The sequence below is a fragment of the Panicum virgatum genome, chromosome 3N, assembly GCF_016808335.1.
Source record: "Panicum virgatum strain AP13 chromosome 3N, P.virgatum_v5, whole genome shotgun sequence".
Classification (NCBI taxonomy): domain Eukaryota; kingdom Viridiplantae; phylum Streptophyta; class Magnoliopsida; order Poales; family Poaceae; genus Panicum; species Panicum virgatum.
Window position 1 is genome coordinate 33,543,750 of NC_053147.1, and position 141,677 is coordinate 33,685,426.

The 141,677-nt window shown below is 47.2% G+C and overlaps 8 protein-coding genes and 1 non-coding gene across 14 annotated transcripts; 4 read left to right on the forward strand and 5 right to left on the reverse strand.

Moving 5' to 3' along the window:
• Nucleotides 1-2,426: 2,426 nt before the first annotated feature.
• LOC120665770 (protein trichome birefringence-like 33) lies at nt 2,427-4,351 on the forward strand. The gene is made up of 4 exons (XM_039945442.1): nt 2,427-2,726; nt 2,818-3,457; nt 3,535-3,699; nt 3,781-4,351. Exons 1-4 carry the CDS (start codon nt 2,486-2,488, stop codon nt 4,124-4,126), a joined length of 1,392 nt encoding a protein of 463 aa, XP_039801376.1. The 5' UTR covers nt 2,427-2,485; the 3' UTR covers nt 4,127-4,351.
• Nucleotides 4,352-7,560: 3,209 nt separating this feature from the next.
• Nucleotides 7,561-8,779, reverse strand: LOC120668120. Its single transcript, XM_039948051.1, has 4 exons — nt 8,640-8,779; nt 8,431-8,486; nt 8,116-8,344; nt 7,561-8,022 (listed from the first exon to the last, which is right to left on the reverse strand). Exons 1-4 carry the CDS (start codon nt 8,719-8,721, stop codon nt 7,736-7,738), a joined length of 654 nt encoding a protein of 217 aa, XP_039803985.1. The 5' UTR covers nt 8,722-8,779; the 3' UTR covers nt 7,561-7,735.
• A 2,127-nt stretch (nt 8,780-10,906) lies between these two features.
• On the reverse strand, nt 10,907-13,846 carry LOC120665771 (glycine-rich cell wall structural protein 1.0-like). Its single transcript, XM_039945443.1, has 4 exons — nt 13,518-13,846; nt 12,835-12,950; nt 11,750-12,296; nt 10,907-11,225 (listed from the first exon to the last, which is right to left on the reverse strand). Exons 1-4 carry the CDS (start codon nt 13,594-13,596, stop codon nt 11,095-11,097), a joined length of 873 nt encoding a protein of 290 aa, XP_039801377.1. The 5' UTR covers nt 13,597-13,846; the 3' UTR covers nt 10,907-11,094.
• A 10,497-nt stretch (nt 13,847-24,343) lies between these two features.
• Nucleotides 24,344-25,813, reverse strand: LOC120665772. Of its 2 annotated transcripts, none has more exons than XR_005671326.1 (3): nt 25,570-25,810; nt 25,339-25,491; nt 24,344-24,538 (listed from the first exon to the last, which is right to left on the reverse strand). XR_005671326.1 is itself a non-coding variant. In XM_039945444.1 (3 exons), exons 1-3 carry the CDS (start codon nt 25,708-25,710, stop codon nt 24,442-24,444), a joined length of 363 nt encoding a protein of 120 aa, XP_039801378.1. In that variant the 5' UTR covers nt 25,711-25,813; the 3' UTR covers nt 24,344-24,441. The 2 variants fall into 2 exon arrangements, 1 of the variants encoding a protein (XP_039801378.1); XM_039945444.1 differs by having other exon boundaries at nt 25,339-25,463; nt 25,570-25,813.
• A 2,105-nt stretch (nt 25,814-27,918) lies between these two features.
• LOC120665773 (cation-chloride cotransporter 1) lies at nt 27,919-47,696 on the forward strand. 2 transcript variants are annotated; one of them, XM_039945446.1, is made up of 14 exons: nt 27,919-28,062; nt 28,237-28,427; nt 29,469-29,618; nt 29,800-29,878; nt 30,258-30,349; nt 30,654-30,768; nt 31,028-31,128; nt 32,056-32,117; nt 32,868-33,116; nt 33,195-33,309; nt 43,317-43,511; nt 45,239-45,639; nt 45,900-46,061; nt 46,134-47,696. In XM_039945446.1, exons 2-14 carry the CDS (start codon nt 28,249-28,251, stop codon nt 47,231-47,233), a joined length of 3,000 nt encoding a protein of 999 aa, XP_039801380.1. In that variant the 5' UTR covers nt 27,919-28,062; nt 28,237-28,248; the 3' UTR covers nt 47,234-47,696. The 2 variants fall into 2 exon arrangements, with proteins under 2 accessions (XP_039801380.1, XP_039801381.1); XM_039945447.1 differs by lacking the exon at nt 27,919-28,062 and having other exon boundaries at nt 29,808-29,878.
• A 16,732-nt stretch (nt 47,697-64,428) lies between these two features.
• On the forward strand, nt 64,429-74,226 carry LOC120665775 (FHA domain-containing protein DDL-like). 3 transcript variants are annotated; one of them, XM_039945449.1, is made up of 11 exons: nt 64,430-64,583; nt 64,693-65,728; nt 66,018-66,049; nt 66,568-66,634; nt 66,807-66,864; nt 67,024-67,116; nt 72,377-72,491; nt 72,607-72,654; nt 72,805-72,850; nt 72,955-73,025; nt 73,903-74,226. In XM_039945449.1, exons 2-11 carry the CDS (start codon nt 64,700-64,702, stop codon nt 73,976-73,978), a joined length of 1,635 nt encoding a protein of 544 aa, XP_039801383.1. In that variant the 5' UTR covers nt 64,430-64,583; nt 64,693-64,699; the 3' UTR covers nt 73,979-74,226. The 3 variants fall into 3 exon arrangements, with proteins under 3 accessions (XP_039801385.1, XP_039801383.1, XP_039801384.1); XM_039945450.1 differs by having other exon boundaries at nt 64,460-64,583; nt 73,777-74,226; XM_039945451.1 differs by lacking the exons at nt 72,377-72,491; nt 72,607-72,654; nt 72,805-72,850; nt 72,955-73,025; nt 73,903-74,226 and adding an exon at nt 67,288-69,660 and having other exon boundaries at nt 64,429-64,583.
• Nucleotides 74,227-74,407: 181 nt separating this feature from the next.
• Nucleotides 74,408-76,018, forward strand: LOC120665776 (60S ribosomal protein L29-2-like). Of its 2 annotated transcripts, none has more exons than XM_039945452.1 (3): nt 74,408-74,554; nt 74,691-74,827; nt 75,699-76,018. In XM_039945452.1, exons 2-3 carry the CDS (start codon nt 74,726-74,728, stop codon nt 75,774-75,776), a joined length of 180 nt encoding a protein of 59 aa, XP_039801386.1. In that variant the 5' UTR covers nt 74,408-74,554; nt 74,691-74,725; the 3' UTR covers nt 75,777-76,018. The 2 variants fall into 2 exon arrangements, with proteins under 2 accessions (XP_039801386.1, XP_039801387.1); XM_039945453.1 differs by having other exon boundaries at nt 74,481-74,592.
• A 354-nt stretch (nt 76,019-76,372) lies between these two features.
• Nucleotides 76,373-79,145, reverse strand: LOC120665774 (putative receptor protein kinase ZmPK1). The gene has a single exon (XM_039945448.1). The coding sequence runs from the start codon at nt 79,103-79,105 to the stop codon at nt 76,595-76,597; it is 2,511 nt and encodes an 836-aa protein (XP_039801382.1). The 5' UTR covers nt 79,106-79,145; the 3' UTR covers nt 76,373-76,594.
• Nucleotides 79,146-129,885: 50,740 nt separating this feature from the next.
• On the reverse strand, nt 129,886-129,958 carry TRNAK-CUU. The gene has a single exon. It is a non-coding gene; the product is annotated as a tRNA-Lys (tRNA).
• Between the last annotated feature and the right edge of the window lie 11,719 nt (nt 129,959-141,677).

The following is a 141,677-nucleotide window of genomic DNA, read 5'->3' on the forward strand; positions in this document are numbered from 1 at the left end:
GGAAGGGGGCGGCCGGGCGCGGTAGGAGGAGGCAGTGGAAGCGGCAGAAGGGGAGGACCGGAGGAGGGAGAGCCGGAGAGGAAGGGGGCGGTCGGGCGCGGTAGGAGGACTGGAGGAGGCGGTGGAGGCGAGGCGAGGTGGTGGGCTGGGCCGGCGGGGGAAGGGGAGAGCCACTGGATCGGGCCGTGCTCGTGCCGGCCCACGTGCTTAGGGTGTGGCCCAGGCACAGCCTGCTTCCCCGGGCCGTGCCAGCCCGTGCCCGTAGGTCACAGGGCCGAGCCGTGCTTGGGCCGGGCAAAAAAAACGGGCCTCGGGCCGGGCTAACGGGCTCGGGCTGCATGGCCATATATAACCACGGCGAGCTGGTGGATTCTCCACTGCTGAATGCCTGAACCCTCCATTCCTTTGGGTTGGTGCCTTACGGCAACGGAGACCTTTGCCAATCTGCCGACGGGCGACGTCTCCCAGGCAACTAGGGGAACCAACAAGCTCATACGGAGGCCAGGGCAGAAAAGTAACCCCAGAGCCAACAGCAAGCCACCACCACACCTCTCTTCTAACATTTATTTTTTGTACTAAATACTCTGAAAGGGAATATCGCTAGTGTCTTATATATATGAACCACACAAACATGTTTTTGCAGGGATTTTGTAAGAAATTATAGCGAGGATGTCTGCTAGGATGCATCAATCCACCACACATTTTCAGGGCAAAGTCGTCTCTGGTGGTTGAGACCAAGCTGCTATCCGCGGTGGATAAAGCTGAAGATACTCACATGAATATTGTGGAAAGCAACCCAACGCCCGGTTTCCCATCTACCGAAGGTGTATTGTGGAGTGCTGATTGAGACCATGTCTTCCAGACTTGGCGTATCTCATATACTCCTAGGTTTCCTCCTCTGAAAGAGATAGTTGCTTTCGTCTCCTCCAGCTCTGAAGTCTGAAGGCGTATCAGTCACCTAATCCAACGCCTGTCACAAATAAAATTGTTGATGTTCTTGTACTGATCATACTTTAATAACGACATCGATGATACCGAGTTGAATGAAATCAAGGAGTTCATTTACTGACAAAAAAGTGACAAGATTTAGTGACAAAAATCACAGGGAGCTACTACATATTTAAGTATAACCAAGTGACAAAAATATGAAGCGACAACAACTTCACTCATAGCTCATCAGTCCATTATACTGACAGAAAGAATGGACATGATAAAGTTATCTGATCATTCTGACTTTTCACATTATTGGAATTGCTGAATAATCAAGTCGATCTTGATGGATAATTAGTCGACATTTTGCTGTCTAGATCCCAGAAACTGGCATTAATTACATAATCCCCAGCTGTGATCATATTAATCGTTCCATTATATGATGCGGTTAGGTGCACTCTCTGTTCCTTGAAGAACAATATAATGCAACAAAAGTTTCACATCAGTGGACAATCAGTCACTCAATCCCTCTAATCCCCTCCTAACTAACTTGAGTATTATTCAAGTGTCACTAGACGAAAAGAATCTTCAGAAAAAATTATCAGAAAATTATAGAGTAGCAATTTTTTTTTGAAAGAAGTAGACTAGCAATTACCACGATGCTTTTGCTTCAACCAAACACGCATAACAATCATATTCTGTCTGACATGGCCTACAAGTCCATCTGATGGCCATTTATAACGTCCCTGTGGAACGGAATTATGCGATGGTTGCAGCTGTTTCCAGTTCCTTGGCTTGGAATCCAAGAAAAACAATGTTTATTAGTGTTACCATCTTGTTAATCACCAACTACACTCAACAAGCATTTTGGTGTGATCTACTGGAAATGTATAATGGACTTTTAGATTCTTGATTTTTTTTTTAATGCGATGAATCCTTTGCATTTGCATTTGGATGGATGCGATGAATCCACTACTTCTCTTATACATGAAGGTAAAAAAAATGTCTGAAGATTACTTCATTCCGTTTTCCGCAGAATAACTAAACTGATGAAAAATAAATTGTCCTGAGAAGTCCTGCGTTGGTTGTTCAGATTTGATTTAACTACTACATCACGCAGACATGCATGCAAGCTAGTAGCCTATTAGTACATAGGTAAAGATGCAGAAGGATTACTGATAAAACAGGCCAACATATTCGATTTGTTGCCAACATGTTCGATTTGATAAAACAGGCCAAAATATTTTCCTTTAAAACTGTGCTCAAATGTTCCTAAGCTGCCAATGGTCAGGATCTGACACTTCCGGACACTGATCACAATCCAACTCACATACCTCCAGGGCAAGCCGTCCTGCACGAACCGTTTGTTTGTTTGTTTGTTTTCGGGCCATTCTAAATTTCATATCACTCTCTTCAGACAGCGACAGCAGAACGTGTTAAGATTTAAGAACACCATGCTGGCAACTAATCCAGCCCTCTATATTGCCCAACCAGAATCTCTGCCACAAACACCACGCTCAAGTTTGAAAGCAAAGAGATCACCGATCGATCAGCGATGAAGGCGCCACTGAGCTCCTCGTCCTCCACCTCCTCGTTCTGCTCATCGATCGCAAAGAAGGCGCGCTTTTCGCCGCTGCTACTCGCATTGGCACTCTTCCTACTTTGCTTCTCCTTCCTCTACGGCGAGGACCTCAAGGAGCTCCTCGGCCGGCAAGCGCAAGTAGCATCACAGCTCGTCGTCAACAGCAGCAGCAGGAACAATGGTGGCGATGAGCATCCGGCAGCGCCACCACCCGGTAAGCATCAAAACTTCCAGAACAGCTCCCAATCGGCAATCGCCGGCCAAGAGTTAGTGCTAACAGAGCTGGCGTGACGTCACATGATCAGAGGCGGCCGAGGGGAAGACGAAGACGAAGAGGAAGTGGCAGGGGCGTCTGGCGTTCGCGCTGAACGACGACGACGAGGACGAGGAGTGCGACGTGTTCTCCGGGCGCTGGGTGCGCGACGACGCGTCGCGCTACCCGCTGTACCGGGAGGAGGACTGCCCCTACATCCACCCGCAGCTGACCTGCCAGGCGCACGGGCGGCCGGACGCCGCGTACCAGCGGTGGCGCTGGCAGCCGCACGGCTGCGCGCTGCCGGCGTTCGACGCCGCCCGGGTGCTGGAGGCGCTGCGCGGCAAGCGGATGCTGTTCGTGGGCGACTCCCTGGGCCGCGGGCAGTTCGCGTCCATGGTGTGCCTGCTCCACTCCGCCATCCCGGGCGGCGGCGGCTCGTCGCTCCGGATGTCGCCGGACCAGCAGCACACGGTGTTCGCCGCCGGCGGGGGCTACAACGCGACGGTGGAGTTCTACTGGGCGCCGTTCCTGCTCGAGTCCAACTCGGACGACGCCGCCGCGCACCGGATCTCCGAGCGCATGGTGCGGCGCGGCTCCATCGACTACCACGGCCGCCACTGGAGGGGCGCCGACGTCGTCGTCTTCAACACCTACCTCTGGTGGTGCACCGGCCTGCGCTTCAGGATCTTGTACGCGCTTGCTTTGCTTCCATTGAATTGCTCAGCGTACACGTATGCAATGCTTCCATTGATGAATTCCATTGAAGGAACGGGCCGTGGGAGAGCGCCGGGACGGAGGGGGCGGTGAGCTGGGTGTCGACGGAGGAGGCGTACGGGATGGCGTTCCGGGACATGCTGCAGTGGGTCAGGGACAACATGGACCTGAACACCACCAGGGTCTTCTTCACCAGCATGTCGCCCACGCACCAGAAGTAAGAACCGATCGATCGATGAACAGAACACACATGCACGGCTGATGCTCACACAGGTAGAACGAACGAACGAACGTGCAGGAGCCAGGACTGGGGCGACGCGGCGGGAGGCAACTGCTACAACGAGACGGCGATGATCTCGGAGGCCGGGTACTGGGGCTCGGACGGGCGGCGGAGCGTGATGCGGGTGATCCGGGAGATCCTGGACGGCGACGGCGCCGACGTGCCGCTGACCTTCCTCAACGTGACGCAGCTGTCCATGTACCGCAAGGACGCGCACACCTCCATCTACAAGCGGCAGTGGAGCCAGCCCACGGCGGAGCAGCTGGCGGACCCCAAGACGTACGCCGACTGCGTCCACTGGTGCCTCCCGGGCCTCCAGGATACGTGGAACGAGCTCCTCTACTCCAAGCTCTTCTACCCTTGATCGCCGTCATGAAGTTACTATTGTCGTGTCAGCCTGTTGTAATTGAGTAAATGGCCCACCATTACAGCTCGATCAGCATAAGAAGAAGGGAGGAGCAGCACCAAGAGATAATAGCTAGGTTAGCTTTAGGAACCGTTTATTTTGCAAAAAAGTTTACACAGTACTCGTCACATCGAATTTTCGGACATATACATGAAGTATTAAATGCAATAGTAAAATAACTAATTGGACACTATTTGTCAAGTAACAACGAAATATGCTACGGTGCCAAAACCCAAATTTTTTCACCAACTAAACACACCCTTAATTTGGTGGTAAACACTGACTGTCGTTTTTGTCTATATATGATACGGGTACTGAGATGTTACAACAAAGAAGCTAGCTGGAGACCGGTGTCATTTTGCCAATCGCCCGGATATGTACAATAGTTAGACAACAGCCGTGTCGCCCCGCGTCAGTTAGACAACAGTTTAGGAGGCCAGTTGCCCCCCCCCCACCACCCCTCCCCCCGCGTCGGCACCGCCGCCGCCACCACAGTCCCTTCCTCCCTACCCCCACCGCCGAAGCTGGTCGCCGGAAGCACGCGTGGCTCGCGAGGACGGCAGCGGGGGCGTGGTCGCTCCGGGAGACAAAGGGGGCCGCATTGGGCGGGCGGCGACGGCACCGGCGAGGCCAGATCCTGGCCTTCCGCGGTCGGATCCGGTGGCCCTCGTGGTGGATCTGCGCCGGAATGCAGCATTAGTGCGTGTGCGGGCGGGCGCTCGATTGGCGGGCGGCACCTTAGCCCGCGGAGGAGTTGACGGGTGCGTGTGGGCGGCGGGAGGTGAGCTCGCGGTGGTGCCGACGTGCACACGCGCGCAAGGGGGCATAGGCACGCGCAGGCCGTGTCGCCAGTGCGTTCAGGCGTGCATGCGGGAGGCAGTCGTGCACGGGAGGCGCATGGGGCAGCGTCAGGGGGGGTCATGGGCTACTCGTCCGGTGGGATGGCAGTCGACACAATTGGGTGGTTGCCATGTGCAGCTGGCGCGTCGATGCCTTTTCGGAGGCGCAGGGCGCGACTTTTGACGACTGTCTGGCTGGCGAGTGGGTCTTCGGGGCCTGGCGTTTGTGCGAAAGGGGAAGGGGAGGTATCTTTGGGCGAAAGCCTTGATGACGGCGACGCCCGCCGATTCCCCGTTAGGGGCGTCATGCTTCCTCCCATCTCCTGTCTTCCTTTAGGGGTGAAAACTCTGTCCTTTCTTGGACGTGCGATGGCAGCGTTTTCAGCGTCGTACTCTTCCTGAAGGCGTCGCACCTGGATGTCGTCATGGCCCCGATGATTGTTGTCTTCGGTGTTCGCCCTTCATCTTTTGGCGGCCCCTGGCGTGCAGGGACTCATCCTGAAATGTGAAGTTGGAGCTGTTGATGTTAAATAATAGAGTTTGTTGTTATCTACTATCTCAGTCTACTGCTCACGTGCTCCCATACAAAATAATATCAATTAGAGTACGTATTAAATATCATATAGATAGCTAAACAGACAACAGTTGCCTAAACTATTGTAAAACTATCCGTGTATGTTAAATAATAGACAACAACTACCTAAACTATTACTCCCTCTATTCACTTTTGATAGCTATATTTCACTTTGACACAATGACCAAGAAAAATAACCTTACTTATCATATAATAAATGCAACACGGACTTTTTTGTTGGTCCTCCAATGCTTTTAACTGGAAACTCCTCGTTATTAGTGCTATTTATTGCCACATCCCATGCCAATAGCAAATATAACTATCATTTATGAACATTTGAGTTTTTGAAATATATCTATCAAAAGTGAATGGGGGGAGTACTATTGTGCATGCCCTAACTTCACCTGGCCACACTTGTCCCTCGGTCAAGTCTCAACTCGTCTTTCACCACCATTTGGATCATCGGTCCAAGCATATAGTGTGCAAAACATTGCACATGCATAAATATATTGTCAATGCAATGAATTGACAAACCACTACCGGACTGGCGCACTTTTGCCGAGTGCGGCAAACCGGACACGGCAAAAAAAATATAACGGCGAAGCCATCTTTGCCGAGCCTTTGCCGTGAGACGAAAGGCACTCGGCGAAATTTTTGGATCGGACCAGAAAAACGGCGTTTAAAATAGAAAAAATATTTTATCCCGGGAACCACACCAAGTCCCGGTATTATTTCGCGCCGCTACGCGGTTGCCGTGATTCGAACTCGTGATCTCTTGCTTCGCGCGTAGCATCCTCTACCACTCCACCCCTCCATAGTGATTCGAACCCGTGACCTCTTGCTTCGCGCGTAGCATCCTCTACCACTCCACCCCTCCATGAGCTGTGTGATTCTGTTTTGATTCTCTACATATTTCGCACCGCTACGCAGTTGCCGTGATTCGAACTCGTTACCTCTTGCTTCGTACGTAGCCTCCTCTATCACTCCACCCCTCCATCACCTGCGTCTAGATTCCGTTTTGATTCTCTACATATTATACTAACTCGAGATTACATTGTTTGTTTGAGGCCCTAACAAATTCAAATAAAAAAATTGAACTACAAATTTTTATAACTTTTCGAGATCTACAACTTTTATGTTGTAAATTTTTTGATCCGAGGTTGTTTGCAAAATTTGAATTTCAAATTTGAGAAATTCAAACACATATTCAAAATCCTAAATGAATTCAAATAAAAAAGTTGTGAACTACAAAATTTCTTAACTTTCTGAGATCTACAACTTTGATGTTGTGAGTTTCTTCATCCGATGTCATTTGAAACACTCCAAAACTTCAATTCAAAATTTATCCGAGAGGCTTTGCCGAGTGTATCATTACGGCACTCGGCAAAGAGAGACTTCACTAGTGCCAAATAAAATACACTCGGCAAAGAAATTAAGTAAAAAAAATAAAAATACCAAATTGACCAAAAAATTACCAAAATTTCACATTAAGCAATTTATGTTGTCAATTGCCTATACAAAAAATTTTGAACTCAAACAACAATTTGACTTCAAATTTTATCGGATCCTTCTCAACTCTATGATTTTTTTCGGAGATGTTTCGGTTTGTAAGCAACGTATGTGACAAAGTGTGTGAAACCTCCTCAATTTTTTCCCACAACCTATACATATGATATTATAACATCCTGCCAAATATCATAATTTTAGATTTTATTTGCTATTTTTAAAATTTTTAAAAAATTCAAGAATGAGTTGTTTGCCGAGTGCCCACCCCTTGGCACTCGGCAAACACCTCTTTTTCGAGTGCCATCCTCTAGGCACTCGGCAAGCAACTTTATTTGCCGAGTGTTTTTTTCTTAATACTTGACAAATAGATTGTTTGCAGAGTGCCTCAAGGATAGCACTCGGCTTGGCACTCGGCAAACTACAGTTTTCCCACAGTGAACGTAGTGAAACGAGCGGAGTATAGTAGTATAATATTAGATCGAAAACCTGTAAATAAAAAAATATTAAAAGATGTGTGCTACAGATCGGATTATATTGGTGTGCAAAAAGACGAGCAAATAAAAAAACGAACAAGAAAGAAGGTCAAAGCATCATACAAACAAACACGATCTAACTCCCTGGCAGGTGTGGCAGTAGTACAAACTGAAACTAGAGTTTGAGGAGCAGCGCCGCAGAGGCGACGAGCACCGGCACCGTCGTCGGCAGGAGCCCGCGGTGCTCTGCCAGCCTGCCGGCGCCCCCGTACCCGTAGCAGTGCTCCTCGCCCTCGCCCTTGCCGTACCCGGCGCCCTGCTCGTACGGCTGCTGGCCCTCCTCCTCGCCGTAGAACCTGCCGCCGGCGGCCGGCTTCTGCTGCGCGTGGTCGCGGGGCTTGTGGTAGTAGTACTCGTCGGCGCCGCCGACGCAGTCCTTGCGCTCGCGGATCTCAAAGGTTCCTGCGCTCGACGGAATAATGGAGATTGGAGAGAGCGTGGTCAGCAGCCGGCCGGGTGTGCGGGAGCAGGAGCGACAGCGACGAGCGTGCCCACCTCTGTCGGGGCCGTAGCCGCAGCCGGTGCCCAGCGCCTGCCTCACCGCCAGCACCGACGCGCCGTTGGAGAACCGGAAGCTCTCGGCGGCCACCTCCTCCACGCACTGCAGCGCCAGCTTCGTCTCCTCCAGGCAGGGCCCGCCGCAGTACTCGTCGACCTCGTCCCTCTGCACGTGGAACGCGCCCTCCGCGTTCAGCCTCAGCTCCGCCGCGCACTGCCCGTAGATCTGCCAACGCATCGCCGTGCAAGAAAATTCATTTCTCTGTCGCTGTTTAGCGTCGAGCTCAGCTCAGGCGCTGATGCATGTCTTACATTGGGGTCGTCGAAGCAGTGGCACGCTCTCTCGAACAATTCCATGGCCTCTTTGCCTGCAAAGATAGATGGAGAGAAGAGGTTTCATCAGACCTTCTTCAGATTTCCAGGGGTGTGGTGTGTTTCAGACTTTTACATCAGTATCCAGGAAAATTTTCAGACAATGAAATGTATAACTGAAACAGAAAACTACGATTAGATCTACTCACTGGAGGAGCAGCAGGGCATCAACATGCAAATGGCAAAGGCTAGTGAGGCTAATAGCAGGCTAGCTCTTCTTTGAGAGGCCATTGCTCTGACAGGAGGCTGATGATGAGCTGATGAGGAGAGCTAATAATTTGTTAGGCTTGCTAATGCCTCTGAATTAGCCTGTGTTGATCGATTATATATGGCCATTTGAGCATGCATGCGTGTTGATCTTGCGAATAGAAAGATTTTTACCGACCTAGTCCTACTCATACTCCAAAGGACGAAGCTCAATTGTACACTCTTTGCTAAACTTTTCTGGAAGAATTTCCTATATCCTCTAACTTGGAGGCTTGGAGCAATATAATTTGCTCAAAAGAAAACTTTGAGCACTGTTGCACATGTTGTTAACTTGTGCAAAACTCTACTTTAAGGAAGGAATATTTTGTTGCAAAATTATGCAACATCTGAATGGACAGACAGGATTGGCGCAAACAAATGGTTTAGTCGTGGTGAGATATTATCCTGGAAGCCCTGAATTAGCTCCTTGATTCGAACGCCCAAAGAAAATTTTAGGAAAGGCAAATTCGTATTAAATGCTCACTTTATTTTATTTGAAATTTCAAATTTTGGCTTTGTCCCGTTAATGGATCTCAACAAATCGAAGCTTTGTCCAAGATTTTGATGCACCGGAGGGAAAGGAAAAGTGTAGCCCAAAAGGAAGAGTAGTATTGCCTTCCACTCTTGCATTGCCAAGTCAAAACTGACATCTTCTTGGTTGCTAGGACTAGCTGAAATTTTTCGTACCGGCATCTTTGTCAGGTGTAACGGGCTTGGCATCTTAGTCAGGTGTAACGGGCTATACCAATCTGATCATCAAGTGCCCAGCTATAAGCTTGCTTGCACGAAACATTTCTTGGACAACCACTGCCAATAATCAGGATTCAGGGGTATTGGGTACTGTTGATATTGGAAAATTATGTCCTTCTTCGTATGTGTAGGAAAGGTAACTGGAATACTTGTCAATATTGTGTCTTATTTAAATGCAATATATCTTCTCTCATAAATCTTAAAGAATGATTGATCTAAAAACTCTAGTATTGCTTATTATCTTAGTGGAGGCAATTCAGGGAGGCTAGCTAGGAGGCACGACTTAAAGCTATGGGTCAAGACATCAAAATAAAATATTTTTAATTAGAGTAAATGTACCGGCGGTCTTTAAACTTGTATATGTGTCCAACTCATAAAATGAACATGTTGACCCAAGTATATCATTTGAGGTCCAAATCACCTTGATCACCAAGTAATTACATACGTGACACTCTAGCGTGCAGCTTGAGAAGTACCTGTGATCAACTGCGTTTTAAGTTTGTTGCTGATATCAAGTACGGTCACTGGCGGAGCCAAGTGTCGGCGAACCTGGGCAGTGGCCCCCCCTTGCTCTGCGCCGATTTCTGAGGATCCAGTACCATTCAAAGTTGTTCAGCAGTGAGCACTGCAGCAAATAGTAGTCCAAAGTAGAGAGCCAGTTAGACTGCATGCCCTACAGACACACAACACTCAGGAAAACAGTCGGTAGCAGACTAAAACTCTTATTAAAGCTCTAGCTCTTAGGCTACGAAAGCACAGTCGGGGCAAGCAGCATGTCAGCAATTGACAATTTGATCCTTGGCGTTTACGTAGAAGGTTATCTATGTTCGTCCGGCCCCCCCTTGGTAGGATCATGGCTCCGCCACTGAGTACGGTACATGTTATTTTTGCTTTGTGCTAATTCGGGTGACTTGAACCTTAAGTGGCACACACCTAACAAGTTAATTTCCATATCCAATTCCACATGTATATTGTAAGAGTGTAGGGGGGCAAATAACATAACAAAAAAATTCAACGCCACTAGTGTATTTTAGTCTTTCAGTTTTTTTTTGGCATTATTCACGTATTGTGCAGATCTCTGGAGCCTCGGCGAATCTAGGCGTGGGCCAGGGCCTATTTTAAGATTCAGCCCAACAATCTTTATATCTTGATTTTCCTGGTGTTGACATTACCTTTAAGCTTGCTTCTACTAATTATTTTTCTTGTGTACAACAATTGATACAAGATGAAAAATAAGAATTATAATTTTATAAGATTATATTAACTTACTCAAAAAATATCTTTAAAAAATGATTTATTGGACAATGCTAATTTGAAGTCCTAGATTCACCACTGTCTCGGAGTGCCCCTTTCGCTACCTATGTGCCGAGCCAAAAGTTACCTCCGTTATCTAAAAAGAGCCTTTTCATGTGTTTGAAAGTTGAACAAACCACTGCAGAATTCCTTGATTATATATTCAAATGGAGAAGTCACATGCTGGCTTTACATAAAATCCTCGCAGAAGGTAAAATTGAAATTACTTACTACTGTGCTACCTAGAAAAGTACAGAAACGAAACACAGTTTCTTGCAACGTTCTCATCATCACTAATCAATCATTTCATCGAAGCTAGAACAGCCGCAGTAGCCATATACACGTCCACGTCACTAGCACCGAGGGAAACCCGCTGGTGAGACTGGCCGTGGGCCCGCCCGCTCCGCTGGTTGGCTCACCTAGATTGCTTACCGCCACTTGTGAGCCTGCAGGAGCACACATTAATGCTAATGTCAAATATGACTTTATAGTTTCGAAAAAGATATGACTTCAATGTGCACAGTGCACACGTGGACACATTGTAGCAAATTATATATAACCTCAATTTATAATAAGCAAAATTAGAACAAGCAAAACTTGTTCGTCCCATTTCAATCCGCTGCATTCACTGGCGGAGGATAAGGGCCAACGGGGGCCATGCCCCCCTGGATTCCTAATTTTTTCTTATGACCATCTAATTTTACCAGCTAATCTAATCCATCAGTCCAATACTGGCCCCCCGAGCACCGATTCCCCCCCCCCCCCCCCCGAGATTTTGCTCAAACTCCGCCACTGGCTGCATTATGTATCTGACACGTTTTTTTGCCTTGATTCATTCAGAAAATAAATGTTTTTTTATGTGAAATTACTACGAAGTTTACTTGTGTTGTACACAGTCTGCCTATTCAGCATGTATATACAGTCTATAAACAAGAAGGAATTTACAGAGAGAGAAAAATGACATTCTTACCTCCATTTGGAGTCGTAGTGCCACCAGTAGTAACATCATTGCTGGCCGTACTGCCGCCACCCCCGGCAACACCTCCAGCACCAGTGGCACCTCCGCCACCAGCGGTACCACCACCGACGACACCGGCTCCACCAGTACCGCTGGCACCTCCGACACCAGCTCCAGCGGCACCTCCACCACCAGCCCCACCGCCACCCTGCTGGCCGTTGCCGACATTGCCGCAGGACATCTGGAAGACGGCTTGGACGCCCTGCATGAGTCCGGGGCTGTAGCCCTGGATGTTGCCCAGGATGCCATTCACGCAGTTCATCATCAGCATCATCTGCCCGAAGCACGGCCCTTGGCACATGCTTGCCGTTGACCCGCCATTGCCGTTGCTATTGCCATTGCCGCTACCACCGTTGCCAGTGCCACTGCCACCGTTGTTGTTGCCATTGCCGCTACCACCGTTGCCAGTGCCACTGCCATTGGCGTTGCTGTTTCCGCCGCCGCCGTTGCTGTTGCCATTGACGTTGATGCCCATTGCTTGGAGACACCCGTTCATCACCTATCAGGCAACACTTTTCTTTCTTCAACAGAGTGTCCAATTGCATTTTTTTTCTTTTGTAGTTGCCTATTTATTAGAAGTATAGAGACAAATACAAGCAGAAAAGGAAAAAAAAAAGGAAAGAAAGGCTATTTGGAACGCGTGAAAGTATGTATTTTTATGCATTCTAGAATCTTGTAGAAGTTAAATTATCATTAATATGTTTCTTAAAAAAAAAGGGGAGACATTGACATTGAAGAACTTTGGATATAGATATTATAAAAGCGGATTAAGAGACATCGCCTAAGCTGGGAGATTAGCTTTCTGAAGATATTACCCGCAAAAAAAAAGCTTTCTGAACTCTGAAGATATGTTGGGGTTTTTTCTTTTTTGGGAACAAGATATGTTGGGGTTAGGCCCGTAAGATTGATGCTGATGTGTAGTCACTGGGATGTTTTAGTCAGCAAGAACCTTGTTTATGTGTACCCTCATAGTCATAGAGAGCAGTTGGTGTGATGAATTTAGCTTAGAGTGCAGGTGAGACTGGGAGAATCATTACCTGTCTATTGTCAAAGCAGAGAGCAGCCTGTGCCACAATCTGTATGGCATCCTGTGTTCCGGGCACCACCGCACCACCTGCTGCGCCCCCTGCACCACCTGCTGCTCCCCCTTGCCCTGCATTGTTCAGAGAAACAACCAAAGTGTTCAACAAGTTGTGCTTGTCAAGTGTGAGCACCAGGCAAATAGATAGCCTATTTCGGACAGCCTGGACATCTCTGAAATGCCTCACAATCTGGCTCTGTTTGTGTGTGCGTGTGTTGTGGGGGTGGGGGGTGTACTTAAGCCCCCCCCCCCCCCCCGGAGCTTAAGCATCCTATGGTTAAGCTTTAAATTGAAAGTTAAATCTTAATCCAGGCAAACAAAGTCATCATAAATAATTGGAGAGATTTTAACCCAGGCAAACGAAGTCAAAGTAATTAACTGGGAGATACAGCACGAAGTGCTGAACAAAGCTATGCACCAGGGGCGAAGCTACGTTATGCACCCCCTGAAAAATGGAAAAACAGTGATCATGCTCAAATTTTCACCATATTTGCACCCCGCATGCGGCATGACTCAACCTTATGCATCCACGAGGCAAGCGCATCCCCCTCCAATTTTCTCTAGCTTCGCCACTGCTATGCACGCTTCATGCCAGCAACAGGAACAAAAAATGTACTGAATTGAAGCTAGCTACCTTACCTCTGCAACAAGAGATGGCAATGGATGAAAGCGCAACTGCGAAACAGAAATGTCTCAGCCTCAGCTTGAATGCAACCATGGCAGCTAGCTGTGAGTGTATATGAACCTCACACCTTTATGCTCACACTACTACCAAGATGCATGTGCAATCCCTATAAATGCACAGGTCTTGCTAGTGCAACCTGGCTGATGTATATAAGCTTGAGATGTGTGAAGGCTGGTTTAAGCAACCATGACATTGGAAATGGCTTGCTCCTTGAGAAACATGGGGTGGATACTATTTATGTTCTGGAATGCGATTGCAGGAACCAATAGGATCGGAAGGAGTTCAGGACCTGAAACTGGAGAAAACGAGCGGTAGCTTGGGCTGCTATTAAACTGATGGTGTGTGACGGTTTGTCCTGTTGTGCCAGTGTTCGGTACACAAGAACCAACTACCTTTCACTTGTTCATTAGACTTGTTTCCTGGGAGGCGTGCAGAAATCTTACCTAAACAGGCATAGGTTCGAGTTCCTGCCTAGTTTTCTTGACCAGTGTTCAAAATTTCGAGGCGTGCAGAAATCTTACCTAAACAGGCATAGGTTCGAGTTCCTGCCTAGTTTTCTTGACCAGTGTTCAAAATTTTGGCGAAATTTCGCGAAATTCGGTGATTTCGCCCCCCTCCGAAATTTGAAAATTTTGGAAATAATAATTTAAATATATTTAAAAGTATTTTTAAAAATAGTCTAAAAATGAATTTCGGCCGAAATTTCGCGAAATTCGGTGATTTTGGCCATGTCCGAAATTTTTTGACAAACGAAATTCAAAACCCTGCTCTTGACTACGTTGGACGCCGTACAGTATTCTGATGTTGAAGGGTTTATTCGTCAGGGGGGGTTCAATGAACATGCTCTGTGCTTATTTTCTACCACGACAAGATTGATAGGTTACTAGGTTGTCCAAATTCTGTATGCAATGTAGCTTGTGCCGGTATGTACTGTGGCACACGGTATGATGCAAGTACTACGGTTGTTGAACCACTATAATCAGCAGTGTGGTGATTTTTATACGATAGAAAATTATGCTGCAACGAGGTAGGAGTAGGTTACTGGTGAAACATGTTGAAGTCTAGAAAGTTAATTAAAATTTGTCAGGTTAAGCGTTTGCTTATGTACTGTGTTTCAAATAAATTATACATGTGTAATCATATGCCTATCACCAGCAAGATCTAGGGTGTTTCAGTCCTGGTTGAATGGAGAAGTTTTGTGAAGAAAAGGGAACACATCGAAGAGGGGAGAATAGAGGGAAGTGCTCAACAGTGGCAGTACGTGCGAGGCCTATCAGTGGCACTCGAAGCCCGCACGCACGGCTGGCATCGCCAACGCCATGGCGTTGGGCGCAACTCCTGCTGGAATATATGGGTTTGATCAGCGGCGGATCCAAGAATTTTACTTTAGGTGATTTTATTTCTCATCTTCTTTCTCCTTCCTCCTCCTTGCACCCAAGGCTAAAAAATGTAGGGGTTTTGAGGGGCTCCACGAAATGCATACGGCGGGGGCTCCAGCCCCCACTGCCCCAATACTAGATCCACCTCTGGCTGATCCAAATATTCCATAATTCAAGGAAAACAAATGCTAGGAGTTAATAGTGGTTAATATCACATCCATAATTCGCATCTTCATCGCTAGTGCTGCATGCACAGCCTTGGCAAGAGTATGTCTCCGAAACACTGCATGTTGAAGGTACTGCATGGAATAGTGAGCAATCAGATTTTTTAGGAGCATCTTTACGTGACTTCTTGCTTGCTCCCTCGACAACTACGCTATCTACATCACGGTGCCCCAAATGACTACTTCATCCTCAAACCGCACAACTACTTCCATATGGATGTATCTGTATTCCCCAAGTGAACATCAAGGTCACCCCGACTACTTTTCGACAGCCATCTATTCTACATCAACCTAGTTCGGCTAACCGTCCAAACCGACATAATATCTAATCCCTCAGAATGGCGCCCAATCACTTGTCCCACCTCGAGGTACCCCTAAACTTTCTATGGTTTATTTTTTATTCATGTTAATTAGGGGAATTAACACGAATACAAGCACCTGCTTCATTGTTACAAGATCGCTAATTTAAATCATCAAGTTGTTAATAATATTAATATTAGGAATTAAAAAAGATAATGACCAATTACAGCCGACCATGCATTTGCGCTATTGCACGACAGTCTAAATTTACCCTCTACCTCAGCATGCAGTGGCACATGCAAACAATTTCAAAACTTAAAAGTCGTTATTCTTAAATTATTCATCAAATTTAGATTTTGATTGTACAATTGTCACTTTTGACGAGACCTTCAAAACAAGATCCTACTTGTGTATGTCTCAATAATATTTATCAAAAACGCATAAATTGCTTTATGTATAATGGAAAGTATCAAAACAAATTACTTAAAAATACTCCGATGTACTAAAGTTGCATATTATTGATCATACAATAAACATTTCACCTACCTAAAAAATTTGTTTACCCTTGTCCACTAATGACACCAAACAATCTATCTTCACAACATGAACACCAAATATCTACTTAACTGTACTCAGGCAGCACAGTAGTGCGAAGCAACATTCTATAAACTCATATCAATTTTTTTCAAACATCATAAGCAAATTACAATACACTAAAAACTATTTCTCAAATAAAATATATCATTAAGACATAGTGGTATGAGATCTTGTTTTGAAGTTTTTATCGAAACAACACAACTGTATACTAGGATTTTGATTTCGATTCTCAATTTTAAAAATAAAATTTCTTTTTCTAAATTATGTACATGCATCACGCATTCGGCTTACATCGTCATCTTTTTTTAGGATTTTTTCCCTCTCTCCTTGCCCCTCACATACATGCACACGCTCACCCCTCACAACATGCACACGCTCACCGTCTCACATGCATGCCCATATCCACTGTTTTCACAAAACGGGGCAGACGATCTAGGCCTTGTTTACATCCCAAAATTTTACACCAAAAAACATTACATCGAATGTTTGGATGCATGCATAGAGTATTAAATAAAATCTATTTGTAAAATTTTTTGCACGGATGGGCTGTGAATCGCGAGACGAATCTAATGAGTTACTTAATCCATAATTTGCAATGATGATGCTACAGTAACTATCCGCTAATTACGGATTAATTAGGCTTATTAGATTCGTCTCGCGATTTACAATCCATCCATGCAAAAAGTTTTGTAAATAAACTTTATTTAGTACTCTAAAATAGTAAAATTCCGTGTCTAAAAAATTTGGCCAAAAGAACTAAACAAAGCCCTAATTGTAAATTAGCTGTGTCCATTAAAAAATGCCGAATTTTCTCTAAATACTCCCTCCATCCAATTTTGATAGATATATTTGCATATGACACAATGACTAAGGACAACAAATGTGTTTATCAATCTAATAAATGAAACACAGATTTTTTTGTTAGTCCTCCAATGTTTTAACTGAGAACTCCTCGTTGCTAGTGCTATTTATTGCCACAATCCATACCAATAGTAAATGTAGTTATCATTTTTAGATATTTAAATTTTTAAAATATATCTATTAAAATTGGATGAGGGAGTACATAGTAATTCCATGTCCCCCGGATCCGGAGTGTTCGCCGAGCGTCGTCACTCCCGGCCTCCCGGCCTCCTTGCGCTTCTCGCTGGATCGGGCGCGGAAGCGGCCGGACGGAACGACCACGGGGGCGTTGAGCCCACCCTTGACCTCGCGGCCCGGCGGCGCGCGCACGGGCCGCGAGGCAACAGGCAACCACCCGAGACCTTGGAATCGATTTCCACGCGCACACGGCACACGCATGCTCCCCAGGCTAGCTAGCTGCTGGCTGCCTCCTCTCCGTGGCCGCGGCCGCGGCCGCGGCCGCGCCACCTGCACCCGTACGGCACCTACGACGCGTGAGTGCGTTTCCCACCCCGGCTATCTACCAACCAAGATCCCACCTACACCCACGACCAGGTGCGTGCTAGTACTCTAGAACAACCTCATTTTTCGCCCCTGCACGCATCATCAAGTGGTAATTAATTGTTCGGAGCACCGGGTTGGGACGACGGCGTTGCTGATTTTTCTTCGGCTCCAGTTTTTTCTCATCCTCCGATCCCCCTACCCCGAGAACGCGCGCGATGGCTTCGAGAAACTCGGCAATCTTGAGGCGACGCAAGAAGCGCGACACGGGCCTGCCTGCTGGGAATTCGGAGACCGAGGCCGGCCCAACTGGGTCTGGAGCGTACTCCGTGGCTACGCGGCCGCCCCGTTCCCCCCAGCTCGAGACTCGGGACCGAGGCGGCAAAAGTGTGCGCGCGAGCGAGCCCGGACGACCGGCGGAGAAAGGGAGGGACCGTTCGTTGGCCTGGCCGCGCGCGCGGGCGTCAGCGTCTCCACCGAGTCCCCGGCAGTGCAGGTTCAGGTTCGCTTCATCGGCCTCCGCACAGCGGGATGCGGGAGTGCAGGTTCGCTTCATCGCCCCCTGTCGTCCGCGGCCACGGCCAAACGGGATGCACGCTCACTTTCGTGGAGTGGACGTCCGCCTTGCAGCTCCTGATGATTTTGCTTCAGGAAACAAAGGTTGATCGAATTCACCCGTATGTCCTCCGCAAATCCTTTCCCCCTTTTTGTAGCTTTTTGCAAGTGCCACTATATATGTGCGAGTGCGAGTGCGAGTTCGAATACTTCGTTCTTTTCATTTTCCCTGCTCTTTACACGCGCAAGCAAGCTGTACTTTTGAGTGCAACATTACCTTTGCTCATAAAGCGCCCCCACTAAGTAATTCATATGCATATCTTCCGCAACCACGTACGCTCACCTCTACTTGCAGTGGCGGATCCAAAGAGTAGTCCAGATAGGTCCAAGGACTATCCTAAATTTTAGGGCGTATTTTCTTTACTAGTCAGCAAACTTCGGCCTATATAACGAAAGGTCCAATAATCAGTCTTCAAGGGAGCTGCCGAACTGCTGTATGTGCACCTGATTCGTCACGCACAGGCTCCCGCGCTGCTACAGAGGCCCCCCGTGTCCAGGCTTGGTGCCACTCCGTAGGTGCCTAACCTGTCCCAGTTCCTCGTCTGTTACTTTTTCTTTTTGCTTTGAATATAGTCTGCAAAAGCCCAAGGGTGAACTATTGATTTTGGATGTTTTGAGCACATATGTTTCCTTGCTCCATATCTGCATTTGCTCTGCTCCGTTCGGCTTGTTTGATTAAGACTTTTGCAATTTCACAACAATTTTTGGCCTGAACTACCATTTGCTTTGTTATGTCTTTCTACCCTAAATTTCTATAGTTGTTTTTTAAGGTGTGATCAATTTTAGCTTAAACGTTAAACGGTGAATGGTTGGTCACTCATCTTTTAGCAAAAAGTCAGTATACATGGCCGGCCATTTAAACAGCTGAAATGATCTTGCATGGTTTTACATGGCCAATCGGCCTGCATGCTGAGTAAACGGCCGTGTAGGCGAATAGTGGGTGTGATGATGCCAAGCCACGAAAATTTCAATTTTGAGCATTTGTCAGGCACTACGTATGTCGATGGAACCAACAAATTATATTTGCTATTGTTCGTCACATAGCATTTAGACTTCAGGAAGAGGTTAATAAGTTGGTTCTACAAAAATGTTGTTGGTAATTGCATTTTCACTATCATATTACAATTAATTTATATAAGTTTTCTACTATTACAATATTGCATTCAAGATAGTATGTGACCTCTCAAATATACATAAATGACTAAATTGCATCCCAGGTCCCCAAATTTGTAGCTACATTCCGCTTAGATCCCCAAACTCTCAAATCGTCTAATTGGATCCCTAAAGTCCTTTATGTGGTTCATCCCAGGTCCCAAACGCGCCATGTGTGTATTCGAAACCGACGTGGCATGCCACGTGGCTCTAGGGTGGCGAACATTAACAAAAAAAACCCCTTACATAGTCTTATCTTCTTCATTTTGCTCCGTTCTCTCTCTCTCCCTCACCAATCTCTCTCTCACTCTCCCTTTGGAATGGCGACCCTGGGCCATGGAGGCTGCTCAACAGGGCCGGTGGCGGGCTTGCCGATGGTGCAGCTAATGCGGGGAGCTTTACCGCAGCTCTGTGCTCCTCATGTGTGCGCAGGCGCGGGCGGAACGAGAGGATGGTGACGCGGCGGCGCGGGCGCGGCGCTGCGCCGGCGTTCTCGGCGACGACCGCGCAACGACGAAGCAAGCATGAGCACCGGCAGGACCTGGAGACTCCGTTTACACAGTCAAAAGGGCAGAGGAAGGAGCCGAGAGGGGTTCTCACCGTGAGCCATGGCGGTCGGCGGTGCCCGGCGGAGCTAGGTCATCGGTGGCGGCCTTCTACGGCGGTTGGCGGGCCGGGAAGATGGGCGGGGAAGGCCGGCGGTGTAGTAGAGAAGTTCCACACATGAGCAATCGATGCGGGATAGTGGGAACCCGGCGAATTTTTGGCCGGCAGCATGATAGCCCAAAAACAGGGGCGACACAGAGTTCCTCTGCTCTGCGAACGGCGACGGCGGCTTGCTGGCACGGAACCGCTATGACAGCGGTATGGCACACATGCGGGCAGTGAGGCGAGCGTGGTGTAGGCATTGGGAACGTGCGGCCGCAGTGCATGGCAAGCACGTCCATCACCTTGCCCACCTGGCCGGCTGCGACAGGGAGGGGGAGCACGCCCGGCCGCACGAGTCTCATGGGCGGCCGCGGCGGGGACAGTGCTTGTAGGCCTGCGCACGTGCACACGCGAGCCTCGCCGCGCCGCCCTGCACGCCCGCGCGCCGCTGCCGCACCCTGCGCCAGGCCGTGCCATGCAGGCCACCGCGCCCAGGGATGGGGAGGAGCGCCTCCTCGCCCGCTGGTGTGGGGAGGGGAAGGAACGGGCGGCGCATGGGGGAAAGAGAGCGGCGCGGCGGCGGGCACCTCTGGCGGGTGAGCTACGCGCGGCTCGCGGTTGCCGGTCAGGAGTGGTGGTGCCGGTGTAGAGGAGGGCGGAGAGGAACTCATTAGCTGCCGGTGTGGGGAGGGGCTGGGACGGGCGGCATGGCGGCGGCAAGCTCCGGCGGATGAGCTGGTGAGGGGAAGAGAGGGAGAGAGGAGTAAATGTGAGAAGATAAAAAAATTAGGGGGTATTTTGTAAATGTTCGCCACCGTGGCACCACGTGGCATGCGACGTCGGCTTCGGATGCACGCGTGGCGCGTTTGGGATATGGGATGAACCACTTAAAGGACTTTAGGGACCCAGTTAGACGATTTGAGAGTTTGGGGACCTAAGCGGAATGTCGCTATAAGTTCGGAGACCTAGGGTGCAATTTACTCTACATAAATTATTCTTTTGATTCTTTTCTATTTATGTACCATTGCCATATTAACTAGGACTACCCAAGATTAAAATCCTGAGTCCGCCACTGTCTACTTGCTTTTCCTTTTTTCAAATGCAACATTAATGAGACACCAGTATGCGTGCACGCTCAAAACTTATCCTTGTAAACACGTACAAGCAACAAGTTGTCGGTAGATCTTGAGATCAATTGTTATTAGTGCACTATTAGAAAACTGCACATTCATCCGTGGCAGTTAGTACCAGTCACGGTTTCGGCCGGTACTAATGTGCAAATTTAGTACCGGGCCAAAGAAACAATGCCCATGCGAGCCTATTAGTACCGGCTGGTGGCACCAGCCGGCACTAAAGTGTGCCACTGACAGCGACCTCCAACGGCTAGAGACCATTTAGTACCGGCTGGAACCTCCAACGGCTAGAGACCATTTAGTACCGGCTGGAGCCACCAGCCGGTAATAAATGGCCGCCAGGAAACTTTGTACCGGCTGGTGGTTCTAGCCGGTACTAAATGTGGCGCTTTAGTACCGGCTCAAGCCACCAGCCGGTACTAATGCGCCCACTATAAATTGGCGCCTTCTTCCTTTCCGAGCCCGAGCCAGCTCCATTTCACCAGAGCAGCTCGAGCTCGGGTTCTTCTTCCCCTTAGAGAGGTGCCGCCATTTTTTCAGTTTTAGTGAGGGTTCTACTCATCCAAGTCGCCAAAGATTTGCAACTTTATTCTCTCTTTATTGATTGTCTTCATGCTTCATTTTATGCTCCATAGTTAGAGGAATTTGTGATTTTAAAAATAGTGAGAATGAACATGATTTCTTTGATTTATTCATTAATTTGAGGTATATAGAACCCATGACTTCAATTTGAGCGAAGCTTTTATGGCTAGGCTAAATGTGGATAATTTATAGAGATATTTTTCAATCATTTTCTATATATTAGAAATGACCGTAGTATATTTTTTATTTTTCGAATGAGATGAGTATATGTGGACAGTGGATATTTTTAGAATGAGTTTAGAGAGTTCATATGATTTACTTGTATATATGATCATAAATGGAAAGTAAATTTTTATAATGAATTATTGAAAGAAGTATAATAGAAATTTTTGTATTATGAATGGATTATTTTGACACTCTAGTGATGTATTTATTCAGGCTCAGATTGAAACCATCTAAAAGCTTAAAAAATCTTTACTCCGAAACAAGTATACGTCGTTAATCTCTATCCAACGGTGATGGCACTACATTTTGGGGATACACGATGCGCTATAAAGACGTCGCCAATGGGCTGGTTACAACACCAGCACTTCCGTTTGATACGCACGCAACATTTGGCGCAGTCAACGTGACCGTTATTGCACTGAGAGCATATCAACGAGCATGTTGTCTGTGCCAAGTGTTGCGTTCCTATTAACCATAAAATATTGGTGTTGCAACTGGCCTATTGGTGACGCCCTTGTACCGCACCGTGTCCCCCCGAAAGGCAGTGTCATCACCGCAGGGTCGAGGTTACCGACATATACATTTTTCGAAATAAAGTTTTTTTTCTTCTAGATGGTTTCTGGATATTGAAAAGAGTGTTCGCCTGAAACTGAAGGGTGTCAAAATAATTAGGAGTTATAGAGATTTATTTCAATTAATTAGAGATTTATTTCAATTAATTTATTTAGATTTTTTTGATTAAGAATTAATGTGCATGACGATTTAGTGTATGTAATTATAATAAATGTATTCTCTTGTATGCTAGATACGAATATGTAGATGTATAAGAATACGAATACATAGACGTACACGAATACGAATACACAAATGTATATGAATACGAATTAGTTGAAACCCAAAAAATGAAAAAATAGAAAAGAAAAAAAAGACATTTAGTTACCGACCGGTACTAAATAGCTCCACCTGCCGTGCCTGCGTGGCATGCACGTGCACTTTTAGTACCGAGCGGCCTGACCGGTACTAAGTGACGATGCACTTAGTACCGGCCACACGGTACCGGGTGGGCGATCGGTACAAACTGAGGGTTTCCGCCCGATACATATGAGGGATTTTCTAGCAGTGCTGGACATATAGCTGAAAGAGGCTCTTTGAGATCACATGTGCTTAGTAAGAAAAGGAAAAAAAACATAATCAACGCTCATATTCTCATCGGTACTTTTGCTTGCATGTGTAAAAACAATTAATTTTAATTAAGGGAAGATAATTATTTGCGCCTTTGCTTGCCATACTTGGAGGCTAGTTGAACACAATGTCACATGCTCAAACTGATTTGTGATTTGATCGAGTTTTGAACAAACAATGAAACACAACTACAGACATTCGTTTCTGGTTTTCTCGATCACACTATAGATTGATACTAGCCTTCTCTTGTGAGGACTCTTTGACGCATTGGCTAGTTGTCTAGTACCATACGGTTAGCTTCCACTATCTTTTGACCATGTACTTAATCATCCTGCTGTCGCACCAATCAGCAAAAGCACAATTGATTATTACACTAATTAAATTAAATATAATGACCATAAGGAGATCTCAGATCTGAAGGTAGCACATGGAAATACTTCTTTATTAATTTCAAAAGTACATAACACATAATTGAAAATTTAAATTTTTTATAGGAAGAAACGTCTCAAAATTTGATTTTTTTTGGGGGGGGGGGAGATTTTTAGGTAACTGATTTTTATATTTAATATAGCGCAGAAACACAATTTCGAGAAAAGTTACAAAAAAGCATATACTCCCTCCGTATTGGTAAAGGAAATCGTTTTGGACAAGGTTTGGGTCAAACATTGGGAATATAAATCATCAATAACTTTTAAATTGTTGAGTTTACAAATATAAAAATTACATGAATAGATTTTACTTGAAAAACACTTTCATAAAAGTTTATGTATATCACTTTTCTATAAATATATTTTTTTAAAATAAAAGGTCAAAATTGTCACTACAAGAGATTTGACTTTAGGCGACGTTCCATTTATATCACAGAAATGGTTATTTTCGTTACGTTTTGCATTTTGTGACGCTCAGGTGACGAAAATACATTCGTCGCGCTAATGTGGGTCATAAAATGTATACTGTGACGAAAACATATTTTTTTGTCCACAAATTTTGTGACCATCCTTGCGGTGTCACTAATTTGTGACACTTGATTTTCGTCACTACCGAGCCCAAAAAACGTCACAAAATCAATGCCATGGCTGACTAAGCGAATTCCACGCAGGACAGAAAACATCACAAAATTCTATCCACACATGACGTGGCGATAATTAGGATATGACGTGGCAGACCAATTGTGACAATTTGATTTGTCACAAAACTATGAATAGCCCAACAAAGCCCATGTAGTAAGCCCAACAAAACCCAATGAGATCTAGGTTTTTTTTTATTTTTGGCCTAATTGTTATTTGCGAATTTACAATTGATCTTTATATGGGCCAAGCCCATTAAATGCATTGCATCCCAGTTTAATAGAAATAGAGAAATAGATTAATAATAATAGCAGTACACAGTACACAATAGCTTACATGTACACAACATTTATACATAACAAAAAGGCTACAATCAGCATTTATACATAACAAAAAGGCTACAATCAGCTAAACGCCATAAGTACATGATGTGATATATTTGCATCGCATTAGTCCCTTGTCCTTCCAGCCTGCAGGTAAACAAGACAATGATGAGCAGTAACTAGGATTCAACATGGTCCAATCAGAAGATGACAAGAACCATTGCTACTGGCCTACAACACACTGAAGGCTTCCATGTCTGAAACTAATGTGTTTGGTTACATACCTACATGTTATTCTTACAGCCATGTAAATCATCTAGAAGTTGTTTCTGAGATAACAACTATGTATTGGCCAATCAGTTTAGACATAAATGAGCTAGAAGTTTATTTCTAAGAGAACAGAGCTAATAACAATCAATGCAGCAAGCAAATAGTTTGGCCATCACTCCTGGTGGAACTAATAAGCAGCAAGCATAGATGTACCTCTTAGCATACTGACGTCAAAACCGTAATGAAGACAGAGTTCTACTCTAGAAGTACAAGCGTGCAAAAATTTAAGAGCAAAAGTCTTTACTGGCAAGAGATTACATACATACTGATTTGCAAGTGAGATTATACAAATGCCAAGTGTTACTTTAGTTAGCAACAACAAAACTGAATGAGCCTACCTCCTCACGAAAAAACAATCTGATTGAGGGACACGTATAGCCATTCGATATAAACAACTTACTGTCTCCAGAAACTAAGTATTGTGACAGCATCAAATAATTCAAATCTAATGAAGAATGTAACTCAGACTAGCAAGCTCTTGGAAAATTAAATTTGGCACAATAGCAGCGACCAGCAAGTTTAGATACAAATACGAGGCGGGAAGAGATCTAATAGGAGAAAATTAGCCCATTAACTGGATACGGGGGGGGGGGGGGGGGGGGGGGGGGGGGGAGAACCCGAGGAGAATATCATGAACGGTGGTGGCAGAGTTGTACGCATCAGAGGCAGATCTTGGAGGCAAGCATGTTGACACGCTGCTGCTGAGGTCGAGATTGCCCTCGTCGGCCGTCGCCGCCTCGATCTGGTCGAAATGGAATCGACAAATCCAGCTGGGGCCATGCGAGACGGTACAAGAATTGCAGTGCGCACATGAAGAATCGAAGAATCAAAGAAGGAAGAAGGCATACCAGAAGTGCGCACATGAACCTTGGCGCGTTTTCCCCCTGCGTTCCCCCTTCTCCCTTCTCTGTTGGGCGGCGGAGGAGGAATCCGGCGGCCACGGTGTGGGGGGAACTCGCCGCGGCGGCCGCGCGGGCGACGCTTTGCATGGGGCTATGCGGCGGTCGAGCAAGGAGGCAGCGGCCGAGGGCAAGGCAGGCGGCGGCTCCGCTGCGTGCAGGCTCGGAGGGCGACACGAGGGACTTATGTAGATCACATGAAATAGATATATGTAATTCCATTTTGAACATTACGCTTGCAGACATTTTGAACATTATAGTCTGTTATGAACATTATAGCCTATTATGAATATTGTTCAAGGCCCGCAAAACAATCGCCAAATATTCAAATTAGGTGTTTCTTCACATGTTTTCTTTCGCTCTCCACAATAAGAACCGAAAATGGTGTTAAGCTATAGAAATTGAGACATATTCGCCAATTCTATAGAAAACTAAGTGTGCAAAAATTTTGTAGTATTTTCACTGGAGATTTCTCCAACATTTAAATTAGTTAAATTTAGTACTTCCTCTGTTTCAAATTATAAGTCGTTTGACTTTTTTGACATCAAGTTTGACCACTCGTCTTATTCAAAAAATTGGGAAAATTGGACGTGTACCATTGAAAGATCCGAAGTTTAGAAAAATACCATCTAAAGATTGAGTTGCAGATTTTTACCATCAAAAGATTGCTCCGTTGTTTCTCCATACCATCGACGTTAACTGGCGTTAAGAAAAAACAAAAACTCACGCCCTGTCGCCTTGACCCAGCCTAAACTCACGCATCACGCATATTGCACCCAAGGCCAGGAGCCGAGACGTAGGTGTATCTGTAACTCAAGCTCTCCTCTGCGCCCGTGGATGCGGGGCGTTCAAGGTGCAAGCGAAGCCGAAGCTGCGCCACCCTTGGACGTAAGGATGACAACGGGTCGGGTTCGGGTAGGGTGGAGTGTCTGGGCACCCAAACCCGAAATCCGAATTTAAAATCCGAACCCGCCCCGAACACCGATTCGGGTGAAAATCCATCCCCAAAACCGAAATCCGCGGATACCCGAAACCCAACAGATTATCCAAAACCCGAAAAAAAGTTCACAAACCATGCGTTACTGCTTCACCGTGTGCGGTTGTGCGCTAACGGGCTGCGTGGTGAACCCCTGCTGGGCGCGCTGCTTGCTCTGTAGCTGCTGGACGCGACCCCGTGCAGGCTGCCTGCTTGCTTTGGGCCACGGGCCAGCTTCTGGCCTGTCCACTCCCGTGGGAGCTACCCTGGTCTGGCTGCCTTGGACTGGTCAGCTGCCTTGTTTGGCAGCTCGTGTTGCTTTCCGGAGCCCCGCGGTGGCCGTGGGTAAAGATAAGATCCGCCCCAACCCGAGATTTCGGGTTCTTTTTCTATCGGTATAGTTAACGCTCAGTTAACGTGAATGCTAAAAGGAAAAACGGAGCAATCTTTTGATGGTAAAAATCTGTAACTCAATCTTTGAATGATATTTTTCTAAACTTTGGATTTTTTAATGGTATACATCCAATTTTCTCCAAAAAATTTGTGCAAACATAATCAAATTTAAGTTATTTTTGAAATACTTATATTGATAAAGCAAGCCACAACAAAAAAAAGTGATATTTTACACAAATTTTTGAATAAAACGAGTGGTCAAATTTGAGGTTGAAAAAAGTCAAACGACATATAATTTAGAACGGAGGGAGTATTTTTTATTTTAGTGCTGTAGTAGTCTGCCACATTTAGCCGCAACATTTCTAGATGGTCAAAGCACTCAAACCTCGAGCAGAAGCAAACGGTTAGGCTAAAACTGGCAATTCTGCATTCGCAAAGGGACCAGGGCGCAAAAAGCAGAGAACGAAGTAAACCCAGTTTCATACCTTTACACTTTACTCCCTCTGACCGTTGCCCCCCTTGTCTCCGTTTCCTCATCGCCGCCGTCGCAACAGCCGCCCGCCGGCGACTATTCCTCCACCACCACCACCACCGATCCACCTCCCACCTCCTCCTCCGTAGCAAGCATCCGAAGACCTTGGATCTCACCGTGATCAGTTTCCGTTTTGCAAACATCAATGTTAGAACTTATAGAGCAAGCCCCACAAAAAAGGATATTTCACAATAAAACGAGTGGTCAAATTTGAGGTTGAAAAAGTCAAACGACATTAATTTAACGAGAGTATTTTTATTTTAGTGCTGTAGTAGTCTGCCACTTTAGCCGCAACATTTCTAGATGGTCAAGCACTCAAACCTCGAGCAGAAGCAAACGGTTAGGCTAAAACTGGCAATTCTGCATTCGCAAAGGGACCAGGGCGCAAAAAAGAGAACGAAGTAAACCCAGTTTCATACCTTTACTCCCTGACCGTTGCCCCCTTGTCTCCGTTTCCTCATCGCCGCCGTCGCACAGCCGCCCGCCGGCGACTATTTCCACCACCACCACCACCGAGTCACCTCCCACCTCCTCCTCCCAGGTAAGCAAAGCATCCGAAGACCTCGCCTCGCTCCCCCCGCCCGCTCCCTCCTCGCTCCTCCGGCTAGCACGTGCCGCCTCGGATCTGGATCCGACGTCGGCCGTGAGGGTTGGTCGGCGTGCGTGGTCGTGAAACCTTGGATCTCACCGTGATCAGTTTCCGTGTATTCCGCAGCGTCCCGGAGGGATGGAGAACGGTGGGATCGAGGAGGCGGACGACGCGCTGCCGGTGCCCACGCCGCTGAACGGGCGGCGATACCGGCCTGTCGGGTCGAGCGACCGCGCCGTCATCCAGATGACCTCCATGGAGCCGGGGTCATCCTCCGCCGCCTCCATCGAGGCCGTCGTGACGCCCCAGCCTCCGAGGTGATGCATACATTTGTGTGTTGCGCGAGCATTTGGTTGTGTCATGCGCTAGCGGATCGAACATGGATTGTACTGAGTAGAGAGCGTATTTCTGCGTGGAGCACTAGCATAGTTTCGGCAAATTAGTGCGTGCATTGTCTTGGACATGCGTTGTTTAGCAAAATGCGGTGTTTAAACTAGCAATCGCAGAGTATCAGTGAACTGTGGAGCGTACTCAATGGAGTGGGAGTATCGGAAGTTAAGATTTATGGGCTGCTCTGGGGTGTTAAGGAACACTGAAACTACTATTTTGGGCTTTGGGTTGCTCTTGGCTTTCTATTTTGAGCTGTGGGCACTACGAGCGAGGCTGTGAGATCCATGCCTGTCCTATCTGTTTTGGGGGCATCTGCAACTGCAATGCTACCATTATTGAAATCTGTAGTGTTTGACTGTTGCTGAAATTATTGTTTAGGTTCAAAATTGGGACCATTACTGGTTGCTGTTAAACATAGTGAGGTATTGTCATAATGCTGGCTTCTATTGGTACAATGCTTAGGTCGTTAGTGGTAGTTAATTCTAGCCATTTCTTTGTCCTATTATATTTTTGAAGTTTTAGTCATAGATCATGCCTTTATGTCAAGCCACGGTAAGCTTGTTGCTGTATATTTGAGTTTTGGGGTAGAGTGTTGGATGCCAGCTCTTAAGACTTGAAAAATAATACTGTGTTTTTCCTTCTGTCGATTTCAGCTTTTGTTGGTAGCCGCTTGGCATATACCCTCAACCTTGCATGCTCTGAATAATTCTGAAGAAATGGTTATCAGTTATCACTAGACATGTTCTTTTCGTTTTCTTATTTTCTTTTATATCTGTACATGCAGGCATTAAACCTGCTGGTGTCCCTCTTTTGCTGTTTGGATGTCCCACGGCACATAATCTAGATATAGTTTCAACAAAAAATGACATTTAAATGTGTCTTGTGAGAATAATAAATACAAGAGAATTTTGTAGAATGCAAGTTGTCCAGGTGCTATGTGTATGAACACACTCTTTTATGCGTGACAGGAACCTTAAACCTGATGCTAATCTAACTATCGATCCAAGCATGCGAGAAGGTTCTCCTGATGATCATGCTACATCCGGTGGATCTCAAGGGGATTCAAAGCTAGAGCTATTTGGTTTTGATTCTCTTGTAAATATATTGGGCCTCAAGAGGTACGATCAATCATTCTTTAGTCTTTAATGATTTTCGCTTAAACTAAATCTTGATGCATGTTTCTTTTATTACAAGCTGAAAGTTTTGATTAGTGTTTAACATCTGCACCCTGAAGATTGTTTGAACTGTTGATTCTATTTCATGATTTCATGGTATCAGCATCTGATTGAATCTGAACAGCATGACAGGAGAACAGATTCAGGCCCCTTCAAGTCCTAGGGATGGTGAGGATGTAGCAATTACCATTGGACGCCCCAAGGTTATATTACATTCGAACATTTTTCTGCCATCTGTTTGAAAGGTCATTGCTCTTATTTTGGACAATGATGAAAATTAGCAATTAGCAACACTAGTAATCATAGGGCATGTGTGATGTATACTTCGACATCTAATGTGAAGTTCAGGATGAGAAATTGTTTGCCTCATGTGATTATTCAATGTATTCAAGCACAAAGAGCTGGTTGATTGAAACATTTGAGTTTGTTTGGAATATCAGTTGGTTCATGCATGTCTGATCTTCAATGTTGTTGCCAATTGTTGCTTTATTTGTTATGTGTGTCTATTTATTTGTTTATTTGGACATATTGTACAAGTGACAACCTATATCACTGAACAGATTGCTCTTTTTGTTTGAACAGGAAACTGGACCTAAGTTCGGCACCATGATGGGTGTCTTTGTTCCATGCTTGCAGAATATCTTGGGAATCATTTATTATATCCGTTTTACCTGGTAAGGTATCATGCCAACTTACTTTTGTTGTTGCTGATCAATACATTGTTTCTGCAAAAAGTTAGTTTGCTCTGCTGGTCATACCCCTCAGTAGAACCAAATCAAAATAATATTGTAGAAAACTGTATATAAGTACCAGTACTTGCTTTGACTTATCAGAGTATTAATCCCTTTTTTTATCCTCTCCAACAATTCAGATAAGGTATAAGTGGTGTTTCATTGCGATGCTTGCCTCATACACTACTAAAAAACAAACCGATACTTCTCAGATAAACTTGACCAACTCTTCCCCTCCTTTTTGTAGGATTGTAGGTATGGCAGGTGTATGGCAATCGCTTGTTTTAGTTTCATTTTGTGGCGCTTGCACATTTTTAACTGGAATATCATTAAGTGCCATTGCAACTAATGGAGCAATGAAGGTATGTTGAGTATTCGCACTATCTGCCAATTCTTAAAATTGTGTTGTTCTGCCTTTTTTACTGTCTTCTTTGCTTCTCATACCATTTGTGGGATGTGGAGAAAATTCTCTTGTGTGTGTGTGTTTGGGGGGGGGGGGGGGCAACTTCAATCGTGATTCAGTGATGGGACAAAATACTTTGAGATCTCATTCAGATGCTTTAAGGTGCAACCAAAATAAACTAGCACTGAAAACTGTTTTGCATTTTGAATGATCCGTAGGGTGGTGGGCCATATTATCTTATAGGCCGTGCACTTGGTCCTGAAGTTGGAGTTAGTATTGGGCTATGCTTCTTCCTTGGGAATGCAGTTGCTGGATCCATGTAAGTATACACCATTACCGCCATTAATTGAGGTTGTTTTCACTTTTCTTCATGTTTCTGCTACTCCCTCCGTACTCTTTTATTTGACGTTGCTTAGCTCGAATTTGAGCTAACCAGCATCATATAAAACAGAACAGAGGGAGTATTAATGATGTTTGTGCATCCTTTCTGCACCTGCTGTATAGGAGGTATCATATGCCTCTTCTAGATGGCATGCAGTAGATATAATGTATTATTATAGTAAAAGAATAGTGAACTCTTGTTACGCCTCATATTGTTTCAAGTTTCAACATAGACGGAACCCAGCCTATGTTGTTATGACACATTGTAATGGAGGGTTTCAATTAGATGGTGAACCAATGTAAAAAAAAACACTCTTATGTAGATGAAACCCACCTGACATGGGAGATGGCAGTAATTAGACTTAAAGATTGGAATACACCCAAAGAACCATCTTTGGATAAGAGTGTAGGAATCAGCAATCCACATCTGTGAACCACCTAGGCTATCAGTTCCGTAATACTACTATGATAGCTACTACTACATCTTATACATTTTATTCTCCCTTTTGGCTTTTGTTGGGTTTCATCTCTAGCCTATCCAACTTGCTTAGGACTAACAGGCTATGTTGCTGTACCTTCTACTGGTCAACAATTGGATCAGCTCAACTGTCTGATAGATCCACACAAGTCTGCAGTCAGAGTAGTATGTCCAGTTGCAAGTGTCTGGATGGGAGATAGATGGGGAAACAATGCGAGTACAATTGTTATATTTTCTAATGCTCAATGGAACTTCAAATAATATAGATTTTTTGAATAATTTGCTACTTTTTTTGGGGTGCATTCATACATGAGTATCGCTCACCTCTGCATTGGAAACTTTTTTTTGAACCATCTCTGCATTGGAAACTTATTTGGTCTTTTTCAGGTATGTGCTTGGGGCTGTAGAAACTTTTCTCGATGCTGTTCCTTCTGCTGGACTTTTCCAAAGTAAGTTACAATTGATTTGAATCAGTATGCTTAGTTTGTGAATAGAATTGGTGATCTTACCTTTTTATATTTTCGAGTGTGGCTCATGTGCTTTAGGCCTTAGTTGCGAGTTGCGACAAAAATAGCATCTGTGTCAGCATGTTTGCAGTTTATGATGTGGTAGTCATGTAAACATTAGCACATTCTCCCTTGTGAAATATAAGGCAAGCATGTAATTTCAATGATCCTTTCTCTTGTTTAGCTTTTTTTGCATTTTCTCGCTTCAACATTTTTTAGTTAAATATCCATACATACCACTCTCTTCTTTCTAAGACATTAGCACATGTATGTTAATTTCCTGGTGTGCTGTACTCTTGATGTTATAAGCTCCTTAGTTGCTGTGTGTAGACAAGATGCGAATGCCTTGTTATGTACGTGCCATGTTTTACTACGTCTCAGACACTTGTCTTGTAACTAAGATGAACACATACAGGAATTAGCTCACCATTTTTCTCTGTTGATTGCATGCATGCAAGCAAATATGTTAATTGTTGGCATGTCTGTCATGGCAGTCGCAAAAGAGCCTATCTTGCAATCATGATCATGCCCTTCGTCATTGATCACTTATGACATGCAACAATATAAACAATGTTAGCTAATTAGTTTGATGGTGAGAAATAGGAGAGATGAAAGATATACTACTAATTAATTTACTTTAACTTTCTGCTTCTGATTTTTGTTGAACTAACTTGTACCTGTTTCAAAATGCAGAAAGTGTGACAGTTGTTAACAATACACTAGTAAATGGTACAGAAACTGCTGGTACATCTACTATTTCAACACCCAGCTTACACGATCTTCAAGTGTATGGTGTGATTGTAACCATACTGCTATGCTTTATTGTCTTTGGTGGTGTCAAAATCATCAACAAGGTTGCACCTGCTTTTTTAATACCAGTTCTATTTTCGCTACTGTGCATCTATCTTGGTGTCTTCATTGCACCAAGGCATAATGCTCCAAGTAAGTACCCTAGTTCTTGCCATTATGCTATGTTTTCATCACTGGGTGCTGAATTTTACTGTTGACTTCGTCATGTAGAGGGAATCACTGGGTTGAGTATAACCACATTTAAAGATAATTGGGGCTCAGATTATCAACGTACAAACAATGCTGGTGTTCCTGATCCAAGTGGATCAATATATTGGGATTTCAAGTAAGTTTTTACTGTCTCAAAATTGAACAGACTTCTTTTTCCATAGGGAAATTACAAGTAATTTCAGCATGCTCCCCTAGAGTTTGTATAACTTCACTAAACCCTATGAACTTTCAGTAATCTTGGCACTTGACCCTTGGCTTCAATGTTGCTGTTGATTTGTATTGTGGTAATCATTTGGAACCAATGTGTCATTGAAATTCCTCTAAAGCTGGACCAAGTATCCCCCAATTGCTTGCCTCACTGCCTATATGAGCCAGATGAGAAAGCCGCTGGGCTTGGATGCATTAAATGCTGGGGTCGGCCACATGGATGAACAGTGCTAAACAGTGATTTCCATTGATTTTGGCGAATTTCATCGGGGTCTGGCGACCCCGGTGGCTGCATGCAGCTCCGTCCCTGACTATTCATCATCCTATGCATCTCTCTACCTTTGCACCATTGCCCGCTGCATGGCCGCCTCATGTTATGATTGTGTGAGAGCTCAGCTCAGGCCTTAATGTGCGTTCTAAAAACTCGACCATGGGGGCAGACTCCCCCAGGGCTTTGTTCTAAGAAGGTGCCACACTTCGAACCCTAGTCGGAACGACCATTGCCCGCTGCATGGCCGCCTCAGGTTATGATTGTGAGAGAGCTCAGGTCTTAATGTGCATTCTAAAAACTCGACCATGGGGGAAGACTCCCCTAGGGCTTTGTTCTAAGAAGGTTCCATGCTTTGAACCTGTCGTGGTGTGCAAACCCACAGCCGGGTGGCAGAATGCACCCGCCTAAGCCCTGAGGGAGAATGAACTCGGGGGATAGCTAGGATTAGTCCAATCTAGATGCAAGAACACGATGAACACAGCAGGTTTAGAGTGGTTCGGGCCGCCGGAGCGTAATACCCTACGTCCACTGTGTGTTATATTGCTTGTGCTCTCAAGAGGTTGAGAACGGGATTGTTCGGAGTGAATCCGAGCTTGTGTTGTGTCTGCCTTCCCTTGGCCTGGCCTGGTTTCACGTACTCCTCCCTTTTATACCTCAAGGGAGGAGTGTATATAGCCGTTGGGTCCCCGACAGATGGGCCCAGCGATGTAGTATAAAATAACATATTGTACAGACATTATAGCGTTGCAGGCGACGGAGATCTCATTCCTGGATTTCCTTACTTTGGCCGTGGGAATCTTCCTGTCTTGTCGAAACGGCGCCAGGACGTAGCTTGCCGTAGCCTGCCGCGTAGCTAAACGGGCCGTGTAGCTTGCGGCGTAGGCGGTATGATGAAAGGGTGCCGTGTCGTCGTATCCATTTAATGCGGCAGACGGGCTCTGCGCGGATGCGGCTGCACTGTGTACCTCGGTAATATGCGGTCTACAGTGAGGCCTAACAAAAGCTGCCCCGCGTGCTGCGGCGGCAGAGCACGCCTCAACCACCCGCATTGAATGCGGTGGGTGGGCGAGTCTTCCAGCGGAAGACTCGCGCCAGCGCCTGCGCCTGCGGGACACGTGGCGCCCTCGGACGCCGCCCCGGCGGTATATTGGTTCTACGTGTGTGGGAGGTCCGGACGGACGTGGGGAGGTCCCGGACCCATATGGGGGGTCCGAGCCCTCGGCTGTTGGCGCGGAGCTTCCCTTCCTCAGGGACACGTGGCGTCACCGGACCCGTTCCCAGAGCGGGGAACGGGTCCGGGGCCGTTGGCCCGGTGAGGTAAGAGCCGGACCCCTGGGGCCCGGCTGCTCCGCCCCTTAGGGCGTAGTTATGGATGACTACGCGAGTCCTGCCTTGCTGCAGTAGGAGTGGGTATCCCTGCTACAGGGTACCGATAGTGGCCCCCGGGCCCACCTCGGGAAAGGCTACGAACCCGCAGGTGGGGCCACTACTGTGATCTAGCTCTGCATAATTTGAAGCCTCCAGCGTTAGACTGTGCGCGCTGCAGGTGTTTTGTCCGGCTTTGTCCATCCACTGGGTTCCCTACTGGCCCATCACGTCGCAACGGCTCACTAACTCAAGGCCCCCACGCACAGTGGTGCGCCTAGTCACGCGTACGCCGCTCGGTACTACTGCCGTCGGGGTAAAAGGAATTCTTTTCCGCCAGCGCGGTTCCCGAAAGGACTGACCCTGTCAGCGCTCGTACAGGCGCGTCGGTTCGGCTTCTGCCTCGCTCCGCGCGCGCGCGACGGTTCGAATCCCGCCATTTCACACCTTCGTTTGTTACCCACCTCTCCTGACAGGCAGGCCTGGCCCCCTTGTCATGGACTGGGCGGCTAACACCAGGCGTGAGCGTCGCTTGGCTTCCAGCGACGGTTCCGGGACGCACCGAATGGATCAGGCTTCATAAGAGGCTGAACCGCATGCCGCGGTTACTTTTCCGCATTCGCCTTCTTCCTTCCAATCTTTGCGCCCTTTTACCTTCGAGCCTGCTCGCCCCTTGCTCTTCTGCGCAGATTGTTCCTCGCCTCCACAGCAAGATGGCGTCTCTCGTTCGTCCCCGTCGTTTCCAAACCGAGGCGGAACTGAACATGGTGCGCCGCCTGCTTGGGTGGAGTCCACAGGAGACCGCTTGGGGAATTCGAGCAGGCTCGGTTCCTCTCGGCGATCTGCGTGCCGGGGAATTTGTGCTGTTTATTTCGCACATTTCCACCGGCGTGAGGCTGTCGATTTCTTCGTTTTTCCTGCTGCTGCTGGAGGATTTCGGCCTCCAGCTCCAGCATCTCACGCCCCACTCCATCCTACTGACGTCGATCTTCGTCCACCTATGCGAGATGTTCGTGGGGGTGCGGCCCTGCGTCATTCTCTTCCGCCACTTCTTCGTCCTGGTGAAGTCCGGGAAGAGCAAGGATAAAGTGGGGCCGTACTACTTCCAGACAAAGAGCGATCTGCAGACGCCCTACATCCCCGGGCTTACTGGCGGAAAGTGGGAGGATTGGCGCAAGGAATGGGTGATCGCCACCACCGAAGCCAATGAGCGCCTCGCCATGCCGATCGAGGGACCCGCCTCCGACCGCCAGTCCTGGAGCGCCAAGCCGTCCCTGCCGCCGGCGTTTGGCTCACCTCGCTGGCGGAGGGCGGCCTCACCTCGCTGCATGTGCTCGGGGACTACCTGAAGCGCCGGATCGCCCCTCTGAATCGGCGGCCGCGTCTTGCCTGGAGCTTCACCGGGCCCCAAGACTACAGCAGGACCCACCGCGGGGAGGACAGCGATCTGACCCAGGAAGGCCTGGAGGTCGTGGTGCGGGCGGTGACGGGGGAGATCTTCGTCCCGGAGCACCTGATCATTCCTCAGGGTGTCGTTCCTCTCTGCGAGGACTCAAGCCTGAGGATTGCGGTGCTGGCCATTCTGCCGCGCCAAACTGGGGGCAACCCGGACCGTGGGATCCGGATCCCCGGTGTGTCCGAGGAACAGGCCGTGTCGAGCGCCGCGGGGTCTGGCCCTTCTGCCAAGGGCAAGCAGGCCGTGGCTGGTAGCTCCGCCGCGAGCGGTCCCAGCCAGGCCCGAAGCAGCTCCGGCGCATCGCCAGAGGAGGTGAGCCGGCGCAGGTTGCACCGTAGCGACAGGGCCGCTGAGGAGCCCGCCGCAAAGCGTCAGAGGGCCGCTGAGGATGCGGGCCAGGGTAGCTCCCGGGCCCCCGGCTCACGCGGAACCCCTGGAGTAGCTGCGCCGCCACCACCGCCGACGGATCGTGCCTCTCCTCGGCGGCAGCAGTAGCAGGAGCAACAACAGCAACAACCTCCACCACCACCGCCACCACCAGGGCAGCAGCGGTCGCCCAGCCTCCGTGGACGCTGGAAGCCTGGCGGTTCGGGGTAAGTGTTCTTCCGTTCACTCCCTTTATTCCCGGTGCTTCGCTTTTTGCTGAAGAGCTTCTCTTCGTTCGCCAGGGTCTTTCGCCCAAGCAGCTCTTCCGCCGCCGCTGGCTCGTCAACGGGGGTCCAGGCGACCGGTGCCTCGGCGGCAACGGCGGAAGCGACGACGGATGTAGGAACCTCGGGTGCGGCGACCTCCGCTAACCCGATGGCGCCCAACGCGGCGGCGGCGGATGCGCTAGTGCCAGGCGCAGCAACGAACGACGCGGTGGTCCCCGAGGCCCCGGCTACGGCGGCAGACGCGCCGACACCGGGCTTGGCGACGGCAAGCACAGCGGCAGCGGACGCAGCAACGACGAGCACCTCGGTACCCGAGGGCCCAACGTCTGTGCCAGATGTCCCCACCCCCAGCTCCCAACCTGCAGCAGAGGAAGAGCTAGAGGTGGTCTCTGGTAGGCGGCTTTTGCAGGGTCTCCCAGAGGAGGATGTGTATCCCCTCCCCCGGGTGCTGGTCCGGGTCCGGCGGACGATAGAAGAGGCGACTTCTACCGCCGAGGCAGCATTCCGGCGGGAGTGGGCAGCTCTAGAGAGCGAGCGTCAGCGTCTCGGCGACTGGCACATCCGCCTGGAGGAGCACACGAAGGCCGAAGCCTCCTGTGCTGCCACCGCCCGGTCCGAGCTTGAGGCCGACCTTGAGTCCTACAGGAAAGGGTTCCGGAAGGTGTTCGACTGGGAGCTCGCGGCGGCGTGACGGGAGAAAGCCCTGGAGCTGCGGGAGGAGGCTATTGCCAAGGAGGAGGCCAGCCTTGCGGCCCAGCGATCCGAGCTCGAGTCTCGCAGCCAGGGACTCGAGGTCCGCAAGTAGGAGCTCGACAAACTCTCTGAGTCCCTGCATCGATGGCGCCAGGAGCTGCAGGAGACCGCCAGCCAGCAGGCTGTTGCCGAGATGGACCTCGAGGAGGAGAGGAAGTCCCTTGCACGGCGGGAATCCCTCACCACCAGCATGGAGCAGGCCCTTGCGCGCCAGTGCGGGTCTCTTAAGACCCTGAAGGAGTCAGCGGCGCGGAAGGAGGCCTCGCTCCAGGAGAAGACCCGCCAGCTGGAGGCGGCTCAGGCGGCACTGGATGCCCAGGTGCAGGAGGCGGTCCAGGAGGCAGCCCGGAAGCTGCAGGAGGACCAGCGCATGGGGGCTCAGCGAATCATAGATTGGGCGGGCGAAGCAAGCTCAGATCTGGTGCCACTTGAAATGAGTCCAATCTAAGTGGCGGAGCCGCCAGCTTCAATTGTTGACGCCTTCCCGGTGCTGGACTCTGCTTCAGAGAGACTCCGGCGCCTGGAGCAGGTCCTCGTTGGCCACCTTGAAGCCGAAGGCCGTGAGCTGTGCCGGATGGTGGCGGAGTACATTTTGACTTGCCTCCGGAGCCACGATCCTGCCATCTCGCTAGCCCCCGTCGTCGATGGTCCAGTGGCGGAGACGGAAGCCTCGGCTCGGGAAAGCGTGCGGGAGGTCGTCGACTTTGTAGCTGTTTATTTCAAGCGGGAGCCTGCAGATTCCTGAGCTGGACCATCACCTTAGTAGAACTTTTGTTTTTTTGTGTTATGCAAAAACATTGTACTTGTTGAAATTTTAATAGAAGAAATTTCAACTTAGCTGTTTGTCAGTTGCTCTGCTTTGCGGTATGCAGCACCCCGGCACCCTGGCCCCCTGTTAGATTGGTTCAGTTGTTAAAACCTATCTGACATCCGAGCCGAGAAGACGCTCCGGACCCCCCTATGAGGTTGAACAAGTGTTCTTGGGCATAGGTGTAGCACAGATTGCAAGTCAAACGAGCGACTTATTCCCTGAATAGTAGAAAAAAAACTACAGAGTGGAAAATCAAACTCGCTGGGATGGTAGTAATGATACTGCAACTTAGCTGTTTGACGCATGCAGAATCGATCCTTGGTATCTGGGCTCAAAGCGAACGCTCCGGGCCCCCTGGGAGACAGGCTCAGTTGTTTGAGTCTGTCTACCACCGAGACTGGACCTCGATCTGCATGAAGGCTTAAAGTGGATGCCAGGGCCCCCTGGTAGATAGGCTCAATGGTTTGAGGCTAGCTACCACCAGTCAAGGCTTAACCTACATATCTCTCAAAGTCAAAGCTTAGTAGCAGGCCCGCGGGACCTATTCTGGACCGGCCCCCAAGCTAGTATGAGGTCTGGAGCTCCGGATACGCAGGTCCAGGCAGCACGATGCTTGTTACAGAGTGGTAGAGTGTGTAGGCTTAGGGTACGGAACCAGGCTAAGCCGCTACACAAGGCTCCGGACCACTCTAGGAAACAAGTGGTGTAGGACTTAGGAAGCCAACCCTTGAGCTATAACGAGGTCCGAGCCCCTAATTACCCAGCTCCGGGTACTAGAGCACTCGTTACAGGGTGGTGGAGCGTGTAGGTTTTGGGCACGGAACCGGCTAAGCGGCTACACAGGACTCTGGACCACCTCAGGAAACAAGCACCCCCTCTCCAGAGCAGGTCCCTAGGGGTCCAAACCCCTTTCCCAGCAGCAAGGGGGTTCGGACCTGTACGGCAGTCCGGCAAACAGATCTTAGCTGTAGCGACAAGAGTGGAAGTCCGCGCTGGGGTTAGAAAGGGAATAGCTCGAGAATCGAAATGCGAAATAAAATTTTGACACAGACAGAACTGGGAGCAAATCTTTCCTTTGCAACTTGATATACATGGCTTGCGCGATGGATGCCAGAGGCCGAGTTTATGAGGGCGGACCTCTACCGCTCTGGGCCGCGCGTTAATGGTAGCCGATGGTGCGATGGATGCCAGAGGCCGGGTTTACGAGGACGGACCCCCACCGCTCTGGACTGCACGCTGATCCTATCTTATTACAATGGAAAAATTCATTTCCTGCTCTGTCTAAGCGTAAAACTTACGCAGATGCTCTATGTTTCATGGGTTGGGTAGCGGCACCCCTTCTTCTGTGGCAAGGCGAACGCATCCGTGCCGGCATATTTCTATAACCTTGAAGGGACCCTCCCAGCTGGGGGGAGTTTGTGGAGCCCTGCTCGGTTCAGGATCTGCCTTAGGACGAGGTCCCCTGCCCGGAGCTCCCTACTGTGCACGAACCGTTGATGATAACACCTGAGCGCCTGGTTGTAGCGTGCATTTCGGATTGCTGCTCGCCACCTTCGTTCGTCAACGAAGTCCACATTGTCACGCCGCAGTTGTTCCTGCATGGATTCGTCAAAAGTCTGGACCCGTGGTGAGCCCAGGTGAATTTCCGGGGAAAGGCATGCTTCAGCCCCGTAGACCAGGAAGAGTGGGGTCTTCCCGGTGGCTCGGCTGGGTGTGGTCTGGTTGCCTTATAGCACGCACGGAAGCTCATCAACCCATTTTGCACTATGTTTCTTCAAGCAGTTATAGGTGCGGGTCTTGAGTCCCCTAAGGACCTCTGCATTCGCTCTCTCGACCTGTCCATTGCTGCGGGGATGTGCCACGGACGCAAAGCATAGCTGGATGCCGATGTCCTCGCTGTACTCTTGGAAGAGTCTGCTTTTGAATTGGGTCCCGTTGTCCGCGATGATGCGGCTTGGGACGCCAAATCTGCACACAATGGACTTGAGGAATACGACTGCTGATTTTTTTGGTAATGTTCACCACAGGGGTAACCTCCGGCCATTTTGTGAATTTGTCAATGGCGACGTAGAGCAACCGGTACCCGCCGACGGCTCGGGGGAACGGCCCCAGGATATCCACGCCCCATACGGCAAATGACCATGAGGGCGGGATCATTTGAAGAGTTTGAGCCGGTGTGTGTATTTGCTTTGCAGAGAACTGGCATGCTTTGCAGGACCTTACCAGCTCAGCTGCATCTTGAAGTACTGTCGGCCAGTAGAAGCCATACCGAAAGGCCTTACCAACAAGCGTGCGAGATGAGGAATGACTTCTACACTCGCATCAATGGATCTCCGCGAGCAACTCGCGGCCCTCTTCCTGGGAAATGCTGCACCGCATGAGGATACCATTGGCGCCACGGCGGTAGAGATCCCCTTCTACCACCGCGTAGCGTTTAGCCAATCGTAATATGCGCTCAGCAGACACATCGTCATCAGGAAGTATATTGTCTTTTAGGTAGTCCCGGATCTCGGAGATCCATGCATCGGGACCTCCCTGAGTAGGTGGGAGTGGCTCAATGAGGTCTCCAGGGTCCTCAACAGCGCACACAACCCTGGCCGGGCACAACGGATGGAATGCCGCCGGAACCGCTAGCTTCGAGGTGCTAGCTTGATCCCCTTCACCCAGTTCGGCAGGCTGGGCGGTAGGTCTCAGCAACCGTCTTTCGAAGACGCCCTCGGGCACGGGTGCCCATGTAGATGCTTTCACGGAGAGATCATCTGCTGCTGAGTTGAATTCGCGGGGAACATGTTGCACTTCCAAGGCGTCGAAGTCCTTCTCGAGCTTCCTCACGTGAATGAGGTATACCGCGAGCTGGGGATTGTTGCAGCTGCAATTCCCCTAGACCTGCTTGATGATCAGCTGAGAATCTCCCTTCACCAGGAGCTGCCGGACCCCCAGAGATACGGCTTCTGTCAGGCTAAAGATCAAAGCTTCGTCCTCTGCCATGTTGTTGGTGGCCTTGAACTCAAGGTGCACCATGTAATTAAGCTGATCTCCGTTTGGGTCGATGAGGACCACACCAGCTCCAGCCCACCGCTTGCGGATGGATCCGTCGAAGAAGAGTGTCCAGTGGGGCTCGGTGAAGACTGGTGTCCTGACTTCTAGCTCCGGGGGTCCGGCGTTGAGGTCCGGACCCCCAGAATTGCTTGAGGAAGGGGTCCATTCTGCTATGAAATCAGCCAGGATTTGGCGTTTGACTGCATGGTGGGGCTGGAAGTTCAGCTGGAACTCAGCCAACTCTGCTGCCCACTTGGCGATGTTGCCCGTGGCGTTTGAGTTGTGCAGGATCGCTCTCAGCGGATAAGAGGTCACTACGACAACTCTGTGTGCCTGAAAATAGTGGCGCAGTTTTCTGGACGCAATAAGTATGTCATAGATAAGTTTATGCGTCTCAAGATACCTGGCATTTGCCTCGTGGAGGATTTCGCTGACATAGTAGACTGGCTTCTGGATGGTCCGGACCCTGGCCACCGGGTCTGGCTCGCCTTTGTCCACCACGTAAGGTCTTTGGGTCCCCAGCAGTTCTGGGTTCCCACTGGGTCGAGGCTCCTCCGGACCCCCTTGTCCGGGGTTCGGACCTTCAGACAGAGGAGTAGCTGCCGGACCCCCATGTCCGTGGTCCGGCTCACCATCCTTGGCCGGGGGGACCCTGGTGTCCCCCTGGCGAGCTTGCTCCGTCCTCTCGGCCACTAGCACCATGCTGACCGCCTCTGCAGACGCAGCAAGATACAAAAACAGCGTCTCACCTGGCTCTAGAGCCACCAATACTGGCAGTGAGGTGAGGTGCTGCTTCAGTTCCTGGAAGGCTTGAGCACACTGTTACCACCATAGTGCTGAGTGTCAATGTGGGCTGAGTTGGAGCAGATATTCTGTTCTTTACTGTTAATAAGGAAAATACTCGACTCGATCTTAGGTGATTTTCTGCAAGACGTATAAAATAATTGGGTCATGTGTTTCTTCTCACAATTTTTTTTATGTTCTTCTGTTGCAATGTGGGTCTGTAGATTTGTTAGAGTTTCCAAAGCACATGATGTTTAGAATTATCTGAGTAATTGTAATCTATCCAACAAAAATAGGTTGAACTGATGGGATCATTTGGCATGGACATTGAATTCCTTAAAAGGGACCACATGATAAATACATGCTAACATGGTTTGTCCTGTTCCTGATGGCACATTTGTAGGAAACATAACTCGTCAAAGTGATACTAGTTGGTAATAACTCCAAATTCTAATAGGTTAAGCAGGACTTCAGGATTGCTTGTTATCAGAAAGAAGCTCACCACGGTTCATGTCCCCTTATTTAATAATTCCATCTGCCCTATATTCACAACTAGATGACAACTGTGACAAGGTTTGCCTAAGTGAACCTTTGGTGCATTTTGACTGTGTTTTACATATTTCCTTGTGTATGTGAAAATTCATTTGTAACGGGTCTGACAAACTAAAACTGCTAGTGCAGATGTAAACCAATCTCTGTTGTTCATCTTCATGCAGTGACACAGTTCTCCTACGTGTTTGAGTTTTTTTTAATCATCTTGGTAACCTTTTATTTTGTGTTTCAGTGCTTTGGTGGGTCTCTTTTTCCCAGCAGTCACTGGAATTATGGCTGGCTCAAACCGATCTGCCTCACTGAAAGATACACAACGTTCAATACCAATCGGCACATTATCTGCAACTCTTACAACAACTGCTATGTACCTGTTTTCTGTGCTTCTATTTGGAGCCTTGGCCACAAGGGAGGAGCTTCTAACTGATAGGTATCTGCTTTTTAGTACTACATACTAGTTCTTCTCCAGTTGCTGATAATGTGTTTTTTTAAGGGGTTTGATAAATTTGGCCCTGTAGTTCATGATGCTATCAGAGCATAAATATATTTCTTAGTTATTTCATCAAGTTCAAGTCAATGGGAATTTGTGGCCAAAAAGGATAATTATGGTCATGTTGCGTAATTCTTGTGACAATATAGAAAAAGGACATAAGGGCTTACTTGCAGCCATCACTTGTGTCGGGTATCAATATTAGGGATACCCGGAGAGTGGGATTAGCGAATAAGCGGCTTGTCTCGTAAAGGTGCTTTGGTCCTGACCAAGGCACTTTACTCCCTTGGAAGGAATCCGTCTCACCCGACTAAAGGTAGGGGCTCCGCCTCGCCCGACCAGAGGAGGAGGCTTCGCCTCGCCCGACCAGTCCCCTGCTGAAGGGAGCGCGCCCGACCGAGAGACGGGCCCACCACGACTCGCATCGCATGGAGGCTGACAAGCGGCGTGGGTTGACAGACGACGAGACGTGCCCTGACGCAGCGAATAGTGGCGCGCGCCCCCATCATAGCCTACGACGTAGTAGGCGCAGAGTAGGGGCGTGCCGCCGTGCAACAAGGACGACTCCACGTCCACCGCCTCGCGAACCGCGCGACGGGACGAGTCCGCCCGTGGATGAGGAGGACGGCGACAATGGGCCCACAGGGGGCCACGGCGGGATTGACTCTCTCTCTCTCTCTCTCTCTACTGTACGCCGTGCCCTCCCTTGACGTATAAAAGGGAGGAGACGCCCCCGCCGGGGGAGCTCTCTCTAAGATTTTTCTCCACACATGCACAAGAACACACCTCACTGGCCTGGACATCGTGACCCAACCAGAGCTCCTGCGCTGTCCCGACCAGATGCTAGATCAACACAATAACTCCCACACTAGAGACTTGGGACGCCGGTCCCTCTCTCGCCCGTTTGTATCCCCATACTGCAAGCTAATGCATGATACACGGGCTGCGGTGAACTGGAAATAGGGTATTACGCTTTCGAGCGGCCCGAACCAGTATAATCCTTGTGTCTTCGTGCATACCATCCGTCCCTAAACGCGCAATCCACGAGAATCACTAGCCGGTGGTTAAAAACACCGACAACTTGCTTTTGGCTGTATGTGTTTTGTACAGAAGTGTTTTTAGTTAGTGAATTGTTCAAGTATGGTTACTGTTACATAAACCTGTTTAGGGTGCTTTACATCAGAATGCTTTACAAGTACCATTGTTTGTCTAGAACTAAGGCAGCGTTTAGTTCTCAATTTTGTTTGCACATTAGCTGTCAAATCAAGCTTTCAAACACATGCATGGAGCATTAAATGTAGTTGGAAAAAATAACTAATTACACAGTTTAACTGATTCATACGAGATGAATCTAATGATGTTAATTAATCCATGATTGGACATTAATTGTCAAGTAACAACGAAATGTGCTACAGTACCCAAACCCAAACTTTTTCACCAACTAAACACCCCCTAATATAAACAAATGCCAGCAAATGCTATTGGCTTCTATACCTTTTATGATCAACTATCTTGTTCTGTAAGTCTTGAATATTTTTTTTCCTTATTAACTATTGTCTTGGATCTACATTCTAGCAGCATCGCTGTAGTACTGTAAGGCACTCCAGCTGTTACACAGTTTCTTGTTGCTTGCACAATCAGCTCATAAATACCCTTAACACTTGCAGGCTTCTTACTGCTACAGTGGCTTGGCCTGCTCCTGCAGTGATTTACATTGGTATTATTCTGTCCACTTTAGGTGCAGCTCTTCAGAGTCTGACAGGGGCTCCAAGGTTACTTGCAGCAATAGCGAACGATGATATTCTTCCAGTTCTTAATTACTTCAAAGTTTCTGAGGGATCTGAACCCCATGCAGCCACTTTATTCACAGCATTCATCTGTGTTTGCTGTGTGGTTATTGGAAACTTGGATCTAATTACACCCACTATCACAATGTTTTTTCTTCTGTGCTATGCTGGTGTGAACCTGTCATGTTTTTTGCTTGACCTCCTTGATGCTCCTAGTTGGCGCCCTCGATGGAAATTTCACCATTGGAGCCTTTCACTTGTTGGTGCATTGCTTTGTGTTGGTATGGCTCATAATTCTTTTATCATTTATTTTGTTTTATGATGATTCAGCACAAACTGTTGTAATACTCGAGTTATAGCATTAGTTTGATTCAAGACTTCATTCACTTTTATTGTTTTGAATCCAACCTTCTCTTCACCGGTACATGAGTATCGCTTATTGTGTTTTACACTAGCGCACATCTAACTAAAACACGCCGATAACTGTATTATAAAAATTATAATTATGATTGCTTACATGGATCTTTCTCTCAATTTTCAGTGATCATGTTTCTGATCTCATGGTCTTTCACTGTTGTCTCCCTTGCCCTTGCAAGCCTCATCTATTACTATGTGAGCATAAAAGGGAAGGCTGGAGACTGGGGGGATGGGTTCAAGAGTGCATACTTTCAGTTGGCGCTCCGAAGTCTCAGGTCACTTGGAGGTATGCTTGATTACAGCTTTGCCAATACATAATCATACTTTGCATTTTTGTAACTTTTGGTCCTTTCCGCAGCAAACCAAGTCCATCCTAAGAATTGGTACCCCATTCCTTTGATATTCTGCCGTCCATGGGGTAAACTTCCGGAAAATGTTCCTTGTCATCCGAAACTTGCAGATTTTGCTAATTGTATGAAGAAGAAGGGCCGTGGTATGTCAATTTTTGTCTCAATAATGGATGGTGATTATCATGAACTGGCAGAGGATGCCAAGACTGCATGCCGTCAACTGGATGCTTACATTGACTACAAACGCTGTGAGGGTGTTGCGGAGATCATTGTGGCTCCCACTATGTCTGATGGTTTCCGTAGCATTGTGCAGACCATGGGCCTAGGAAACTTGAAGCCAAACATTGTTGTGATGCGGTACCCTGAGATCTGGCGACGTGAGAATTTGACACAGATACCGTCAACCTTTGTCAGCATAATAAATGATTGCATTATTGCTAACAAGGCAGTAGTCATTGTGAAGGGGCTCGATGAGTGGCCTAATGAGTACCAGCGACAGTACGGGACTATTGACCTTTACTGGATTGTAAGAGATGGAGGATTGATGCTTCTTCTGTCACAGCTCCTGCTCACAAAGGAGAGCTTTGAGAGCTGTAAGATCCAAGTCTTCTGCATATCCGAAGAGGACACTGATGCAGAGGAGCTGAAGGCGGATGTCAAAAAGTTCTTGTATGATCTTAGGATGCAAGCTGAGGTCATCGTTGTGACTATGAAATCATGGGAATCACACATGGAGAGCAGCAGCACTGGCGCTCAGCAGGATGACTCCCATGAGGCTTACACAAGCGCACAGCAAAGGATCAGGACGTACCTTGATGAGATGAAGGAAACTGCACAAAGAGAAAGGCAGCCGCTAATGGAGAATGGGAGGCAAGTCGTTGTGAATGAGCAGAAGGTTGACAAGTTCCTGTACACAATGTTGAAGTTGAACTCCACGATACTCAGGTACTCCAGAATGGCAGCCGTGGTGCTTGTGAGCTTGCCCCCACCACCACTAAATCATCCTTCGTATTTCTACATGGAGTACATGGATTTACTTGTAGAGAATGTCCCACGCATGTTAATAGTTAGGGGATACACAAGAGATGTTGTCACATTTTTCACATAATTAGATATACACTTGGAGATTCTAGTACCATTTGGTGGTTGTGCTGTTGTAGCAGACTGGATACACAAGATTCAAGTGCAGATTCTACTACTGAAATCACAAGCCCTCACCTTGAGGGCTACCATCAGATGAGATGTTAGCTGTTCAGAGCTGTTGTTCGCTTACTGGGTTTGTGAACTACTGAACTCCAGTGTCTTCATTCTTTTCTGGACTCGAAAGATCCACATAGCGAGCTTTGATTCTTACAAATTTTGTAGCTATATTCATACAAACACTCTCCATCTAGTAACATACTACTTACATGTTGGCTAGACGATAGAAATGCAAACCCTTCTCACTGAAACATTTGTGTTGGGTATTTTCTTTGCATCATTTGTATACTTCTGTGAGACTGATGTACCAGTTGTTGAAATGGGCAAACCTGCGATAGAAATTCGCAAATGAATTTTGCACGTGTTGTCTCGACTGTTTAGTGTTTATGATACTAAATTCATGCCTAAGCATTGCTCAATGAGCTGTATTACTTATTTTATCGGTTCAATTTTTTATATATTGAACCATCTTTCTCCCTACTATTTTTTACTGGGGTAATTTCCAATATATTGGAACTATTTTTCTTTCTAATAAGTTTTGTTGAATCTGATGGTGTGCTTGTAATTATCAGGCAATGAAATTAGTTATCATGATTACCATATACTTTTAGGGGTGGTAAAGAATCTTAGAATTTGGTCTGGAGAATTTAAGGGTTGGGTCTTAAAAGGGCCGGATTCTAATCGTATATAATTTTGAGCTAAAACTTTTACAGCTGATTTGCTAGGTTTACTGATGGGGAACATATTTGGTGGAAAACACAACCTTCGTGAAAACCCGTGCCAACCACGACAAAAAAGTCATAAATTCACAAAAAAATAACACATGTAGATAATATGATGATACATAATTATGTAAAATATCTTGTCCAAACTTGACTTTGTTTGTGAGATGCGAGTTTGGACAGAATATTTTACAATGTTGTGTATCATTATATCATCTACATGTGTTATTTTTTTGGTGAATTTAGACGATTTTTTTGCCGTGGTTTGCACGGGGTTTCACGAAGATCGTGATTTATACCAGATATGTTCCCTTGCTGATTAACTAGCCGTAAAAAATATCTCTTTGCCTAGAAACACCCTTCAATCAGTGTAATTTGCCCCAAGGCACTAAAGCCTATTATTTATTGAAAAAAGTGTATTTTTATCCATGAAGTATTACAAAAGTGTAACAATCATCCCTTATATTTTATTTTGTGCAAATCAACTCCTTAACTAACTAATTAAACTGGTGCATTTATCATCTCACCTTAGTTTAACAATAGTTTAACAATAGCTTAGTGCAATCTAATAATGGTTTATACCACGCAATCATTTGACTAATCTCAGCTTAGCAATATAATATGCTGAGTTGAAGATATAATATCTAAAAATCAGTAAATCCTCTAAATTAGGTACCCATAAAAATTTTATTCGAAAAATTAACTTACCAGATTCACATCGAATTATTATAGTGATTGGCTTAACATTAGTGGCTAGGACACGATTAGTAAGATAATTACAAGCCTATAAACCAATCCACGAAAAAAATAGCGCGCGCTATAGCGCGCCAAAGCAAACGCCGCGACGCAATTTCACTTTTTTGCGCTATTGCGCGCTATAGCGCCGCTAAACGCATTTAGTGCCATAGCGCGCTATCCATACGCTATTGGCAAAATTGTCGATTTGATCATTTCTTATGATAATTTGCGTTTTTTATGATAATTTGCCGATTAGCTCATTTCTTATGATAATTTGCAGACCACTTAACAAATAGCGCGCTATAGCGCGGCCATAGCGCCGCTATCGCGCGCTATTTGGAACACAGCAAGCTAACGCTACTGCGTGTAGCTGCCGCTATAGCGCGGCCATAGCGCCGCTATAGCGGCAATAGCGTCCAGAATATGGAAACACTAAATTCGATAGCTCGCTATTTAAATCATGGAAACCAATATTATATGACACTAAACTATTGTTAAATTAAGGTGGGATGATAAATGCACCATTTTAGTTAGTTAAAGAGTTGATTTGCACCAAAACAAAATATGAGGGATGAATGTCATACTTTTGCAATATTTAAGGGATGAAAATACACTTTTTCTTTATTGATTCAGATTAATTGTAAAGGAACGTGAAATGACCAAAATTGTCTCCCGCTGACTACGCAGTACACACCCACCCCCACCGAATTCATCCGCTCCACCCCTCCAGTTAGGGGTGGGCGTTCGGGTTACCCGAAATATTCGGGTCGGATTTTTCGGGTTTTCAAAAATTCGGGTTTTGAAAATTGAAACCCGAAAATTACTTGGAAAAAAGAAAACCCGACAATTCGGGTACCCGTAATTTCGGGTTCGGGTTCGGGTAACCCCGAATTACCCGAAATTAACGAGCCGGCGAGCTGCTTGCCGTGATGTCACTGGCGTCCTGGTTCTAGAATGAGGTTTCAGAGGAAAAAAATAACCAAATACAATGAAAAGGAATCCAAAATCAATCACCGAGACACCATGCTGTTCCTTCCGTCTAGCCACACAAAGATCCAATCATATAAAAATATCCAAAATCAATCACCGTTGCCGTGTGGTAATCGGATTAGCAAAGGCAAAAGAGGCTGATGCATGTCATGAATTCACGAGGTGCAAGGCTGCAAGCTGCAGCGCAAGAAGCCGGCAAGCCGCATGCCTATCTGGAGCTGCTAAAATCCGCTGCTATCCAGAGGAGCCCTTTGCCCCCTGCACGCTCGCACCTGATTGCAGCGCCGCCGGGCTCCGGATGCTGATGGCGACGGGGAAGAGGCCTCGCTGCTGCAGCTCGCTGAGATGGGTGGAGGCGAGGACAGCGACGCCGCCGGTCGGTGGGTGCAGGTTTTGGCGTCGCTCCTAGATCCGCCGTCATAGGGGCGATGGGCGCTGGTGGGCGACTCGCGACTGGTGCTCGGGGTAGTGGCGGCGTGACTGCGTGGTTGGGGACTGGGGGTGCCGGGGTGGGGCGTAGGTTAGGGTTAAGAGGATTCATGGGCTGGGCTGGGCTGATTTCATATAATGAATAAACACATCTATGAGCTGGGCTGATTTCGGGTAGTTCGGGTAATTCGGGTACCGTAGCCCAATACCCGAACTACCCGTAATAATTTCGGGTACCGTGGGTTAGAACCCGAATTGGGGTTCGGGTTTTTCGGGTTCGGATTTTCCGGGTTCGGGCTCGAATTTTTCGGGTTCGGGCTTCGGGTTTCGGGTATTTTGCCCAGCCATAACTCCAGTCTCCACAACTGCTCGCGTTCTACTAGCGGCGGCAGTCCTGCCGGTGGATGTGCTTCGGCGCGCAGGCCCTCCTGCCGGCCCGGCCGTCCGCTCGCTGGTCCGGCGCGCCGGGTCTGCTAGCGCCGGATGAAAGTAGGAACAGAAAGATTCTGTACCAATACTATATTTACAATAAAATACGAAAACAAGAAAAATTCGAGAAACCGTATACCATATTTACCGACTGAATACCATATTTACAGGAAATTACGAAAACAAGAGAAAATTCGAGAAAACAAAACAGTTACGGGATCGGAATCGGGTGGGAAGATTTCCCGGGTACTCGTATTTTACCGGGAAGAATCCCGTCGGTATTCCCGTATTAGGATCTCCCAAGTCTATATCAGATATACAGCCCAACAGTCCATTCGGCCGCAGTGGAGGCCCACGGACGTGTTCTGGTCATGCTCCCTCTCTACTTATAGGCTACCAGTACAACGGTGTCATGTTAGAAAAAATCGAGGTGGGACAAAATGCCTCGCTGCAGACCTGCAGTGGCCTTGTTTGGATCTAGCTAGTCACTAGCACGCACGTTCCTCGAAAAAAAAATCTCGTATGTATGAAGTACTGAATAAATTCTATTTGCAAATTTTTTTCAGAAATGAGTATAATTTTTCGCGACGAATCTAATGACGGCAATTAGTCTATGATTGGCTACAGTTATGCTACAGTAACAATCATCTAATTATCGATTAATTATCGGTATTAGATTCGTTGCGAAAAGTTACACTTGTTGGGGATCATCACCTTATAAACCGGAGGTTGCCCAAGATCGCAGGACGGGAGCCGAAGGTACTGGCGGACGCCGGTACCCGGAGATTGACCTACCGACCGAAGGTCAAGTAATGCGGCTGAAGGTCTTCGGATGAAGCCGAACGTACCGGCAGTCGCCGGTGCCCGGAGGTTGACCCACCGACCAAAGGTCAAATAATGCGGCCGAAGGTCTTCGGATGAAGCTGAAGGATAGCGAAGCCCGAAGTCACCCCGAAGGTTCGGAGATTCTCAAAGAATCAAGAGGGCACGCGAAGGTTCGGCGCAGACCCAAAGGTTGCAGAGGACCTTCGGGATAGCGTCCCGAGCACGAATCGAATAGAGTAGACAATTTGTACATTCCAACCTGTAAAATGACCTATGGCCCAGAATAGTCGCAGAATATTCTGGGTAGGTAGGGGCATTAAGGTCATAGTGTAAGAAAGGTTGGGGGTATAAATACATGAGGGCGAAACTCTGCTGTTTTGCTCAGTGCCACCTTCGTGTATGCATTTTTCTTGGGTTGTAAAAAAGCGAAGAACCCAACAGTGGCGCCCACCGTGTTCCCAGCTCGTAAACCAATCCTCGTTGGCACAAACAAAGAGGAAACCTACCGAACCCCCCATGGATGACACCCAAAATGGTTCCCCAACCATCTAAGAAAACCCTTCCACACAACCTTCACCGAATAACGACCAACCACCCAACGGAATTCCCGAAGGCACAGATCCTTCGGGGTCCAACCAAGATGAGTTCACCACCCTGAGCCTCCAGCTCCAAGCCTTGCAAAAGCAGAAGGAAACCCTTGCCAAGCAGCTGGCCATCCAGCAGAACGCGCTAAACCAAGCAAACCAATTGGCCGAGGCTAAGCGCAAAGTAGCAGTTATGCAAGCAGAGATTAACAGAATGGAGAGAGAATGCGCGAACACTCAGACCAATCATGAGCAGCAACCTTCGCTGGGAGCCTCTCATCAGAATGAGATCCACAACATCCAAACCGATCATACCCGCCAAGGCCACTACGTCCCACCTTCGGCTGGCACATTTGACCCCAACTCACCACTCTCTGCAGCCTTGCAGCACACACCATGGTCGTTGGGCTACAAGCCAACTCAGCTCCCCAAATACAACAGATCGGAAGACCCAACCCAATTCATCATGGCCTATGAAGCTACTATAGCTTCGGCTGGCGACGATGGCCCTATCATGGCAAAATCCTTTATCATGGCTTGCGAAGGTCCACTAGCCAACTGGTGCTCCCACCAACCATCGGGCTCCATCACAAGCTGGCCTCAGCTAAAAGCGAAGCTCAGGCAAGACTTCCAAGACTTCGGTCGACTCGACTCGAACACCATAGAAAACTTCCAGTGTCTCCAAGGAGACAGAGAACCCCTCTATGACTACTTCCGGAGGTTCGTGTAACACCCCAGGTGTTTAATTAGTTAAACCAGGGTCATTAGCATCAAATCCTGCACCCTTAATCAAGAAACGTCGAAATAAATGCATGTGTATGTATGCGTGTGTTTGTGTATTTGTGCATAGTTTGGAAACCTTAAATAATTTTTAATCCAATGCTAGTATGCATATGAATTTGAGTTGGCATGTCTTTAACATCACGATAAATCAAAGTCTAGTTGAAGTCAAAGTGAGAAAGTGAAGTTTCGCACATGAAATGACGAATCATTTGAATCAAGATTTTAAAGATTTAAATTGTATTCTTTTCAAGTTTTAAACAAATATTCTTAGAGAATAATTTCAAAAACATAGTTCAAACAAAATTTTGCCCAAAACCAAAGTTGTAGCATTGTTGATGTGAAACAACTTTCAAGTGCAAATATTTTCGAGTTTCGATACAAAAGTCAAAGAAAATTTGAATTTAAATCGAATCGGGTTTTAACGTACATTCGTCGGGTTTTCAAATTAACTTTTGATTTGAGTCTCAAACGATTTGGTGCCTGAAACAAAAAGTGTAGCATTTGAAATTCTTTACAACTTTCATATTCAAAGTTTTTCATGTTTCAACAGAAATTTGTGAGAAAATTTTGAATTTTTGAATCAATTTAATCTCTCTTTCTCTCTCTCTTCTCTCCCTTCCCTCCCCTGTTCCTGCCCGCCGACCAGAGGTCGCCGGCCGCGCGCCGCCCGCCCGGCCAGGCCGCCTCCCCACCCCAGGTTCACCCAAACCGACCCCGGTTCCGCTCCGAAGCTGCTCGGCCTCACCACGCGTCGCAATCCACGGCGCGCTCGCCGAGGATGGCCGTCGACGCACCACGGCGACGCCGTGACGACTCGGCCGACCGCCCCTCGCCTCGTCTCGCGCCCTTGACCGCCCAGACCCTTCTCGCGAGCCCTGAGGCGTCCTCATCCTTCCTCCCTCCACTCTGAGCCGAGAGCCGAGCCCCGTGCGCCCCTTTTCGCCTAGACTGACGGCCGCCGTCCACCATGACCGCCGCCGCCCCCTAGCTCGCCGCCGAGCCCCCTCCTCCGCCCTTCCTCGTGCCCAACAACCCCCGCAGCCACCTTCCTCGCCCTCCACTGGTACTCCCCGACCTGCTCGACGCCGCCCCGGGCCACCGGACCGCCGCCGCCGCCGCCAACCACCGCCGCCGCCGCCCCTGTTCCGCGGAGGAGCCTCCTCAGGCCGCCCCGCGCCCAACCAAGGCCACCAATAGGTTCCTCTCGCCGCCCTTTTGCTTTTCCCCATGTTCCCCCTCGCCGCCGGCCGCCCCAGGCGCCGAAATCCGGCCGCCCGCCGCTCCCCTGCTTCAACTCCGGCCAGGGGTGTTTCTGCGAGAAGAAAACTTCTTCCAGGGGCCTTTGTGCAAAAAGAAATCCTTTTTCCTTTTTGTTTTCTAAACCAGCCAACTTTGAAAATTCCTAGAAATTCGTAGAAAAATCGGAAAAATGCAAGTCCAATTGTTTTAGAATCCTTGCAACAAGATCTACAACTTTCTTTACATACACATGTTTATTTTATGTCTGTATTTTAATCTAGGAAAAAGATTAGATTTCATAGACTATAATTGTTCTAGGAGTTCTACTTAGAATCTATAGGTGATTTTTGGCTGGTAGGTAATACATGCCATGCTTAGTGTTGTGTAAAAATTTGAGCACCAGTTTACCTTTGTAACTAGATGAAACCCTAGTCTTGGCTAGATCTAGTAAAATATTTTGCTTTTTATTTCTGGATGTTCTAACTTAGATATATGTATGAAACATTTTCTGTGTACTTACAATACTAGATGAACACTACTGTACAAATTTCATTAATTATAGATTTGTGTAGCTATTTCTTTGTTTTAATGCTTGTTTAGTAGACATTAATTATGATAAATAGTTTATGTTGATAATAAATCATGAAAATATTTTTGAGTGTGCTTTTTGAATAGTTTAGCTTGTCCGTGGAGTTTGAGCCCCAGTTCATGATTAGAACAGGATCTAAAAATTAATCTTGTTAAGCTGATGTATGTTTTGTTTTTTTTCTCTGATTTTTATTTCTGTGCATAATAAATCCTGAAAAATTCACAGTAGCTAATTAATCCATTTTTAGACCTACTGTTAAAGTTTGAGATTGTTTTATACTCTGGTCTAATATGTATAATTCAATCTTGTTCTAGGAGTTGTCTGATTACATGGTTTGTTCTGGTTATTTGACTACAGGTTTTGGGATGAATTTTGCAGGATAGCTAATTCTGTTTACCTTATGTTTGATGTAATTTTTGTTGAATTTACTACTGAATGTGTGCTGAGTTGTTGTTTTATTAATCAACCATGGTTTAATTGCTATAGGAAACTACTCCCACTAGTTTAGGAGATTAGTATAGCTTTCTTGTGCTGTTGATCATGATGTCTTGTGTAGTTAGATATGTTGAGTTGCTACTCTATAAACGATTGCCCAGTAAAATATGAATGAAAGTGTTTCACTCTTTAACTTCGGGCTTTGTTTGCATTACACCGTTATTGTGAAATCATTCATAAATTCTTACCATCACAAAGACTTACCCATGTACATTGCATCTCATATAGATACTACTACTCTCGCTGACGGAACATACGAGCTGGTGCCCGAGTCCGAGAGTGAGCAGCGCGAAGCTCAAGTTAATCTAACTGAAGCAGCGCAAGACCCGAACCCGAGTTCGGAAGAGCCCAGATCCAGCTACGCCCAGGAAGGCAAGCCCCGGAGCATGTCCTACTATTTTAAATTTATGCAACTTATTGTTGTTCCTATCTATTTGTGCATTTAAGTTTACAGGAGTTGACTGGAACCTTAGTTGCATAATCCTAGGTACCGATGTTTGAACACTAGTATGTGTAGGTCGCTAGTGGGCTATGCTAATGTTCGGTAGAAGTCGAGTGATTTCCTGTCACTCGCGAGAATTATAGGAGTTGGATGTTTACTACCTGTTGTAACCATAAGGCCTACGGGCGGGACCGTGGTACTTGGGGTGCCCCGTCTGTTTAGTGAAATTTGATAAGGCCGCAGTGTGTGGTAGTGGTAGTTAAGCGTTTGAACGTACTAAACACATGCCGAGAATATGGTAATCGGTAAGCTTAAGTACCTGATTGGCCCGGCGAGTGGACTTTTCCCTCACCTTCTTTGAACGTCGTTTCTCATGCGCGCACATGCGGGTGCAGAGTCGTCATACTCTGTAGTCGAGGACGGTGACCCTGATCCACAACCCGGAAAGAAAGGGGAAATGTTGCACGTGTGACTCTGGGAGTAACCACATGACGTGTGTTTAGGTCCGCCTTGCAAGGTTAACAAATTCGATTCGAATCGTCCGCCTCTCACGGATAATGGGACTGCTTAACTCTTTTGCCACATAGAGTAAGAAGTGAAAGATGAGTATGATGAACATGGTTGATTAGATAATAAAAGATAATTGTTTTCACCATGCATGCCTTTGGATAGATGCTCACCTAGACTGGTTAATTGAACTAGAACCTGAAAACTATAACCTGCCTTAAGGATCTACTCTTTACTGCTTTTCGGCAAAACAACCCCTCAAGCCAAAAGCCTTGCATGTCTAGATAAAGGGCTAAGTATACCCTCAGTCGGGTAAGCCTTGCTGAGTATTAGAATACTCAGTCTTGCTTGTGGCTATATTTTATTTCAGGTGAAACCTTTGAGGATATGATTGCCAGTTTGACCTGGCCTTGCACTCTTCCGCCTGGTTGGTCCGTGGAGTGGGATGCGTCCCCGGCCAATGATGACAAGAACGAGTGATGTCTTGTATCGGGCTTTCTTGAGACATCCATATCGTCGTTAGTTCTCGTGTTTACTTTCCGCTAAAATAAAGGACTCTGGTGAACTTCTGTTATGTTGGTTTGAAAATTACTTTGTTAAATTTGGAACTTGGTTTGTAAATCTGTTTTATGTTAAACTCTGTGGTGTATTATTGTGAGGTGTTGTAATCTCTGGACTCGCCTTCGTGTGAGTTATGCTGCTTTGTTCGATCCAGGTTCAGGTGGTTTTATCGGGATTTTACCCGACAGCACTGCCGGATTGCTCCGTTTTAAGTGCATGTTAACCCTGATTGTCGTTTGATGATGGTTAGCGCACTTAAGCCAGTTTATGTCGGGCGGGGCTGCCTGTGGAACCCACAGTTCGTGCTCCCTGTGGAACCTTCGCAGGAAACCAGTCCTGATCAGGAAAGGACTCATTCATGACCCCCCCCCCCAAACAAGTCTCCTGAAGGTCAGCACAACAACCAGGGACATAACCATTCAGGGTATAAGGGCCGAGGCCGCGGTTGTGGTCGCGGAAAAGGCCGTGGACCTTCGAATGGACCCAAAAAGTTTTTCTGCCACTTTCACGGTAGCGATTCGGACCATACAACCAACTTCTGTCCAGAAAAAAAAGAACACTCGAACGAATGGAAGAAGAGAAAAAAGCCAAACTGGTCAGTCACACTGCATGGTCAGGACCTTCGGCACCGCCGTTCCCACCTACACCCAATCTATACAATCCAACCTACCAACCCACACCAGCTTTTACCTACAACCCATACCCAAACAACTGACCTCCTCAGCCACAAGATTATCCCAAACCGCTATCCCTACCTCCACCTCCGAGCCTGCAGCAGGCTCAGGAAGAGCTACCTCCGCCTCCTCCAGACCCACCCCCAAAGCAAGAGCCACAAGGCTCCCAAGCTTCGCTGACATCCGCGCTGCCATCCTTCGGCATGATCATGCCCATATCCGGAGGCTCCACCCTGGAGTTCCAAAACAAGAGGCAGCGCAGGGACTACTTCAGACAAGTCCACAGCATTCTGGTCGATAGCCCGGCAAAAAAGACACAATGGTCTCACATGCCGATAACCTTCTCAGAGGAAGACATGAGCCTTAACAGCTACCCGCACACTGACGCAATGGTCATCGAAGCAAACATTCAAGGTTGGACCATCGGGAAAATACTAGTCGACACTGGCAGCTCCGCAGATATCATCTTCTCAAGCACCTTTGACAGAATGAATATAGACAGAAACCTCCTCCAACCAGCCGAAATCCCCTTAATTGGATTCGGAGGGAAAAGGGTCGAGGCCCTCGGATAAGTTTCACTCCCTATATCCTTCGGCGACACTTTCAACCCAAGAAATGTTCGTCAAAATATTCCCAAGAACAGCAAACTCTTGGAGCATCCAATCCAGCAAACAGAAACCCCCAGACCTTCGGACCTCGCCAAAGGCTCAGGCTCAGATCCGAAGGCCGCAAGAGCGTCCTTATAAGCTTCGTAGATGGCGTCACTTTTCTCATTAATCTCATCAGTAGCATCGGTCAACAGCTGCATATTCTCTTGGGCCTCCTCTTGTAGCTTCACAATCATCTTTTCCTTCTTCGAACAATCAGCCGAAAGTTGCACAGCAAGGCCTTCAGCCTTCTTCAAGTTGTCAACTCCCTTAACAATTTCTTGACGCAGACCTTCGATGGTCCTCTCCCTCGAGTCCAATTCTTTTTGCGCCTCAGCAATGGCAATATCCTGGCGACAAACCTTTTCCTCCAACTCCTCGTTCTACTTCTTCCGTAGGTCTTCAAGATTCTGAAGTGTGGCAATCTCCTTCTTTAATCGCTCGTTTTCATCCACCAGCTTCATCCTCTTAGCGGAACCTTCGAGCATCTTATCAGACTCGGCTTTCGCTCTCCGGAGCAAAACCTTGCCGGCTACAAGAGCCTTCGCGTTCATCGCCGCAACCACCCGACCAAGATCACCAGTACCATAAGCTTCTAGTTCCTTCTAAAAAACTACAAAAGCACGAACGTTAAACAATCTACTGCGCACATGTCTTCAACACAAAAGAGTTACCTTCAACCTCGAACACCTCCTTCTCCAGCTGTCGCCCCTCCTCGCCCGAGGTGGTCTGAGAAGGCAGAGTTACCTCCGCAGACCCAAACTCGATCTCGTGGTTTAACGTCGCCATCATGGTGGAAGCATCTACTTCACGAACCCAAGGAAGATAGGGGACAATATCAGGCCCTTGAAAATTAACAAGGCGGGGCAGTAAAATCCCACCTAGATCATTGAAGCAAAATTGTCCTTCTTCACGCGAGTCGTCTTCCATCAGCGCCGCCGCCGCCCTTGCAGAACCTTCATGGGTTTCGGCAGCAGCGGCAGCGGCAGCAGCATTAGCAGCAGCATTAGTCTTCTCGCCAGAATTGCCCGACGCCTCCAAAGCCTGCGTGCCGGAAGTTGCAGCCGGCGTAGCAGCAACCTTCGTAGGCACATGGGCTGGCCCAGTACCAGCTGCACCAACAGGCACAATAGGGTCTATGGTAGCACCCTCGTAATCAAAGTCTAGCAAGCTAACACTTCTCAGGCTTATGCCGCTCGACGGATTAAGCTTCACCACCACGTCACCAACACTGTCAGGGCCCGAAAAAAGTGACCCAAACTGGTCAAGATAAAGCTCCATAGATTCACCTCGAAGGGGAGAAAGGCTAACAGTCTCCTCTAGCTCCCGTAAAAAAGACTCACTACACATCTCGATACTAGAAACCCCTCGAAGGTACCGGGTGAAGCGGTTTCCTTTCTTCGATGTAACTTTCGGAGGAGGGCGAGATGGTTTAGTCGCCAAAACCTTCGGGGCAGCCTTCGATGAGCCAGCTTTCGCAGTAGAAATCTTTCTCTTCTTGGCGACGGGCTCCTTACTCGAAGCTCCTTTGCCCCTCCTTTCTGGTTTCTTGGGCTCCTCTCGATCTATATACTTCACGCCCATCACAACTAAAGACCGGTTCACCCGGCAATTCCCCAAAATGCAAGCAACAAGGGAGTCGTACTCCTTCGATAGATACAACCCAGCTAACTCCTCCGCTCTGCGCTCAACCTCCACCACAATAGCCTCGTCAGTTAGACCAGGCGGCTTGATCAGTTCCAACTTCGAGAACGGAAGCGCTTCCTTTGATGCACGGACCTTAACTCTCACAAAAGAGCTAGGATCCCATCCAGCGGACAAAAGCCAAACCTTCGCGCAGATAAACTCCTCAATCAAGTCTCTCCCCCTATCAACGAAGCAACTATCGAAAACGTGTCAAGACAATCTTTGTATCCATCGGCAGACCTCCGAAACTCGGCCTGACTAATGTGCCCAAGCAATTCTACCTTCGAGGCCAGAGGATAAGAAACATCAGCTGGATCCTCAGAACCAGGAAAGGCCACCTTGGCATAAAACCAAAACTGCGCCCAATCATCATCCCATTGATTCTTCTGGCAATAGGAAAGCTCCATCGGTGTCCTAATCTGGCGGTCCGGACCCAACCAGTGATGATGCTGCGTGTTCCTCGTCCCAAATGTTGATGCAAGAGGCAACACAGTAACGCACGGGTTTATCCTGGTTCCGGCCGTGGGCCCGTACATCCAGCAAAGGGGTGTGCGAGAGCACTGTACTGTTTTGCACCGAGGGTGCCTGTATTAGGGGGTACAAGCGAGGCGGGAGAGGTAGGGAAGATACCAAGTCTATGCTAAAGGGGGAGTTGATTGAGGCGAGTGCCAATATCGGGGCTCAGAAGAGCGTATATGCTCTGTGAGTAGTGCTAAGCGTTGTGTTCTACCGAATGGGCCGACCCCCCTAAGAGAAAGCCCGCCTCCTCCTTTTATAGACACAAGGAGGGACGGTGTACATGCACATGAGATTGTGGAAGTCATCATCTTCTCCTCGAATCGAGGGGGTGCAGTGGTCGAGCACTGTGGGAAGTACACTGTGGGTATGGCGCCGGCGTGGCAGTCGTCCTGGGCATCGTCCTTGGTCTTGCGGAGATCGCGCCGGCGTCCTGGTGGCTCCAGCGGGCAGCGTGGTCGTTGCTGTGGGGGGGTACCGTCCTCCACGCGTGGCGTGGCAGCGTTCCAAGGGTTCTACAGGCCATGGTCTTGTCCTGGTCAAGGCCGGAGCAGCTTTTGAGGGTCGTGCCCATGCCATTCGAGGGCTTCGCGGAAGGGAAAGTACGAAGGAGGTATGGGGAGTTGGCAGTATAGTAGCTGGAGCAGTGCCGAGCACATCTTGCACTGCGTCGCAGGTTCCCACAGTGTCGTCACAGCGTCCGGAGTGGCGGAGCAGTGACCGGAGTTGGCGGACGAGATTCCGGTCATAGCCACTGTGGGGAATGGCGTCCTGACGCCGTCTGACCCGGGCGCTGTGGAGGAGTGGTTGGCATTAATGCCTCCGTACGGCGGGCGGGCGAGCGGAAGGGCCGTTTGTCCTTTCTGTCGAGGTGTGGCCTCGAGAGAGGCGGAGATGATTCGCCCCTCTGAGGGTAGGCTCGCTACCCTCGAGCGAGGCAGAGGCACGGGGCGAGGTCGAGGGCTTCGGTGAGGAGCCCTCGAGCGAGGCGGAGATCACCCCGCGGGTCCGAGGGGGGGTGCGGATGGGCTGCACTGCGTACGTGGGCCACGTGTTGGGCTTCTTTGAGTCTTTTCCTTTCTTCCAGATTGGAAGGAGCCTGTAGGCCTTTGTGGGCCCGGTTGCCCAGCATGTGTTTGCGTTTTTAGGGCGATTTTAGTCCCCTGATTAGGATGCCCCTAATCATGGTACCCGACAGCTCCAAACGCTCAATCTTCTGAGATCTGTTCAACCTTCGAGGCACGAACGTGCAGCAACCACTCTGAGCTCTGAAAGCATCATCTTCATCCTCGAATCTAACCTTCCGTCCCTGAGGGTGGAGCTCATACAGACAAGAGGAAGTGTTGACCGAAACAGGCCCCCTGAAAGACTTCACGACCCAGAAGAATTTTGAAAGCATCACGAACGCATTTGGAGTCAGCTAATGAATCGTCACCTTAAATCGGGCAAGAATATCTGGGACCTTCGGGTCAAGAGGAAAACGAAGCCCAGCGACAAAGAAGTCGCGAAACACCACACACTCCCCATCTCGAGGGTCCGGCGTCTCCTCGCCTTGGGGCGGACGACAAACCCCCGCAGGAAAGTACCCTCGCTCAACATACGACTCAATCAGAGCCGCGGACATGAGCGAAGGTCCGAACCTGAGGGTCGGGGCGGGCTTGTCCTTCTTCATCAGTTCTGAAGGATCTGCGTCCACGTTAGATAGATCCTCTTCGTCCCCCGAAAAGTGATCCTTCTCCTCGGGCGAGCTAGCACCTTCGGAGATTTCTTTTGCTGTGATCTTCACACGAGCCATCCCTGTGAGAACACATAACAACTTTGAGAAGTAAAAAAAAAACTCTTACAAATTGTGAAGACGATGCAAAGATCTCCCAGTTCGCAAAGCACAAAGCCAAGTTGCAGAAGCAAAAAGCTCGAAGCTCCTGACGAATCACAACACTCCACGTGGCAAGCTCCACGAACCGGTAGAGCTTCGCTACAAACAGGAGGCGTGAGAGCGACGCCTCACCCCCCACCTTATATAGGGGGGTGAAAGTGAACAGTAACGGTAATGGTAAAATCGAGGAGGATACCAAACGTCAACCAACTAAAAATCGACACGTATACAAAAGTTACCTTCGGCTCGTCCCAACCTCCGACGGAGGGAGACGTTTTTTGGTTGCAGGTGATAGATGATTCGAGGGTTCGGCCCGTCGGAGTCGGCCCTCGCCCGTGAGGGGCTACTGTTGGGGATCATCACCTCATAAACCTGAGGTTGCCCAAGATCGCAGGATAGGAGCCGAAGGTACTGGCGGACGCCAGTACCCGGAGATTGACCTACTGACCGAAGGTCAAGTAATGCGGCCGAAGGTCTTCGGATGAGGGCGAAACTCTGCTGTTTTGCTCAGTGCCACCTTCGTGTATGCATTTTGCTTGGGTTGTAAAAAAGCGAAGAACCCAACAACACTCATCCCTAAAGAAGTTTTGCAAATAAACTTCATTTAGTCCTTCATGCAAAAGAGATTCTCTCCTATAAGGCTATCTCCAACAACGAAGACCCAAACACGAGATCCATTCCATGTTTTGGGTCATGCACAGTAAATGGATTGCGCCCCAAAATCTCGGCATCTCCAACAGCGAACGCAAAATCCTCTCCAACAGCGGGCGGGCACGGGCCTGCCCGGCGCGGTAGCGCCGGCGGACAAGGGCGCTGCCCGGCGCAGGAGCTGCCCAGCGTGGTGGCCCCCCTCTCCCGCCTCGCGTTTGGCGGCAGCGACGGCCATGGCGAGCTCGTCTCCGGCGGCCATGGGGGAGCTCGACCCCGGCGCGGCCACAGGGGAGCTCGGCCCGGCCATGGGGGAGCTCGGCCCCGGCGGCCTGGGGGAGCTCGACTCCAGCCGCCATGGGGGAGCTCGACCCCAACGCGGCCACGGGGGAGCTCGGCCCGGCCATGGCGAGCTCGACCCCGGCCGGCAGCAGCTCCCCGCCTCGCGGTTGGCGGCGGCGACGGCCATGGCGAGCTCGGCCCCGGCGGCCTGGGCGAGCTCGACCTTGGCACGGACATGGGGGAGCTCGACCCCCGCGCCATGGGAGAGCTCAACCCCGGCGGCCATGGACGAGGCGGTGGGTGACGCAGGGCCGCGGGGGCCGGCCCTGGCGCAGGCGGTGGCGCCGGCGTAGTCGGCGGCGCGCGCCCCCTGCAGTGCTACGCGCTCGAGCTCTGCTTCTCGTTGGCGCTCGACAGGCTGCTGGCCGCGGCGGCGCAGGGGGCGGGGCTGCTTCCAAGGGAGCTCGCGCCGGAGGAGGGCCGTCGCTGGTGGAGAGCTTGGGCCGCCGGCTTGCCCAGCTCGCACAGGGAAGAGCTTGCCGGTGGGAGAGCTCGGGCAGAAAAATGCATCGGGTGGAGAGAGGTCACGCATTTTTGCGTCGCGGTTCGCGGCGGACGCAAAATGTGTGCTCTGTTTGCGTCTTCCGTTGGAGGGTGATTTTGGTATGCAAAACACTGTGCACGACCTATTTTTAGGTTTGGGTTGCCTTGTTGGAGATAGCCTAATAACCTAGAATAGGCAAACCAAACAAGACTAAGACTAGTATAGCGCTGGCGTGCGGCGAAGTGCATGCTGCCGTCGTCAGAAAGGAAGAGAGAGCGGCAAAGGCTGGCTTGACTTTTTTTTTTCTTTTGTATCTATTTTCCTTCGTAGAGCTCTATTTTTTTTCTAAGTACTGTGTGACAAAATAAAAATTGATATGTGACACTACTTGCTATGTATTATGTATAGTTGAAATTATTGCGTTGAGTTGAACGCATGAAATGGTTACGTACGTTGGTCTTCCCGATTTGAAGTATCAATTCCTGACCGTTATCGACATATTTCCGACCGAAATATTTCCTTTCCGACTTCCCGCATTTCCGATTTTGATTTCCGGACCGCTTTTTTCATTTCCGATCTCGTTTTTGAATAAAATATATAAAAACGAAAATGGTTAGAGAGTTATTCCGACCGTTACCAACTTTCGTCTTGGCGTCGCACGTGGCCAGCGCGGGCGCGTCGCGGGCGCCAGCTCGGGGCATCGCGGCGTGTGGGGGCCCTTGCGGTGCGCGGGCCTGGGCGCGTGGAGGCCCCTCGCGGCTCGCGTGAGCCACCATCTGGCGCCCGTGTTCGGCATCGCCCGCATCAATCTGATTTGGCATGCCATCTGATTTCAGCGGCAATTAAGAGATGGGCCTTGAAGTTGGCCCAAACGAAGCCCATCATCTATCGGATTGTACAGGCTTTCAGGTTGTCTTCCCCATCCAACATCTCGAGTCCATTCTCGATCGAAGCAGAGAAAAATCGGTAGGGGTCGGGACAGCAGCAGTAGCGCTGCCGCCGCCGCCGCGGGGGAGGTAGCATCTAGCCCCACTCCGCCGCCGCTGTCTCCGGTAAGTACCCCCTCCTCGTTTTCGCACGAATGCCGGGCCAAACCCTCGCTCGATTCCTCGGTGCTTGTCTCGCGTCCTGAATCGATGGGGTGAAAATGTGCTGCTCCAGGTCTGGAATGGCTTCGGCGGTGGAGAGGCGGAGGGAGGAGCACTCCCGAAGATCGCGCTCCCCGGCCAGGGAGAGGGAGCGGAGGGGCACGCCCCCACGCAGGCGGAGCCCCCATGAGCGGAGGAAGAGTTCGCCTGTTAGGGCACGGTCCCCACCTGCTAAGCCCAGCGCGTCGCACAGGGACAGGGAGAGGTCGCCTCCGAGGGAGAAGGCGAAGGAGCGTGCCAGGTCGCCGCGGTCTCCTGCTAAGGCCAGCCTGTCACAGAGGGAGAGGTCGCCTCCGAGGGAGAAGGCGAAGGACCAGCGTGTCAGGTCACCGAAACACGCGAGAGAGCAGTCACGATCACCGTCGCCTGCCAGGAGGCGCGGTTCTAGGTCGCCATCACCGCGCACGAAGAGGCTGAGGAGAGCCCATGGCGAGCGGGAGGCTGAGCAGGTGACTGACAGGGATCGCCGCAAGTCCAGCCACAGGGAGGAGCGGGACACCGGGAGGCACAGGGAACTTGATGAAGGGAGGGATGCTTTGAGGGACAGGAAGGTGGAGCAGGTAACCAATGGTGACCGCAGGAAGTCCTCTCACAGGGAAGACAGGGACTCAGGAGGCAAGCACCGTGAGCATGATGAAGGGAGGGATGCATCTAGAGATAGAAAAGCAGAGCGGGAGGATGCCAGAGATAAGAAATCTGATCGAGATGATGGAAAGGATCATTCAAGGGATAGAAGGCCTGGAAGGGATGATAGGTCTGGTGCTTCAAAGGAGACATTGTGGAGCCGGGATGATGATAGGCATGATTCAAGAGGTGGAAGGCCTGATCGTGATGACTGGAAAGCTGCTGCTTCAAAGGAGCAAAGGGTGGACCGTACTGAGAAAAGGGATTCATCAAGGGAGAAACTGATGGATCGGGAGGAGAGCAATGGCGGATCAGGAAGGTCATCTAGACATGGTCGATCAGTGTCTCCAGATGAGCACAGGCATCGGGGCAGGCATGAGTCCCATTCATCACCGAGGGTCTCCAGAAGTGCAGCACCTACTGAGGTCTCTGGTGATATCCGGCCCTTCACTTCATATCTCTCCATTTCTCCATATGTATTTGGCTTGGTGTCCTTTTGTTGCATGACTGTTTTCTGTTAGTACTGGCAAATTTATAGTCTCCCAAATAAGTACAAAGTCTGAAAATTATTTCCAATGCCATCAACTTTGGACTATTAATTGTAGATTGTGAAATTAGTATTCACACTCACTGCTAATGCAGTATGTTAGTTATATTAACCATACTGAGGCTGGTAAATTACTATCTGACTGTCATTATGTTTTATTATTTCAGGATATGAACTTTAGAGGAGGTGAAGCGTCCAGGTCAGTGCTCAATAGTCAACAGTAACCTCTGTCATGTTCCCTTAGCACCATAACTCTATAACATTTTAATCCTTAATAGTTAATACTTAATAGAAGCATCGTTTGCAGCAGATTTTAGTTTTAGTTTGTAAATGAACAAATGTTTATTTAAAATAGCTATGGATCTGCAATTTTCAATGCTCAACATCAAGTAGCCAATTTGTTTTTCTCTAGTCAGTTATCTTTCCATTCTACAGAAAACAGGTAACGCCAAACACAATCATAATGAAGGAAACACTTCACTGTTTCTATCTCTTTGTTTAGCATTGCCAGATTGTTGTCTTTTTTTCCTCTCATTACTAAAGTGGGATTGATGAATTTAGCCCTTTTTTTTTGTTATCCTGCTATTAGATAATTTTGTACTGTCGCCTTTCAATCCTTCTGTTGATAGCATGTTGTTACTAATACTATAAGAAAGGTTCTCACTTTTATATATGCTTCACCATTTGGTAACGGTGAACTCTTCCTGTTTTGGTCAGGAGCGGAGATCCTGATGCTTTGGCAAGAATGAACACTGCCACAGAAGCTCTTGAAGCAAAAGAAAAGGTGTCGCATGATCCATGAAAATATTGTAGATGATGATGAAAGCAATTTATCTATCTGAAGAATATTGCAACATTTCCATTTATGCGATGTTTGCTGCTTTTTTGAATATTAAATAATTGCCATTTTCTGCGTACTGTGATTTGAAATCTTTCCCACCCCCCTTGTTTTGCAGCAAAAGCCATCCTTTGAGTTGTCTGGAAAGCTTGCTGAGGAGACCAACAGAGTTGCAGGTGCTTAGCTCTTGTATCTTATGGTAATTTATGTATGTTAGCCTAGGTGTGCAATTGTTGTAATGGTGAAACCATTAATTGGATGCAGCAAATTGTGTGCCTGTAGTGCTGTGAGCATACTGCATTGTCCTTGGTGATGACACTTTGTTCCTACTTCAGGTGTAAATCTATTATATTCAGAACCCCCAGAGGCTCGCAAGTCAGAGATTAGATGGAGGCTGTATGTATTTAAGGGTGGAGAACCGCTGAATGGTAGTTGTTCTCTCAACTTGTTTACTCCATGTATGAATACCATTTTTGCTTCATGTCATGGTTTCTATTAGTTAAATAGTTTTTTCTAAAATAGGTAGAAGGACCATACTCACATTTAGGCATTTAATATCATATGGTGTCATATTTATTTTCCTCTGATGAATCTAGCAGCTGCTCTGTCACGACCCAATCTCCTTAGGGAGTAGCCGTGGTGGACTGGTGGCCGGGGCGATGGATCCCGGCGGCGGCGAGAGTTGGACGCCGTCCTGACGGCCGGCGTCGAGCGGGAGAGCAAGCGTGCAAGGACAGAGGCGAGCAAGACGCCCGAAGATCTAATTGATCTTCAGCGTAACCTCCATTAGATGTTCAGTACACGATATAAAAGTCACACATTACAACTGACAGCAATTACAAATTCAAACACACGCATGCGACACAACTGACAGAACGTGGACGCTCCTCTCCTTCAGCCACGACTCCTACGCTCGTACGCTCTTTTGACCATAACATCTCTCCCTCCCTTGGGAAGCAGCTCGTCCTCGAGCTGGAAGTCGGGAAACACCACGCGAGAGTTTGTCACGGGCTCCCACGTTGCGTCCGCATCAGCGAGTCCAATCCATTTGACGAGGATGTGCCATACACCAGGGCGGAGCTGGGAACGCAGCACACATTCTGGCGCTTGGGGGAGACGGCCGTGCTGTAGTGGAAGCAGGGATGGTGTAGTCGTCGGGAGCGTGCCATCAGGTAGTTGTAGTCGATAAGCGATGTCACCAACTCGTTGAAGTACTTGGAAGGGACCAGCATAGCTTGGGCTGAGTTTTCCGTGTGTTCCTGGCAGGAGTGACTGCATTGGGTGATGAAGGGTCCGCAGCCAAACCCAGTCACCAACAGCGAAGTTCAGGGGGCGTTGTTTGGCATCGTAACGCTTCTTTGCATACTCTTGTTGGAGCATCAGTTCATCCTTTTGAAGTTGAGGATACCTGGATGGCCGAACTGCTGATGGTGCTGGTCTGTTATCCTTGCTTAAGGCATGTAATGTACTAGTGGATGGAATGTCCCACCTTGTTGACCCAATACCTTTCCAAAGAACACGCTTGCCCGAATGCCAAAAATCCATGCACAAATCATCAAAGTCCCAGAGGATTGGCCCTAAAGTGCGAAGGAAATTTACCCCCAGCACCATGTCATAGCATTCCAAGGGAATGGTGTAGCAGTCAATCGTGAAGAATTCTTCGCCAATGCGTATAGCAACATCCTCAGCTAGGCCACGAGATGAAACTCGATCGCCATTGGCTACTATGACATTGACACCATGGCTGTTGATGAAGTTAAGACCAATATGCTGAGCTGCGGGACCGCTGATGAAGTTATGGGTGGATCCTGAATCGAGCAGTGCAGTAATTTGATGATTTCCCATGCGCACTTTAACTTGCATAGTGTCTGCTGTCCGAATGCCCGTGATAGCATGAAGAGAAATTAGTGGTGGCATGTCCGCTGCAGGTTGATCATCTTGACTGGTCTGGTCTTGTGCATCAAAATCAGACACTTCTAGGTAAAACAAACGTTGACATTTGTGACCATGAACATAAGGCTCATCACAGTTATAGCAAAGTCCTTGGCGACGGCGTTCTGCCATTTCTTGTGGCGACAGACGGCGGAATGGTCGTGATGGAGCTGACTGAGCTGCAGTGATCGCCAACGGAGTTGCGGTGGACACTGGCTGCTGTGGCTGAGACATATTTGGTGTTTGTTGTGGTGGCCGTGGAGGTTTGGACGAGGTGAACTCTAGCGAAGAGGCACGTCGTTCATATGCACGAGCAAGAGACATGGCGCGTTGTAGATCGGCTGGTGCTTGAAGTTCCACATCTGTCCGTAACGGATCAGGGAGGGCCACCGGTGAACAGCTGGACCTGTTGAGCGGGCGAAAGGTAGTCTGCATGCGCCATCCGAGCCTGGAACATCTCTTGGTACTCTGCCACGGAGCCACGGAAAGGTAGGCGAGCCAGATCGGCAAGGTGGTTAGCGCTCAATGGTGGTCCGAAGCACTGTTGGCAGAGGGAGCGGAACAAGGGCCACGAGATGGCATTGATGTCGCCGGCGGCGCGCTCGAGCATGTAAAACCAATGCTGGGCAGCGCCGGTCATGTGAAAGGAGGCGAGGCCAACCTTGTGGCCCATGTTTTCAAATCGTCTAGTCGAACCTAGTCGCCATGGGACCGATCAGACGACTAGTCGCGATTAGTCGTCGATCAGGCCGATTAGTCGAGCTTAGTCGGTCCTAGTCGTCTGCCTAGTCGTCCTATGTGTCCCAGGACCGATATGATATATGTACTACATATTACTTAATAAAAAGCAAGTATGAAGACAACAATAATGGTCAATTTTTCACTTATTTGTGAGAGATGATTTGTGAACTGTCCAGAACTCTGTATTCCTGTCCCATAGTCCATATTCCTGTCTCTCAGCCTCTATATACCAAAAACTTAATGGGCCACCTTGCCAGCCCATCGCCGGCCGAGGCCCACAACTCAAACAGCCCACAAAACAATCTCAAGTCTGATCGTTTTCTAACCTGATCGTGCGACTAATCGCGACTAGTCGACGACTAGTCGGACGACTAGAAAACTAGTCGCCCAGACCTACTCGGTGTCCCTTATCGGGGTCACCGGACCAATAAGCCCGACTAATCGCGATTAGTCGGACGACTAGATAACATGGCTTGTGGCGCTCATGAGTGTTCTGAGCTCTGAAAAAATGGTCGCATCGGTTGAGCCAGCCCAAAGGATCTTCCTTGCCATCATAGGTGGGGAAGGTGAGCTTGTAGTATCGTGGAACACCAAGGCTATCCTCAGCATCATCAGTTGGGGGATGGATTGGCGAGTGGTGAGGATGTACTGGTGGAATTGGGGAGGGCGAATGCGGAAAGGGAGTCTGTGTGATTGGAACAGAGTGGGATGGTGTTCTGGTGGATGTAGTAGCCGGCGCAACAAATTGGCCATACAGGTCATGGAAATTGGGCATCCCCATGGGTGGTGCTGGCGGAGGAGGAAAGGAAGATCCAATGGGGATGAGGGTGGAGGACGGCGGTGCCCCCTGGAGGAGCGAAAGGGGCAGGACAACGAGCCCCAGGGTGGGGTACAACGCGGCGGCAGGTGCTCCGGCGGCGGTCCCCAGGGTGGGGTACGGCGCGGCTGCAGGTGCTCCGGCAGCAGTGACAACTACAGATGGCGTCGGCGGCGCCGGAGGTATGCCACCAAAGCCCGGCAGCCCATATGGAAAGGCCTGCTGTTGTGGTGACGATGGTCTAGCGTGACCTGGCCAGGGGGTGATGTCGTGGGTGCGGCGCCGATGGCCAGAGAGGGAAGCGACGAGGAAATAGCGCCGCCCGTGGAGGGGGCCGCGCGAGCTTCGACGTCGGCGAGCCGCGAGAACTGGGCCATCTGGCGCTGTAGTCCATAGATCGCGGTGGTGAGAGTATCCAAGGCGGCGACGGAAGAGGAGGGATGGGTGGGCGGTGGAAGCGTAGGCGCAGGAGAAGGAAGCGGTGGAGCGGTGCTGACGGTTGGAGCGGCGGCGGCAGTGGTGGTGGCGTTGGTCCCAAACATCGGTGATGTACCTGATACCAGATTGTCACGGCCCAATCTCCTCAGGGAGTAGCTGTGGTGGACTGGTGGCCGGGGCGATGGATCCCGGCGGTGGCGAGAGTTGGACGCCGTCCTGACGGTCGGCGTCGAGCGGGAGAGCAAGCGTGCAAGGACAGAGGCGAGCAAGACGCCCGAAGATCTAATTGATCTTTAGCGTAACCTCCATTAGATGTTCAGTACACGATATAAAAGTCACACATTACAACTGACATCAATTACAAATTCAAACACATGCACGCGACACAACTGACAGAACGTGGACGCTCCTCTCCTTCAGCCACGACTCCTACGCTCGTACGCTCTTTTGACCATAACATGCTCTAGCAAAAATTATCTCTTTTGTTTCAATCATTTACCATGGGTGCATTCATTCTCATTAAATCCAAGGACCACATTCACCTACATCTCATTTCCACTGTATCACTTAAGCATGGCAATTATCCACTTGGGGACCTTTATACTAATTATAATTTCTTTCCCAAATTTAAGCAAAGGAAAAGTTGGTTTGGATTGCAATTGGAATGACCATGGCAAAAGAAAGGTGTAAACGTAACCGAGAACAAACTTTTGTGTTTGTGTTCCATCAATCAGGGACCGGGGGAGTGGTGGTGCTGGTGTTTGGTGGGTGTGTGTGTGTGTGTGGGGGGGGGGGGGGGGTTAAACCCACCAAAACCTAACCACCTCTATCTTTAAGAAATTCGACCATTAGGGGAGAAGAACCCCCCCCCCCCCCCCCCCCCCCCCCCCGCGTTTTGTTGTAAGAAGGTCCCATGCTTCGAACGGTCAGAACGTTAGTTTCAACAACTCCCTGAGCTCAACGCTCTAGCTGGTCCACAGCGAGAAGCTGGTACCTGATCATTCAAACATTTTGTGGGCAGTGCGTCTTTTCACATGTTTATAGAGAGAGAAAGCGCGGGAAGAAGTTTGCCCTTAGGGAAAGTGGCATTTTCAAGGGTCATTTTTGAAAAACATAAAACCAGACACCACTACCTACCATCACATATTATTAGCAATTTTAGAAAGTTCTTGACACTTGTCAGTCCATTTAGGGCACACGCAAACCTGTGGACTTTTGGAGTAATGACATTATAACAACATAAGGTTAAACTAATACAGTTATGTTTCTCTTCCCGAGAATTGGAACTTGGAAGAACTCTTTGAAGTACCGTGTGCTGTATCTATGAAATTTAAAGATTTGCGGTATAGGCTGAGCATCATTGCTAATGTAGTAGAAATGGGTCAAATGATCAACATACCTAAAGGTTGTCAGCAAAGTGGATTTGAGCTCCAGTATGTACTCAACCAGTAGTCTGAAGGCACATTGGTATCTGACCTCTTTTATTCAGTTTCCTGCATGACTTGGGGCCATTTTTGTCCCCATTTTTGTGTTGTAGGGTTCTAGGGTTCTTTACTTAAAGCTTCAAATCATGTAAATACAAAACCATATGCAATCAGTTGGCTTTTCCCAATTTTGTGGAACCGAGCAAAATCATACTTATTGGAACTTACGATTCATGTGTGGAATGTTGAAGAAGTGACATGCTCCTCTCTGTGATCCTATGTTTCTATTTCGCACTTTCTGCACTTGAATGTTTCTTATGGTTTTGGATTTAACAGAACCACTGTATGTTCATCGGATGACCTGCTACCTTTTTGGAAGAGAAAGGAAAGTTGCAGACATCCCCACAGATCATCCCTCCTGCAGCAAGCAGCATGCAGTTCTTCAATATAGGTATGCTTACACTCTTTTACATTTCTTGAACGACCTAGGATAGCAGTGTATCATTTCATTGACAAGAAGACCTCTATTGAAAACTCTTAGGAAAAGTTCATCGTTTTCTTTTCAGACTTGTAGAGAAGGAGCAACCAGATGGCATGATGGCAAAGAAAGTGAGGTAATTGCCTGTGCTCATTAGTTTTTCTGCGTGGTTATCCTATTTTTTTCATAATGTTTTTATTACTCGACCTCTGCTCTTAAATATCTATAATGCCTTCTTTGGTTGCAATGTATTAGCAATGCTTTATCATACTGCCTTGTTTGGCAGGCCTTATCTGATGGATCTTGATAGTACAAATGGGACTTTCATTAATGTAAGTGTTCTAGTAATGTGTGTCAATCTAGCGAGATTGTGTTCATGTTCTGACAATTCTGTTATGTTAATTTCATTGTTTCTGAACATGCTTTATTTATGCAGCAAAATCGCATTGAACCTCGTCGCTATTATGAACTATTTGAAAAAGATACGATCAAGTTTGGCAATAGTAGGTATGATCATAATCACTGAAGAAGCACGATATTCGTTTTCTGGTTAATATGTGCATAGATGTCTTTGCTCTTTTCATTTGTCCTCGTTGCATCAATTTGAAAGTGGCATATATCTAGATTCTTGAGTATCATGTGTAGTATCTTGGTTTCCTATGTGAATTGCTTAGTTTAAACCTTTTCAAATTTAGGTGTGAAATATATTCATTCTTCTTTCGGCAGCTTTTCTTTGTTGCCACCTATATTGTATATTTTTAATTTTTACATTTCTCAGGAAAGTACTTTTTTGATTTAAATGTAATTTGTTTCAACTTTTGGTTCACAAATTAAGTAGTATGAGAAAATGACCATGACCCCTTCATTTGCCCCATATTTAAGTTTTTTCGCTCTTTAAGAAAGAAATGTGGAGGCTCATTTGTTTTTGAGAACTGCATCAATATAGTTAGGGCACAATATGAAGTTGGGGCGTCAATATATGTTGTTGGAGTATATACAATGCAAGAACTTTTCTGCAGCATGATGCGCTCTATAGATCGGCTTCAGTTTTGCAAATTGAGCTTTACAAGTAGTTCTAAGGAACATAAGTTATACTTTGAGAAAACATTTTTTATTGGTCTGTGCGCACAAGTTTGACATTTTAACATATTCCGAAAAAAGTTACTACTTATTGTTATTGCTGCCTGATATTTTATCCATACCAGCTTCCAGAATCATCATGTTAAAATAACCAGTTGGTCTCTTTTTTTCGCTGCAGCCGGGAGTATGTTTTACTCCATGAAAATTCAACAGGATGAGGATCAAAATGTCCGAATACATTTATTGTAGGAGAAAATTCAGCAGAAGCATGCGCTGATACTTGTTTTTTTGTTTTTTTTTAAAGATGGACCGGGGGCAGGTCAGCTGGTATTGCTTTTGGCCTGTGCTTTCTTCACAGGTGCGTAGGGCTATCATCATGAAGAGAGCAACCCGTAGCAGATAGCCTTGATCTTGTATTCAAGCATGTTTTGTACTGCTGGCATTCATATCACTTGGCATCGGAGGCAGCTGTTTATGGATCTGTACTATAGTTATGTAGATCATGGATTCAGTATTTTAATTGCGCGTCTCAGATCTGGCATTCATATCCGGCGTGCTGCTGGTTCTGTATGTGCCCGTTGCTCGAAAATTAACAGTTTGCTTCGGGTCCTTGGTAAATGGTGGTAAATTCTATTTGTATCGTTTAGAAGCAATTCCCTCTAGAGCCCCTATGTTATATACAATCCGTGATCCGTCCTATTTCCTTTGTCATCGTCTTGGATCGCTCTGCTCGTTTGGTTAGGGGGGGGAAAAATAAAGGGTATCCAAGACGTCACAGGGTGGGGTCGCCACCGGGCCAGGAGACTGCCACTTTGGTGGGCTACTAATGGGCTGAATTCCGGCCCATGTCTGAAAATGGGCGTTCGAAAATGCCCCCTCCCTCCTTTATATAAACCGAGCCCTCCAAGCATCGTCACTCCCGAAACCCTAGCATTCCTCACGCTGCGCCGCCGACGGTAAGACCCAAGAGAACCCTTCGTCGTCTTCCTCCTGCGTGCGCTCCCAATCATCTTGCTTCGCTCCCTTCCTCTGTTTCATTTCCCTTTATCCTGATGCGATTGTTCGTATTTGGATTTCCCGGCGGAACCGCAGGTGATTAGGAGCAGGAGCCAGAAGAGGGATCTGCGATGGCCAAGTCAAAGAACCACACGGCGCACAACCAGTCGTACAAGGCGCACAAGAACGGCATCAAGAAGCCCAAGCGCCACCGTCAGACCTCCACTAACGGGGTACGTGCTTCGCTTTCCAGGCTTGTATCTGCATCATGCTAGATCTGGATTCTTACGAAAGCGTGCTCTGTGAATCTTGCACTTTTTACAGCCTTTCGCTACAACATGATGTTATTCATTATTGTGGCCTTGTGGTCTATTCAAACGTAACAGGTTCATTATCATGGTTTGATGCTAGAAATACCAGATGCTGCCAACTTACTGTAGTTTTCTACCAGTCCGAAATCATCTTGCGTATTGCACATTTGTGAAAGCCATTGTAGTGTCATTGTTTTAAAATTTCACTATTATGCTGTTTAAGTATTTATTGTGCATCATTAGAAGTTATGAGTTGTATTACACTAAACTTGGTATGCTGTCTAAGTGTCTATTTCTGTTTTGTTGGTGGTTCACTGCTGGCTCTAGGATTAGGTGTGCTTGTTGTGTGGTTCTCCCATTTTAGACCTGTTTGATTACATTGGTACCACTGTGGGTTTCCCTTGTAACTTTGTAGCTACATTTCCTGGTGTTTTACGGAGTTTGTTGCTGCCTCAGTGTCTTTGATTTGTGTTTTGTACATTAAATCACTTGTTATGTTGACGTTTTTGAGGTGATGAGACTTGTCACCAATGAGCTAAGGTATATCTTGTCCCGTGTGGTGACATATGTCTTGATGGCATGGGTTATGTACTGCAATGGTGGCTTGATCCAAAAAGATGTTTGTGGTAGTGCTAGTTAGTATGATGTACAGATTGTTTCTTGTTGAATATTCTGATGTCTATAGTATGCTCATTATTTTTTTTTGTAAAACCTTGTGCATATTTGTTTTAGTATGCTCTTCTTATTTCATTCCGTGTTTGTCTGTTAACTGTCTCATTTTGTGTGCTTTTAGATGGACCCAAAGTTCCTGAGGAACCTGAGGTACTCGAGGAAGAACAACAAGAAGAGTGGTGAGGCTGAGGCTGAGTAAACTGGTGGAATTTCAGATGATGAATTCCTGTCTTGTATCGCTAGGATCTTGAACTTAATGCTCTGTTCTGTATGACCAAAGGAGATTCCTCAGTTGGTACCATTTTTTTTTTGTCTTGCTGTCTGGCTGGATTTGAATTAAAACCGTCATTTGCAGCCTTATGAGAATTGGGAACCCGAGTATGTCGTTCTAGTTTCTGTGGTGTCTATTATCACCAGTTTTACCTGCTGTAACTGACGTGACGTCTTATGTGGTGGTTTGCTCAGACATTCTGTCTATCAAGCATTTGGGCACATCGCCTGCCTTGCCACCGAAAAGAAAACTGCTTGCGTTGAGCTGCGTTGCGGAGTTTGTATCCCTGCAAGCAGAACAGAACTGTCTTGTGCAGCAGGAGAAGCGCAAGGTGCGAGAGACATTTGTGGACTAGTTTTGCACATGTATCCAGTGCTGCTGATGCAGGTTCTTGTCATTCAGACTTATGGTTAAGCACCTGCTGCTGTTCCAGTGTTTTAGAGTTTTACTTGGATTATCCAAAATATAGAGAGCATCCTGAATGTGCTTTTCTATTATTGTCGGTTTCTAAAGCATTCTTAATACACACAAAAAGGCCCTAGAAATACATTACCACTGTTCCATCACTACACAGATTGGAACAATGCAGTTGTAAATGGAACACAACTTATAATATACAATTTCCTAGGAAGTTATGAAAGCAAAAAACTAGTATGGTGCTTACAAAAATAAATAAATAAATGGATTCCATGGCACCTTATAATTAAGCAAAAAAGAAACCTTGATTCCTTCACTATATTGCCGTTTCAGTGATTTGCAGCTATATCAACTGAAAGGAGACTCTCGACTACTGACTCCATCGTTGGCCTTTTCTTCCTCTCTTCCTCCAAGCAGGAGACAGCCAGCTTGATCAGAGCTTTGGCTTGCGAGTAGTCGAATTCACCTCCCAGTCTGACATCTACAAACTCTGCTATCCAAAAGGGTTCCTCCCTGCCCAATCTGTAAGAGAGCATCTTTATGAACTTTTTCAGCATGACATGCACCTTGTCATCCTCACCTTTGACCAAATTGAAAACCCGTGTTCCTGACACCAGTTCAAGAAGCACAACTCCATAGCTGTACACGTCGACCTTCGCGGTTATTGGCAAACCGGATATCCATTCTGGAGCAATGTAACCTATGGTTCCTCGTGCTCGTGATACGTTTTGATTATCCCCAGACCTGTCGAGCAGCTTCGCCAACCCGAAGTCGGTGATCTTAGGTTCCAGATCCTGGTCCAGTAAAATGTTCTCAGGCTTGAGGTTGCAGTGGATGATCCACTCTAGGCACTCGTGGTGAAGATAGGCCAGCCCCTTGGCGACGCCCAAGGCAATGTTGAATCTCTGCTTCCATTCCAAAGAGATTTTGCTTTTGAACAACACGTTGGCCAATGATCCTTTCTCTGCATACTCGAGGACCAGCATCCTGTGGGATCTTTCTGAGCAAAATCCATATATTCTTAATAGGTTCATATGGTTAATCCTTGCAATGACATGCAGCTCATCATGGAATTCTTCTCTGCTGTGCCTTATATTCCCCAGCTTCTTTACCACAACCATTCGGTCGTCATCCAGTGTTCCCCTGTAGGCAACCCCTGTGCCTCCCCATCCAAGCTCATGAGCAAACCTTTCTGTTGCCTTAGACAGCTCCCTGTAACTGAACATTCGGAAATGGTTTGCCATCATCCTGTAGCCTTCCTCAGCTGCCCATACTTGTGATGACCTCAGTTCCTTCCTCAGGACAAAGAACCATGCGAATGCGAAGAAGAAGACTTCGATGATGAAGAAGGCACCGATAAACCCGTACAAGTAGAACCATTTTGATTGATCCTCACTAGTCCTGTGCCAGTAGCTGGGATTTGGTTCCATGGCCGGTGGGCTTGCAGAGCCACATTCAAGATGATGGGGTACAGAATCGAGCACATTGGACTGCGGAATGAGGAGTTTTGATGTGTCCATACTTGAAGGGAGTTTGATGTACATTGTGCGCACAGCAGGGTTTGGAAAAGACCTTCCATTGAAGAGAAGAGACTTGGGATAACATGTTCCATTTCCTACCTGGTACTGAAACCCCTTACAGGAGCAGTCGCTCAAGCATGCCTTCCGACAGGTTTCCCATGGGACCTTTTCGATTCTCTGCTGATCAGATCCCCAAAAATCAGTGTTTCGAAGTTCCAAAAAGGTCACGTTCTGCTCCCCATCGCATGGCATGTCTACAATTGGCAGGCAACCTTCTGTCCAGTTACGTGGGTTCTTCACCCGGTAGCCGGGCGCGCAAGAACATGCCGGTTTAGGCGAATAGTGGCAGATTCCATACGGACCACACAGACCATGAGTCTTGCACGGTTGGGACTCGGCAACCCATGAAACTGACCATGTTCTGTCCGAGCTGTTCAAGCTGTAGAGCCTAAGGTTCCCATCATGATCCAACTTGAGCCTCCTCTTGATCCCAGTGCCTCTGTCAGAGGCAGCAAGCACATGGCTGTTGGCAAAGTCACTCGAGAAAATCTCCCCAGAATCGGCAAGCCTCGCTATCCTAGTACTGTTGTACAAGTTCCTAGCATTCTCGTAGTACTGGAAATCAGGATCCGGCCAGTACACACTTGTGACATTGGCGTCGTCGTAAATGAGAGACAGCATCGACTGGTCGCTGAACCGGAAGGTGTAGTGGCCAGGAAGATGAAGCTGGGTGGTAGAGACTAACTTGGACGCCTCCGTGACGGGCTGCGTGGGGAGGAACGTGTCCGTCGGCGAGCCGAAGCTTTGCCAGACGATGTCGCCGCTGGAGTTCTTGAGGACAAGGTTCCCGGTGTCCAGCAGCTGGGCGTGCTGGACGTCCGGGACGGACTTGCCGTCGGTCTGCCACACCACCGTGCCGTCGTAGTCGGTGAGCACCATGGCGCCGTCCCTGCGCAGGGTGACGGCGGCGCCCCACGCGTGCACCGGGCTGCCGCGGTTGGCGCTCCAGACCACGGCCTCGTCGGCGGCGGCGTCCGTGTACCATACGGAGAAGGTGAAGGCGCCGTCGTAGATGAGGTAGAAGCCGCAGGAGAATGTGCCGTCCGGCGACCGGAGGACGTGCGTGTCGTGCTCCTCGACGGCGAGCGAGGACTTCCGGGGTAGGGTGTCGCCAGGCGCGGCGGCGGCGGCTGCGCTCAAGGGTGGAGCGAGCGGCGAGGAGAGGAGGAGGGCGAGGGCTGCGAGGAGCTGAGCAGCCATGGCTGGCTGCTGGGATGGTAATGGTATGAACTTCGTCAGAGCTGGGAAGGGCAAGAGCATTGCTGGACTGATTAGCTAGGAGGCAGTACCTCATTGCAGGTCCAGCTGCTCCATATTGAATTGTATACGGTTGTTGTTCTTGCCTCTTGGTCAAAAACAAACAGGGCTGGAGGGACAGCGACACAGCGTGTTGGAATGTTTCTTTATAGCTTGCGACTTTGTAAAACTTATCCAGCCGAAGAGATGAACTCGCAGTTGGACTTTGCATGCGACGAGCTAGAGATGATGGAAATTTGATGATCGTCTGGCAGACGAACCGGTTCGGCGAGGCAAGGTCGCTCTCTCATCTCATGGATGATCACGATGCGTCGCGGTGACTTTTTTTCATCCGGATCGATCGAGTTGTCAGAACCCTCAAGTAAGCAAAGGATCGGGTCAGGAAAGTCGCCGTCGTACAGGAGCACGGGCTTGTGCTCTGACGATGACAGGTGTTCCGTGTTCGGACATGTGAATTTTATTAGCTAGACTCTGCTCCGAAGCGGACGTCACGTAGAGATGACCGGAGTACTCCCTCACTTTAGAAAACGTGAGATATTTTAGTTTTTGTTCCAACTTAAATTTATCTAAGACCTGTTTGTTTCCCACCATTTTTTAGCCCCTATCACATCAAAAGAAATCTTACTATTTAAGAGTATTAAATAAAATCTATTTATAAAAATTTTCATGCTAATTCACGAGACGAATCTAATGAGCCTCTAATTAATCCATGATTTGCTACAATAATGCTACAATATCCATCCGCCAATTATGAATTAATATACATCATTAAATTTGTCTCGCAGTTTAGCTCCAGGGTTCTGCAATTAGTTTTATAATTAAACTTCATTTAATACTTATAAATATTAAGATTCTTTTTGATGTGACATGGTATAAAGTTTAGCCTCTAGAACCAAACAACTCCTAATTTTGATCAAACATATAGAAAAACTAGCTTGATGTTGAAGATGACATCATATACGGTGCCGAATAGGTATAAACACCAAGGGCGTATTTTATATTTGATTTAATAATATCAAATGTTGTAGATGTTGGTGTAATTTTTGAACAAGTTTAATTAAATTTAGAGAGTTTTAACTTGCGGCAAAACTAAAACTTTTTGTATTTGGAGTGGAGGTATTAGTATTGAAGTGTGACGCGGGTTTGTGAAAGTATGCTACTTAATATTGTTGCCTATATGTATACTGACCCGGCGAGGAAATTTTGTCAGAATTGCTGCACCTGGAATTTTATATCTGAGGTCAGAGATGCGCCTTGAATTGATATATATGCAAGACAAGTACGGTTCCACATGTTCTTCAAGCTACTTGTCAACAAACGTGTCTCTCATCCGTGTTAGTTGCTTGCAACAGGCTAACAGCTAGCCAAATGTTCCATAGGATGCCTTGATGACTCCGTGTCTCTCTCATCCGTGTAAGTTGTAACAGCCAAACAGCGATCGATCGGGCCAAGGGAAGTACGTAGGTATCCAACAACAGGCCCATGTGATGCTAAATATATACAGCCAACTTGTATGGAATAGTTAAATAGGCTCTCATGCATGTGTCTCGGTTGATCCGTTGATGGTAGGTGGGAAGCGACAAGAACAAGCCATGTAATAGCACTTAAACTATCATGTGAAACCTGATCGCTCTCCCATCCGATCCCACCACTACTAGAAAACAAACAGGTCTTGAGCACCGGTTGAGAAGGACCAAAGACACCGGTTTCCCAACCGGTGCCCCGCAACCGCGACCAATGGCCTCGTCTTAAGACACCGGATTTTTCAACCGGTGCCTTAGGCTTCCATTGGTACTGGTTAGAAAGACCAACCGGTACCAAAGCATTTTTGGCAAACAAAAAAAATAAGCAGGCATCCTGCTGCCAGCACTCGGGCCCGGAGCTTCGCCTCGTCGCCGTCGCCGCTCCTGCTGCCGCGCTCCGAGCCGCTCGTGCCGGCCACCGCTCCTGCTGCCGCGCTCGGGCCCGCTCCTCCCTTGGCCGCCGCGCCACCAAGAACCGCCGTCCTCGGGCCCCTGCTCGGACGCCGCCTGTACAGAGCGACCGCGACTCCAGATCCGCCGCGGGCCGCCGGTGCTCCGACCGAGATGGCCTGCCGGTGTGCTGCTCCGCGTGAGCCAGGGCTCGAGCGCCCCCCTGCCGGCATGCTGCTCCGCGTGCCAGGATCCCTGCCGGTGAAAAAAAAATGAAAACCAGTGCAGGAATTGAGGTGAAGATGATGACTGACCTGGCCAGGATCCGCCGTTGTCGTAGCTCCACCTCATGTTCTTGGGGTCGCATCCCGTGACGGTCTGCCACTCGTGGCCCTCGATGGCCGGGTAGCAGATCTTGACGGGCATCTCGCCGACAAGGTCCTCCCAGCGCTCCTCGATAAGGTCCATGATGGCGGCGGCCTGGTCGGGCGTGGCGAGCGAGGCGAGGATGGCGACGCAGTTGCCCAGCGAGAACCACCGGAAGTCCCCCACCCTCACGAGAAAGAGAGGGGTAGAGAGATGAGAGCTAGAGAAATGAGAGTGGTAGAGAGACGCGAGAGAGAGGGAGGACGGCCAGCACTTAAAAATATCAGACGCGAGAGGCATGGGTACCGGGTGGTTTTTTCTACCGGTGCTAATGTCTGCTTCATAATCACCGGGTTGTGCCACCACCCGGTGCTATTGATGCATGACCAATTTGGTACCGGCTGATGGATTTAACCGGTGCCTTTGTCAGTGCATTGGCACCGGTTTGTGCTGTGGCATGCTTTGCCAACGCTCGGCGCAGGCCAAGAGTACCGGCTATTGATGCAGCCGGTGCTGATGTCTCCCATTAGTACCGGTTCAAGCAACAAGTGGTTGCTTTGGCCTGGATCTTTGGCCTGTTTTATAGTAGTGCACATAGACCACGGATATACAGCTTGATCACGATGCTTCACGAGTTCACGGTGGCTTTTATCCTCATGGAAACACGAGGATCAGGTCGGGTCGGGGCAGTCGCTGTCGTTATAGGGCAAGGAAACTTATTTGTGGTTTGACGGCATACTGTTTTGTGGAGAATTGCTATAATAGTCTTCTGTTGACACCAGATTTTAGTAAATCTGGTGTAATCTGTAGATCGTCAGTTATTGGCATACGTGTGCAGGAGTCACAGGCAACAAGAAGGATCAAGCTAGCGTACGCATGGACGACGATCGGCAAGGATCGGAAGTTTCAAATGGCGTCTGTCCTTTCCGGGAGATTGTGTGTATAGGCGGGCACATATGCGTACATGCATTAAGGAAATGCTTCTAATTTGCATGCACGGTGATTAAATGCAGGTGGCCGGATTGATTAACTACAGAAGGTCAATGCGTGCCTGCTAAGCTGATTAGAATAAAGAAAGAAGCCAACGCATATATGCAAAGATGATTAGAATAATGAAGCCTGTTTATGGTAATATGTGCAGAAGAGGTGCTTGTATCCGTGAGAGACAAGATGCAGCAACATAATGGTGTTCGGCCTGTTGAGAATAAAATATTTCCTAATCTAATTGCCTTGGCCGAAACAAATACAAGACAGAAGGTTCATCGATGAGGATTCTACGGAAAGGAAAGATAGAGTCCATGTATCTTAGTATTTCTTTTTAGTTTAGTTTGATTGTCAGGCAAGTTAGTTCACGTTATAAATATGTACCCCATCCATTGTAAAAAGTTTTGTCACACGACCAATACAAACACATTTATTTTCTCAAGTACCTTTACCTTTTTGCCCTAGGAGTAGGAGTAATGTAGATTTTCGATGAGTTCTTCAGCAAGCTGGGCTGCATCACTTCGATCTCCAGTTCGCTGCGGTCTTTGTCTACCAGGAGTTCTAGGCTTTGACCACCGGGCGCATCGCTGTGGTTTCGTCTAGATTCGCCTACAAGTTACTAGGTATCCCAGATCTCAACTTCCGGGCGCATCGCTGTCGTTGAATCTGGTTCTTATCCACGAGTACCTTGGATCTTCGACCGACGACACATTCGCTTCTGTCTGGATCTACGGTATTCACCAGTTATCGATTTTGCCCTATCTTGTGAGCGTTATCTCTTGCTAGATGTGGTAGAATCATAATTATTCTAGCCTTGAGTAAGATTGCATCGGCTGATTTATCTTTAATCTATTGTCTTGCTGTTCAGATTGATTTAATTAGCTTTATCTTGATAAAATAGACGATAGATTGTTCAATAGCCTGTTGCATCTTAATCTTGGCTGCTTCTCAAGTGTTGTCGGGAACGAGTTCTATTGTGGATAGATCTATTGGCTGGTGAGATTAGATTAATCTTTTGTTAGTAGTATTTCTAGACTGCAACTTCCAGGCGCATCGCTGTCGTTTCATCTAGAAATACTGTTGGTAATGTTAGTCGAAAGCATTATTGGCTTATGGTCCTGTTCATGGTGGATTAAGAGTCCAATGACACTGTTTTCTATCAGCTTCCTAGCCGATAGCTCCTGAGCTTTATTATCATTAATTACATAAATGTATTTCGGAGAATCGATGAGTTGCTTATACTCATCAGGATGTTGGAGATCGGCCTCATGGCAAACTGTGTTGTTATTCATTTATCATGGCCGATTATTCATTTATCATGTTTTATTCTGCTGTGCTGTTATCGCTACTGGTGCCATGATGAAATCAGCCTGATTAGCCGATCCCCTTTGACCTTAGAAGAATTATCCTCACCTTGTCAGTTGAATGGTCAAACTGACTGGTATGCTTGGTTTGTATTCTGAAGCTTTGGCGAACAGTACCTTCAGATTCCAGTGTGTTGATTTTTGCGTCAACATCTTCTATAATCGTATAGTGGGTTATATGATAACGTGGATGAACGAGATAAGATAACAATAATTAATTGCCACAGCTAGACAACTGAGCATCAGTACCGGGCAGGAACCGTGTTAGTGTTGGTTTCACACCTGGTACCGACTAGTGACATTTAGTACCTGTTGAGACGCCGGGTACTAAAGGGAACACTACTTAGTACCGATTGGTAACTCCATCTGGTATTAAACGATGCTCACCATGCAGGAATTTGGGGCACCAGCTTAGTGTCACCAACCGGTACTAAATTCTTTCTTTTTCTTTTTATTATGTTTCTTTTTTCCTTTTTAGTTTTAATTTGAATTCATATTCATATCCGCAGCATTCATTTGTGTATACTAGCATTCATATCTATATTCGTATCAAGCATATAGCAAATAATATATATATATAATATAATTTATATACATTTCAAATATTTTAATAATAATGCGCACTTGGGATCAAATATTACAATTAGCGAGATTAAGTTGTTTCCTGACAAGTACTTTGAATATTTCTAATCTTCATCGTCATCTCTGTTTGGATCAAGTTGGCCCACGAATATCCTATGATCTGCATAAAATTTTGGGGTTTATGATCTCATCCAACTAGAATCCACAGATGCTTCTTGAATTGCCTTGACTCTTTCCGGTTGGATGAGCTCTTCTTTCATTCATCAAAACTGTCATGTGCATACATAATTATTTTAACTTAATACAAGTATGGAATTAAATGCAAAAAAATTATTATTAATTTTTTACGTACATCAAATTGTTCTTGCATCATTTTATTTGCACCGGTAAAGTCATCGATGAACTCACGTACCTAGTAGCCACATAAGTTATTCCCTTGATGCTGTCTCAAACACTATACGTAGATGCATTATGAAATATTCATAGTGTTTAAAGAAATGACACTAGATATGCGTATTGTATTCATACTGAAAAGTCAAGTTTGATATCAAGATCACACGACTTGTCTATGACTCCTACGTGTCTTCTGAGGAAGTGAGACCACTTGTTGACGCCGTTTTTTGACACACGTCAAGATAAATATTAAAGGAAAGAGAAATTACTGATTTGGAAAGGCAACGACAGATTTGGCAAGGAAATCGGCTGATGGTTTGTTGCCGATTGAAGGTTCTCTTGACCGGCAGGAAGATAAGGTTGACCAAATCTTAACGAGCTATGGGGAACTCCCCCATAGTCCTTCGCTCAAAAAAAAATCTTAACGGGCTCCGGTTTGAAAGGCGATGTTTTTGTTTAGGATATTTTTCTTTCGTGCCAAGCATGTATTTGCCGTAATCGGCTAGGACTTGGTTAGTGCACGGTATAATGTGTCCTTGGTCATTGATGAGGACATCACCGTGGTGGCCCATGACATTTCCTACATCAAGTTTCAAGTCAAAGTCAACTCCGACTTCTATTCAGATTGGGAATTCAAGAGCAACCCACACTAAAATGGTCGCCCAGGTTGAATACTCCATTTTGCACGTTCTACATATGCATGGAAAGCTAAGGAGATAAGCTTTCCAATGGATCCAGTCCCATGCAAAATTTTGTCTGGAGTCAACGGGAATCGTCGAAAAAAATATGACGTTCAGAATCTGTCAGGGTGCTGCGCCGCCGTCTTTTGGGCTGTTGGCCCGTGTACCGTGTCTAAGTGGTGGACGCCCCCTTGGCCTCCACCAGCAACCCTAGGACGTCCCTTAGGATATAAAATCAGTAGCCGCCGCCTTTTATACTTGGGTTTTGTTTAGTTCTTGTGTTTTTCTTCGGGAAACAGAGATTGCATCGTTGTATCTGTGGCGACAAGTCCTTATACATTGATCCAGGATCCCTGTTCTTGCTCTCCTCGACTATGTCGATTAGTCCTTTCGATTCGAGTGCTTGAACCGCTCTTGTAATTCGCTTAATCCATATTTTCAATTATCAGATTGCGTGTTTACATCTTCTTGCTTGTGTCCTTCGATTCGCTTGCAGGAAAAGCCATCTCGGTGAGGTTAATCAAGTTGTGTTTGGTTGATAACCAATGGAGCAGTGGTGTAGCGGTTGCAGGGTTTGAATCATGCTGATTTGAAGCCGAATCGTCAATGTCGTGTCCTCCACCAATCGAATATACCTTTACCTCTCGGAAGATCGGGCCTAGTCTTATATCAGTCATTGTAGAAAGTTTGATACACATCCAATACAACAAACTTTTACAATTTCTTGCAACTTTTATTTTCTTTTCGGCTACTTCGCAACCCCTTTTTCTACGACTTCTTTCGAGTTGATTAAGGACGTCTCACATTCGAGCGACTTGGTTTGCTGGTAAGCTTTTGTTTTTACCGAATTAATCTAAGCTTTAGTTCAACCGGCGCATCGCTGTTGCTTCGTTTAGATTTATTCACAATTTATCGATATTTGCTAGATCTTTAGGTTTTTCCAGTAGTTTTAGCTTTTATCAAATCTATCTTGCTCAGAATACATTTGATCAGCAGTAAACCCCTCGTTTTTGCTCTGAATCATGTAAAGCCGATTAGATCTATTTTGAGCATGGCTGTGTTCAAATCTACATATTTATAGTCTTGTGCACTGCTTTTTGCACGGGTCGGTTAGATCCAGCCGACTGTCTCTACCCGCATCGGCAGCCCTTACCGATCCCCTCAGATCGCTTTAATATCAGTTTATCCCGATCGTTCTGTCGTTTTCTGTATCGGCAGCACCTTGCCGATACGCCTGTTGGCGGTCGATATCGACGATTTTCGCTGCCAATGCTTCGCCTGATTTCATGAATTATAGGCCCCAACCATGCCATAACCATTATTACTAATGAGTTCCACAAGTTTTGGTGTTTATTTGACTTCAGGAATAACATATCAAAATTTGACCCAAAACGGACGCTGTTTGGACCGGAAGGCCCTAATCCGGCCGACCGGCATACTTTTGTTGGAATCTTGGCATGAAACTTTACCAAAGTCACATAGAGGGAGAATCCAAGCTATTTAAATGGGCTAAATCCAGAAATACACAACTTGGATCTGAAAGGCTTTGACCCATATCCAAAAGAGAAGCCAACCTGGGCCATGGTCAAATATGCAACATACACCCAATCCAGGATTGATCCATGGTCAGAGAGGAGCGTCATGGTGCAACGGAGGACTGAGGGGACACCAGAGGTAGGCCGCCCGTCCCCAAGGAGGCCGCTCGGCCCAAGGCAGAGGCGGTTGATCAAACCGCCTGAAGGACCGACCTCCAGAAGCAATCAGGACTGTCTCACGGGAAGGCGGTGGCACATGGAGGCAGGGCCAGGCCAGACGGCCTAGGCCAGGCCGCCCGGCCCCACTTTCCAGCATCTCGTCTCCAACCTTCGCATTGAAGTCAAGCACCGCCTCCACTATTGCTTACAACCGGCGCTACCTGAAATAACTGTCAAGAACCGACCTTGGCACACTATAAATAGGACCCCCTCACCTCACTTGTAACACACACCTTGGGAGCTTGAGTGCCTCACAATTTCAGTTTCACCCTTAGTAGAATAGGGAGAGTGTGAGGTGAGAGCTTTGGCGGAAGCCGGGCTAAAGGGGCAGAGTCGAGTTCTCTCGACCTTACCCCATCTTGTACCCACCTCAGGGGAATCTTATAATCAAGTAAGTTTTCCTTGCTTATCTTTAGTTCTCGCTAGTTTACTTTTTACTTTAGATACTTGCTTAGTTGCTCTCGTTGATCGGTGGGATCCCTTGTCTGTGTGGATAGCAAGTTCTATCCATTTGGGGTTTCTTCTTGCCTTAGCGTGAGGCAGATGTCAGTGACTCGATAGTTTAGCCGTGGTGCTTAGGCTTGGTAGTTACCTCGGGTTATGTTCTACCCCATGGTACTGCAGTGCTAGGCGGCAAGTGGTGACAGCCTTGTCCGTCCCTAGTAGTCCAACATGTTCGGGTGCTTTCACAGCAGTAGGATTGCCGAAAGTATGTTGGGCCTCTTCTCATCCCTTTCTGAGCCCTTCGCTTAGGCCGCCAAAACAGATCAAGTCAGTAGCTTTTCAAGTTATCTTAGTAATTAGGATTCTATCAGGAGATAAGCCCTCTACCCTTGTATCTCTGCTCCTTAACGGGTCCGGCTAAAACACTCTAGACCACTAGTCGACGCTTATCGTTCCTTGGATTCGATATCCCAGGATTACTCATCTGGTGAAAGCTGCAATCGGTCTCTGTGTGCTTGCGGAGTAATCAACAACGTCGCGTGAGAGTTATTCGGAAATCCAGTCGATATGCTCTCGAATTTAATGTTTGCATATTCCTTGTCAATTTACAGGTCAAATTGACTGGCACGCCTCGATTTGAAAGTGTTTGCAGTCTGAGCTTGGCGAATGTTGACAGTCGTTATCGCATAAAATTTGATCGCCAATGTGAGCTAAAATGACAACATTTCATGTCACATCATAACAAAAATATTATTTATGTAACAAGTTCCACGGGTTTCGATGCTCCCATGTGTTTTGTAGGAACTTCTAATTTTCATAGGAAAAACCTATCTCAAATGAGGAAAAAAGTTCACCATTGCGAAGAGCTCGTCGCGCTGATCAAAACGGATATATAATTCAATATTTTTGGAGCTCCCGATAAAAAGATATGAATTTCGCAAATTAAAAAGGAGTGTTGACGTCATCATTGACGTCAGCACTCCCGGAAGTCAACGCGCGCGTGCACAAGCGCGTGGGAGTGGAGCGCTGCTCCGGTCGCTGGCAGGCGGGCCCAGCAGCCCAGGCCGAAGCGCGCGGGCGGGGGCAGCGCGCCACAGGGGCATGTGGCGGCCGCGGCGCGGTAGCGGTGCACCGTTCCGCTCGGCGCTGGTAGGCGGGCCCGGCCACACCCGCGCGGGAGGCGGGGGCGCGCGGCCGCCCCGCAAGGCCATGTGGAGGCCTGCAAGTGGAGCGCCCCAAGGCGGTTGGTGGCCCAGGTGCCCGAGGCGGGGTTTGCCCCCCCCGGTTTTGGCCGGTCAAGTCGCTAGGAGTCCGGTTTTCTCTCCAGAAGCACACAACAGCGCATAGTTCTCTCGGTTTAGCTCCGGTTCTCGCCCCTGGAGCGTGGTTTTTCTTCGGTTTTCGCTACAGGTCGGTAGAGGAGGATGTTACCGACGCCAGGGAGGTCGGTTGCTTGCAGGGAGGTCCTTGGCAAGCAAGGAAGCTATTAGGAATATTCCTAGCACCTCTCCCCCTATAAATAGAGGCCATTTCCTCCTCCCACAACACACACCTACACAATTGAGCTTCATTTCTCCATCATATCCTTGTAGTAATGTCCCTCTAGGTGTTCTCCACCTAGTTGTATATTAGAAAAGAGGAGAAGTGTGAGAGTAGAAGAGAGGAGGAGGTGCCGGGCTTGTCAGCATCTCCTCAGCCTTTGTACCTCTACGGACCTGCTTCAACTCGAGTTGCTTCCAGGTTATCTTTCAATATTTTTGAGTTTATTATTTGTCTAAATTCAGTTCTTGCTTTAGTTTTCTTACGAGAATTCCGTTCGACCTAGTGCTCTAGTCCAGGTACCGGGTTAGAGTAGTAATCATTAGCATAGACATGGTGTCTAGGCTAGTGTTTTTAACTGAGTTTACGCCCAACCCCACGGATAGTTGTGGTAGTCCCGGAGGTGACAGCTCCGACCAGGCCTTTGTATTCCACCACGTTCGAGTTGGTGTTTCGTAGGGCTGTTGGCGGACTGACCCCGATCACCTTTTCCCAGTCTTTTCGAGGATCGGAAAGGTACCGTCGCTCCGATGTAAGTGAAGTTTAGTGAGCCTGACCCTTTTAGCATCTGGTAATCCCATGAATACCTTAGGAGACCCTCTCGTCCTACAAAAACATTCTTTCTACCTTATCTTTGGTTGACCTTGGCCCCTTCCTAGTTCACTTCTCATTTCCTATGGAAATCGATACCTTGGAATACTCCGGGTGAAAGCTACAGCGGTATCCGTGCGCTTGCGGATTTATCTGTTTGTGTTAATAAATACCAACAAGCTTTCTAGCGCCATTGCCGGGGAACGGTAGCTGTTCTAGAATCGAACCAAGTCATCCGTGTATCCTTTTTCATTTTACCACCACCACTTTCACCTCACCACATCCATCAACCACCATCCATCACATGAATTCCACTCCTATTGATCAATTCTCCGCACCAAAGGGCGAGTTCTTAGAGCCACCACAATTGTCTAAGCCTATCACAGCTCTTGGCTACGAACTCTGTCCTGGCTTTGTAGCCATGGTTCGGGACCAATCCTTTTCTGGGCATGAAGATGAAAATCCTTACACCCATCTTTGGGAATTTGAATATTTGTGTTCTTGCCTTCATATTGAAGGTATGGAACATGAGACCATTAAATGGATATTGTTTCCATTCTCCCTTTTGGGAAGTGCGAAGAAATGGTATGGTCATACCGTTGGTGGAGTTAATGGAAATTGGGACAAACTTCGGGACAAATTTTGTCTCTCTTTCTTCCCCGATTCCCAAATTGGTGCCCTCCGTATAGAAATTCTCACCTTTCGACAGAAAGAGAAAGAGACTCTAGGAGCAGCTTGGGCTAGATTCATAGACCTTATAAATACCGGCCCAAATCTTTCTTTGCCTGACCACGTCCTTTTGAATCACTTCCATCTTGGTCTAAGCAAAGAGGCTGCTGATTACCTAGATATTTCTTCTGGAGGCTCGTTCAAGCATATGACCATTAGTGAGGGGAAGGCCATCCTTAAAAAAATCCTTGAAAATACCCCCTACACCGACATATATGACGAGTCCCCTAAAGAAATAGTGGAGTCAAGTCCCGACCAAGGAGAGGAGGCGCTCGCAACAATTTCTGAAATTCCTTTGAATCCTTCCCATGAACCGGTTGCTAATGAACCTCCCATTAGGGGAATGCACCAAACTCAAGAGGATGATGAACCTCATCCCTCTTCTTTTCCCTTTGAATTCAAGGAAGATCTTTTTGAAGATTTTGGAAATGCCTCGAATTTTCCAGTACAAGTGAGACCTCTAGTGCACTCTGCACCGACTGAGGAAGATGGTCCGCACAATGAGTCCTTCCTTTTAGAACATATCAAAGGACTCTCGGCCATCATGGGTTGTGAATGGTCGGCAGAAGCAGAGTTGTCCACCGAGGTAGCCCAAATCATTGCCCCATCCGATGTTCTACCTTGCGTCCTTAAAGAAACCATCTTAGAGGCTCACTACTGTCCGACCATTGGGATGAATATTATTCCAAAAGTCTTAGCTGAAATGCTTTGCCCCAACGAGTCTGTGATCCCATCTCATAAGCTTTTAAAAATTCCTTCGAGAATCATTCTTGAAAGCTATGGGATCATAAGGTCTATTCCTTTGCGCATAAGAGATTCTGAGTATCGTCTGGATTTTCATATCTATGACATCTCGGAAATGTCCCTCTTGATTGGTTTACCCTTAGGGACACTCTTTCAGGAAAGACCAAAACATGGTCTCTTGAATGTGAAATTGGGAAGTTCTCCTATCGCTGTCCCACTTTCACGCTCGAACAATGGGATAATGGAGCCTAAACCCAAACAAGACCCTATGGAGAATGTCATGATGGCTTACCTAGAAAACATGGCTGAACCAGCTCTAGAGATTGAAAACTTCATTGAAGAAGAGGAAGAGCTGGCAGAACCCATTGAGCTAGATCAAACCGAGGTGCCATCAGAACCCTCAATCGATCTCAAACCACTTTCTTCCGGCCTAAGATATGTCTTTCTAGATGATAACCATGAAACCCCTGTCATCATAAGCGACAAGCTCTCCCAAGAAGAAACCCGAAAACTTGTCGTTGTCCTAGAAAGACATAAAGCGGCCATAGGCTACTCGCTCCAAGGCCTCAAAGGGATTAGTCCCACTCTTTGCACTCATAGAATCCTTATCGATCCTGATTCTTCACCATCGAGGGAACCACAAAGAAGACTTAACAACGCTATGCGTGAGGTTGTTAAGAAAGAGGTCATGAAACTCTTGCACGCTGGGATTATCTATCCCGTGCCGCATAGCAAGTGGGTCGGCCCAGTCCAGGTCGTACCGAAGAAAGGAGGTATGATAGTCGTTGAGAATGAAAAGAATGAACTTATCCCTCAACGAACTGTCACGGGGTGGCAGATGTGTATAGATTACCGGAAACTCAACAAGGTCACTAAGAAGCATCATTTCCCATTGCCGTTCATTGACGAAATGTTAGAACGCCTCGCGAACGATTCCTTCTTTTGTTTCCTTGACGGGTACTCCGGGTATCATCAAATCCCGATCCACCCCGACGACCAAAGTAAGACTAGATTTACATGCCTGTATGGAACTTATGCATACCGACGCATGTCGTTCCGATTATGCAATGCTCCAGCTTCCTTCCAACGGTGCATGATGTCTATCTTCTCCGACATGATTGAGAAAATCATGGAGGTGTTCATGGATGATTTTACCGTCTATGGCAAAACCTTCACAGATTGTCTGGTGAATTTAGAAAAAGTCTTACAACAGTGCGAAGAAAAGCACTTAATCCTGAACTGGGAGAAATGCCATTTCATGGTTCAGGAAGGGATAGTGCTTGGACACAAAGTGTCCGCTCGTGGGATAGAGGTGGACAAAGCAAAGATTGAGGTCATTGAACAACTTCCACATACCACGAATGTGAAAGGCATTCGTAGCTTTTTAGGCAATGCAGGGTTCTATAGGCGTTTCATCAAAGACTTTTCTCAAATCGCTAGACCCCTCCTGACAAGCCTTTTGGCTAAAGATGCACCTTTCATCTTTACCAACGAGTGCCATGAAGCCTTTCAAATCTTGAAAAAGGCACTCATTACAGCTCCAATCATCCAGCCACCTGATTGGAAGTTGCCCTTTGTAATCATGTGCGATGCTAGCGACTTTGCTGTCAGGGCCATTTTGGGCCAAAGAAAGGATAAAAAGCATTATGCTATATCCTATGCTAGCAAAACTTTAACTGGGGCACAGCTGAACTACGCCACAACTGAGAAAGAGTTGCTGGTAGTGGTCTTTGCAATAGACAAGTTTAGATCTTACTTAGTGGGGGCAAAGGTAATTGTGTATACAGACCATGATGCACTCAAATACCTCCTCACTAAGAAAGATGCTAAATCTCGGCTCATCCGATGGATTCTTCTACTCCAAGAGTTTGACATAGAAATAAGAGATAAGAAAGGAGTAGAGAATTCGGTGGCCGATCACTTGTCTAGGCTTCATCATAGGGATACACACGAGTTACCCATTAACGATTATCTTAGAGACGACACTCTCCTCAAGGTAACGGACTCGAATCCGTGGTATGCAAATATTATCAACTATATAGTTGCAGGATATGTTGCACCAGGGGAGGACAAGAGAAAACTCAAGCATCTAAGCCGTTCCCACCTGTGGGATGACCCGTACCTCTATCGAGTCTGTGCCGATGGGCTGTTGAGGAGATGTGTCCCAACTGTTGAAGCCACAAAGATCATAGAAAGATGTCACGCATCGCCCTATGGAGGACACTACGGAGCATTCCGTACACACGCCAAGATCTGACAGAGCGGATTCTTCTGGCCAACGATGTATCAAGATGCAAAGGAATTTGTCAGAAGATGTGCTAGATGCCAGAAACATGGTAGCATCAATGCACGAGATGCAATGCCGCTCATGAACAACCTCCAAGTGGAGATGTTTGACGTCTGGGGGATAGACTTCATGGGACCATTCCCAAAATCTGGAGATGCTGAATATATTTTGGTAGCAGTGGACTATGTGTCCAAGTGGGTCAAAGCACTTCCCTGCCAATCTAATGATGCCAAGCACTCCAAAAAAAATGTTCCAAGAAGTGATATTCCCAAGATTTGGAACACCCCTAATGGTCATAAGTGACGGAGGGTCACATTTCATCGACAAGACCTTTCTGCAGTTCCTAGCCGGACATGGAGTTAAGCACAATATTGCAACTCCATACCATCCCCAGACAAACGGTCAAGCTGAAACATCAAACAAATAGATAAAGAACATTCTGCAGAAGACCGTAGATGAGATGGGGAAGAATTGGAAGAACAAGCTGCATGATGCACTATGGGCGTACTGAATAGCATACAAGACACCCATTGGCATGTCACCATACCAGCTGGTATATGGAAAAACATGCCATCTACCCGTGGAGTTGGAGTTCAGAGCCCATTGGGCCATCAAGAAGTGGAATATGGACCTCCACCTAGCTGGCAGGAAGAGACAAATGCAAATATCCGAGCTAGAGGAATGGAGAGAAAAAGCATACCACAACTCCAAGATTTACAAAGAAAGAACAAAGAGGTGGCATGACAAGAAAATCAAACACAAAGAGTTCAAACTGGGAGATAAGGTTTTGATGTTCAACTCAAGGGTTAAACTCTTCGGTCATAGAAAACTTCGGAGTAAATGGGAAGGGCCATTCAAGGTGATCGAAACCTCTTCACATGGTGCCATCACGCTCCAAAGTGATGACAGTAATATATTCAAGGTAAATGGCCAACGTTTAAAATTTTTTCTTGAACCAAAAAAATAGAAGAAATTGACACAATTGAATTTCTGCAGTTTAATGATTCAATCTAAAATATTCAATCTTGTCGAAAAAACCAATAATAATAAAATAAAATAAAAAAACATGTAAAATTTGAGAATAATTTGTTAGTCCAATAAAATTTGACTCTTTGGTGTTTCCCACCAGAAGAGTCCCTGTTATTTTCACCTGTTTTGTCTTTGAATAAAAAACAGATATAGCTCCAAAGAAGTGTGGGGGTGTGCAACGCCTCCACTGAAGAACAAAAGGCACTGGACCACATCGTGAACGGGTGGAGGAGCATGTACACAACTTGGTTTGATCAATTCCTTCCCACCTTTTCATATGCATCTTCCTTGCTCTATACTTGCTCTGCAAAAATTTAAAAAGAACCAAAGGCTACACTTAGATTCAAAATCTGAAAGTAAATTTGGATATAGCTCTTTAAGTATGGACTGCATAAATTTTGTTCCTTTCATATCCTTAGTGCTTGTGGGAAAAACATATAGGAAAAACATATTGCCTAAGTTGTTGTGAAGTGAGATATGGCTTTGGCATGGAAATCCATCCTTTTCTATTCAAAGTACTTGGAGAGTTTTCTTTTGCTAAAATAAAAAAAATCCATAGTCTCACATACTCCTCAATGGTAATAGAAATTCCTACCAATGCCGAATTTCATGTTACATTTTGAAACCCTTCTACTTCTGCTGCTTGTTATTGCATTGAGTTTTGTCAAGCTTTGTTGACCCATGTCAAGAAATTTATCATGCTTTTAAAACCAAGATCACGTACACGCCACCAAATATTTGCACTACTCCTACACTGGGAGTAGGGGCAAGACATACATTCCACTTAGGATCCACAAAAAAAAAAATATCTTGGTTAGGCTCTATCAAAAATAAATTCTCCAAATATGTATGATCTCTCTCTCTCTCTCTCAAAAGTTTAGTTGTGAAAAGAGACATGGGGCTATCATAAAAAATGATGAAAGAAAAAAAACATGAAAAAAAAGAAAAAAAAGAGATAGCCCATGTTCTCACAAAAGATTTCTTCAAAGTCTCAATAAAAGAGAGAGGTGTGTTTCAAAGAGCATAATAGAATTAGGATAGCCACTTTATATCCATACACTTGCACATCTTGGTTTGATTGTATGATATTTTCTCCATGGATTCATTGTTTGACTTAGCAAAATATGCAATGCAAGTATGCTTTCAAAGTTTCCCTACCTGAGCTCCACATAAGCTTTTTAGAAGTAGGAAGAAAAGGAAGGCAAAACTCAAAATGCCTTGGTGAGGAGATAAACACTTGAGTGATTTGAGAGTACCATTTGAGGAGTGCATGTGAACTATGCTTTATTTTAAAAAAAATCTCCAAGTTACTAAGATGCGAAAATGGAATGAGATGGCTATGTTTCAGAGCTGTTCCATCTCCCAACCGCTCAAGGAGATACGTTAGCCACTCCACATATCCCGCAGGTATGAGGTATGTTTTGGGATAATCTTTATGACAGTTCCATATCTTGAATTGCTATGTTCATGTTTACTTTATCTTCAACCTTTACTCGAGACGAGCAAAGATTCAAGTGTGGGGGGAACTTGTTGACGGTCATTATCACATACAAATTGATCGCCAATGTGAGCTAAAATGACAACATTTCATGTCACATCATAACAAAAATATTATTTATCTAACAAGTTCCACAAGTTTCGATACTCCCATGTGTTTTGTAGGAACTTCTAACTTTCAAAGGAAAAACCTATCTCAAATGAGGAAACAAAGTTCACCATTGCGAAGAGCTCGTCATGCTGATCAGAACGGATATATAATTCAATATTTTTGGAGCTCCCGATAAAAAGATATGAATTTCGCAAATTAAAAAGGAGTGCTGACGTCATCGCTGACGTCAGCACTCCCGGAAGTCAACGCGCGCGTGCGCAAGCGCGCGGGAGTGGAACGCCGCTTCGGTCACTGGCAGGCGGGCCCAGCAGCCAAGGCCGAAGTGTACGGGAGCGCTAGCGCGCGCGGGCGGGGGCAGCGCGCCGCAGGGGCGCGTGGCGGCCACGGCGCGGTAGCGATGCGCTGTTCCACTTGGTGCTGGCAGGCGGGCCCGGCCACACCCGCACGGGAGGCGGGGGTGCGCGGCCGCCCCTCCAGACCGACCCGCAAGGCCATGTGGAGGCCTGCAAGTGGAGCGCCCCAAGGCGGTTGGCGGCCCAGGCGCCCGAGGTGGGGTTTGCGCCCCCACCCCCCCCGTTTTGGCCGGTCCAGTTGCCAGGAGTCCGGTTTTCTCTCCAGAAGCACACAACAGTGCATAGTTCTCTCGGTTTAGCTCTGGTTCTCGCCCCTGGAGCATAGTTTTTCTCCGGTTTTCGCTACAGGTCGTTGGCTGAGGATGTTACCGATGCCAGGGAGGTCCTTGGCAAGCAAGGAAGCTATTAGGAATATTCCTAGCACCTCTCCCCCTATAAATAGAGGCCATTTCGTCCTCCCATAACACACACCTACACAATTGAGCTTCATTTCTCCATCCTATCCTTGTAGTAGTGTCCCTCTAGGTGTTCTCCACCTAGATGTATTTTAGAAAAGAGGAGGAGAGTGAGAGTAGAAGAGAGGAGGAGGAGCCGGGTTTGTCGGAATCTCCTCAGCCTTTGTACCTCTACGGATCTGCTTCAACTCGAGTTGCTTCCAGGTTATCTTTCGATATTTCTGAGTTTATTATTTGTCTAAATTCAGTTCTTGCTTTACTTTACTTACAAGAATTCCGCTCGACTGAGTGCTCTAGTCCAGGTTGTTGATGCAGAACTGGCCAACACACAAGTGCTAGAAAGCGCAAGATCGCAACGATCGCAACCGGACAAAGTCCCCCGGCGACCAGTCAGACCGATCGCGCCAACAGGTCAGACCGGTTGGACGCAGAGAGCTTCGCGAAGACCTAGAACCTCAAGCTCGGGAGGGACCCCGTTGGAGCTCAAAGATCTAGGGTTGTCTTGAGGTTGGCAAGCAACCCAAGACGCTCTTGAAAGCCGTAGAGACGAGCAAAGAACAACACGAGGTTGGAAGAGTTAGGGTTTGGAGAAAAATAGGAAAAGTGTATATTGATTGATTCGATTGGGTAGAAGGACCTCAATCAGCCGTGGCCTTTATATTTATAGGCCGGGGAAGACGTACCCCTTCCAAATTGAGTTACAAACGGATTCCAAATTACAATCCCTAACTCTACTCGGACTGCAAGCCCAGACCGGTCTGACCGGTCGGCCCAACCGGTCAGACCGGTCGGCCTTCGGTATTGCCAATTTTGGCTGCCAGCATATGCCCCCCTGCTTTTTAGTGAGCATTGCAAACTAAAAAGTAAGTACCAGAAACTAGCCTAGTTACATAGATCTACATAGAAAATACAAGACTAAAAATAATGCTAAGGGCGATACTCTATACCTACCGTCGTCGTCTTCAAGCGTCTTGCCACACGCTGGGGTAGTATTTCTTCAAATATCTTCCATTAAGTGCTCGTAGAAGACGCTCTCCTTGCATCGTCTCCACCATATAAGAATTCCCGAAGATAACCTTGACGATCTTGTACGGTCCTTCCCAACTTGGCGACCACTTGCCGAACTTATTGCTCTTTGTCCCAAGAGGCAATATAGTCTTCCAAACCAGCTCACCAACCTGAAAAGATTTTGCTTTTACCTTCTTGTTGTAAGCTCTAGCCACCCGAAGCTTGTCCTTCTCAATTTCCTTCAAAGCTTGCATCCGCTTGTCGCTCACTTCATCAATATTGTCCATCATCAAATCATAGTAATCAACAGCAGAAATGTCATTTTGTTTAGCCAATCTATAAGCGCCCAGATTCACCTCAACGGGCAAAACGGCCTCTTGACCATAAACAAGCTCAAAAGGAGTAACTTTAGTAGCACCATGTCTAGATATACGATGAGCCCACAATGACTCAGATAGAACCTCATGCCACCTCCTGGGATTCTCCTCTATCTTTTTCTTGATGAGCTTTATCAAAATTTTATTACTAGACTCGCCTGACCTTTGGCCTGAGCATAATATGGAGAGGAATTGAGTATCTTAATCTTATATGATTCGGCAAAATCACGTACCTCCTTCGAAACAAAAGATGAACCTTGATCCGTTGTCAAAGTTTGAGGAATATCGAATCTATGAATAATATGCTCTGTAATAAACTCAATTACCTCCCGGTGTGTCATATTCTTCAAAGGAACCGCTTCTCTCCACTTAGTAAAGTAATCTGTAGCAACCAACACGAAGTGATGTCCCTTTGAAGAAGGGGGGATTAATCTGACCAATGAAATCCAACCCCCAACCTCTGAACGGCCATGTCTTGACAATAGGATGTAATAACGCAGCTGGCACTAACTGAACATTACCAAATCACTGACATTCTTAACACTCCTTATAATATCTAAAACAATCCACCATCATAGTTGGCCAATAGAAACCGGCTCTCCTAAGTAACCACTTCATTTTAGGAGCCGATTGATGCGTACCAAAGATGCCTTCATGAACTTCCCCCATAGCAACACGAGCCTAATCGGAATCTAAGCACTTGAGAAGAACATCTTCGGCGGTCCGACGATAAAGCTCGTCATCGATCAAAATATATTTAAATGCCAAACGCCGAATATTCCTCTCCGCACCATGACCAGGGTCCTTTAAATATGTCACAATAGGCACCCTCCAGTCAACAACCTCGGACTTCTCTTTAGATTTAGAAGAATCAGCCGACCCGCTGTCTTCAGCAGTGCAACCAGTCAGACTAGTCAGGGCATCCGGTCTGACCGGTTCATCCAGAACTAGTAACTCGGCTGTTGCTCGCATCAGCTTTCTCATGTTAAAATATTTCTTAGTAACATTGTAGCCAGATGCTTGCTGAGCCAGAGCATTTGCCTTCTGATTACTATCTCTTGGAATATGTCGGATCACAAATTCATCAAAGCAAGAGATAATATCAAGGCATCTATCAAGATATGCATTTAAAGAACCGTTATAGCATTGGCATGCCTTGGATACTTGTTGCACCACCAGAAGTGAATCTCCATAAGCTTCCACATGCTTGACACCCATTGATTCCAAGAATTCCAAGCCAAATAGAAGTGCCTCATATTCAACTTGGTTATTCGTGCGTTCTTCTTCCAATTGATTTGAGAACTCAAAAATGGTACCATTCGGAGAAATTAGAACGTCACCAATCCCTTGTCCATCATCACAAGCTGATCCATCAAAGAACAACTTCCATGGTGTGCAAGTAATATAGCCGACTTCCAAATTATGCTCATCACTAACCCGATGTTCAATAATGAAATCTGCTACAATTTGGCCTTTAATAGCTCTCAAAGACTCAAAGGCCGAATCATATTCAACAAGTGCATAAGCCCACTTTCCGATTCTACCACTCAAAATCGGCTTTTGTAGCATATGCTTAATAACATCGGCTTGACAAGTAACTATGCAAGTACTTGATAAAAGATAATGCCTCAGCTTGGTACAAGCATAATATAATGATAAGCATAACTTCTCAATAAATGTATATCTTGTCTCCGCATCAATAAGTCATCGGCCAACATATGTAATAACATACTCCTTTCCTTCGGTTTCTTGAGTCAAAACAGCACCAATAAATTTGTCTTCTGCAGCCACATAAAGCCTAAAAGGAATACCTCTCTTAGGCGCCTTAAGAACCGGTGGTGAAGACAAATACTTCTTGATCTTCTCAAAAGCCTCTTGCTGTTCTGCCCCCAAGTAAATTCAGCTTTATTCTTTAACCGAAGAATAGGAGTAAAAGCATCAATCTTCCCGGACAAGTTAGAAATAAATCTTCTCAAGTAATTCACTTTGCCCAGAAACTTTTGCAAGTCTTTCTTGCAAGCAGGAGCTTCTACTTTCTTCATGGCTTTGATTCTTTTTGGATCAATCTCTATGCCCTTCTCATGAATAATGAAGCCCAAGAACTTCCCAGCCGATACACCAAAAGCACACTTGAGCGGATTCATTTTCAATCCATACTGACACATTCTCTCAAGAGCAAGCCTCAAATCAGCCAAATGATGACTCAAGCCGGCCGATTTGATCACAATATCATCAATATAAACTTCCAATATAATACCAATCAAATCATGGAAGATCAAGTTCATAGCTCTTTGATAAGTAGCGCCAGCATTCTTTAATCCAAAAGTCATAACAATCCACTCAAATAAACCAACGAAACTAGGACATCTAAAAGCTATTTTAGACGTATCTTCTTCAGCCATGAATATTTGATTATAACCCGCATTACCATCAAGAAAACTGATAACACGATGTCCAGAAGCTTCATTGATCAATATATCGGCTATAGGCATAGGATATTTATCTTTAGGAGTAGCTTTATTAAGATCTCTAAAATCAATGCAAACTCTAATCTTGCCCGAATCTTTCTTTTCAACAGGCACAATATTAGAGATCCACTCCGCATAACGACAAGACCGAATAAATCCAGCATCTAATAAACAATTAATTTCTTCTTTTATTCGGTCATACATCACAGGATTAAAAAGCCTAGAAGGTTGCTTATAAGGTCTAAAACCGGCCTTAATCGGCAGCCAATGTTCAACCAAATCACGACTCAAGCCAGGCATTTCAGAATATTCCCATGCAAAACAATCGAAATATTTTTTAATAACTTTATTAAATCGGCTTTACAATCATCCGATAAGTTTGCATTTACAAAAGTCGGCCTAGCAATAGAACCATCTCCAATGTCTACCTTTTCTAAAGGATCAGCCGACGTAAAACCTTGGCCTAACTTATCTAAGTCGCCCAAGTCCTCAATAGCTTTGCACATATCATTCGCCTTGTCCCGATAGTACTCAATGTGCTGCTGCAGCCACTCTGCATTGTATCGGTCTGACCGGTCTGGTGCACCGGTCTGACCGGTCGGCTTCGGCCGGTCTGACCGATCAGAGGAAGCGGTCTGACCGGTCGGCTCTGTGTCATTACCCTGCTGCATCATAGAAGTAAGTGTAGCCGATTCTCCATCGGCTTTAGGACTACAGAGACAAAACCCTCCTTGGTGCAACTGATCAAGTCGTAATCGGTCAAGTCCAGACCCGATAAGCACTTGATATTATCTTGTGCACCAACGAACTCGGAATCAGCGGTACCAATGAAGAAAGAGACATCACCATGCACAACCACGACCTCATCGCCGATCCACTGAATAAGAAACTGGTGCAAGGAAGATGGTACACACTGATTGGCATGAATCCAATCACGTCCAAGTATGAGGTTGAAATTACTTTGCACCTCGGAGACGAAGAATGCCGTAGCAACCGTCTTGGTCCCAACAGTCAACTCCATCGAAGCAACCACCTTGGCACCAATGGGATCACCTCCTCCAACGCCGCTGACCATCATGTTCATCTTGATGAGTTCTTCGTCCGTCCCGCCAAGCTTCTTGTAGAGTGAATAGGGCATCAAGTTTACAATTGCCCCACTATCCACAAGCATACGAGAAACTGGCTTCCGGTTGATATGCCCCCTCACATAGAGAGCCTTCAAGTGGTTATCCGAATCTTTGGGCTTCTGAAATATAGCTTCGCGGAGCCCAAAGTCCAGATGTGCTGCCTCCTCCTCCGGAATCGCCCAATAATCATCAGGAAAATGCACAACATTGATCTCCATGCTCGTGCGTTCTAGAGAGGCCTCATAGTCCACCAACTCCTCATCCTCTGTTGTAATAGGAGCTGCTGGAACTTCTGATGTGCCAGGGGCCGAAGTGGAAACAATCTCTTCGGCCTTCTGCTCAGGCTCAGGGTCGACCGGTCTGAATGGTTGCTCTGAGCGGTCAGACCGGTCGGGGACACCGGTCTGACCTATCGGCTGGAGCGGTCTGACCGGTCCTGTAGGTTGATCAACTGCCTTGACCCGCCACATCTTGCCTTGAGGGAACCTTGGTCTGCACTCGTCAAATATCTCATCCCTCAACTTCTCTGCTTCCTTTTCTTTCTATTCTTGACGGCGAAGACGCTGCAACCTCCTCTTCTGAGTATGAGTCAACCCCAGTGGGCACCACCTAGGCTGGAAGTACTTTTCCTTGTCTTGGTCCTTGAGGTTTCCTTTTCGCCTTCAACTTGCACAACCTTTGCAGCTGGAACTTTCTCAGAATCAACTTGCATCGGCACTGATTCGTCCCTTTTCTCTTTGACACGATATTCTTGGTGCATGGGACGAATCTGGGCCGTCCTCTGCTGAGACCGGTCTGACCGGTCAGGGTAAACCGGTCTGACCGGTCCGGGGTTCTGCCCCTGTCCAGATTGGTACTGACCCAATCGGTCATGAACCGGCTGCCTCAACCTGTCAAACACAGGTCCTCTGGAACTTCCCTCCCCCTGGAAGTATGGTGGATATGGCATCGGATAGCATTGCATCCAAAACCCCCCGTTCTCCCACGCGGAAAACTGAGAATCTGATGCCGGTGGAGCCCATGGCATTGTAGCATACATTGGTTGCATCTGCTGAGGAGGGAACAAGGTAACCACTTCACCCCTGCGCTTGCTTGGTTCTCCCCTAGGAGATGAAGGTGCGCCTTGTCGCGGAGTTGACCTTGGTCTCTTTTTTAGGGGCTGATCGTTCCGAACGGCCTTTGAGTATTTGTTCAACAGTGGGCCAAAGGTAGGCTTCTGATTTGCAACCTTGCCCTGTATCTTTGGCTGGTTGGTCTTTCATGTACCCACTTCCGGACGTTTCGGCTTGAACGTCCGGGGCTGACCACTAGGGCGGTCTGACCGGCCGTCAGGACTGGTCTGACTAGTCTGACCGGTCGGAGAAACCGGTCTGACTAGTCGCGGCTGAGCAGTAGACCGATCACCATTAGAAGAACCCTCTTGCCCCTCGAGTGTGCGAGGCTTAAGTATGATCCTCAGATTCTTCTTCCCATCAGGAGTCTTCTCCTGAATTACCTCCCTGGCCAGAATCTTGTTATCAACAGTCAACGACCTATCATCCCCAATGATCACATTCTTGCCCTTTGCCCCTTCGGCTTGATCCGGCCGAATGAACACCTTTGCATTGTTGAGATCAATGGTATGAACGGAAAACGGAGCTTTGTCTATCTTCATATTTGGAAAGGTCAATCGTCCTTCATTTATGGCCGATTGTACCTGTCGACGAAACACATTACAATCATTAGTTGCATGAGATGAAGAATTATGAAACTTACAATAAGCGCGCCGCTTTAGCTCCTCAAGCGGCGGTATAACATGTGTAATTTTCAAATGCCCAAGATGCAATAATTCATCAAAAATGCGATCACACTTGGACACATCAAAAGTAAATTTCATCTCTTCTTACCGATTCTTTTGAGTCAGCTTAAGAGATGTACAAGTACATGGTTTGGCCGAGACAGCCAAACAAACTCAACAGCATATACCTCTTTGTCCTCATCGTCCGACGAGTCAGAATCATATTCCACAATGTGAGTGTTTGAACGATGGGATTTATAGGTATCCTTTTCTTTTCTAAATCTAGTTTCTTGACTCAAAGCTTTACCTTGAAGCTGATTTATAGAATCAAAACTAGAACCATCAAGCTTCTCTCTATAACTAGAACGTAAACCCGCAAGAGCCAAGTCAACCAAATCTTTTTCAGAAAGCAACAAATTAAAGCATCGGTTCTTAATATCTTTAAATTTCTTAAAGTACTCTTGGATAGACTCATCTCTACCCTGTATAACCCATGTCAAATCTGTCAACTTAGTTTCATTATATCCATTATAAAAATGATCATGAAACTTTTGCTCTAATTCATCCCAAGAACGAATCGAGTTAGGAGTTAACGAAGAAAACCATGAGAAATCCGTTCCAGTCAAAGACAAAGAAAGCATGCGAATGCGCAAAGACTTGCTAGAACCGACTTCTCCAAGTTGAGCAATATATTGGCTAATATGCTCCCAAGTAGATCGATTATCATCACCGCTGAACTTGACAAAATCGGGAACACGCCAACCAGCGGGGTAAGGAATCAAATCAAAAGCATCGACATACGGCCTATGATAAAGCCGACTGCTACCCGCAACAAAGCCTAATTTTTATTTAAACATATCGGCCAGATCTTCTTTCATCCTAGCAAGATCGGCCTCAAAGTTACCCGTGGATGTTTGGCCGAAACGATGTGTCGCAGGATCAATAGTCGACATCGTTTGTGCGGCGTACTGCGGATTGGCCCTAAGCTAATCATCCCAAACATCCTTGGGCAACGGTGGAGGGAAAGGTGGCTCACTGTATGACTTCGTCGTATAGGGCGGCACAAAATCTGCCAATTCTCGCTCCAGGCTATAATCAGCCGAAGCAGGAGGAGTGACCTGTGGCTGTGGCGCAGAACCGAGCACCATGGCACCGGTCTGACCGGTCCGCTCGCCGGGGCACCGGTCTGACCGGTCGGTGCGACCGATCTAACCGGTTCGGCCCTGGACGGCCGAACTGTGCCCGGCGGGGGTGTCTGTCCCGCGAAGTAATTCGGCGGCATACCACTCTGATAATCTGATGGTGCGGCCGAAAGATTAGGGTTATGAGTAAAATTAGGATACTCATTGACAAGTTTCTTCCCCTTGTTTTGCATAGACAAATCGATAAGCATATCTTGCATAAACTTTTGTGATTGCTTGAATCGACTCAAAAAAGCATCGGCAAACTGCTTGATGGAATCAAAGGTAAAACTTACCTCGCTTGGAGTGGAAGCAGACGAAGCAGCAGCCGTAGCCGTAGTAGATGGGTTCGGTGGCGGCAGTGTGAATGTAGGCATCGTGAACTCCTCCTTCTTGAACACGCCTTGCCGAGTCTTCCCGAAGCATGCAAGCAATCTATTCTTGGCGTCCTCCTATTCCTTCTGGAATGCCGCCATTAAATTGCTTGCGCATCTCCTCAGGTATGTCTTCATACTTGATGTCGATGGGAGTCGCATCTACCTTAGGGTCACCTTTATCACCGGCCATTGCGCCCGATGAACTCAGATCTTTCCCCAGCGGAGTTGCCAAAAAGTATGTTGATGCAGAACTGGCCAAGACACAAGCGCTAAAACGCGCAGGATCACAACGATCGCAACCAGACAAAGTCCTGTACTGGCCAACACACAAGCGCTAGAACGCGCAGGATCACAACGATCGCAACCAGACAAAGTCCTATAGGATCAAGAACACCGACTAGAGGGGGGGGGGGTGAAAAGGCGGTTTAAAATCTAAAACCAATAACACTAGAGAAATTTAATTAGTAACAAAGGAAAGCCCTATGTCATGCTACTACTATCTCTAGATGGGTTTGCAACCTAGGGTGACAAGCTACAAATCAAGCTCTAGTAAAGTAAATTGCTCAAAGTATAAACAAGAATTAAAGTGAGCAAGAGAAGTAACCAAGCTTGACACAAGAATTTATCCCGTGGTGTCGATGACTTGCCGGTCACCCCTAATCCACGTTGAGGTGGATTCCAAGAATTAACCGCTCCTCTATCAAGAACCTCTTGATCTTGAGCCGGCTTGAATCAAGGAACCGCTCCACACCTCGATTCCACTAGAGTTGCTCTTCATCACTCCGGTGAGGTGAGCACAAAACCTCTCACAACCGAAATCAGGGCTCCTCAACAATCTCCTTGGAGGTGCTCCACGAAATCCTCTTCTCCAAGCCGTCTAGGGAGCGGCAACTCCCAAGAGTAACAAGTTGATGACGCTTGCTTGAAGTTTCCCTAATGCCACAAAGCTCAAACTCTTGATGCAATGCACTAGGAAGCCCTCACACTCTCAAAAATGCAATCTCTAAGCAAGTGTGTGTGAGAGATGGATGCCTTAGCTCTAAAGTGTCAAGAATGCTGTCCAAATGGCCAAGAGAGACACCCAAAGGCTGGGCAATGGGTATATATAGACATCCCTCCAAAAACTAGCCGTTACACTCTTTTCTGCGAAGTCGCAGACCGTCCGCATTTCAAAAACCGGACCGTCCGCCGTTATAAACCAGTGAGTCAGAGTGCATTTAATGCATGTCAGAACTAGCCGTTAAACCCCGGCAGACCGTCCGCGCCCCAGGGGCGGACCGTCCGCAGTTAAGAGATCTGACTCACCAGAGACAAAACAAGCTCTCTGGTTCAAATTCGAATTAGCCTGCGGACCGTCCGCGCCCCAAGGGCGGACCGTCCGCAGTTCACTTTTCAGCCCAAACCAGAGAAACAACCTCTCTGGTTCAAATCTAAGATTAGCCGGCGGACCGTCCGCGCCCCATGGGTGGACTGTCCGCCGTTCAACTTTGAAGCCCACCAGAGAGACACCCTTTATGGTACAATTTTGAAATATAGTGGCGGACCGTCCGCCCACCTGGGTCGGACTGTCTGCCAGCCCACCAGCGCCTCTGCAGGCTCTCTGGAACGGGCGCGGACTGTCCGCCCCTCGGGTGCGGACTGTCCGCCGTTACTCAGTCAGCTATCAAACTTAGTCTTTTTTAAATCTTTTCAAAACGCCGTTAGCCCTCATGCATGCAACTAGATATTTTGAGCAAAATGGCACTAAAGACCCGTCAAGCATGAGTACACAACCCCTCTTGATAGTACGGCTATCTATCCAACAATTCCGATCACTTTTCATCCACTAAACGCCTTGTGACCGGTAAAATACAAAAGCCCTATTTTATACCTTTGCCTTGAGCCCGAGCTTTGCTCATCATCTCCAAAACTCCATACGTTCACAACCAAATCTCTTTCATCCGTGGATCAACCTATACTCATTATCTCAAATGAAATCGTTAATCCACAAACCGTTGTCATTAATTACCAAAACTCAAATTAGGGGCCTAGATGCTTTCAATCTCCCCCTTTTTGGTAATTGATGACAACACTAAATATTGGAGTGATAAAAGTGTTCAAGTCAACTTTATACACTTGGCATAAGGTGGACTTGGAATTGAACTTTGGAAGAACTTACTCATTTTCTTGAAAATTTCAGAATATGGTATGAATAAATTCACCAAGTTCGATGAGTAGAGAGAACTCCCCCTTGATATGTGCATATAAATTTTCATGAATACCAAGTACACATATATATATTTGAAACTTTTGACAGAGTTTTGCCTACAAGTGGAAATCGAGGCATACAAGATACAAGATATATATGATATGAATTTTAGCATGGTTAGCACAACCTCACAACCACAAATTGAACATAAGTAGATAAGAGTAACATAAACCAACATAGTTCATCACACATTACAAGCCAAATGTTCAAATCCAAACACAAGTCTCAAACCAAGTTCATGCAAGACACAAATCAAAGACATGTAATGCAATAGTTCAACACAAATAAACATGTGTGGTAAGCGGAAGCCGAAAGTGAATGATCTCCATGAGAAGTCCATGAGCTCCCCTAGATCCAAGCACTCCAAAGCTCCTTCTCCCCCTTTGGCATCAATTGCCAAGAAAGTCAATCCATCGGTGGTGGAGGAGGTGGCGGTGGGTAGAACGGCTGGTACGGGTAGAACTCTGGAGGCGGCACTGGAGCCGGAAATACTGAGTAGAAGTGGTCAGAAAATCCGGTGAAGGCTGTGCTGAAGGTATCAAAGCGCTGCTCTAGCTGCTCCTATCTCTGCTCAAGCTGCTCAGAAGAGGGCAAATCCTCAAAACGTGAGTCAAGAGCTGCTATATCTGAGTGTAAACTCTCCTGAAACCCCTGCATCTGAGCCATCATGGGCTGGAGCATCTGCTGCTGCATGTTCTGAAAGTTGAGGTTCATCTGATTCTGCATCTGACTAGCCAACCCCGCAATCTGAGAGGACATGCTCTCCTGCATGGATGCAAAGTATGGGTCAAAGTAGCCAGCTGGAGGGGCCCATTGCTGCTGTACTGGAGGATGCGGTGGTGGCATGGCATGCTGAGCTGCAGCTGCTCCCATGTGAGCATCATCATCACTATCATCGTCCTGCCCCTGTGCTTCAACATCCATATCATCTCCAGGGAAAGGAGTCAAAGGCCTCAAAAGAAAAGCATTGTCATTCTTGAATGGCCTGAAAGGAGTGTGCTTGCTTTCACATAACCCTCTAAAGCTAGACTTAACCTTGATGATGGACATAATGTATGGATCAAACTATAAGTTCATCTCCATGTTATGCCTCAAATCTGCAAACTGATCCATGATAAGAGCAATGACATTTATTCTATTTCCGTTAATTATATGAGATATCACATTCCAATAGTGCCCTCTAATCTTGTCCTTGTTTCCACTCTTAGGCATGAATGTGACTCTAACAATCTTATTAATCACTGCAGGATGATGCCTCAGACCCTGAGTGCCCCCAAAGGTTCTAGCAATTCCAAGATGTGCAGGCTCATAGAACATGGGGTAGTCATTCTCATCTAGAGGGTTTTCTAACACAACATTCATACTTTGCTCACTATTGATGAAATTATAATCCAACTGGTTAGCCTCAGCAAACTGTGCAAATATAGCATAATATGTTCTCTTGCCAGTTGTCCACCGAAATGTTTCCTCAACCATGTTGATCTCTAGAGTGGCATAGAACTGACGTATCACAGTTTCATTCCAATCACACCTATGTTGCAGAAAATTTGCTAATCCCATTTGCTGAAATCTATCTACTAGGTCAGACATGACTTGTTGTTGTCTCATATAGCCTAGGTCAATGGTCTGATGTTTGAAAACATTCTTCTTAACTAGATGACCAAAGTAAACATCTTTTTGTACCTCAGTTTTGAAGAAGAGAATGTTGGTGTCACGAGGCAAGCTGAATTGATCCACTGCTCTTGCGTTGGCATAGCTCTCTGCAGTCCACTGTCGGCTTGGTAGATCTAGCCCCATCAAATCTGTAACATCATCATCAATCCCCTCAGTCTCTTCCTCTGAAGACTCATCACCTGCATCTCCTACTGAAGAAGCTGCAGCCATCTCACTGACATTTGGAGCATAGTCCACATCATCGGAGTCATCACTGTCTCTTTGTCTTTTGGAAGTCATTGCCTTCTTGATTTTAGAAGCAGTGGCCTTGATGATCTTCCGGGGTGGCCTGAGATCAAGATTTAACCATAAAAACAATTACTAAAGCAATATGATCAATCCCAAATGATATAAGTCAATTCAGCTTTCATCTGAAAAATCTAACACTGGCGGACCGTCCGCACTTCTGAACACGGACCATCCGCGGTTCATGAACTACCACTGCGGACCGTCCGCGTCCATCAGGCGGACTGTCCGCGACCCATCTGTTCTGCGCAGGAACACAAAATCGCCCTTAACTTTGATTCATCCAAATTTTGAGTTTTGATTCAAATCCACCAACCAAATTTTAACTATAGCATCTCCTCATCACTAGGAATAAGATCCCCCAAGTATTTTCAAGAATCCATGGTCCAAAAATAGATCGGAGCATCTAACCCTAACTCTTTCCAATAAAGAAATCCAAGAACAAGAGTTAGGGATTCGTCAAAATACCGGGAGGTCATGATGCACAAACTTGAGAAGAGTCCGGGGATGTTCTCGGACCGTCCGTGAACCACGCCAAAAAGCCTTGACCTTGTCGTCTCCCCCACGTGCTTGAGAGAGAAAGAGAGAGAGAGAGCTTTTTGACTATGTGTGCGGTTTGGTGGGGGGTTGTGAGAGGGACACCCCTTATAAGTCAAGTCTGGCCGACCCCACCTTTCTGTCCATTCGCGGACTGTCCGCGATATCCTGGCGGACCGTCCGCCTTTGAATTTTTAAACTGCAACCCGACTGACACTGCCTCTGGCAAATTTTGCCCAACACAGGTGGACCGTCCGCGATCCTTTGGCGGACTGTCCGCAGTGTATCTTTGCGGTTGACAACTTCTCTACAGAGCCTCTGGTGTACAAGTCTCATGAACGGCGGACTGTCCGCCCATTACCCATGGACTGTCCGCAGTACCAAATTTCAGACAGTCTAGAATTTTGCCAACTTTCTCAATTCCAACCTCAATTTGGGATCATTGCTCATATAAAAATCCAAAAATCTCAAATCTTGCATGAAAACCTTCAAAAGACTCATATGAGCAAGTTTCAACAAGAATTCAAAAATAAATCGAGTAAAATCATGAAAACTCATAATTGGCTCAAAAATACCTCAAAAATTCAGAAAAATGAAACAAAGAGTGCATGAAAGAACCATATACCACATGTGCTAGTTTTCAAGCCACATTTGAGAAGTCAATGATATTTAACTCATTTCTTAACTTGCAAAACCGAGATTCATCCAAAGGCTTGGTAAATATATCGGCTAATTGATCATCCGTGCCAATACCATCAATCTTGATATCACCCTTGTTCACATGATCTCTAAGAAAATGATGGCGGATATCAATATGCTTGGTTCTTGAATGTTGAACCGAATTAGAAGCAATCTTCACGGCACTTTCATTATCACACAACAAGAGAATTTCATCAAATTTCACACCATAATCGAGAAGAGTTTGCTTCATCCATAACAATTGTGCACAACAACTTCCGGCCGAGATATATTCCGCTTCGGCGGTTGAAAGAGCCACGGAATTTTGCTTCTTTGATGACCATGATACAAGAGATCTTCCAAGAAATTGACAACCACCGGAGGTGCTTTTCCTATCAACCTTGCACCCCACATAATCCGAATCCGAGAATCCAACCAAATCAAAATGAGCACCATTGGGATACCATAAACCAATATTAGGAGAATATTTCAAGTATCTCAAGATCCTTTTGACGGCGGTCAAATGACATTCTCTAGGTGCTGCTTGAAATCGTGCACACATGCAAACACTAAACATGATGTCGGGCCTAGATGCGGTCAAATAAAGCAAACTACCAATCATAGAACGGTAAAGCTTTTGGTCAACCGGGTTACCTCCCTTATCTAGGTCGAGATGCCCATTTGTAGCCATAGGAGTCTTGATTGGTTTTGCATCTTCCATACCAAATTTCTTCAAGATATCCTTCACATATTTTGATTGACACACAAAGGTGCATTCCTTGAGTTGCTTGATTTGAAGTCCAAGAAAGAAACTCAATTCACCAACCATGGACATCTCAAATTCCCTAGACATCATTTCACCAAATTCCTCACAAAAGTTTGGGTTAGTTGAACCAAAGATAATATAATCAACATAAATTTGACAAACAAACAAATCCTTACCAATTGCTTTAGTGAACAAAGTAGTGTCAACCTTACCAATTTTGAAGCCCTTAGAGATAAGAAAGTCCCTCAATCTTTCATACCAAGCTCATGGAGCTTGCTTAAGACCATAAAGAGCTTTAGAGAGCTTGTATACATGATTTGGCTTCTTGGGATCTTCAAAACCGGGAGGTTGCTCAACAAAAACAAGTTCAATAATCTTGCCATTCAAGAAAGCACTTTTCACATCCATTTGAAAAAGTTTTATGTTGTGAGAGCAAGCATAAGCTAATAAAATTCTAATAGCTTCTAATCTAGTAACGGGAGCGAAAGTTTAACCGAAATCCAAACCTTCGACTTGAGTGAAGCCTTGAGCTACCAATCTTGCCTTGTTTCTCACAACCATTCCATCTTCATTTTGCTTGTTTCTAAAGACCCATTTAGTGCAATAACATTATAATTCTTGGGCCTCTCAACTAGATCCCAAACTTGATTCCGGGTGAAATTATTTAATTCTTCATGCATAGCATTCACCCAATCCGGATCTCTCAATGCTTCATCTACACGGTTAGGTTCAAGAAAAGATACAAAAGAATAATGTTCACAAAATGAAGCAATGCGAGATCAAGTTTGGACACCCTTACTAATATCACCCATGATTTGATCCACCGGATGATCCTTTGCAAGAACATGATGAATTCTTTGAGGATTAATGGGTTCTTGAGTTGATGAAGAAGGTGCACTAGATGAACCAACTTGATCTTGTACTTGAGAATCATCATTACTTGAATCTTGTACAATTGGTTGTGCTTGATCATTTGAGATAGAAGTTGAAGGATTAACTCTAATAGAGATAGAAGGATCATCTTCATCTTCATCTTCTTCTCTTGGTCTAACATCACCAATTGACATGTTTTTCATTGCATTTCTCAAACCATCACTTCTCACATCATCAAGATTTTCTTGTTCATTGTGAGACCCATTGGTTTCATCAAACTCAACTTCATATGTTTCTTCAACAATGCCATGTGTTTTGTTGTAGACCCGATAAGCCTTGCTACTAGATGAATATCCAAGAAGAAAACCTTCATCACATTTTCTTTGAAACTTTGATAACCGAGTTCCCTTCTTGAGAATATAACATTTGCAACCAAACACTCTAAAATATGATATATTTGGCTTCCTTCCAATGAGCAACTCATATGGGGTCTTGTTATGAAATCTATGGCAATACAATCTATTAGAGGCATGACAAGCCGTGTTGATTGCTTCGGCCCAAAAGCTATCCGAAACATTGTATTCGGAGAGCATTGATCTTGCCATATCAATTAAGGTTCTATTTTTCCTCTCAACAAGACCATTTTGTTCTGAAGTGTACTTGGTTGAGAATTCATGCTTGATTCCTTTCTCATCACACCATTCCTCAACTCTTGTGTTTCTAAACTCACTTCCATTGTCACTCCTCACTTTCTTCACCTTGAGCTCAAATTCATTTTCGGCCCTTGTAAAGAATTTCTTGAATGTGTCATATGTATCGGCCTTGTCATGAAGAAAGAAAACTCATGTATATCTTGAGTAATCATCTACTACCACAAGACAATAGCAATTTCCACCAATACTTCTATATGTTGTAGGACCAAATAAATCCATATGCAATAATTCCAATGGTCTCTCGGTTGACATGACACTCTTAGTGGGATGAGTATTTGCAACTTGCTTTCCGGCTTGACATGCACTACATAACTTATCTTTTTCAAACTTCACATTCTTCAACCCAACTACCAAGTCATGCTTCAAAAGTCGGTTGAGTTGCTTAATGCCAACATGACCAACCCTTCTATGCCATAACCAACCCAAGGATGATTGAGTGAATAAGCAAGTGGACAAGTTTGCCTCTTTAGTAGCAAAATCCACAAGATATACATCCTCATGTCTAAATCCCGTAAAGATGTGATCTTTTCCATCCAAGCTAGTCACTACAACATCATCTTTAGTGAAACTACACTTATATCCAAAATCACAAAGTTGAGTGACCGCTAAGAGATTAAACTTGAGAGAATCAACCAACAAAACTTTTGAAAGAGAATGATCGCTTGAGATAGGAATTGTACCAAGTCCTTTGACTTTGCCCCGACTATTGTCACCAAAGATGATGTCACTATAGCCACCCACATTCTCATCTAGAGAGGAAAACATCATTGGATCTCCGGTCATGTGTTGAGTGCATCCACTATCAAGCACCCAATGTCTTCCTCCGGACTTGTAATTCACCTTTGCACCACCCTTTGCCATAAGACAATGTGGTGTAGAGAAGAGTGATGGAGCCTCCTTGATGGCGATCCCGGCAACTCCCTTGGATGGCTTGTCATCATCATCATCATCATCATCATCATCATCATCATCATCATCGGAGCTTGCATCAGAATCCCATTCAACAAAATAAGCTTGGCCATTCTTCTTCTTCTTGATGAACTTCTTCTTCTTCTTTTCATCATTTTTCTTGTCCTTTTTCTTGTTTGGACAATTGACAATGATATGACCTACTTCACCACATTGGAAGCAAGTCTTGTCCACAAAAGGATTTTTTCTTGATGATTGACCTCTCTTGCCAAAGTTCTTCTTGCTCATCATTCTATTGAATCTCTTGACAAAGAGAGCCATCTCCTCATCCGATTCTTCTTCTTGACACTCACTTTCTTCTTCATTTTTGCTATCTTGAGCTTTGAATGCCACACTTTTCTTTTTCACATCATTTTCTCCACCATGAGCTTCATCTTGAGATTTCTTGAACATGTCATGGGTGAGAATTTCTCCCAAGATTTGTGTGGGAGTTGCGGTCTTCACATTTGACCTTACAAGTAAGGTTACAATTGTGTCATATCTTTCCAGAAGACATCTAAAAAATTTGTGGTTGAAATCCCCATCCGGTACCTCAAATCTAAGTCCCTTGAGGTCATTCACAATGTCATTTAGCCGGTTGAACATCTCGGCTATACTCTCATCCTTCTTCATGGTAAATTCACTAAAATTGCCCTTAAGCAAATATAACTTGGCCTCCTTCACACTAGATGTGCCCTCATGAATTTCCATGAGCTTCTTCCATATGTCATTTGCATTTGTGAGACTCTTGACTCTATTAAATTTAGTCACATTAAGAGCACTAAAGAGCACATTAACCCCTTGATCATTTAGTGTCTCATTTTCCTCATCTGGGGTGTCAAACTCTTTGGGTCCAAAATGACATATCCATCACTTACTACTCTCCATAGCTTTCTACTCATGGCTTTGAGATGAGCCGACATCCTAGTCTTCCAATAATCATAATTGTTCCCATCAAAGAACGGTGGCTTCCCAACATGAATCCCATGATCACTAGTCATTGTTCTACTCCAAGATGGTTAAATCCGTAATTAATGGAGTACTTAGCTCTGGTACCACTTGGCCTTTGGGTATATATAGACATCCCTCCAAAAACTAGCCGTTACACTCTTTTCTGCGAAGTCGCGGACCGTCCGCATTACAAAAACCGGACCGTCCGCCGTTATAAACCAGTGAGTCAGAGTGCATTTAATGCGTGTCAGAACTAGCCGTTAAACCCCGGTGGATCGTCCGCGCCCCAGGGGCGGACCGTCCCCAGTTAAGAGATCTGACTCACCAGAGACAAACAAGCTCTCTGGTACAAATTCGAATTAGCCTGCGGACCGTCCGCGCCCCAAGGGCGGACCGTCCGCAGTTCACTTTTCAGCCCAAACCAGAGAAACAACCTCTCTGGTACAAATCTAAGATTAGCCGGCGGACCGTCCGCGCCCCATGGGTGGACTGTCCGCCGTTCAACTTTGAAGCCCACCAGAGAGACACCCTTTCTGGTACAATTTTGAAATATAGTGGCGGACCGTCCGCCCACCTGGGCCGGACTGTCCGCCAGCCCACCAGCGCCTCTGCAAGCTCTCTGGAACGGGCGCGGACTGTCCGCCCCTCGGGTGCGGACTGTCCGCCGTTACTCAGTCAGCTCTCAAACTTAGTCTTTTTCAAATTTTTTCAAAACGTCGTTAGCCCTCATGCATGCAACTAGATATTTTGAGCAAAATGGCACTAAAGACCCGTCAAGCATGAGTACACAATCCCTCTTGATAGTACGGCTATCTATCCAACAAATCCGGTCACTTTTCATCCACTAAACGCCTTGTGACCGGTAAAATACAAAAGCCCTATTTTATACCTTTGCCTTGAGCCCGAGCTTTGCTCATCATCTCCAAAACTCCATACGTTCACAACCAAATCTCTTTCATCCGTGGATCAACCTATACTGATTATCTCAAATGAAATCGTTAATCCATAAACCGTTGTCATTAATTACCAAAACTCGAATTAGGGGCCTAGATGCTTTCAAGTCCCCCGGCGACCGGTCAGACCGGTTGGACGCAGAGAGCTTCGCGAAGACCTAGAATCTCAAGCTCGGGAGGGACCCCGTCGGAGCTCGAAGATCTAGGGTTGTCTTGAGTTGGCAGGCAACCCAAGATGCCCTTGAACGCCGTAGAGACGAGCAAAGAATAGCACGAGGTTGAAAAAGCTAGGGTTTGGAGAAAAATAGGAAAAGTGTAAATTGATTGATTCGATTGAATAGAAGGACCTCAATCAGCCGTGGCCTTTATATTTATAGGCTGGGGAAGACGTACCCCTTCCAAATTGAGTTACAAACGGATTCCAAATTACAATCCCTAACTCTACTCGGACTGCAAGCCCAGACCGATCTGACCGATAGGCCCAACCGATCAGACCGGTCGGCCTTCGGCATTGCCAATTTTGGCTGCCAACACAGGTACCGAGTTAGAGTAGTAATCATAGTATAGACGTGGTGTCTAGGCTAGTGTTTACCTGAGTTTACGCCCAACCAACGGATAGTTGTGGTAGCCCCGGAGGTGACAGCTCCAACCAGGCCTTTGTATTCCACCACGTTCGGGTTGGTGTTTCGTAGGGCTGTTGGCGGCCTAACCCCGATCACCTTTTCCCAGTCTTTTCGAGGATCGAAAAGGTACCGTCACTCCGAAGTAAGTGAAGTTTAGTGAGCCTGACCCTTTTAGCATCTGGTAATCCCAGGAATACCTTAGGAGACCCTCTCATCCTATAAAAACATTCTTTCTACCTTATCTTTGGTTAACCTTGGCCCTTCCTAGTTCACTTCTCGTTCCCCGTGGAAATTGATACCTTGGAATACTCCGGGTGAAAGCTACAGTGGTATCCGTGCGCTTGCGGATTTATCTATTTGCGTTAATAAATAGCAACAGCGAACAGTGCTCTCGGGCTTGGTGTGTCGATCTTTCGCGTCAACAGATCTTTTGGCATGCTCAGTGGGACCAGAAGATCTCAACATGTGCAAGGCTGGCATCAGTGAAGATAACTATGTCCCGATGGAAAAGGACAAGCTGAAGGAGGAACAGAAGGCAGAACTCGAGAAGGCCCTAAAAGCTTATGAACAAGAATGCCTCAAGTCCTTCAGCGCAACCAGGGCTGGTGATGTGATCAACTATTTCCCCACTCTCCAGCCATTAACTGAGGTTGAGCGTGAGAACAGGATGCTAGATATGGTGCATCAGGCAGTCGGGCAGGCTTTTGTTAGCCACCCCCCTGAAAAGAAAAAGAAAACAAGAAATGAGTCATCATGCTCATGAATCCTTGTTCAAAAAAAGGGAGAAGGGGAAGATGATAAGAGCAAAAGTATAGATGACGGACAAGTGACACTGCTTACACATGCACATGATCAAAATACTTGAATGGCATGGCTACTTAGAGACACATTGTTTGAACCTGCAAAATAAATGAAAAAGATAAGCACCTACCTTTGTTATCATACAAGAGAGAGGCTTTGCCTTGAGAGAATCATACACCATGAGTTCCTGAGTGAATTAAGCATTCAAGAGTTTGCCTTATTTTCTGAAAACCCTCCAAGCTCCGAGAAGGAAGGCTCGTCTTGATTCTTGGTGACATATTCTGAGGATCAATAGATGAAAGTGACGGTGTTAGCCACCCGGAATCCAAGGTATGCAAAGAAAGCTAGGAAATAATTCTTATGCATAGTTTGAGTTCATGAAACTAGTCTTTGCTCTTTTCTCGACCTTATTGCTCGGGGCGAGCAAAGTCTGGCTGTGGGGGTGTGTTGGCGATCGATATCGATGATTTTCGCCGCCAATGCTCCGCCTGATTTCTTGAAAGTTAGGCCATAACCATTATTTCTAATGAGTTCTACAAGTTTTGGTGTTTATTTGACTTCAGGAACAACATATCCAAAGTTGACCCAAAACGGATACTGTTTGGGCTGAAAGGCTCGAATCTGACCGACCGACATACTTTCTGTGGAGTCTTGGCATGAGACTTTACCAATATCATCTAGAGGGAGAAATCATGCCATTGCAATGGGAAGGACCTCAAAATATACAACTTGGACCCGGAAGGCTTGAACCCATATCCAAAGAGAAGATATCCTGGGCCATGATCAAGCACAAGACGTCCACCCCATCAAGGAATGATCTATGGCCAGAGAGGATCATGTCGGTGTAACGGTGGACCGATAGGCCCCCAGAGGTAGGTCGCCTGGCCCCAAGGAGGCCACCCGGCCCAAGACGGAGTCGGTTGAGCGAACCGCTAGAAGAACCTACTTCCAGTGGTGATCAGGACCGTCCCACGGGAAGGCAATGACATGTGGAGGCAGGGCCAGGCCAGTCGGTCTAGGTCAGGCTGCCCGACCCCACTTTCAAGCATCTGATCTCCAGCCTTCGCGTGGAAGTCAAGCACCGCCTCTACAGTTAGTTATAACCGGCGCTACTTGAAATAACTACCGAGAACTGACCATGGAGTACTATCACTTGGAGCTTGAGTGCCTCAAAGTTCAGTTTCTATCTTAGTAGAATAGGGAGAGTGTGAGGTGAGAGCTTTGGCAGAAGCCGGGCTAAAGGGGCGGAGTCGAGTTCTCTCGACTTTACCCCAACTTTGTACCCACCTCGGGGGAATTTATAATCCAGTAAGTTCCTCGTTTATCTTTAGTTTCTCGCTAGTTTTACTTTTTACTTAAGTTACTTTCTTAGTTACTTTCTTTGATCTATGAGATCCTGAGTCTACGTAAGTAGCAAGTTCTACTTATCTGAGGTTACTTTCTGCCTTAGTACGCGGTGCCCGGCTTGGTTAGCTATCGCGGGTTGTGTTCCACCCCACGGTATCGCAGTGGTAGGTGGCAAGTGGTGATAGCCTTGTCCATCCCTAGTAGTCCACCAAGTTTGCGTGCTTTCATAGCAGTAGTTGCCGAAGGCTGTCGGGCTCCCTTCTCATCCCTTTCTGAGCCCTTTTCTTAGGCCGCCGAAGCAGATTAAGTTAGTAGTCTATCAAGTTATCTTTGTAATTAGGAATCTATCTGAAGATAAGCCCTCTATCCTCGTACCTCTGCTCCTTGGCGGGTCCGGCTGAATCACTCTAGACCACTAGTTGAAGCTTGTCGTTCCTTGGATTCGATATCCCAGGCATACTCCCTGGTGAAAGCTACAATCGGTCTCTGTGCGCTTGTAGAGTAATTTGTTTAGGCTAAGGAGTGCCAACAACTAGAACCCAGAGTGACTTAACACCGACAAAGTCCGCACATCACAATGTAAAAGATGAAATGGAGTGAAAGAAACTGTATTGGATTCACTAAACGGGAGATGAACATGTTTTCCTAAGTGACATGAGGTACCGTAGTGCTTGTACAAGTAAAATCAAGTGAATTCTAAATGCGAGACAGAGCTGGCTGGCCAGGATGCCAGAGCCTAGCATGCCAGATGTCGACGGAGACGTGAAGACCTTGGTGTGGTGGCGCTGGGCAGTGGAGGGGATAGAGATCGCCACCACTGTCACTGCGGAGGAGAACCGCCTTGCTGCGTAGATCCTTGATGGAAAAACCGGAGGGGTCAAATTTAATGGAAAAATATTATAACGAGTAAGCCGATGAACAGAAAACAAATTTTTGATCAAATAAGGAGAGATAAAAACATGGCAGAGGTGAAGAGAAGAAGAGGTGGTGGGAATGGTGGACGAGCTAGCACAGTGCACCAGAAAGGATGCAAAGTGCACCATGTGCAAAGAGGATGGAGTGATGTAGGCGCCGGTGTCGAGGATCCAATCTTGCATGCTCGCCGGGGAGGACTGGAGGTTGAGACCGGTGAGCACCTGGTAGAGCGCCGTAGGAATTGTGCCAGCGACAGCATGTTGTGCCATCATTGACTGCTGGGGGGCGATGCTGGGATGAGGGCCGAGGACGACAGCTGCCGTGTTTGGAGGTAGTTGATGGAGAGGCCAAGCCTAAACTACACCATAGGGATTGACCCAGAAGGCCATGGTGCTGCCTTGCGCGGAGCTAGAGTGGGTGCCGTGCTGAAGGCCCCCCAGAAGAAGCGTTGGTGCGGGCGTGTTGCTTCCTGCACTTGCGGGGACAATCGGAGCCGGCACCGGAGCTGCTGGAGCTACCTCCAGATGGACTCGAAGAAGGAGTTGTGGTCCCGCCTGCGGGGGCATTGTCGAAGATGCTGGAGGACTTAGACACTACGAGAAGGGTAGTGGACGCAGCCTTGGAGGCGCGATCGGTGATCCATGCCTCTTCCAGTTGGAGGAAGGAACGAGCCTGGAGAAAGTGCATCGGCGGCTGGGATGACGAGATCGTGGGGGTGTAGTGTGTAACTTTGTCACTGTGGCCACTGAGGAGGGTGATGATGAGCTCCTGATCAGTGAGTGGTGAGCCGAGGTCGCACAGGTCATCTGCCATGCGCTTGATCTTGCCGCAGTAGTCTACCTCCGACAGGTCACCCAAGTAGAGAGACGTTGTCGAGGAACCAAGAGGCGACGACAGTCCAAACGCTGAGGGTGGTGTCGTCGGGCTAGAGGACGGCAGAGAGGAGCTTGTCGGAGAGGGTGGCGTAGATCCAAGACATGATGCAGGTCTTGATCTGCAGCCACTCGGCATCATCGAACTTGAGCGCAGCGTCAACGGTGCCACCAAAGTGATCGTGGATGCTGAACTTGTGGAAGGCAATGGTGAAGACGGTTCTCCATGAGCCCAAGTTGGAATCCCTGAGGTCAAGTGTGAGAACATGAGACTTGATGTTGATGAGTTGCACCATCATGGCAGAGATGGCGACGGTGTTGACGCTCACTAACGACTAGTTCTGAGCGTCAATATTGCCATAATAAATGGATGGACTTGCATTTTTCTTACACTCATGCCACTAATAAATCACCGAATTCCACATGTCCCTCTAGATTTCTATGAGTGCAGGATTTAGCTGAAAATGGAGGGTAATCACACCCTTTTGGCCAAGGAGCAAATACCGACTAATCAGACATCTCCACACATGGATCAAAAGGCCACCAGAGCAGAAATTTAGTAGGAATAAGGCCGAGCCACACACCAGTGACAAGTGGGCCCCGAGGGCAGCCCATGGGGCAAAGGAGAAGGTCGGTGGGCCCACTGAGAGGCCGGCCGGCCTACAGGCCGGCCGACCTGCCCATAGGCCCCACCGCCTCAAGTCTTCGACGTGGTAGCTCCTCATTGGATGGGGAAGTCGGTTCAAGGAGTCCCGTGCAAAATTCCCGACCGAGCAAGGGATGGCTCCCCTCTATATATATGAGGGGAGGGGCTCCATTTCAAGCATCACCAAGCATCCAAGCAATCAAGTTACTTTCTCAAGATGTAGTTCATCTTCTCTTGTAGAGGTCTTTGGACTAGAAGAGTTCAGGTTTGAGTCATAGTTCGAGGTCTTAGAGTCTTCATGGAGAGTCCGGTATGCCTTTTACTTTCTCTTTATGTAATTCTCTGAGTTTGTACTAGATGCTTATTTACTCTATTTAGTACTTTGATTCGTATGCCCTTGTTGTGTATGTGATCCTTCTTGTGAGTTATGAATGTCTTGAGTGATTCACATGTATAGACTAGTCATGTATCATGGCTTTGTTTCATCTTCCTTAATTGGGCGCTCTAGAACTAAGGCCCCGGATAGACAAGGGTGTCCTTGCGCAAGGCTAGAGTGGTGCTCATTAGCGTAGGCGTGGTGCCTAGGTTGATGACCACGTTTGAATGCGATTCTACCCCACGGTTTGTAGAGGTAGCCGGCAGGTGGTGACAGCCCTGTCCGTGCCCCGAGTAATCCTCCACGTTCAGGTAGAGGAGTAGGAGGTACGTAAAGCCGTCGGATGTTCAGGCTCCTCCTGTTCATTTGGATGCGGTCTCCCTAGTCCATTGATCAGGCTTTTCCTTTTGCTGTGAACGACTCAGTTCAGTTGTTCATGAGAGTACAATAGAATATAGCTCTAGTTATCCTTGATCTTGCTCTTTCCTCTCCGATATCCTAGGTGTGTTATCTAGTTGTGCTTGTGTGTTCACTACCCCCTTTTACCATGAATATTATTTCCCTGTTCGGATCATTGACATTAATCCATAGTGGTCTCTCCGAGTTTAATTAAATTCTATATACCGCTGCCTTCCCTGCGGAAATATAAATGACACCCCGGGTTACTCTTGGGTAAAATGCTACGGTGGTACTCCGTGCGCTTGCGGATTTATTCGTGGCCCATGATTTACCTGCCACCCCATTGACGTCTGCGGACGCCATCGCTGATCTCCAGTGGAGACATTGGTAGGCGTCAACAAGCATTTTTGGCGCCGTTGCTGGGGAAGGCATAGGTTAAAAGAATTTCTTTAAGTAAGGAAAATCTCTATGGTTAGTGGCCAGTGATCTGGCAGGACAACCATGCTATCTTCTCTTTGTGTGAAGATAGGGGTAGTCTCCGATCAATTCCAATTCGCCAATGAATTTCACAACGAATCTGAGTCGACTTTAAGACAAGCGTGACTTGGCACTCTTGATTTCGAGAAGTCAACACTTCGGCAGTTGAATTGATCATGATTGCATCCAACCTTGGAAAAGGCTCAAATTCTCTATTTGAAGTAGTGCTCTATTGCCGCTGCCTGATCACCAACAACAATGAGCACTGCATCAATCGAGAAAGCGACCACATTATGGTGCAATCCAGGTAAGTAGTTTCTAACATTTCAAGGGCAGTACCACGGGATGATATGTATCATGAGAAGTTCAACCCGATCAAAAGAGGACCAAGTTTGGAGTGTAGTGCATGCATGAACTTGGATGATTTACATGTCCAAATGCATTTGGGGCCACTTCTAGGCCTGCACCAGCCTACCTCTACGCTCACTCATGCAATTTTGGACCATGTGGTAGTCATTATGGCTCACTGAAAAAAGGAGGGAAAAATTGGGGCCAGCCACATGCCGGCCGACCCCTTGGTCGGCCGACTCAGGGGCATTGTCCCTCTATTTAACCCGGTGCACAGGGAGCCCATGGCACTCCCCTTGCCCGAGTTCCACCAGTCCCACTTCGTGTTCTTTCCTCCTCTGCTCTCTTTGTTCTTGTCTCTCTCCAAGTTCATAAGAAAAAGATTTCCTTCTTTTGCATTCTCATTTGCATCTCATTTGCATTTCGTGTTTACCTTCTTCCCTTCACAAGAACGTGTTTGTGGTGGTACAACTACCCCACAAGAACGGTTTTGTGGTGCGTCATCGCCCACAAGAATGATTTTGTGGAGTGTTATCACCCACAAGAACGATTTTTGTGAGAGGCAACCATGCCCCATAAGGACTACTAACTCTTGGACAGCTAACTTGGTTTTTACTAACTCTCACATAATCCTTCCGAGTATTTGGCTTGTTTTGTCTGCTGCAATGTCTTTCAGGAACATCGGAAGGAAGGTGTCGGGAGCGCTCAGGAAGTTGACCGGGTCGAGCTCAAGTCGATCAAGCTCGCATTGCTCGTCCACCCCCACGCCAAGCTACACTCATCAAGATGAGCAAGCTGAGTCTTAGGCGCTAGAAGAGCAGCCAGCACAACAACAAGAAGAAGAGGCGCCGAATGACTCCCACCTCGACATTCGAGGGGAGCGAGAACTCCAAGCGTACAACATCCTGAAGGATCGGACCTTCGATCATACATGGGAGTTCGATGAAGACCTACTGGAAAAGACAGGTATGAATGCTGAATTTATGAGTGTTTGGAAAGCCGTGGGATGGTCTTCATTTGCTGAAATTTCTGAGTTGGGTTCGAGAGATTTAACCATTCAGTTTCTTTGCACTCTTGTGGAGACAAACAATGGTATTTCATTCCGATTTTTTGGGGAGGAATTCTCTTTGTCATGGAAAGAGTTGAGTACTGTTTTGGGTTTTCACCATAGGTGTAATCTTGATCTTGAGCAAGCAACCAAGGGTTATCACCGGGAAAGCTTTTGGCACACCATCTCTGGGTTAAACACGTACACACACCCCTGTTGCAATGATATTTAGCATCCAACTTTACGTTTGATGCATAAATGGGTTGCTCTTACGTGTTTCCCTAGAGATGATGTCCGGACAGTTCGTGTGGATGAACTTCGTATTCTTTATGCCATAGTGAACAAAAAATTGCACCTGTGCAAGAAATGGTTCGCCAATGGCTCGGAAATTTTTGAATGTCCGGACCAGTTGAGTGCACTTCTTTGGTCACTAGAATTGCCACAAGTTTGGGCATGTTGAATTGGGCTCGATTTTCTTTTATCACTACTCCACGCCCATCAATCGATTTGGCATATTTAGTTCAAGGACATACTCTGAAAAGTGCTCCAGATGGCTCTATTATATTTTTCTTTCCCGGCTATGCAAACGAGATCCCGCTTCCTAACCTGGGACTCCATTTATATAAAAGCCGTGGTTATACTTTTGAGTTGCAGCCCGCTAAAGTACCTCGCAGGAGTAATGTGTCGGGAAGGATGACCAGAAGCCGGTCGCGAAATGCTGCGATGGATATGCCGCCACTACAACCACAAGCTTTTCATGGCTATGCAGGTTATGCTCCCGCTGCTAGAATAGCCGAACCCTCGGCCGGACAGCAGTCCAGTTGGGACCGATATATCCTGCAACCTGAAGCCGGAGGTTCATCCTGGCAGAGTGGTGGCAGCTCTGAGTGGGATCAACCTGGACAAACGAACTGGGCATATGCCAGTGGTTCTAGTTCGAGCGGAGCACCCCCACTCTTTGCTGCCCGACGCTCGTTTTCAGCTTGAGGTTATCGTGATCTCTCTCAGGGGATACATGACATCAACATCCGAGTCGACGACATTGATGATAGGACACAGCAGACCCACAGAGCTCTCACTCAACATATTCAAGACACCGAAAGATATCATGCACAACAACAAGCAAATCATGAAGCCACCATGGAACTGCTTCAAAAGCAGTATCAGGACGCTCAAGCATTCTACCGGCACTACGGGCATTACCCTCAACCCGGTCAGTAAGCCAACTTGGGGGGAAGGAGTCCCCGAAGGTAACATGTATCGTGCATTTGCATGTTTCCCTTTTTCATCATCTTGCATTGCATGCTAAAAAAAAGAAAGTCGAGTCAGTTATCTTTATTTCCCTTAAAGTGTCATTTGTTTTATCTTCTCATGAGCGGTAAGAATGCCTAAGTTCTCCAGTTGAAATGATGAATAGTTGCTCTGTTTAATTTCCTTGTCATGCATAGTTTACAACTCATATTCTCCAAGAACTGAGTTCGTTGGTCTCAAAAAGTTTATCCTGAACCTGAAATTTTGTGGGTTGCGAGTGCATGATCTGAGTCTAAGCTGTTGAGAAATATGAAATGATGGATTAGAGTTGCTACAAATCTGTTCTGAGCAAAAATTTACGTGCGGAACTTTTATCTTTGAAAACTACAAAATAAAAAGTTCCTTGATGATGAGAAATACCTACCAGAGCCATATGCATGAAGCCTACAAAGACATAATCTTTCCTACATGCTGCTTGTATCTTTTTGAGCTTTGTCAAATTTTGTGACCTTTGTGAGTTGCGTTTCATACTCTCATGATCGAGAATCACGTACACACCACCTCCACATGCAAAAACTTCCACACTGGAAGAATAGCATTTCCATACCATCCACTCATTCATATCCTCTTTGATGTTCCATATTCCATAAAGTCTCTCCCAAAAATTCTCTCCAGTAAGGGCATGAGCTATGTATTGAAAAAAAAGAGAAGAGGGCACATGAAGGCCCAAGAAAAAAAATGGACACATGAAGGTCCATGCAAAAATAAGAAAATTAGCCATGCCCAAAATATAAGAAGGGAGAGACAAAATCATGGAACATCCTACCCTCTTGCTTTCCACTCCATCCACCACATATCCACACACATGCACTTCTCGATCATGGTTGTATGACTTGCTTACTCTTTGGGTCCGATCTTTGACTTTGCAAAATATTCGAAACAAGTATGCCTTAGTCTTTCTCCCTGCCTTGAGCTCCACAAAAGCCTTTAGAAGTAGGAGAAAGAAGGCACACAAAAAGGCCTTGGTGAGGATAAAACACCTTTGAGCGAATGAGAGTGTCATTCGAGGAACTTTTTTTATTTTTCGAAAACTTTTGAAAACCTCCGGATGTAATCTTGAGCAAGGAATGGGTAAGTGGTGCTTTATGAATCGTTCTATGTCTGAACCGCCCAAGACAAGGAGAAGGCCAAAAGCCCCATGGAGATTAAGGTAAAATGGGTGAGCAAAGTTTGACCAACTTATTCAGTTCAAGATAGAATGTTTTGTTGTAACTTGTGCATGATGAAGAAATGAAGCATTGCAGCAACTCCTGATCAACAACCTAAAGTTTAGCTTCGCTCAGGGACGAGCAAAGTTCAGCTTGGGGGGTCTTGTTGATGCTCACTAACGACCAGTTCTGAGCATCAATATTGCCATAATAAATAGATGGCCTTGCATTTCTTACACTCATGCCACTAATAAATCACCAAATTCCACATGTCCCTCTAGATTTTTATGAGTGCAGGATTTAGCTGGAAATGGAGGGTAATCACACCATTTTGGCCAAGGAGCAAACACCGACTAATCAGACATCGCCACACACGGATCAAAAGGCCACCAGAGCAGAAATTCAGTAGGAACAAGGCCGAGCCACACACCAGTGACAAGTGGGCTGGCCCCGAGGGCAGCCCATGGGGCAAAGGAGAAGGTCGGTGGGCCCACTGAGAGGCCGGCCGACCTACAGGCCGGCCGACCTGCCCATAGGCCCCACCGCCTCAAGTCTTCGACGTGGCAGCTCCTCATTGGATGGGGAAGTCGGTTCAAGGAGTCCCGTGCAAAATTCCCAGCCGAGCAAGGGATGGCTCCCCTCTATATATATGAGGGGAGGGGCTCCATTTTAAGAATCACCAAGCATCCAAGCAATCAAGTTACTCTCTCAAGATGTAGTTCATCTTCTCTTGTAGAGGTCATAGGACTAGAAGAGTTCAGGTTTGAGTCGTAGTTCAAGGTCTTAGAGTCTTCATGGAGAGTCTGGTATGCCTTTTACTTTCTCTTTATGTAATTCTCTGAGTTTGTACTAGATGCTTATTTACTCTATTTAGTACTTTGATTCATATGCCCTTGTTGTGTATGTGATCCTTCTTGTGAGTTATGAATGTCTTGAGTGATTCACATGCATAGACTAGTCGTGTATCATGGCTTTGTTTCATCTTCCTTAATTGGGCGCTCTAGAACTAAGGCCTCGGATAGACAAGGGTGTCCTTGCGCAAGGCTAGAGTGGTGCTCGTTAGCGTAGGCGTGGTGCCTAGGTTGATGACCACATTTGAATGCGATTCTACCCCACGGTTTGTAGAGGTAGCCGACATGTGGTGATGGCCCTGTCCATGCCCCGAGTAATCCTCCACGTTCGGGTAGAGGAGTAGGAGGTACATAAAGCTGTCGGATGTTCAGGCTCCTCCTGTTCATCTGGATGCGGTCTTCCTAGTCCATTGATCAGGCTTTTCCTTTTGCTGTGAATGACTCAGTTCAGTTGTTCTTGAGAGTACAATAGAATATGGCTCTAGTTATCCTTGATCTTGCTCTTTCCTCTCCAATATCCTAGGTGTGTTATCTAGTTGTGCTTGTGTGTTCACTACCCCCTTTTACCATGAATATTATTTCCCTGTTCGGATCATTGACATTAATCCATAGTGGTCTCTCCGAGCTTAATTAAATTCTATATACCGCCGCCTTCCCAGCGGAAATATAAATGACACCCCGGGTTACTCTCGGGTAAAATGCTATGGCGGTACTCCATGCACTTGCGGATTTATTCGTGGCCCATGATTTACCTGCCACCCCATTGACGTCTGCGGACACCATCGCTGATCTCCAGTGGTGATGTTGGTAGGCATCAACAGACGGCAGCAGCCAGGGCGAAGGGGTTGGTGGAGGAGGAGGAGGAGGAGGAGAGAGACGCCATGGCAGCCGAGGGAGAGAGGGAGCGGAAGCGATGGACTATAACCATAGGGCCTATGATACCATGAAAGAGTTTAGAATGCAACACACAGATGTATTCCTGTCATAGCTTGTACATATACACACGAGGTAGCAGTTACACGATCAACCGATAGACGCGTAGTGGACATCATGGCATGCGAGCCAGAGCGAGTCATGGTGAGCGACACGAGATGCTTGGCACACAAGATGCCGAGCAGCATGAGCAGGAGGAGCGGAGCCTAACTGCCTAACATACTAGCCTATCTGGGTGTTACACATGAGAATTACAAGACGTTGTGGTCTCGCCACTTTGACAGTGACGGCCTTGCCAAGTGTGACAAATGCAGCTCTTGCTCAGCTTGTTCGAGATCTTGGACAGAGAAACCAACCTCAGCAGCCGCTACCACGAACTCCAGTGTAGAAAGGTCATCTTCTTCGGTAACGGTCACCTCCTCCACTTCCGAGTCCGTGTCGTCAGAGTTTCCCGTAGCCCAGAACCTATACTTCACAGCATGTCGAACTTTAGCTCTGGACAACCGCCACTGCGGATGCCACAATGGCCGAGCGTTAGGCCCTTGCCCCGGCGATGTCACACGGGGGCTCATGCTGTCTGCACTCGTCATACTCTAAATTCATCCTCTAAAAGGAATATTCTGTCCTGATCATCAATATTATTTCCTCTATATCCAGTTCTCCCACACCCATTCATACTCTATATTCATCCACTATATCAACTACCAACGGTGGGTCCCTCATGTCGAATTTATTTTAACCTTTTTATCCCACCCTCACCGCCCCCTTCATCCATTCTCTATCTCCACCACGATGTCCCCACCTCGACAGCGCCGCCGCGTCCCCTCTCCCTCTCGCCCTCCAGGCCGCCGGCGGCAGCGGCACCTCCCCCTCTTGCCCTCCAGGTCAGCGACGGCGGCGTCCCCTTCCCCTCTCGCCGGCACCTCCCCCTCTTGCCCTCCAGGTCAGCGACGGCGGTGTCCCCTTCCCCTCTCGCCATCCAAGCCGGCGGCGGTGGCGTACCCTCCCCCTCTCGCCCTCTAGGCCGGCGGCTGCGGCACCTCCCCCTCTTACCCTCCAGGCTGGCGACGGCGGCATCCCTTCCCCCTCTCGCCCTCCAGGCCGCCCTCTTCACTGATGAGACGAGCTCCCCGGCGGTCCTCCTCCCTCCTTGGTGTGACACCTCTGGTGTTTGTACAATAAAAATCAGTACAACTTAAATCAATTAGTACATAAGAGGGAAATCAGGAATTAAAAACAAGGAGGAAATGTTAAATTAAATTCAAAACACACTTTTTGGACTATATATTGTTGGGGGTGCCACCTTCGCTTGTCGCCGAAGGGATTCAACTAGTCGAGACCAGCGCAACAAGGCCGCAAGTCATGCAATGTGAAGGGAGCTGAAACCGGTGGAAGACAAAGGGAGTCGAGCCCGGAGGCCCAAAAGGCGAAGGCATGAAGAGCGCGGCCGAGCCCGTTCGAAGGCGTGCGAAGGGTAGGGGCCCCTGGCGAAGACGAAGCCTGAGGCCAAGCAGTCCCCTGGGACCCAACGGAGATGAAGCCGAAGGGGAAGCCGTCAAGGGCCGGGTCGGCGAAGGGCATGTGACAAGCTGAGACCGCGTGCAGGGTTGTTTAGGGAATGTTGAGTCCAGCTGTAATCCACCACAATTTGTCGGCCTTGTAACGTTACGAGATTACCCTTGGAATATTCCTAGATGCTGGCAGTTAGGGGCATTATGGGGTTTTTGGGCCTGTGGGTAGGTGAACCACCGGCTATAAATACCCCCATAACTGCGCCTGATGGGACATTGAATACCAGAGTTTTTGCCTCGTGCATTGATTTTTGTGCTGTTACTGTGCTTGTCATTTCTCTCTCGAGGCTTCGCCCTCGATGAACCGGGCAGTTGTGATACATCTTTGCTCCAAACGGTATCTCACACCAATAGTTTTGGCGCCCACCGTGGGGCTCGAACCCACGACCACAAGGTTAAGAGCCTTGTGCTCTATCGACTGAGCTAGACGGGCGCAGTAGGAAGCCACGAAGGACTTCAAAGGAAGGTCTTCCACACACTGCAGTGCGTTGGCCGCACCGGTCTTCATCGGTCTTCGTTCCATGAGGGGAAAGCAAAATGTCGACCCGACTTCGGCCTGGAACTCCCGCTCCCGGTCCCGGCTCTCAAAGCTAAGGCTATCGATGACTTGGCCAACAATAAATTTTGCGGAGGAGTAGCCCAGGGTCTCGGCCACCTCGGCGGGATTGGACATGCTCACGAGATAGCTGCTGCTTTTGCTCGACGAACCCGAGCTTGTGCTCGAAGCCGTAGCAGCAGCCTTCACCGAGTCGGTGGTGGTAGTCTTCAGCGCGGCTTCGCCATCATCATCATCTTCTTCTTCTAACAAAGAGGTTGAGGCGGTCTTTTCCTGGACATTTGGCGCAAGGGCTGCACTCGTCAGGGCTTGAGTCGCGGCCGGAGCGGCCGGACGCGATTCGACCTATCCTGGAGAGGTGCGAGCCCCCTCGTCGTCATCGCTCTCTGCCGCCATCGCGCTGTATTCCAGAGCGGGAGCGCACCTGGAGGCAAGCGGAGTCACGGCAGCCAGTGGTGGACGGGGGGGGGAGGGGGATGGGGTAGTCTTTGCGATGCTCCTCTGCTTAGGAGTCGCCCTTGGATTTGAGCGGGGACAAGCCTAGCAGGGACTCCAGCAGCTTTGGGCGCTTCGACGTGCCAGCGCCAGTCGCACCGCCCCATCGTTTCTTCTTTTCAAGAATGATGGTGGCAGCAATGACACCAGCATTCTTCTACTATTTTTTCTCTTCGGCCTCCGCCCACAGCACTTCGGCCGCGCGGCGAGGCGGCACGATATCGAGGAAGCTGAACACTCGATTCTTGCGGGTGCCACCAAGTCTTTCCACCAGGAATTTGTACTCCACATTGGTCACGGGACCAACAGCTTCGTCAGCAATGGCCTCAATGGCCTTCGGATCTACGTCTGCAAGCGAAGGCGGAGGTGCCAGTTTAAAAAAAACATACCATCAGAGCCGATGCTAAAGGACACCATAAAGTGAGGCATCGGGATGCCTTCGATCCACTTCTCTTTGGGCGCCCAAGAGGTCACGGCCTAGCCCTCCTGAATGGGGAAGCATTGGCACACCGAGTACTCTTCGACGAGGTCTCGGGTGCTGAAGGCCTTCGCGACTTCTCGCAGTAAAACCATAAAGGCCTTCGCCTGTATGGTCTCCGGCGCCGCAACCACCGGCGTTTTCTCGAGCATAGGGATCTTCGTGACCCACATGGGGCTGGTCTTCGTCTACGGATCCAAGTCATATGTTGTTGTAGAACCAGTAAGTAGCCCACTCGTGGGCCACTTGTTCTGATATGCCGAATGGGGCTGGGCGCCATTTGCTTGAACGCGAAGGTGTAGCAGCCATATTGGGGCTCGTCTTCACCACTACCACCTTCTTTCTTGTGCACGGTTATGCTCTTCGGCTGGTAATGGACGCAGAAGAAATGAGCAAAGGCTTCGGCGATGGGCGAGACCCTGCCTGCCTTCGCCAGCCACATAAACAAATTTAGCCTAACGAATGATGTAGGCGTCATCTGATGAAGATAAACCTTGAAAAGCAGAAAAATGTCCATGATCGCGGGGTCCAGCGGGAAGCGAAGACCCGCGGTGAAGAAGTCACGAAACACCACCACTTCATCGGCTTCGGGCCGTGCTGAAGTCTGACCGATTGGCGGAGCCTGCACCTGGTCGCGTGCGACAATCCCGCGCAAGATCATTCCCTCCAGAACTTCGGGTGTCATGCTGCTCAGACCCAGCGCTCGAGTAGGCGGAGGCTTTGCACTCATGCGGCGCGCCATCTCTTCGAGCGAAGCGGTTGCAAGAACTAGACGAAGGCTAGGCGAGGCGAAGCGGGCGACGAGTAACTTCAGCAGCAAGCAAAGGCAAAGAGCAAGAGCAAGGAGGGGGGGGAGAGCGTGGAACAGCCAAATGAAGGCAACAGTTCCTACTAGCCCCCACCCCCCCCCCTTTTATAGCCGGGGGCACGCACAAGGTAATGCACTCGGCCACGTGAAAAGACGACGCTGCCCTCGAATCCAACAGTCACAGCGTGCCACAACACATGCCTCCAACGGTCACACATGGGGGCATCGATGTCATTACACATGCTGGCGACCCCTCATTCTAAACAAAAAGAAAAAGAAAAAATAATAAAATAATAAAAGTTTATAATCAGTTAACACAATGCCGCTCGGAATTGTTTCCAATTACAAGTACTCCGAACGGTCGCAGGCGAATGTCCGAAGGGTGGCGCTTTGAGCGCGCCGCTTCGCGCACATAGGAGTCGAGGCCACGTCCGCTCCAAGGAGTGGTTGCAGGCCCGAGGGGCTACTGTTGTTGGTGCCACCTTCACCCGTCACCGAAGGGATTCGACTAGTCGACGCCGGTGCAACAATGCCGCAAGTAATGCAATGCAAAGGGAGCTGAAACTGGTGGAAGATGAAGGGAGTCGAGCCCGGAGGCCCAAAAGGCAAAGGCATGAAGAGGCCAAGCCCGTCCGAAGGTGTGCGAAGGGTTGGGGGCCCCGGCGAAGACAAAGCCCGAGGCCAAGCAGTCCCCCGAGACCCAACGGAGATGAAGCCGAAGGGGAAGCCATCGAGGGCCGGGTCAGCGATGGGCATGCAACGAGCCGGGCCCGCATGCAGGGTTGTGTACGGAATATTGAGTCCAGCTGTAATCCACCATAATTTGTCGGCCTTGTAACATTACTAGAATACCACTGGAATATTCCTAGATGCTGGTAGTTAGGGGGCATTATGGGGTTTTTAGGCAAGCGGGTAGGTAAATCGCCGGCTATAAATACCCCATAACTGCGCTTGATGGGACATTGAATACTAGAGTTTTTGGCTCGTGCATTGATTTTGGTGCTGTTACTGTGGTTGTCATTTCTCTCTCGAGGATTCTCCCTCAACGAACCGAGCTGTTGTGATACCTCTTCGCTCCGAAGGGTATCTCACACCAATATATATGTGGGGGAAAAACATTTAAAATCCATTCAAATCATGTTTGAATACATGCACAAAAATAATCTTGGGCTGATTCTAGTACTCTAAATGACATGTGCCTAATAACAAGTTTTAGCCAAATCCAATAAAAGTCAAGCAAATGTTGAAGCCCTTTTGTGCAAGTTGGTAATTATGAAATAGTTCAAATTGTGAATTTCAAATGAAAATCTGCCTAAACCAAAAGTTGTAGATCTTGAAAAGTTACACAACTTTGGTATTCAAAAGTTTTTCATTTGAACTCCTTAAGCTAGAGAAAATTTTAGATTACAGAGATGTCCCTAAACTTTGGAAATCACAAATCAGTCCCTGCTCCATCTCCCCTCTCTGCTCCGCCGCCGCGCGCCCGTACGCCGCCGATGGACCTCGTCCACGGTGCGTTCGCGGCCAAGTGGACCCGAGAGCCCCCGCTAGTGCCATTCGTCCTGCCCCTTGGCTCCTCCTCGCACGCACACGCGTCTTGGACGCCGGGAAACACCGCCATGACACCCTCCGCCCCGCCAGCGCCGCCAGTGACCGGCCACCCCGGTTCCGACCTCCCCCGGCCTCGCATTTTCCTCCCAGGCGAAGCAAACTCACTCCCCCGGCCACTCTCGTGCCTATAAGTACCCCAAAACAGGCCCTTGCACGCGGACTCGCCTCCTCCACCGCTCCGCCTCCTCCGCCATCGCCGGCGAAGCTCTGCTTGACGCCGACGATGCCTCTCCGCCACCGCATTGCCCAGGACGAGCCTCTACACATCTTCTGCTCTGCCGTGCCGCCTCCTCCGACCATCTCCGGCCCAACCCGACCACCCCAAGGTTCGCCAGTGAGTTGTGACCCTTTTCCCCCACCTCCCTCTCGCCACCGGCGACGGACCTCGCCGGAATCGTGCGGATTCCGTGCGGGTACACCGGTCCAGGGGCATATGTGTAAGAGATTAGAATGATTCCAGGGTCTAAAATGCAAAAGTGACATGAACTCAAGAACAAGAATCTAGTGAACTTTAAAATGTGTAGAAAATCGTAGAAAATCGGAAAAATACAAATCCAAATGTTATGGAATCATTGCAATGAAATCTACAAGTTTTGTTACATGCAAATCTTCAGTTTCTGTCTACATTTTAAGGTAGTTTAAATAGCCCATAAATGTTCTAGGCTTTTGGTTCAGTAGCTATGCCTGATTTTTTACTATGTTGTTCCTGGTGTTAGAAGCCTCTAGTAAAAATATGAACTCAATTAGAAATCATTTACTTGCTCAAATGGCTAAGATTCCAAGATCTACTAGTTATGTTCATACATTAATGCTGATAGAAATAGTCACGATTTAGCTTTGAAACTTTTTCTGTAAGATCATGGTACTGAATGAATCCTTGCCGTTGTACAAGTTTGAGAAATTTTGGATCTAGTTTGCTATAGATTGTGATTATTGCTTTTAGATGAATTTAATTCATGATATATACTTTTTGTGCTTAGAAAAATCTAGGATTGTTTCTGAGACTTTGTTTTAGTTATATGACCATGCCTGCAAAATCTGAACTCCAGTTGCTTAGTTTTTCTGTTGATATAAATCATGCTTGTTATACCATGCATAGATTTGTTATTTTCGTTCTGGATGCAATAGTACACATCTGATCATGATTTTTGATCCTGTGCTTATTCAGTATGTGTACTTCCTATAGAAAATTTTTGGCATGCAATACTGGTCATCTTGTCTTTCGAATATATATACAAGTTCATATATAATTTAATTCATAAGTAAATGTCTTGTTGTATTTAATAATTGATAATTTTTCTGAAGCATGTTTAGACATATTCTAGGCTCTGGTAAAAATTTGAGATCCAGAAACCTAGTAGAACTTCCTGTAGAAATTAAGTTTGATGAAAACATGCTAGTTTTGTCAATTTTATAACTCCTGTTATATGGGTAGATAAATTCTAGAACAATTACAGTGCTGAGTATGTCATATCTAGTTGTTTCCGTAAAATTTGTAACTCCATAAACCATGTCTAACAATATGTACAAATTCGTGAATTTCCTAGCTTAAGCTGAATAGATGATTTTTCATGGTTAGATGCCTTGCTGTTAAAAGCTGAAATTTTAACAGTAAATTCTAGAGTACCTGACATATTAGCTGTAAATTTTTAGTACCAGATCATCCTCATAGACCCTGTTATGAAATTTCGAACTTATGCTCATGTTTCTAGTCTAGAAATGAAACCACCCAACCCACTCTTTCATGAAGGTAAGTAAATATAAGTTCTACTCCATAAATGACTGCCACAAAATGAATTCACAAGATCATCACTGAACTAACCCTTTGTTGGATCACAACTCTATAGTGAAGAAAGGAAAATTCATATCATTGTTTTAATAATAAATCTTTGCATTGCATATAGAAACGGTAAATCTTGTTGACGACGATTACGAGTTGGTTCCTTCGGATTCTATTCCCGCAGAGAGTGCTAATCTTAACTGTGTTAATCTGAATCAAGACCTGGGCCAAGCCCCAGAGGACTCTCAGTCTTTCAGTGCCCAAGAAGGCAAGCCCCGGTGCATAATCCCATTATTTCCGCGTTATATTCATCTAACTATTCATATATGTTGTAATAATTTCATTTGCGCATTTACGTTCTTAGGCGTTGTTCGAAACCATAAATGCATGTTCCCTAGGTACCTATGTTTGTTATCCAGATCTTTTTTTCGACTAGTTGCCCCGCTAACTAGGAACGATAGAAGTCGAGAGGTTTCCAGCCTTTTGCGAGATTATAGGAGTTGACTGACTTTACGACTGCTAGAATATAAGGACAACGAACGGGGTTGTGTAGTTGTGATACCCCGTCGGTGTAGTTGAAATTGGTTAAGGTCGCGGTCTCTGGCACATTTCGTTAAGTGTTTGAACGTACTAGCCACATGCCGAGAAATATGGTAATCGGTAAGTTTAAGTACCTGATTGGACCAGCACGTGGAATGACTTGGTACCCTCTTTGTAGAAGTAGGGTTTATTTTTGTCGCAACGTACGGGTGCAGAGTTGTCAGACTCATAGTCAGGGAGGGTACCCCAGATCCATGGATTGGAAAGAAAGGAGAAAAGTAGCATGGGCGAAAGCGGCGTCGATCCCCATGCGTGTGCGTTAGGTTCCCCTGACCAGGTTGAAATTTGATTCGGAATCGTCCGCCTCTCACGACATGAGACTGCTTAATAATTTCTGCCACATAGAGTAACAAGTGGAACATAATGATGATAATACTGCTGGATGATTAATTGATTGCTCTACCATGCTTGTGTAGAGATAGTTGCGAACTTAGAATGGTTAATCCAACTAGAATATGGCAAAGTTAAAATATGTAATTAAGGATCCACTCTTAGTGATTTTTTTTGGCAAAACCAACTCCACAAACCAAAAGTCTTGTATGTCTAGTTATCGGACTAAGTTATATCCAGTGACGGGTAAGCCTTGCTGAGTATTAGTATACTCAGCCTTATACTACGCCTTGCTTGTGGCACTATTTTTCAGGTAATAACTTAGAGGATATGATTGCGAGTTTGACTTGGCTGTGTACTTTGCCTCCGGGCTGGTCTATCGAGTGGGATGGCCCTTCAGCCGGTGCTGACATCCCCCCCCACTGAGTGATGTCTCGTACGGGCTTTGTCGAGGCATCACATGTTGCGCTAGTGTCATTTTACTTCTTCCACTAAAATAATGAGACTTGAATAATTTGTGTAGTATAAGAATCTGTAGTACCTTACTACTTTCAGAACTTGGTTTGTAATAAATTTAAATTTCCGCTGCAACTCTGATGATGTATGAAATGATCAGTGTTGTAATCTCTGGGCTCACCTTCGTGTGAGTGTTGTCTGTGCGATCCTGGATGAGTGTGGCTTTAATTGAGGCCTCACTCGAATAACTACCGGTGCGTGCCGATTTGGGTCAGAGTTGCCTAGCAGCGAAGACCAGTGCACCCGAGCCTAGTCTTTTGGATGGTTCCGCCACACTTGGCGTGCGCGCGGTGGAGCTCGGTCGGCCTCGAGCTCAGCCGGCCTGGGCGGATCTGCGCAAGGCGGAGCTCGGCCGGCCTCGAGCTCGGTCGGCCATGGCGGATCTGCGAGAGGCCGGCGACGGAGGGCCCATGGCGGTGCTCGGCGATGGCGGGCGGACGCGCGGCAGGTCGGAGCGGCAAGGCGGGGTGTGGGGCGGGCCGGGACGGGACGACACGAGGTCGGCCGCGGCGGGTCGGAGTCGAGCTTGGCCTCCTCCCTGCGCCATGAGCTCGGTCGGCCGCGGCGGGTCGGAGTCGAGCTTGGCCTCCTTCCTGCGCCGCGAGCTCGGTCGGCCTTGAGCTCGACGGTATGGAGCTGCGCCATGCCGATCTCTGCCGTTCTCTATTTCTTTCTCCTCTCTTTCTCTCTTCCGGCCGTGGTGGCCGGTGGCACTGCTCCCATCCATTCCGAGGCCGGTGCGAAGGCCTGGACCGTTGGGAGCGGCGGCGGGGGCAGGCCAATGTGGCATGTACCGTCCGTTCGGTCGCTCCCTTGTATTTCTAGTGTCGCCTAGCGTCTCTGTTACAGTACCCCGCTGCGATAGAATTTACGATAAAAACGCTCTAGAGGATGCCGTAGCGTTTCCGATAGTGGACCCAGTGCAGATAGTCTCAGTCTTCGTATCGCGCGCAGCCTGGCCTGCACTGCCGGCGCAAGTGTCAGACGTCGCCCTAGCCGCGTCGCCAGCTCCTGTCCCCTGCCCGTTTACGCACTGATACCTCTTTGCTCACATACTCCCTCTGTCCTGAAATATAGAGCATCCTGAGTTTTACAGACAAATTATGGAGGTACAGAAAAGACGCATGTACCTCTTATTCGTGCATTGTTTAATTAATCAATTGTTTAGTTTTTAGTGCCCACACCAAAAACCAAAGAGACTAGCGTACCTTTTTTACTCCCTTAACCCACCACAATTGATTTGTTTACAAAATTAGCATCAAAATCAAGGAGATTATGATGACTTTTTGTCCAAAGGACTCTATGATGTCTTGTATTTGGGTACAAATTTTAAACCCTCAAATGCCTTACATTTCATGACAAAGGGAGTAGTCTTTATAATAATAATTTTTCTAAATACCTTCATTTTTCATGTTCTTTTGTGATAAGCCCATGACCACATTAAAAAGGCATTATGCTCTTATGACACATTGCCACATTGCTTGTGAGAGAGTAATTAGATCTATTATATTTTTCCACCAAATTGAAACCATCAAATAGTAGAAACTATTTAGATTTTACCTAGAGAATCTTGAAATAATCATTAGCTTCACATTATGTAATGAAAAATTGTTTTTGACTGATTCACTTAAATAAGGTCACTACGGCTCATTACATTGGAGTTTTAATTAGTACTACCTCAGCCACAAAATATAACAACTTTAGACTTGGTCAAAGTCAAACATTTCCATCTTTAGCCAATAATATCTTCAAAAATTATATTTAAATAGAAAAGATTATGTAAAGGTTGGTTTCATCACGAATAAACTAATATTGCTTTTGAATTATCAATCTTTATGAATTTTCTACCAGTTAAAATCTAAAAGGTTTGATTTGAATAAAACCTAGAAATAGCTATATTCTAAGACGAAGGAAAGGACCACAAATAACCTATTTTCTTAAATAGCACAAATAAGCTTTTGTGCTACAAGATCTGAGTACATAAATAATGTTTTTGACTCGGGTGAGTTTTCTGGCAACTGGGGCCAGGAAGGCGGCCGAGCTGGGAATACCGTGTACTAGAGTCGTGGACCGGTGAACCGGGGGCGCCCTAGGTTTGTGGTTCACATACACCGGACGCAGGACGGATCGGCGGATGGCCGAGGTTTGTGACAAATGGATGGGCCCACTTGGCGGTGAAGGTGTGCAGCTGACTTGTAGGTTCGGAGCAAGGCTTGGCACTCACACCACCGCTCCCGACGCTTCTAACACTGCATTTCACCTTTTTATTTTCAAAAAAAAAAGAATTTCACCTTTCGAGAAGGCAATGCCGGCTGCGGCCGCCGTCACCCATGGCTGCGGTCGCCCTTCGCCGTCCCCCTGCCCTCCATCGCCGCCTCCTCTCCGTTCTGTGCAATGAGACCCCGATCCGTGGCTCCGCCTCACCGCTGCGTCTCTCTCCGCGCCCCGCAACCGGCTGGTGCAGTCTCGTCTCCACCGGCTTCAACGGGCGTCCTGCGGTGGCGCCCCACTCGTCGGCTCCGGCCTCCCACAATACCAGGCCGATGCCTTCACCATCACATCCCTTGCCTCGCTCGGCGTCCCTGTACAAGCTGGAGCTGTCGATGGACGCAGGCCATGGCAGCCGCACCAGGTGTTCGGCGAAATGCGGAAGCCACATAGCAGATGACAGGCGCGCCGCGGCCCCGCCTACGACGCCCAGCGGGACTGAACCCTTGGTAGTGCGTTCGAAGATGACCAGCGCACTGTCTTCTGCGATTCCTATCAACACAGCCAATTGGACGCTTGCCAAGGCAGCAGTGGCAGCAGCATCTTGTCCAAGTTCTATGGCCACGAAGGATAGAGTACTTGCAAAGGCAGCAGCACCAGGAGCAGGGTCTCCTTGGGGAATGAATGGTTGTTGGCGCATGATGTCGACCTCTAATCAGCCTGCGCCTTCAGTTTGCCAATTATCATATGATAATGACATTCAGGTACAAAATGCAGAGTGGCGCTGTCCCATTGAGTTCTTGAAGAACTCACCAGTACAACCCTGGGCTACCAATAAGCTCAATCGTGAGCTTAAAGGCACTGACCAGAATCTGCTCCGTCTTTCACATGTTGGGATATGTCTGCTGGAGTCCTTAATTTTACTCTCTCTTACCAACTGCAACCGCGGTTACTGCCAGAAGGACTTCTTCAAGAAAGACAATTTGTTGATTAGCCCAGAATTTCTTCAATTTGGACTCAGAGATTGGTCAAAGCAAGTGTGACGGAACCGTCAAATTAAAACTCTAAATTAAGCGTAATGGCCGTCATTTGAACATATCGGACGCATTAGCTTAATGGCTTAATTTGGCGATACTTTCTCAACCCACGGCCTGATCAAAACAACACCGGAAGTCCCACGTGAAGACGGGCGCAGATGATACAAGCACGACGAATACTTGAAAATACAACAACGCGACAATAATAGAAATAACCATCACTTTTATAAAAGAGTTCAACTACAATAGTTTTACAAACCTGATTCAAATACAAACATAAATTACAAGTGTTACAACTATCAACTAGAATTTACACCCAAACAACGACTACACTACACTGCTACCCACTCACAGCCTAACACCACCGGTCAGACCGGTTTGCCACACCGGTTAGACCGGCCGAGGACTACCGGTCGGACCGGTCCATCAGACCGGTCAGACCGGTCGCAACAAAACAGAGAGGTTGCACGCTCCGCCCGCAAGCGTGCAGCCCGCCAACGCCCTAGTCTAGGGGCCTCGCTCATCCACCTTCCACCCCTCTGCACTGCGGCAGATGAACTTGGCACAGCAGGGGCAGAAGTCAACGTCCTGGGCTCCTGAAATAATTTGGGTATCGACAAACCCTGAGCAACTAATACTCAGCAAGACTTACCCGACCAGTGGGTATAACTTAGCCCACATATTTAGACATGCAAGACTTTTGGCTGGTGGTTATTTTACAGAAAAGCGACTAAAGTAATTCCTTACTTTCAGTATTTTAGCCCCAGATTCTATACAAATTAACTATATTCTAATATTTGCTTGAATCAACTATAGCAAACATGGTGGTGTAATCAACAATAATTCAAAGTGTTCATCATCATATGTATATAAATATACTCATCATCTCGTCATAACACTATGATGCGACGCAGTGATCAATGTACTCATATCCGAGAGCGACTGACGGCGAATCGTTTCGATTTAACCTTGCAAGGTGGACCTAACCAACACGGCACGCAAAAGCCCCGTCGGACCCCACGCACCAACCTTTCCCCTCCCCGCCTCGAATTATAGGAACAAGCCCAACGACATATAGTCAGTCGAGCCCTACGTGAGACCACCAAAAGTAAACATATGCGACCCCTTTCTCCGCGGCCACTCGACACGCCCTAGGAGTTGGGTGCGGGTTCCTGTATTTTCGAAGCAAAGCAGTACTCGTCTTACCGGTTTTGACTACCTCCTACTCCCGATATGCGGTTAGTACAATTCAAACATGATCAGCAGGGCCAACAACGGTACGGTCCTTAACCGACTCGGACGGGACTAAGACACCTAGGAACCCTATCCTGCTGCCATACCTACATATCCTCATCATTCCTGTCCGGTCTCAATTCTCCATTCATTACATATCAAATTCAACAACTCATATACTAAAATATTAATATATCTTGTATCTCGCGAGTAACCGGAAATTACTCGACTTCTAATCATCCTATTTCTCGCGAGTGACCAGAGATCACTCGTCTTCTACCGAGAACCATTAAGTATAGCACTTCTATCGTCCTATACATACTAGTATAACTCAAGGGAACCTAGGGATCATGCAACTAGGGTTCCAAATAATTCCTAAATCTAAAGCACAAGTAATAGAGGAATATTTAGGTGTCATAATTTTGAAATAATAGGATGTGCACCGGGGCTTGCCTTGCGTCTGCTGCTCAACACCGGGGTCCACTGGGCCCTGGGCCTGG

Bases quoted from the DNA above. Each gene is read 5' to 3' on its own strand.
- LOC120665770 (XM_039945442.1), top strand. From the start codon at position 2,486: ATGAAGGCGCCACTGAGCTCCTCGTCCTCCACCTCCTCGTTCTGCTCA. The intron at 3,458-3,534 runs GTACGCGCTTGC...ATTCCATTGAAG, and splicing joins GGCCTGCGCTTCAGGATCTT to GAACGGGCCGTGGGAGAGCG. The intron at 3,700-3,780 runs GTAAGAACCGAT...ACGAACGTGCAG, and splicing joins ATGTCGCCCACGCACCAGAA to GAGCCAGGACTGGGGCGACG.
- LOC120668120 (XM_039948051.1), bottom strand. From the start codon at position 8,721: ATGGCCTCTCAAAGAAGAGCTAGCCTGCTATTAGCCTCACTAGCCTTT. The intron at 8,487-8,639 runs GTGAGTAGATCT...CTATCTTTGCAG, and splicing joins GATGCCCTGCTGCTCCTCCA to GCAAAGAGGCCATGGAATTG. The intron at 8,345-8,430 runs GTAAGACATGCA...ATGCGTTGGCAG, and splicing joins ACTGCTTCGACGACCCCAAT to ATCTACGGGCAGTGCGCGGC.
- LOC120665771 (XM_039945443.1), bottom strand. From the start codon at position 13,596: ATGGTTGCATTCAAGCTGAGGCTGAGACATTTCTGTTTCGCAGTTGCG. The intron at 12,297-12,834 runs GTAATGATTCTC...GTTGCCTGATAG, and splicing joins TCTGCTTTGACAATAGACAG to GTGATGAACGGGTGTCTCCA. The intron at 11,226-11,749 runs GTAAGAATGTCA...GTGCTCCTGCAG, and splicing joins CACTACGACTCCAAATGGAG to GCTCACAAGTGGCGGTAAGC.
- LOC120665772 (XM_039945444.1), bottom strand. From the start codon at position 25,710: ATGCAAAGCGTCGCCCGCGCGGCCGCCGCGGCGAGTTCCCCCCACACC. The intron at 25,464-25,569 runs GTATGCCTTCTT...CATTTCGACCAG, and splicing joins GGTTCATGTGCGCACTTCTG to ATCGAGGCGGCGACGGCCGA. The intron at 24,539-25,338 runs GTTCTCCCCCCC...GTTTACCTGCAG, and splicing joins GTTCATGATATTCTCCTCGG to GCTGGAAGGACAAGGGACTA.
- LOC120665773 (XM_039945446.1), top strand. From the start codon at position 28,249: ATGGAGAACGGTGGGATCGAGGAGGCGGACGACGCGCTGCCGGTGCCC. The intron at 28,428-29,468 runs GTGATGCATACA...TATGCGTGACAG, and splicing joins GTGACGCCCCAGCCTCCGAG to GAACCTTAAACCTGATGCTA. The intron at 46,062-46,133 runs GTATGCTTGATT...TCCTTTCCGCAG, and splicing joins AAGTCTCAGGTCACTTGGAG to CAAACCAAGTCCATCCTAAG.
- LOC120665775 (XM_039945449.1), top strand. From the start codon at position 64,700: ATGGCTTCGGCGGTGGAGAGGCGGAGGGAGGAGCACTCCCGAAGATCG. The intron at 66,635-66,806 runs GTGTCGCATGAT...CTTGTTTTGCAG, and splicing joins CTCTTGAAGCAAAAGAAAAG to CAAAAGCCATCCTTTGAGTT. The intron at 72,492-72,606 runs GTATGCTTACAC...TTTTCTTTTCAG, and splicing joins CATGCAGTTCTTCAATATAG to ACTTGTAGAGAAGGAGCAAC.
- LOC120665776 (XM_039945452.1), top strand. From the start codon at position 74,726: ATGGCCAAGTCAAAGAACCACACGGCGCACAACCAGTCGTACAAGGCG. The intron at 74,828-75,698 runs GTACGTGCTTCG...GTGTGCTTTTAG, and splicing joins GTCAGACCTCCACTAACGGG to ATGGACCCAAAGTTCCTGAG.
- LOC120665774 (XM_039945448.1), bottom strand. From the start codon at position 79,105: ATGCTCTTGCCCTTCCCAGCTCTGACGAAGTTCATACCATTACCATCC.